General features: G+C 41.3%; 4 protein-coding genes across 5 annotated transcripts; 3 read left to right on the top strand and 1 right to left on the bottom strand.

Annotated features, from left to right (window-relative positions):
* Positions 1-6,415: 6,415 nt before the first annotated feature.
* LOC140268829 (protein shisa-like-2A) lies at positions 6,416-8,783 on the top strand. Its single transcript, XM_072363817.1, has 3 exons — positions 6,416-6,616; positions 7,256-7,392; positions 8,050-8,783. The coding sequence occupies exons 1-3, from the start codon at positions 6,435-6,437 to the stop codon at positions 8,232-8,234; spliced, it is 504 nt and encodes a 167-aa protein (XP_072219918.1). The 5' UTR covers positions 6,416-6,434; the 3' UTR covers positions 8,235-8,783.
* Positions 8,784-16,795: 8,012 nt separating this feature from the next.
* Positions 16,796-18,077, top strand: LOC140269067 (leucine-rich repeat-containing protein 19-like). Its single transcript, XM_072364092.1, has 3 exons — positions 16,796-16,834; positions 17,367-17,541; positions 17,677-18,077. Exons 1-3 carry the CDS (start codon positions 16,796-16,798, stop codon positions 18,048-18,050), a joined length of 588 nt encoding a protein of 195 aa, XP_072220193.1. The 3' UTR covers positions 18,051-18,077.
* A 906-nt stretch (positions 18,078-18,983) lies between these two features.
* tmem125b (transmembrane protein 125b) lies at positions 18,984-20,393 on the bottom strand. Its single transcript, XM_072364074.1, has one exon. It carries the CDS (start codon positions 19,926-19,928, stop codon positions 19,224-19,226), a length of 705 nt encoding a protein of 234 aa, XP_072220175.1. The 5' UTR covers positions 19,929-20,393; the 3' UTR covers positions 18,984-19,223.
* A 9,715-nt stretch (positions 20,394-30,108) lies between these two features.
* On the top strand, positions 30,109-111,487 carry LOC140269265 (low-density lipoprotein receptor-related protein 8-like). Of its 2 annotated transcripts, none has more exons than XM_072364295.1 (18): positions 30,109-30,285; positions 30,932-31,048; positions 59,291-59,413; positions 73,501-73,629; positions 83,645-84,034; positions 86,808-86,930; positions 87,205-87,327; positions 91,085-91,204; positions 91,730-91,855; positions 95,565-95,736; positions 96,706-96,933; positions 99,948-100,066; positions 100,460-100,599; positions 105,232-105,373; positions 105,843-105,995; positions 106,636-106,917; positions 107,674-107,742; positions 109,395-111,487. In XM_072364295.1, the coding sequence occupies exons 1-18, from the start codon at positions 30,219-30,221 to the stop codon at positions 109,715-109,717; spliced, it is 2,946 nt and encodes a 981-aa protein (XP_072220396.1). In that variant the 5' UTR covers positions 30,109-30,218; the 3' UTR covers positions 109,718-111,487. The 2 variants fall into 2 exon arrangements, with proteins under 2 accessions (XP_072220396.1, XP_072220395.1); XM_072364294.1 differs by having other exon boundaries at positions 109,377-111,487.
* Positions 111,488-112,397: the final 910 nt, after the last annotated feature.

Genomic DNA, 112,397 nt, shown 5'->3' with positions numbered 1-112,397 from the left:
ACAGAGGAGGAGAGACAATGAGTAAAGACAGTCACAGGCACACACCAGGGAAGGGGGGGGGATTACAAAAGAAGATAGACATCTGGAGCAAGCAGCTCCTGACCGGGAATGGATGCTAGAAGCAGAAAGAGGACATAAAAAATATATTAAATTAAATCTCAATTCAAATGAATTTGTTGACAACATATGTCATCTAAAGGCACTTCAAAGATACAATCCAATTCAAGCCAATTAGAATCCAATTCATTGTTATCCAATCATAATCCATCCATCCATCAATCGGGTAGCGGGTGGGCTGGAGCCTATCCCAGCAGTCATCGGGCGAAAGGCGGGGTACACCCTGGACAGGTCGCCAGTCCATCACAGGGCCACACATAGAGACAAACAACCATGCACACTCACTCCTAAGGACAATTTAGAGTCACCAATCAACCTAACATGCATGTTTTTGGACAGTGGGAGGAAGCCGGAGAACCCAGAGAGAACCCACGCATACACGGGGAGAACATGCAACCTCCACACAGAAAGGCACCAGGCGGGGTCCAAACCTGGAACCCTCTTGCTGTGAGGCGACGGTGCTAACCACCACACCACAGATTTAACTACAGATTTAATTAAAATATATATTAAATTAAATCTCAATTCAAATGAATTTGATAACAACAATCTCAAGCACTTCAAAGATACAATCCAATTCAAGCCAATTAGAATTAAATTAATTGTTATCCAATCATAATCCAATCATATCCAATTCATTCAATTCCCAAATAGACCAATTCGTATATACAGATTTAATCTAAAAAAACTGTAGCCTAGCAAAGAAAACCCGGTCCTGAGCATGAATGAGGCGACAGTGGAAAGAAAAAACTCCCCTTTAACAGGAAGAACCAGATTCCGGAAGGGTGATCATCTGCCTCGACCAGCTGGGGTTTGAAAGGACAGAAAAGAGGGGACAACAAACACCATCACACCAGGCCAGAGATACCTATTGAGAAAGAGAAACACAAGTTAATGACAACAATAATGTTTTATGTACATCGAGAAAAAACAGAGAACAGACTGTGGAAATGTGTATCACGGGAGGGCCCCCAGAAATCTAGACCTATAGCAGCATAACTATGGGATGTTTAAGGGGCACCTAAACCATCCCTAACTATAACCTTTATCAAAAAGGAAAGTTTTAAGCCTAATCTTAAAAGTGGAAAGGGTGTCTGCTTCCCGGACATTTACTGGCAGCTGGTTCCACAAGAGAGGGGCCTGATAACTGGAGGCTCTGCCTCCCATTCTACTTTTAGAAACTCTGGGAACAACAAGTAAACCTGCAGTCTGAGAGCAAAGCCCTCTGTTGAAAAAATATCCAACAATGAGATATTTAAGATACAATGGAGCTTAGTCATTAAGAGCTTTATTAGTGAGAAGAATTCTAAATTATATTCTGAATTTAACAGGAAGCCAATAAAGAGAAGCTAAAACATCAGAAACATGATCTCCCCTGTTAGTTCTCCTCAGAACTCTGGCTGCAGCATAACATTACTTTGTTGGAATAACAAAGCAACAAATGCATGGATAAGTTTTTCTGCATCACTCTGAGACAGGATGTTCCTGATTTTGGGAATATTACGAAGGTGAAAGAAGGAAGTACTTCAAACCTGTTTTACATGTGCATCAAAGGATAAATTCTGGTCAAAAATAACTCCAAGGTTCCTCCCTGTTGTGCTCAAAGCGAAGGAAATGCCATCTGGAGTAACTATAGCAGGAGTTTCTCCCTGAAGCACTCAGATCCAAAGGAAACAACTTCAGGTTTGGAGCAAGTTTAGGAGCAGAAAGTTCTGACTCATCCAAATGGGATATAGATATGGGATATATCAAATATTTATTTGGTGTGTCTTGAGTATGATGCAGTGACATTGCAATGAAACAAACAACATTTATCCATATTTGATATTGATAAAAATTCTTGTTAGGCCATTAAGTCTAGAATGTATGCCCACAGTGCCTTCTGCTGCTTGTTATATGTTGCGTGTTATATGTTACCATCTACTGTTAGCGATATCTGATATAAATTGCACTTTATGTTCTAGTGTGTTGTAAGTCTCAATACAGTTATGTCTTAGTTGTATGTCAAATTTTAACTCGTGCACATTTGGAGTTAGATAAACGAAATTTCAGTCTGCTTGCAATGTACTGTTGTAAAGCTTGATTGACAATAAAGTTCGCTTTGACTTTGACTTAAGGCGCTGAAAAGCCATTGGGTTGTCAGTGGCTTCACAATCTTTCCTCTGTTTTCTTAAACCATTCACAGTTGGTGTGTTGAAGGTTTTCAAACTTCTGTTATTTTTCTAGAATAAAGATGTCATTATTTTTCTGGCATCACATAATTGTGAATGGAAATAAACATATATAGAGGTCTTTATGTTTCTCCTTGAGGTTTGAATCTAAACAAAGGAAACAAGCAGACTGATGCTTTTGTACAGAAAACCCTAAACAATGCACCCTTTTTTACTCTGAACACTTGTGATTTGCAGCTATTTCTTTCAGGTTGTATTCAGACAGTTTTCTCTTAAATTCAGGCTGCTATCCACTGACATGATTTTTTTTCACATGATTCTGTGAACAGAAGCAGAGAAATGGGGGGGCACGACGACATGATAAGTGGAGGGGAGTGAGTGCTGTAATCAGAGACTTAGACATGCTCATGAATGAACCAGTAAGAAATGACGGTTGGACTTAAACTGTCCATATGTGATGAATGCATTTCTGTTTTGTTTACAAGTTCGTGGTGATGTTAGTGTGAGTGATTGTCATGGACAAGTAGATATGGGTTCTAACTACTACATTGCTCCACAATCCCTCTGCTACGGTCAAATAATCCCCTTTCTTTTGCCAATTTTTCCCTGTTTCAGGATTGGTCTGGCAGGGATAATCTGGGATTAATGTGAGATGGGTTGCTCCTCACTCGAGGAAGACATGTAAGACATCTGCAGGTCCTCTGCTGTCAGCCTAAACATATTCCATTATATATCATTTCAGGAATATATTTAACAGAGCCAGTGGCTTTATGTGAAGAACGGTCAAATAAGAGCAAGAATTATTATGGCCACTGCATTAGAGCGAATGACAGGCAGGATCCCTATCGTTTTCCTAATTCTTGATCCTCTCCCCTGCTGCCACAGTCTCTCTGCCACAGATAATTCCGGCATTATTAATCACGTGTGTATGTGTGACGGTGACAACGTAGTCACTTGATGGAAGCGGTGGTGGAAATGTCACTGAGAAATTGCATTAGAGGGAAAAGAAAGAAGGGAATGATAGAAACACTATCACTCCCACAAGAAACACTTCTATAGAATGCTGCACCTGTGTAAAAACTGTCATTGTTGACCACGGGGGGCTTGGGTTTTGATTTTGCTTTGACTGGAACAAATCACACAAAAAGGAATGAGCAGCCCTTTTCTGTGTATTTTAGTTAAAGTAGGGCAAATCAGCTCTGACTTCAATATTTTTCTTCATTTTCAAAAAGGTCAGGTTTTCAAGTACACTTAATATACTTCATATGCTATTCTTGGTCTAATAAAATATTAGACTAAGTGTGACTGAAATTTCCAAAAATGTTAGGATGCTGTGTGCAATGACATAGATGTTCTTATTTTCATTCTGGGAAAAAAGCTGGAAAATGGATGGATGTAACTCTGTCGTCAGGAAGGAACGGACAGCTCATTGTGTATGAAATAAGACTGAACAAATCACATAATGATTCTCAACATGTGCTTCATACAGTATATTCTGTTTGTTCTGTGCCATTATTTTGCATCAATAACAGTGATTTGTGTAACCTGGTCTGTAATACACTCACTCCTATTTAAGTTGAATTTCTGATGTTTTCGTTTCAAATACACAGTGTTCTTCCGGGATATATAACATTATCAGTTCCATTATTTTGAGTGAATTCTGTTTCAACAGAAATATGAAAAGAGACTGCAATTGAAAGATATCTCTTGATCAAGACTGTGTGTGGTGTTCTTTAAAAACTGTGCTTTAAATGAGACTGTACATGAATGTTTTAATCTGCAAGGGCAAATTGTTATGTATAAAAACAGAATGTAATGATTGACAAGTCTCATACAATGTTCAAGTGTAATAAACAATTACAATTGAACATAGAAAACACATCAGATGAAAGTGAGACAATGTACCATTTCATGAATAGGATCAGCTTATCTTAAATCTTATGGCAGCAACACATCTTAAAAACAATCAAACTTGATTGTGTCATGCATACCAGTGTGCAGCATTTCCACTTCTGTATTCTGTAAATGTCAGGGAACAATTGCTATACCTTTGAGAGAAGAATGCTGTTCTATTCTTGTCCAATATAATATTCTGGCTGCTCAATTGTCCTGGGTCTCCTCAGTTACATGGAACCACAAAGTGCTTAGCACGCAGATATGAATTGTCATGGTGATATGATAAATTATGAGTAAGCAGTGGCTCTGTAAATTCTGTCACAGTATTATGCTATATTTACTCTGCTGTCCAATGTTAGACAAATCACAAGTACTCACACTATAACTCTTTCCGTTACTTTAAAATCTAATTCTGAATAAAATTATGAGGAACATTCATGTAAAATTTACCATAGTGTGAATGACCAAAAGACTGACAAATCCATAAAAGTCGCTCATGTTATCTCATTTGTCAAAAGGGCTTAGGCAGTTGAGTTAATTTGCTATAAACTGTTGTATAGGAAATCTTTTCTGCAGCTTTCCAAAAAGTCCCTTTAGATGTACTTTATCAGTGAAACCCAGCTAATGCAACTAAAAGTGAGATAGGCTTCATAAATGGGATTTCATACACTCAACTCTGCAGTTGATTCACATAGCAGCAGTTCTTTTACTGGTAGGTAAAATGGTAAAATGAATGGCGCTTGAAACAAAATGTTTTTATGATGGTCAAGTGAAAATGGGTTTATCTCAGTCTGTATATAGCCATTTAGGAAAAAAACTAAACATCTTAACTTTTAAGGAACAGTTTTGGCCAAGCCACTATATTCTTGTGACTGCAGACTAGAAAGGTTAGTATATATATTTGATTTTGGAGTTAACTTTCCCTTAGAATGAACAAATGAAAACAGCAATAAAAACATACTTGTGGGATTTAATCTAGGAGACAGAGCCACCTCTGTGGTAGTTAGCACTAATGCATCAAAGCAACAAGATTTCCAGTTCCCAGGATAAAGCACGTATGGGAATGGAATGAATCTGGGAGACATGCCAACAGATGCTTCTGATGTGCCAATGCAAAGATGAACTTACAGTTTACAGTTCGGACGAAAAAAATGACCAAAGTGCAGATTTTTTTAAACTGATTAGTCCAGCATTATCAAAGGGTTTAATTAACCAATAATTAGCTAAATCAGCATGTAATGGAGTTTGTTTCTGCTCAGTGATGTCTCCAGATTCTGAATCTTTTGATGATATTGTAGCTGATGAAATATGTAAAGTCCCCTCAATCTTATGTTGTAAAAAAGTATTCTGAAATTGTTCAAAAATTTGTAGGTGGAGTTTTTTTTTTTTTTTTTTCAGATTTCTGAACCTTATCTTTACTTTTGACAGACTCTGCCTCTCTAAGGTGCTCTTTTCACACCCAGTCATGCTACCGACCAGTTGACAATTATTCTGATTAGTTGCAACATGTTCCTCCCGCTGTTTCTTATAAATAGAAACTTGTCTTTTCAAGCCTTTTCTTGCCCCCATCCCAACTTTTTTTAGACCCGTTTCTGCTATCAAATACAAGACAAGCTAATATTTCCCCTGAAATAGTTAAACACGTCTCATTTGAATGAAATATCGGTCTATGAGATTTGCTAATCATTGCATTCCGTTTTGATTTGCATTTAAATACCTACAAACTTGTCAGGAACGGGGAGTTGAGTGTTGCGTTGAACTGTGACATCAGGAGAAATGCACTTTTAATCCGTGTTTAATGCAGCTTTGTAAGGTGCACGTTGTATAGTATTTTCTATCAGTATTCAGACATCTCAGGAGTTCACCGGGCAGCTGCTTGTGCTCGGGGGTCAGTGCTTATGTATCCAATAACAATTTGAAGAGGTCATTGGAGCAGTTCCCAGTAACGGTTCGAACCTTAATTACCAACACTTAATCCTGTGCAGTCAAGTTTAAGGTAATTTACTTCTCTCTCTCTCTCTGAGTGTGTCTGTTTGAGAGAGAAAGAGAGAGAGAGAAACAGAGAGAAGGGGCTGCAATTTTCTTCAGCTTCAAAGTTGCGTGTTCATTCAACGGGAGTCGCTCAGCTGATGAAGAATCACACTTCTCCACTTGCCCACCGTGCTAAGGTTCCACCCTCACAATCCCCCTCTTCGCTCTATTCGCTCATCAGAAGTGCTTTATCTTTCTTTCTTTTTTTCCTGCTGCAACATGAGCGCTGAGTGCAGCAGCTACCACAACACCGACGGTGTCTATGTCCAGGGTTTCTCCTGCCCCAAACCGGGAAACGCTGCTTTTGCGGTCTACTGTTGTGGATTTAATGATATGAAATATTGCTGTGATGATCCCAGCAGTTTTTTTCCCTATGAGTACGGATACATGTGGTGGCTGAGGTAAGTGTTCTCTGTCTTATTCGACATAGCTTTCAAAGATTTGCAAGGCTAAGCTGCGCAATGCATGCTTACTTTATCAGCTGATTAAGTTGATGAAATAAGGCTGTCTTAAAAAAAATGTTCCCACCACTTTTTTTAATGGTATAAACTGATTTGTGAGGCAGCCAGAGGGCCAAAGAGCTTGATAATGGCAAATAATCTTTCTTCTTAATTAGCCATCTCCTTATTCATGAAAGTCTGATGAGAGAGAGAAACCATTGTTTTTCATGCTCCTTCAGTTTGATGGTTTTGAGCAGTTTCCCTCCCTTTTTTTCTATAAGGAAAGAAAATATCCAACAGTTGCTAATTAAAGCAGAATTTAAAAAAAAAAAAAAAGAAAGAAATTGTCATTGTGTAAGTTACCCAGTAAGCTGGTTTTCAAGGTGATGTTCATTAGTTCTTCTTTTATCTTACAAGTAAGTATGTTAGTTTTAACTGAAGGTGTAGGCTATGGAATCTTAGCCTACGGTGCATCATGAAATGCTGTTTTCTCACTGAGTTTCATGCAATGCCTCACCTCACCCTCCCTAACCACAGATACATGTTTCCAAATTGAAAAACCTCTCTCCTCTCCTTTTCTCTCATTTCCTCTCCTGTCAGTGTTGGTGCTCTGGTAGGTTTGTCTATTGCGGCAGTCGTCCTTCTTGCCTTTCTCATTACGGTTTGTGTCCTCTGCTACCTTTTCATCGTCACCAAACCCAGTCGTCTTGACAATGGCCTACCCCTCCGAGCACCAGGTCAGGATGTGTGCATGCTATGTAGGGCTCCTTTTCAGTAGCCTACACAACAGATACTTTTCACTGAGTGCTCCTTTCTGAAAGCATTAGATTATGAGCAGTCTGAGCGTTTTCTAGAAATGAAACATTTTCCTCTGTGTGTGTTACTGTGCATTTTCCAAAAACATGTTGAAGTAGAGACTACACTGCATTGTAGTCACAACCGCTAAGTGAGTTTCCTCACCGCATCCATCATGGAAAATATTATCTTTATGAACTAGATACTGATTACTTGTTTGGAGAGCTTCAAATATGAAAATGTATGTGTGTGAGCAAAGCAAAAAGTGGAAAGGTAATGTATTGTACACTAGTCAACCATAACATACAGACCCTACCTAGGTACTCATGTTGCCCTGATCAGTAAGAACACAGACAAAGAACATCTGAGAGTGTCCTGGAGTGTCTGGTTGGTCTCTATTCAAGAAAAGAACCCACTAAGATGGAAAATCTATCATAGACTCACAAGGGGAGGTGAAATTGCGTCTTATGAAAATAAAATTCAAAGCCACAGCTGCACACATTTTGCAGTTTGAGACTTTCAGGAAGTGCACTTAATGTAAGTAATTTAAGTTTTTTTTGGAGCTCCACATCTTCCACAACTGTCTGTGTGCTTTTCAGCAGGAGATTCCAGTGAGGGACCAAGTCATATGACAGTGAGCAGTGCCTCCGGTCTGCAGGGATTCAGGAAACACTTAATGAGCAGGAAAGTGGACTCGGATAACGAGTCGTCAGATCCCGAGCGCCTTTTCCAGAGGTGTTTCACAGCTACAGTTACAGGTGTGAAAGTTGAAAGTCCCTCGTAGACCACTGAGAAACTTCTTGCTAAAAGAAGAAGACCAGCAGCCCACAGATTGAGATAAGAGGCAAATTTGAAAGCAACTAGGGTTTCCAGTGGGAGGAGACATGATGTGCTGTACAGTGAAGTGATGGTGATGGAGGGCGTTGTCTACAATGTAAATGCAGTGACGAGTGAAAAAAAAAATTCTCTACTTCTCATGGCTCGTCATGAGTGGAAGTGAACAATCCATCTTCTTGGAATCAAATACATTCTTTGTCATTAGCAAGAGCTGAGCCATTAAAGCATATGCCATGGCCGGACAAGTATCTCAGCCCTGTTTATGTTCTGAATGCACACTATTACATATGTGCACATAAGGATGATCCTGAAGATGTGAAAGAAAAGAAGGCTAGTTACACCAAAACAACTAAAGAGTCTGTGCAGTAAGTGCTTGAAATCAAATTGGACCCTCAAGGTTTGAGCTTTTGATTTGAATCTTATCTCAGGGACTCAACGATGGGGCTTTCCCAACAAACATAAAAAAGTTGTTTGTTCAGATGCCTAAAATTATGTTAATGTTTACATATGCCTGACAAACATCCTCATGTAAATGTCCTAATAATGAATGGGGGCTGAATGGGATTGTCAGACATTTCCAACTCAAGCATTTTTTTCTCCCACAAACAGTCAACAATGGTTTCTATTATTCATTATGACGTTGTTTTTCACCCAACTTAACCAATTGTGTAACTCCTTTTTAGCATGTTTATTAACATTAATGAAATTGGTGTGATGCTAAGGGGCTGTGACAGAATATACTCCGGTCACGAGGTTAGGATGTTGCCAGTCAGCTGATCGTGTGGAGAATGAGCAAATGACTGTGAAACACGAATACAACCGACAAGAACAGCCTCAGAGCTCTGGCTGAGTCAACACCATGCTTCAAGGGATTTTGTCACTGAAAGTAAATACATCTCTGAGCAGAAGTTAGCCGCACATATAGAGAAACACTACAACGACACTACTACAACACCAACCACCAAGGTGCTGTGGTGGCAGATCCAGTACATGCAAGTGCACAGATCTGGTGAATCTTTTCTTCTTTTGTAATGTTCTTTGCTGTATTTCACCACCTTTAGCTGCATGTACCATGAGAGAAATTGAATTGTGGTTCTTTTTCAGGCAATATGTTGGCATGGATTCTCAGTCATCCAGTTCATGGTAATCCTAAAAGCTTGAATAAATGGAACTGGACTTCTCTGATCTTGAAGACATTTAACCTCTCATTCTAAAGACTTTTTCAGTTTCTAAACTAGATGATGGGGGTATCAGCTTATGAGCTTTGTCTCTCCTCCCAAGGCAGTTTCACAACCATCCACACCTTGGATCCTGTGACCAAAACTTTCTATTTTAGACAGGTGGACAATCTGTAGGCGAGAATGACACAAACATTGACACATGTGACTGTAATGACCCGCCAAGTGTGAACGACCCCTCTCTGCTTTTAAGATTATACTCCCCACCATCTAGTTTAGAACTAGAGTAACCTTTCGGATGAGAAGTGAAGTACAGTTCCCCTTATTCAAGCTCTTAAGATTCTTTTTCAGCGTATTATTGACTGTAGGATTTTGGGCCTGTGAAAAGCCTTTAAACTCACACAAACTCCACTCTTTAGAATTAAATAGATGAGTTGTATTAAGAAACATATTTTAAACATGACATGGTAGTCTCTATGTGTGCTTGTTCCTTTGAAATCCCAATCAATGTTTAGGTGCTTTCAAATGAAATGTTGTGGGTTTTTTTGTCAACTTTGTCAAACAAATATATTGTCTTGTTGTGGGATGTTAAATGTTAACATGATAACAGATGTAGTGAGACATCAAGCATCAATGTCATCATGTAAGGAGACATCGGGCATTAGCTGAACCACATATTGACATGCAATGAGACATTGATTTCGGCACCATCACATGAGCTGGGAACCTGTAGGGAAGCGAATAAGGCAAAAAGCAGTCACTGTACATTTTCTGAGCATTCATTTTGAGACTGCAATGTCTTGCGACTGTAATGAGGTCAGTTTGAAATACTCACTGACAAGTCTGCAGAAGCTTGTTCAAGGAGAAGCATTATAGCAGGATAACAAGCCAAAGTACACCACCAAAGTCTTTGCCTCTGGGGTAACTTTAACGCAAATGTTGAGGAAAATAGTCTAACAATCAAAGAAAACTGAAGAAAATGTTTTTGGAGTGCGTCAGAACACTGATATTCTCAACAGTGAGAAGGATTGACTCCGTCTACAGTTGTAGAAAGGTGAAGACGTTGTGAATAATTACACATTTAAGTGATACTGTACAGGAGTGTAGTCACCCGTGTTATGTACTGTAAAATGATAAAAAAAGTAAAAGGTGTCCTGCTTAAAATTACACTGCATAGTAAATAGCTCCGCTATGACTCAGCTAATGTTGAAAAAGAATGGACTGAAACTTTTCACGTGGGCATAACGCTGACTTAACATGGCCTTAACATTTCCAAATTAGAGAAAGATGTCATATTTTGAAAACAAAATTGGCCAGTTTTCTAAGTTTGTTGGAAATTTTGAATACCTATCAATATAAAAGAAGATAACTTTTGAACAAATAAACATTTCATTTGTAGCTTCTAGGCAGAAAGCTCCTGTTGTACTTGTGTTTATCACTTTATTATGATTTGGAGAATGTATGCTCTGCTATATCTGGCCATGGTTTGCATTTCAAAGAGTGAAACAGGAACCAGAGAGAAATGAAAATTTCTTTTCATCTCATGTCCATGTATGCGTGATGACAGTGTTTTTTAAATGCATTCCATGAATATATGCAGTGATTTATTCACAGAATTCTCGAAAAAGTGTCAATGAAATCTGAACCAAAATCTGGCTCTTTTGCACTGAGAGATCAAACCCCGTCGAAGATGTCATGTTGTGAAAAAATCATTAGGCGAGCTCCAACTAAACATCATTTTCATTGAAAGAGATTTTTGATCCACTTTCCTACTAATCATTTTGTAAGTTTAACATGGAGACGTGTAATTCAATTAACTTCACTGTGTTTGTAATAAACACATTCATTTGAGCAACTCTGATGAAGAAGCTTTTTTTTAAGGCTCTCTCTCTATGCTCCAAGCTGCTTTGAGAAAAAAAAAAGATTAGATAGATCCATTAGACTTAAAGTTCGACTGCTCATATTTGTTACCTGCTTTTAGGATCTTATTTTCTCTTCAGTGTCCTGGAAAGTAAGCAGGAGCATTTATGAAAAAATCTGATTGAGTCAGAAGTGTAATTCTGGAAGGGGCTTCAACAGGCTCACTTATAGAACCGTTGTTAGCATCCCCCTGATTAGCACTACTCACCGTTGTGTTCATCCCCCTGAATAGCACTACTCACTTGTATTAAAAAGCAGTTTTGATCTTTCTTTTTTCAGGGAACAGATAAAAATCAATGCACATGTTGGCAGAGTTTATAATGAATGCTAACACAATTTAAGAAGCTAATAAAAAATCAAAGGTTTTGCTTCCTTCTGAGTGAAAGGAAAGCCAAGAGAGATCAAGGACCAATTATCAATATCATCAATATGGCAAAACTGAAAAACAAAGCTATTGTAAATGATTGTTCTGGTGTTCACCAGTTGGTCCTAGAGGTTTGCTTTACCATGTGTAGAGGCAACAATTTGGTCTATTGTTTCAAGAATTTTAGTTTCTTTCTTCACAGTCCTTTAAGTAAAATTATATACAGTCATTGTTTGTTTGGTTTAGATTTTATGCTAGAAAATGTATAATGTAACACTGTATTTCAGATAAAGCATGGCCATCGTTTTTAGTGTTTTGGTATTATGGGATTGTCTGATTCGATTTGTTGTATCCGTTAATTTTTGCTGAATCCTTCCCAGCTTTATCAAAAGATGTGACTAAGGGTGGAAACAGCCCTGAAGCAGGGCTCGAAGTTGGGGGCAAAGTGCGTCTTTGTAACAAATTTAAGTGACTGTCTGCATGCTCTGCTTCTATATGTCTTAATTGATGTGATCAACCTGTATATACCACAGTTCCCTTTGTGTCTCATTATTTTGGTTCGCTTACAAACATGTTGCCAATTTTCTATTTATGCAATTTTTTCTGTAAAATAAATAACACAATCAAATTTGTTTGTTTTTGTGTGTGTAAAATGTGAATATATATATATATATATGTATACATATATGTATAGGATCTTGCAATTAATAAAAAAAAATCAGAATCAGCTTCAAACAGTCCCTGCACTGAAAGTGGAAAGTGTTGGTGGGAGCTGATTAAAAAGAAAAAAAAAACATCCACCATCTGAGATGAAAGGACTTCACACTTAAAGCTGATGTGAGCAGAGAAACCAGTGCTAATTTAATAGATTACAGTTTGCTTTGAGTTTGTCACTTTGAAGTCGCTGTTTCTTCCACTGCAAATGTCTTCTTAATCTTTGTGGCTGGTTGAAAGATCTAGTTCATGAATTGTCACATTTTCGAAAAAGCCATACATAGAATAGAATAGAATAGAATAGAAAATACTTTATTCATCCCCATGGGGGAAATTCAAATTGTCATATAGCTCAATTAAAATATTTAAAATGATTGTATGTTAGAACAGAAATAATAATAGTAATAATAATAATAATGAATACATTTGAGAAGAACATGTCAGCAGTCACTGTTAAAAAGCCTTATGGCTGTGGGGACAAAGGACCTCCTGAACCTCTCAATCCTACAGTGCAGTGATATGAGCCTCTCACTGCAGCTGCCCCTCTGTCCTGCCAGGATGCTGTGGAGAGGATGTTTATTGTTCATCATCACAGAATATAATTTCCACCTCATCTGCTGTCAAGTTTCCTGCATATCAGAGAACTGGCTATTTTCACCAGTTTGTCCAGGTGCCTACAGTTTTGTCTGTAGTGCCACTCCTCCAGCAGACTGTATAGAACAGTGCACTCTCAATGACAGTGGGATAAAACATGCACATTATGTCACCGCAGACATTGAAGAACCTGAGCCATCTCAGGAAGAAGAGATGGCTCTGTCCCTTCCTGTACAGTGTATCTATGTTGGCAGACCAGTCCAGTTTATTGTCCAGTACCACCCCCAGGTATTTGTAGGTCTGCACAGTCTCCATCTCCTCTTCGTCTGGCTGGTGTTTTAGATCTCCTGAAATCCACCAACAGCTCTTTGGTCTTGGTGTTCAGGAGAAGACAGTTCTTTTTGGTCCAATCAGTCTTCCACACCTATGTTTATCTGTTAGGCAATTTGAAGGGGGTCAAGATCCTCAGCACCTGAAGTGTCATGCGACGGACAAGGAGCTGTTAAAGGTCTTCATTATGTGAGATGTCAAAGCCACCGGTCTGAAGTCATTCAGCTCCTCCAGTCTCCCTAATTCTTCCACAGCACCCGGGACTTTTTCCATCTGAAGGCTGATATTGAAGAGCCTCTGAAGAGGGACTGCTAGCTGTCCTGCACAGTCATTCAGAAGCCTTGGACACACTCCTTTTCACTCCCACCTCCTCTGTAGTTATAGACAGGGGGAGCTGCTGTGGTTGTAGCGGAGGGATGGCAGCAGAAGTGATGGTGGTGTCAGTCACAGAGAAGGGGGTGCAGCTGGGCAGAGGAGGCCTGGCGATGGGAGCAGCGGCAGAGGTGGTGGTGCAGCTGGGCAGAGGAGGCCAGACAGTGGGAGCAGCTGCAGAGGAGGCCAAACGGTGGAAACTGCTGCAGATGTGGAGGTACTGCTGGTCCAAGGTGGTCTGGTGATGGGAACTACTGCAGAGGTGGAGGTACAGCTGGGCAGAGGAGGAGGAGCCTAACGATGGGAGCCGCCTCAGAGATTAGATATATTAGATACAGATTACCAAACATGGCAATTATGGTAACAAAAGTTAAAGCTGGTATTTTTTGATTCACTTTTTTCTTTTTGAGTCTTTACTGCTCAGAGCTCCATTTCCCTCCTCCAAGCATTCCTTACCAACCCTGGTGACACATAGCATGCAGTGTTCTGACTGGTAACGGTAAGTGTACTGCATGGGTCAAGTAGCAGAATTCATTAAATTTTTCAAGCCTTGCTGGAGATAAGTAATTTATGTACAGTTGTAATTCATCAAGTCAAGCTAACCTAAAGCAATTCTCTTTTCAGCTTGCACCCTCCTCAGCCCAGCTGCTGTTAGATTTGACAGTTAAGTAAGCTTGATTTGTCGTGTCTTAGGAAATAGATGGCTCCCCACTACCACTGTCACACCAGTCCTGACAGCCGTCACTGGGCAAGAGGCGAGGTACAACCTGGATAAATCGACAGTCCATCACAAAAAAACAGAATTCATAAACCAACATTTAATTCACAACAGAATATCGGAAATGTCAAATTTTGAAAATGAGACATTTTACTACTTCATGAAAAATTATTAACAAATTTTCCTCTATTATGAAGTCATGCTGTTTTAACAGATGCAGTGTGTGGTTTAGCATTGTCTTGCTGACATATACAATACCTTCCCTGAAAAAGATGTCATCTGGATTGGAGCATGCGTTACTCTAAAACCTTTTTTATACCTTTGAGCATTGATGGTGCCTTTCCAGATGTACAGTTCCATAGGCACAAATGCATCCCTATACCATCAGAGATGTAGGCTTGTGCTGATACCAAATAAGATGGTCCCTTTCCTGTTTTACTTCAGAAGATGCGGTGTCCATTATTTCCAATATAAATTGCAAACTTTTGAATTGTCTGACCACTGAACAGCTTTCCAATTTGTCAGTCCATTTTAAAGAAGCTTTGGTCCAGAGAAGACAGCAGTGACACACATTGCCAATTGTAACTGATTCCCTCCTTCCATCCCCTCAGAGGATGCAGATTCAAAAGGGCTGTAGTTACATACTGTATGTGCGATGTGATTACACTGCCTCTGTCTGGCCTGAGAGCAGAAATGCAACAACTGAGAAAGTTCATCAGCTCATTTGCAGCATCTTCTTCTTGTCCACAAGTTCTTATTTACTTCCCCTCATAACTGATTTTTACACAGTAGATTTATCTCAGATTTATAATGAAAATTGTGGTTTTCACCCCTGCCTGAAAAGGTGAGTTACAAAGGACTTACAGAGGCAAGACAAATGGTAAACCCAATCAAGTTACTCATTAACATCACTTCGTCTGAGGGACATTGTGCAGGAAAGTTGGCTGTATCCCATGTCTTGCAACCTTTGCCCAGCAAGTGTATTTATTATTTCAAAAGGAAGAGAAGACAAGGACAAAAACATAGGTCAGGACTTGGAGACACCTTCATTGTCAGCCTGTCCTATTCTGATCAGGTAAGCCTTTCTTTCGGATTTTTCACCATTTGTGAAAGTTGACCTCTTGTTCTTCATGTAATTTCTCTGGTAATGTTCAGTGTGTTTGCTGTATGAATGATATTCTTTCACTGGTGAATTAAAGCTGTGTGTGCTGAGCTGCATCACTTCCAAAAGAGTAATGAAGAAAAAAAAAACTATCAAATGTATCTTTTTGAGTAAATGTGAATGTATAATATGTGTGTTTAAAGTCTGTTTGAAGTTAATTAGTAAGCAGTTTAGGACTACAATCATGAATGTTGCTCAAGACTTAGTAGGCCAACTCCCAAATGTCATGTGATGGTGAACGTGACAGAAAGGACTTTAATGGTTATCATATTTGTTGGTAATGTCTCCTCCTCTGTGCCACACATTTTGTCTCGCTGAAGCCTCCTGTTCGCTCTCTGATCACACGTTATTCAGATGTTACTTTCCTCAACATTCATTAACCGGGTAGCGAAAGCCGATGGAACTTTATGGTATTTATTTTTCTGTAATGCTGTAAAATCTCCCAAATAAGGGATTTTGCAATTCTAACTGAAAGTGGTTGGAGTCCAAATCAGTTTGGATTATTGCCTGAGATGACAAAATCTTCCCCAATTGTTGGAATTAGACTGAATTTTATGATTGTAGTGATCTGCCTTTTGGATGTAATTTTGGAGCCTTGTTTAATTTCTTTGGTATGTTAAAGAGTTTTTGGGACACGTCATTGGTAGTGGACCAGAGATCATTAAGAGTTTTATCCGGTACCACTAGACACTCTCCTGAGTAAGGCCCTACCAAGGCTGACATGAATATTTCTATTAAAACATTTGATAACCAAGACAACCAAAATGTGTTAAACAGGATAAACAGAAGGTGCCAAAAGAAACTGGAAAAGACAACTAATACAAAGAGAACTTTCTCCAAATTTAATAATAGGTTTAAATTTTTTTTCCATGAAACCAGGTGTCATATTTTAGTTCACAAAGAGGACTTAAATGCAAACGTACACACACACACACACACACACACACTCAGAAAGCAGGTGAGTAATGAAGCAAAAATTAGCTTTATATACTACATAAAAAAATAGAAAGACAGGAGAAAAAAACTAACCAAACTGACAAACAAAAAAAGATGCAGCTGCAAAACTTCCCACAGGACTCAGGGAGCTGAACAGACTCCAGTAAAGTCCAGTCGACCAAAGGAGGTTTAAATAGAGATCGGCTACTCAGATTAGTGGATGCAAGCGTTCTTGACTCGGAAACTTGGAGCACTCAAGGTGAGTGTGGCAGGTTTGAGACGAAAGGGAAAGTAACTTAGGACCTCTGGTGGGTGGGAAAGATAGATGCAAGTAAAACCCGAAATGAACAAATAGCTAAGTCTAGAAGCAAAGTCTAATACCAAATACTGTGACATGGGCTTAATCAGCATACATGTCATCCTCTCTGTGCTATATGTGTATCACCTCAGCAGTGCAATAAACAATAGGTCATTATTCTTTTAAACTTTGGCCTAAAACAACCCCATCAGGTTGTAAAAAAATGCAGTAGTTTTAGTTAGCTCCTCTTTTATTTCCTTATCTCCAAATGCAATGTACTACACAGGTCTTGTAAAACTGCCTTCTTGTATCTAGGTGAAGCTTTGTTTCGTTCAAATCAAGTCACCTTTAAGGTATATTCCAATTATGTTCTTTTTAATTCTAATTTCTGTCTTTATGGTTCCCTAACAGTTGCTTGCTTAATTACGTACTTTTAATGATACTCAATAAACGCAATTTTTTTATGATGTTATTTCTGTTGGTTTTTCCTCAGTACAGAGAAATGGCTCGGTGGAGTGGCATCTTTGTGGCAATTATTTTCTGCAAGGTTTTTATCAGAAATGCTCAATCTGCCACTGTATTTGATGCTGTTGAACTTAAAGGCCCTGAGAGACATCTTCTGATGGAGTTAGAAGAACAGTCCAGCACTAACAGTACTGTCACTCAAAGTAAGTAGCAAAAGGAACACTTGTTGGGTACTTTATCAGCTCCTTTCTGTTTGCAGCCAGATGTGTTTCAGGAACTAAGTATAATGGCTTTCATTATAATTAGATGCAATAATTTTTTTTCCTGCTGTTTGTCAGAACCACCCAACTCACTGCAGTGGTCCTATCTGGCAGCAATACTGGGCACAGTCCTGAGCCTCACACTCTTCATCGTGATGGCCATCAAGTTTCGCCTCTTCCATCGCTTTCTGGCCAGCTACAGACACTCACTGCTCCAAGAGGCTGATGGGATCAGTCAGTATGGTCAAGAGGAGTTTTCATTTCCTAATGTGTCTGGTCAGACAGGAATGGTGTCAAGAACTCAGAGGGGGCTGGGTGACGACGACGATGGTTTCATTGAGGATAACTACATCCAGACCAGTGAGAAAGAGAGGGCAGAGAGAGAAAGCAGGGAAGAGGAGGGGGAGGATGTAGAGGACAGCGATGATGATCTTCAGTTCACCATAGCGTGATTATATAAAAAGAGATTTCATCAAAAACTGCTTCTTTTACACTTAGATTAAAAAAAAAAACTCATGCAAATCTCTATATGGTAGAGGACCCCACACATAAAGAGTAAGCTTTAAGTGAAGCTTTAAGTGAGATTTAAAAAGAATATTTGAAATTGTCCTCCTTCTAATGATTTATTTTGCAACCCAGAATATTTCATTTTTGACCCTATAGAGGGGTCCTAATACCTAGCTTGGATATAGCTAAAGGTTTATGGTAAAGAACTGGACATCCCAGAGCTGCTTTAAACGTTATACACAGATTTTTTGAGTACAATAGAATTTATCTGCAGATGCAGGAAAAAAAAACAAATACGTTTTAGCCTTTATTGAGCAATGTTTTTGACTGAACTGTCATTTTTTGGGCAAATGGCCAACATGACTATTCACCAGGTTTTATATTTTTGATGCAAAGTTGATGAACTTGCAGATGTTGCATTTTCTTATATTTACCTTAACCTATAATTCTTCCTGTAAAAGAAAAAACAGATCCTATATTGCTGTGTTAAAATTTGAAATATTCCATTTGAAGATGAAATATACTATATTTCCTCAGAAAGTGATAAATGGTGTTTATATTGATGTGGAGGAAAACACAAAAGTGAGAATATTTCATTGCACCTGCTAATCACATGAGCACAACATTCACATTCAAGTTGCCTGGTTGGTTGATTACATTTTGACTGTGAATGAAGAACAAAGAGAGGAAACCCCATCATCTTTGTTATAGTCTGTTTAGTTTGAAAATCTATTTTCTGTCTTCATGAATAAATTCACTCATTGTAAAAACATTGCCAGCTTTTATTTTGCATCAATAGCGCGACACTCACAAAACACTCACAACCCTGCGTTGTATTGTCGTCACACTTGCTCAGACTTTATTTACAACCATAACTACCCACATGTATTATTAAGATGTCTATTCAGAAAGTCAAAAAATGGTTAAAAATGTGGAAAACTGACATGTGGAGCCACTGTAACAAGAAGGCTGGATAGAAGGCTGTGGTCTTCAATGAGATTCTGACTCTCTTCTTTTTTTTATTTTTTTACTTTGTTATCTTCCAGTGCAAATCAACTTGACTTATTTAATTCAATCTTCCCTCTTTCATTTCCAAGGAATCATGCCATTTAGTCCATTCAGATCAGACTAGTCCTGCTAGTAGACGTCTCTCTTCTGGCCTGACTCATCTGTCCACCTGAGACATTGAACATTCTGACAGCTCGACTCCCCAGGAACCTCTCTCTGTTCAGTCTCATCCTTCTCCTCCTCCTCTGCTCCCTTCTTTTCTGGAGGTGCACCAACACACTGTAGCCTACTACAGCTAGAGCCATGCCTGCCCCGGCAGCCATAAGCACAATACCTGACACCAGCATTTCTCTTCTGTCATGACCCTGGCTGCCGATTGTGGCCAGACAGAGTAGTACCGTCCCACACAGCGTCACTGCCAGTCCAACAGCTAAAATCAGTGCGGGGTCAGCCCTCCCACCACTCTTTAGCTGGTCAATCCGGCGTCGGCTGCTTACGCAGTTCATGTCCTGGATGGCAGAGCTGAGGAGCTGCTTGAGCAGAACAGCAAGGGCCAAGAGGCAGAGGGTGGTGCCCACCCCAAGACGCCATTCCCCGGACAGGCTGGTGGTAGTGGAGAGGAGGCCCACGCCTCCAAGGCCCAACCCCATTATAAGAGCAACTGAGGCACAGTAGCAAAATAAGGAGTGCCGTGGCTCTCTGAACCACCATAGCTCTACTTGATCTTCCAGGACACGTCGTTGTGAAAGTGTAGGGTCCAGATAGAAGCTTGGAGTCTGACGCATCGGGTAATAGAAGGTCTGCATCTCAGACATGGCAGCTCTCCACTGTCCACAGTCAGATCAAAACCAGGATGGTATCTTAAATATGCAGAACTTTGCTTGACGTTTGACACTTGACACTATAACAAGATTAAGAATTTTCTGTGCACCACAATTATACTGTTGAAAAGTACTTCATCTCAATTTACTTACATAGTCCCACAATAAGTAATTTATGTTTCTGTTCAGCCCGTTGCATCTCATCTGGTAACTTTGGTCAAAGTCATTAATTCAGTCGATTGGAGGATGTCCATCTTAAACACAAATAATCCAGGTTGAAGGTAGAACTTCCAGTGGTTAAGCATCCTTGCATGTTTCATTCGCTGCAGCTGGTTTAGGGAAAGAAATGTAGACAACAGAACTATCCTGATTCAAACTGGAGGCAGAAAATCAGCGAGGACTCAGCAGTGCAGAGTCAGAATCTCCCTCAGTGTAACACTCCAAAGTGGTGGAGATGTCATGGTGACGTTTACGAAGCCCCAGCATGTGTGTTTTCACAGAGCCTTCATCACCACAGTGACTGTACTGCTGTCACAGATCGATAATCTGTGACCTCTTTACGTTCTCTATCCCAGTGCCAGGCAGAACAGACACCCGTCCTCTCCACCCATCACACAGCAACTCCATCTTGTCTAGTTAACTGGGAAAAAGACGGGTCACATTACTAGTGTTGGATCATGACTTGGACAAAGATTAGCGGCATTGTTCACCATGCCCCAAGACAGAGAATGGGGTTGAACGATGAACACAATGACTGCGCTGCAGAGAGCAGGCGGTGGTATGTGGGAGCTGTTGGGGGGGGTTACATGGGTGCTGTGGAAGACTGAGTGATGTCAGTATGTACTGATAATGGTGTCCCTGTGATCCCAAGGATAGCGTCATCCACTTTCTGAGCAGGCCTCGTAGATTTGCAACAGTGACTGCTGTATCTCCTCTCTAAGGCTGTCTTCCAGTAACACCGCCTAACTAAGCCCAAGACAAACCTTCAGGCTCTTCTTTACCCAACTTTCATGTGATGTGTCTAAATGGAAGAGTTATATCAAGGTGTAAATAAAATCTCAAATTTTTGCTTGAATAAACGTGTAGCCTACTTTCAGTGTACTTTCATTTGTTCCTCACAAAAGTCTAATTCTAACTGACAAGCCAGCACACCTTTTAGGCTTTTGTTTTGTAAACACTTGAGATTTTATCATGGTGTAATGTAACAGGTGCAACAAATATTATGAAAGTCTGCATTCGGTCTAGTTTATTTCACTTTGCTCTGATGTATACCATCCATCCATTTTCTATACCCACTTTATCCAACTTGTGGTTGTGGGGCGACTGGAGCCTATCCCAGCAGTCATTGGGAAAGAGGCAGGATAAACCCTGGACAGGTCGACAGTCCATCACAGGGCCACACACAGACAAACAACCATCCATGCACACACTAACTCCTAGGGAAAATTTAGAGTCACCATTTGCCTAACATGCATGTTTTTGGGCAGTGGGAGGAAGTGCCCGGAGAGAATGCACGCATACATGGGGAGAACATGCAAACTCCACAGAGAAAGGCCAGAGCTGGGATTCAAACCTGGAATCCTTCTGCAGTGAGGAGATGGAGCTAACCACCACACCACCATGCAGTCTGGTGTGTGCACCCACATCGTCATTACTCAAGGGACAAGGAAAGAAGAAGTGGAAAGAAGAGGAAACAGAACAAAAATAGAAACAAAAACCAGACAACCAGCTGCTACACCTGTAAAAAACAAAACAGACAACAATCCATGGCCTCTGAGGCACCAGCAGCCCCCACAGAGCACAGAACCCAGGAAGCCCACCGCAGGGACAACCACGCATCCACCCAGAAGACTGCAGAGGAAGCCCCCCGACAGAGCCCCCATAAGCATAGGGCAGAGGCCCTCCGGGAGCCAGGGGCAACAGCCCACCGACCCCGCCAGGCCCCAGCCGCCCAGACATGGGCCGTGCACTGGACCCGGGCCCCAGGAGCCCGAGCGCCCCCAAACCCCCCGGCAGAGGCCCCACCCAATACCCAGGAGGGCCAAGCGCCCCAGACAGCCACACAGTGGGTCAGCGCCTGCCCCAGCGCCCCTGGCCAAGTGCCCTGGGAGTCAAGACGTGCCCACAGGTGGGTGAAGTCGCGAGAAGCGGGGAGAGGCAACGCCGCCCCCCCATCGGGAGAAGCACAGGCAGGCCAGGCGACAGCAAGTCCCAGATCCAGGCCCAATCATTACCACACACACTTTCACGTCCCATACATCCACACGTCCTCCCTCCCTCGACTCCGCCGGGGTGTAGCGCAGCGGGCACACCAGGGGGCCAGCAGCCCCCCAGCCACCACAGACCCCAAACCAGCAGAACAATTAATTAATCCTCCTGGCCCCTCCCGCCCTGAGCAGCAACCAGGAAGCAGGGGTGTGGAAAGAAGACCCCTCCCCTCACCCTTCTGGCTCTTCAATATTTTCTAATAGTGAGCGATTAAAATTGAGGGGCAGCCAAACCTGTAGAACTGAGAGCGCGGCCCTCTGGGCAGCCTACATACCCAAAGAGCCCCGCCCACCAGATGCCACTCAGTGTAACCACCCCTCAAGACCTAATGTGTGTGTGTGAGTGTGTTTGATAAGTAGTGATGTCTAAGGTGTAATTAAAACAGGGGCGGTGAACTGCAGAGTGCAACCAAAGGGGACCACCTACGTGGCCCCATCCACTACACCCCACAGAACACACACGCCCCCAAAACCCTTCACGTGTGAGTGTGTGCTGTGTACAGGAGCCAGAAGGGAGAGGGGTATGGGGATATACACCGGGGGAGCTACTCTCCCCCGGAGAGGGCAGCCAGGGACTGGCTGCAATAGGCATCCCCGCTACCTGGGACCCAACACAGGGCAGGAGGGCCTGATGTCCACCAGGCTCGGGGCCTGCAGCGACCATATTCCGGGAGCTACTGTACCCCCAGAAGGTACCAACCCCACCCCACCCCACCCCACCCCGGAGGACCTCTACAAAAGCCCGGGCCTGAGACCCACCATCACCCAGGCCCCCCCAGGCCCCCCCCAACAGGGGAAAAGCCACACAGCCCCCCCAGCACACACCCAACCGCCCAGAGCGACAGGACAGCAACCCACCACCACCACTATGTAATAAAACTAATCAGAGGGGACCAGAGAGAATGAAATTCAGCCAATTGATGTTTTGAGGAGGCAGACATTGTTTCCATGCTAATATAATCTAAAAGAAAATTTCCAAACTGGTTAATACACAGATTGTTCTTCGCTTTGAAGTTCATGAGAATAGTTTTCTTTGCGATACATAACACTGTGAGAACCATGTGTGCTGAGTTCATTTCCATGTTGATGTTGTCTAAGTCACCCAGTAGGCACAGTGTGGGGCATGCAGGGATGCTACACTTTAGCCATGTTGATAGGTCCTCACAGACTTCAAGCCAGAACTTCTGGACAGGCGCACAAAACCACAAAGCATGTGCACAATCATCAGGTGTGTTATCTGTGCAATGTGAGCGGATGTTTGAGTGTGTTAGACCCATCCTGAACATCCTTTGTCCTGTATAGTGTGTTCTATGAAGGATTTTGTATTGTATGAGCTGTAAATTAGGATTTCGAGTCATTACTCTTAATCCTAGGACACCTGTGCTTTTTTTCTTGGACTGAGAGTGTACACTGTCAGCATTGAGAGAAATCAAGTCTCACATTAACAGCTAACTTGGCTCACAGACAAAACTGTGAAAAAAAAAACTGGGAAAAAGCCACATCATAATTGTGTCATTTTAATATGAAATCATTTCATTTAAATTGAGTCTTTGAAATGACAGCAAATATAGAATAGAAACAGACAGGTAGACACACAAATCTGCAAGAAAATGTAATAGCCTAATCTTACACCCTTGGGGACATAGTTTACAATAGTGACTAAAATGAGTATTGAATATAGAGTAAAATATCTGATTACCAAAGAGATGATCAGTGTTTGCAGTAAATCTATACTGTGATTCATCCAAAAGCTGGCTAATTGTACTGTGCAATCGTTCAAATAAAGCCATAAGGCAGGACGATTGATTCACAGTAATTACTTTTGTTGTAGATACACCATTGACTCTGTTGGAAGGTGCCACCACCAGGATCTTTGGTCTTGTTGTCACTATGTTAACAAATTAAGTGTATTTTTGCTCCACTGAAACACTGCGAAACTTAGCAAAACTAAATGAATCCAGCAATCAAATAAAGCATGACAGATTGCTGGCTAGTTGGCATCTTTCTCCTTTTCTACTGGATGTGAGAGGATTGCCTCTCACTTTTGTGTGCTGTTCTGAGACTGAGACCAGAATGTAACAGGCTCAGAAATAAGAAAAAGGATTTAAAAATCTGATGGATAAATGCAAAATCAGATCAATCAAAATCCCAACCCAGTATGATATGTAAGTCAACAATTTATTGAAAGATCCTTTTCTTTTTTCTTTTCTTGTCACAGTAAGAAATGCACAGGAAACATATGCTGTCACTCGATTCCCTATAGAGTCCCAGAAAACAATGACACTGAGTCAGCAAGTGGAACAGCAGGACTTTTTCTTAGTGGAATGCAGCCATTGTTAATACACCTGTACATACCCTGCTAATGCAGGTGTAAATGTCTGCTGTGAAAGAGGTTCATAAATCTATGATTCGGATGTAATCATTTTTTGTAAATTGACTTTGAACAGTTTATACTCAACCCTCCCTGAGGGTAACCTGTATTTACTGACAGTAAAGCTAAAATTATTTTATAAAGCATAATTTCAAAGCTAAATCATAAAACTAACTACACTGTATTAATTGCAAATCTACAAGAAAAAAGCCTTTTGCAATGTAATGTTATGCATCCAGAGGAGAACACAGAGATTGTAATCATTGAGATATTATAAATGTCATAGAATATTCAGTTTCTGTTCTTGATAGTTTCATAAATACTCTTTGTAGACAAGAATGAAGCAGCAGGGGGCAGCAGTCTCTAGGTTTGGACATCAGTCTGCAGGATCACCACACCACAGCGTTCCTCGACAGTGACCCATGAGGGCGACTGCCCTGCGTGTTTGAAATGTTTTCCTGCTTCAACACTCCTGTCTCAGATTGATGGCTCAATACTTGAGTTTTTTGCTATCTAACCTGGATGCTGGGGGACCTCTTTACTTTTTTCTTTGTTTTTCTTTGCATTTATCATACATCTTCCTGACACTGTGGAAATGATAACAACAAACTGAAAGACTTAATCATTACTTAATAGATCACTGTACAACACTCACTGTTTCTGGTTGAAGAAGACCAGGAGTGTGAGACAGTGACCACTGCCGGCATCCATTATTGTTATGCATTTCGTGTCCAAGCTGCAGCATCTTGTTCATATCTATCACTGCAGCCGCTGAGAGATGATAAACTAACTTCACAATTGTTAATTAAGTTGGTTAAATAAAACCAGCTTATTAAAGGTGGGGGAAATGAGCAAATGTGACTCTCACTGGAAGCCATCAGTGGATACTGTAACTCAGCCACGATACGTGCCAGCTTCTGCAGCTAAATGAGCGTGGAGAACTGCTAAACTTATATGCTTGCTCAGCAAATGTTCACCAAAGGTTAATTAAATAAAAAAAGTTGCCCATCACACTATTTTCCGAGAAGCTGTTCACATGAGGAACTGCAGATCTCTTTATGCTAGGTGAGGATGATGAATGTGACTGCTGAATCCATAATGTTTTCGATGGTGTCGCATATCATCCCAGCTGGCTGCAGTGATGAATAAAACAAACCTGTTGCCAGTTTACCAATGGCAGGTAGCAACCTTGGTGAACATAGACAAATCTTTGTCATTTAGATCTTTTTAGACTCTATTTAAAGTTGATCAAATGATCTACCATGAAACAGAGATGATACAAATTACAAGTGCAATAATAAAAAGATGGCAAGTGAAAGCATTTTGATGTGTTGATGAAATTTTGTACAGACATCCATGGTTTTCCCTGACATATCATCTACTGCCTCCAGCAGGGTGAAGGAATTAGTTGAGCTGCTAGATTTTCCTTTTATGACACCAGCAGGATGACTTTTTAACTTCAACCTGCAGCTTAATATCTAACTGTAAAAGAGATTCCAAAAAAATAAAGCTGACAAAGCTGAAGAGCCATTACAGATATGTGGGATCTTTGGGACCCCTGGCAGCACAGCATAAAGACATCTGTGTGTCACTCACTGGTTCTGGAACATGTCTGAACAGTGTCAGAAGCACAGATCATCACTGGATCAACAATCGTTCAAATGTTTCCTGCAAATGATCCTGAAACACTGAGACCTTCTGGACTAAAGTGAAATGGAAAACTGTCATGTGATCACATGACATATGACATACCAATATTTTGAATCAACTTTGGAAATAATTCTAATTCACCTGTTCTGTTATCTCATTAGATAATTTTAGTGTTTAAGTATGTTTACGTGTGTATTTCTATGTATAAACTGATACATTTACTGTATATATGCTTGTATGTGCATACTTATAAAGTTATTTGGCTATCACTGCTACACTGCCATTTTCATTTAATTTGCCTCTGTGAAGCACTTTGGAGCTCAGTTTGATAGATCCTATATAAATAAGATAGAATATCCAACAAGCACAGTGGTGTTAGGGTGCATTGGTGCACATTGCAGGGGTAACCTGCACTTTTGTAAAGACACGATTAATACTGAATGATATATAGAGGTTTTGGAGCAAAATATGCTGCTTTCCAGAAAACATCATTTTTTTAAAATAAGATTTTTTAATACGTTTTTTACATACATGTAAATAAAAATATAAAAAATAAAGACTCTTGGTCTTTATATAACATACAGATCTGCTCTTTACTTAGTTTCTGAATGTCTTCGGTGGGTCAACATGTTCAGTCAAAGAACACCCCCCTCCTCAGATTTGAACAAATCTGCTCCATATTATTTTCACATTCATGTTGATTGACAAGCTCTCACACCCATTTTCATCCAGATGCACCCTACCTCCTGCCTAATCCTCAGTGTGCTAAAAGGATTTTCATTTAGTCATGACTCACTCCTCACAGCAAATTGACTGTAAAGTCAGTTTAGTCTGTGTTGCCTCTGATGGCTGAGAATCAGATTAGCAAATAAAATAATGGTGGGATGCATGCACTACATCAATATTCATTTCTTTAACTTTTGCTTGATCGAGGCATATCGAGGAAAAAAAAAGATACCGTATATTGTGTTACCTACTGTGTCGCAGTATGCGAGCAGTTCCTTTGAGCCTAATACTTATGTTACAGTTAGAGCCTGTTTCTGGTGTGAGAGTAAAAGAATCTAAACTAAAAACTAAGTTTTGATTCTCAGTTGATGTGCCCAACTCAGTATTGAGCTGTACCATGAGGTGGCATTTTTCATAGAGCACTATTCGTGTTTGGATTCTGAATGTTTTGGCTGATATTTCAAAAATAATAATTTTTCTGTTCATTCTTCTCCTGTTGCCTCAGTCTGGCTTGGCCATTGCAACCATGACAACAGGTGCTAACTACCACAACAGAATGCTTTAAATCCCTTCATTAAGTGTGAATTAAATTACTTGTGCAAATATCTGAGTGTCTACCACAGTGTATTTACGACATGCTGAGGATAGGAGGGATTAAGTTATCCTTCAGTTTGTCATCATTTTAAATGATAATGCTGTCAGCTATGGCTGTGGCCTAGATTTGAGATATGGTCTTGCCCTAAAAGAGAGCCACTGGATGTTGTAAATACAACTGATGCACTTTTATCTGAAGACAAACGTTATCCTGTTGTGTTCTGTGAGAGTAATGAAGCTACAGTTTGGTTCATGAAAAAGGTACATGGGGCATTTTCTGTTGCTGCTGCCTTTTTAGAAACTGTGGAGCCAACAATTCACCTTAACATTTGTGTAATTTGCATATAGATGAGACTCACATCACATTACTGCTTGGGGGGAGTGTTAATAATGGGGTTGTTGAACAGGATATGGTACCATACAAGAGCTGCTGATAGATTACCAAACAAGTAAGACTGAGTTTGGCAGTTTCTGCCAAATCCAGTCGCTCTTCATCTTTCTCTTCTCTCTGCTTTCTGTCAACTTCTTGTGTTTCTTTCTATTGTTTCTATGTGAAAATTTTTTAAAATTTGTTACATGTGTGAAAGCAGGACTACATCCAGAGTAAAGTGTTGGTTTACACGGCGCTGGATTTATAAATCGCTCATCAAACTGTCCCAGACCGTATCCACAAAAACACCACAGGGATACAAAATTGCTTGACCTCCTGATTTGCTTCTGTCTGCTCCTGCTGGTCCCCCATCACTTTACCGCCACTACCTGTCTGTCGCGCTCGAAAATTGATTTCTCTGACTCACTGGATGTAACATGATCTTGCAGGGTACTCTCAATCTCTTCCATATAACTCACTCCCTCAGAACTCCTTCATTAACATCAGTTGAGTCTTCAAACAAACAAGCAAAACTATTATAAATAAAATCATGAGTGAGTCTCACTACACAGCGCGGACAGAAACTCACAGGCTAACATCTCAACATCTGGGCTTCAGAGATGCTGCTTTGCATGAGCTTGCTCAGGATTATGCCACTGCAGTCCCTCCTCCTTTACTACACCTTTCCCAGGGCAGTCAGAGGAGAAAATTGATTCAATTTATTTGTTTCCCTTAGTTGTGTGCATCCTTGACGTTTCCTCTTAAGCTTGGATTCAGGGTCTTATTTCAGGCATTACTTGGGCTTTTGGAAAGTTCAATCATTATCCAAGCACCTGTAAACCATTTTCCCACTGGTATGGTTACACATCAAATGTATTAAAAAAGAACAATGTTCTCACAGAAAAGAGCTCATTAGAAAAGAAGATAATAAAAAATATGTCCAGAGCTACTGCAGCAGGCTACCACTCAGATTGTCTCCTCTCTTGAAATCTTGTCATTTTGTGTGTACAATTGCGTGTAAAGCATGCCTCAGAATTTCATTTTCATTTTCCTGCATATACTAGATGACTTTGTACAATTCTTACCCCATAACCTTCTCCATAATAACCCATATGGTCTTCCTAGTCACGGCTGCTCCGTTTTCTTCCTTTTTCTTATTTTTTTACTCTACTCAGAAGCACAGGCATCATTAAAGCCCACAGTGCTAGTGTTCTCATCATAGTTCACCATTGTATTTTTTTTCAAATACTTGAAAGAAGAAAATAAAGAAAGAGGGGCAGTGAGGAGAGAAGAGAGGAGATAGTTTGAAAAGATAGACTGCTGCATCTGTGGAGAGAAAGGACAGCACATCGCCAGGAGCACATGCAGAAACGTAAATGCAGTGAAACACACAACAAACAAACAGCAACAACATCACCAGCAGCAAGTATGTGAGAAGGAAAGTCACTGTATAATTAGTCACAAAGTCACATTGTAACAGTGGAGTGAGCATGTAAGTGAATGAATGCTTGTGCACGTGTGTGTGTCAATTATATGCTAAATGTTTGATATGAAATATGTATAGTAATGGGGGAAGGGGGCCGCAACCACACTCCGCTCTAACCAATTAGAATTAAGGTAAAGTTCCAATATCACATGTTAGATTTCTATAATTTAACTCTGAGTAAACAAAGTATTATGTATTTTAGTATTTTCTTCATGGTCAACTTGAAATAACACAGGAAAATTTGGCAATTGTTTTTCTCTTTTGGCTCCCCATACAGTTGTTGTATGATGTAACACCACTGTCATAAAAACAACATATCATTTCTTGTCCCTTACCCGGTCACAAAAACGTCATCAAAATCACACACAAATGTGAAACAACCGCAAAGGAAAACGGTGTGTGTGTGGCTGGAAACCAAAGTCCTGAACTACTGCGTCTCAACCCCCGAGCGACCCAGGGCAGCTTCAGGTCCAGGAACGGGTTTACAAGAAGGTACTTCAAAGCAAGTCAAGAGCACACAGCTCAGGTTTATGTAGTGCTGCTTTAGGTTGAGTTAGTTTTATTTATGTAGATAATGTAGATGTTCTATTCTATTCTATTCTATTCTATTCTATTCTATTCTATTCTATTCTATTCTATTCTATTCTAATCTAATCTATTCCCGCCCCCACGCCGTCGTCACGCTCAGTGCAGCCAGTGAGGCGGACGAAGGGGGTGTTCCACGGCGGAGAGTCGCTCAGCGGCGTTGCATAGCCACAACAAGAGCGGCTTTTGGGCTTTGTTTTGTGGATGTGAATGAGCTCCATCACCTCCTCTGGAAATGTGGACGGATATAAGGACATTGGTACTTTTTCATTTGTTCGTCCTCAGGCTTCCTTTTTTGGAAGGTCAGTAGTGTGTGCTTTTTGTCCCATATATGTGTTTTTTCCCCTGCGTGCGGGACGTTAATTAAATAACATAAACGGCGGTGTTTAATGAGGGGGTGATTGGAGGCGCTCGCGGTACTCGGGGTATAGAAAGGGCGCGCGTGCATTTCATAGCTAGAGGGAAAAAGACAAAAATAGGCTACTTTCCCCCTCTATTGATTCGCACTGATAAGGTTTATTAGATTATGAGTATGTTAGTGTTTTTTAGTGCTTCGCTGTGGCTTCAGGGTGCGTAAAGCCCCCCTTGTCCGTCATGTGTTTCCCGCTGAGCATCACAGCCCACTGCATCAGAGGTAGTAGCCTCTCTGTAGTAGCCCAGACTGACTGAACCTTCGTCTACACGTTCTGAGGACCTGTCTGAGGCGGGGGCCTCCTCTGATGCAGTTTCCCTACAACTATTACATATCCCGACAAAGCAAGTCTGCAACAGAGAAAACAGACGCCTCCGCCGCCTCAACCAATTGACCCAAATGAATGCTGCATACCAATGAGGCATTCACTTGCAAATGACATTTGAAGTCCATGCGGTTACTACTCTCCTATATAGGTTTGTTGCTCATCCATCTGGACTCAGATATCCCCTGTTGTTTTTTCCCTTTTCTTGCAGCAACCGATGAGTGCGAGGATGGACAGTTTCAGTGCAACAACAAAAGGTGTATACCGACCATCTGGAGGTGCGACGACGACGACGACTGCTCCGACAACAGTGATGAGGAGAACTGTCGTAAGTGTTAAATAGGAGGTGATCTGAGGACTGATGGAACATGGGAAATGTGGGAAGTGACCGGTGACAGTTCAAGTGTTACACGTCACATAATAACATGTAAAAGCAAACAGGACAGTGAAAAGAAATCGGATAAGAACACTTTAATTCCCTCATCTCTGCCATGACAGTGCTACCAACCCAATTGCAATTCACTCTGCTGTAAGTTACGATAAATTGTGCTGTAATGTACTATTTACTGAAACATAAAAGCACTACGGCTTATTGTTTTCCAGGAAATATATATTCTGACCCAAGAAAATTGCTCCAAAAGCTAAGCTACTTATTAGATTACAACCCCGGCCAAAAATATTGAATCACCCCTCTTGGAGGATGCACATCTGCCTGTTTTACTGTTTATTTATTTGTTTCTAAAAGACAAATTAAGGACAAAACTATTAAATTTAATAGCTGTATGCTGCAAAAAGAAGAAAAGAGGAAACAATTTCCGGACTCATAAAACCAAAGAGCTCACAGTTATTACTTTTGGCTTTTTTGACAGCATGAATTCTTCGAGGACTTCTCTAATGAAAAACAACATTCTTCACCAGTCAGATTCCAACTTTCTTGTGAATCAATTCATCAGATCAGCTTTGCAGGATGGAGCCTCGTCATTAACCACGTTTTAAAATTCCCACCTTAAGTTTTAAGTCTTTGCTAAGTGTCTCCTGATGTGAGTGTGGACGCTCTTTGCTCTGGTGTGAGATGCATTACCATCCCGATAAATACCTCACTTATCACCGGGCCTTCTTTTGATTGATGGAATTAGAGAAGTACCCAAAACTGAAGGTTCACTTGTGCATTTACTGAAGATATATATATATATATATATATATATATATATATATATATATATATATAAATCCCATTTCCTGCAGACACTTTCATTGACTCCTGTTCCTGTTTTGTTTTTCATTTCTTTTCTATTTTCAGACATTTTGCTTTGACTTCTCTCTCCTCTAATGCTTTGAAGACCTGCGTGTTTGTCTTTTACAACTTTCCCATTTCGTTTGTACTTGCTCCAAATTTCGGACACAGTTGGCTGGAAGCAACCAACATCTTTTGTAAGACTCTGAGTTGAAGGATCTTCTTGAAGAATCCTTACCAAAGTTTCCACTGACAGCTCTCTTGTTGGCCGTGTTTTCTGCTATTCAGCCAGATGAATCGGCTCCTTAAGCTCTGCCAGCACTCTCTGTTAACTGCAGACCCATATGTGTACTTATACTTCACGTATCTTCTACAAAATAAAACAGCTGCATGAACATCCTTCAAGAATGGTGGTCATATGGTTTGTCAGGGGTTGTAGATTGTTATCATTAATCTCATCTGCAGATCATGGTCCCATACTGAATTAATCAGAGCCAGACTCTCTGCTCAGGATGGAAATGTGTATTAACACCTCTTTATGTTAATGAGTTGTAATATCTGGTTGTTAACGGAAAATTCTTTTAGATTCTCAAAATGTTTTTGGAGGGGCATCAAAGCTAACAGAATTTACAGAGAAGCATGCTTTTCGTAAGGATGTGTGTGTGTGTGTGTGTGTGTGTGTGAGTGTTTGCCTCGGGCCCAGAGTGTGTGCAGGTCATTTCATCCTTTCTGAAAAAAGCTCAACAAGCGCGCTTTCCTAGAATGAGGGCTGATAGAGTGGAACCACTTTCCAATCATCTTCAAACAAGAAGCTGCCCAGGTGGAGGACCGATAGCTTGGTTCATCTGTCCGGTGCACAGAGCTCTGACATGTATCATGCTGTTTTGTGTGGAAATAACAGAATTACAGCTCCCTTTTTTTTTTTTTTTTTGACTGTGAGCCAGTGGCCTATATTTTGAAAGAACGCCTGCGCTGAAACCAGTGAAGTTGTGCCAAAGCTCTGCATGTTTGCTGCGCTGCTACGTTCTTTTGTGTCTGGGTTAATTGTGGCTTGGGAGGAATTTTTGCACCCCCCACGCAAGTGTACTACGGTCTCTATTTCTCCTTCTACCTGTCTGTCTTTCTTGGTTCCTCTCTTCCATAAACTCCCACACACTCGCGCACACAGAGCAGTGGTACTGTATAGACTCGCATCATAGCTCTATGGGCGTCTGAAGGTGTTGCTGTAGACCGGCAGGACGTGTCCTCGGGCATTTACATGAAAGCAGGTCATTTGGAGCATCTCTGCTCCCAAAACATTCATATGTCACTGCTTCTCATGCAAAAACATATCCACAAACCCCTCTGTTTAGAGAAAAACATTACGCTGTCAGGCTGTATCTGCTCTATGTTTCCTTCATGAATCAAGAGGACACTTGTTAGTGAGGTTTTATTACCCCCTGCGTGTTTTCCATCTGGCAGAGCCTCTGACATATTTAGAGTTTGAGTGAAAACACTCCCCGTGAAAACCTTTTAAGCTGAAACAAGTCAACCCACCGTCTGTTGATCATGACAGTCGAGCTTTATACGCCATTCTGTTCCAGACCGGCCTTCACACTGTGTCCATTTCCTCTGCTTGTGTGGGCTGCTGTATCTGCGTGGGCAGGCAGATGCAGAGGTTGGTTTGTCTGAGACAAATCTTCTTCTGAATCGTGTCCTTGCAGTGTAGCACTAACAGGGTGAGGACATGAGTTGTTGAACGTTTACAGTTGCATCCTAGTTTCTGTCTTGCCAGTAAAGTCACTCCCATGTGTTGCTTCATAAGCCTGTTTTCTGTTGCTGCACCTGAGAACACTAAAACACAGAAGACAATCGATGTTTTGCAGCATAGGGTTATCTTGTTCAACTGATGCTGCACAGAGTCTGGCTGGTTTGAGCTGAGCTGTTGCTTGTGTCGGGCTGCTTGTGTTCACAGTATATTATTTTACTGCAAAGTGAAATATGCTGACATGAAGAAACCTCTGCCGCAGCTTTTTATTGTTCATGCCAGTGTCATGGGGCTGCACGGTGGTGTGGTGGTTAGCACCATCACCTCACAGCAAGAGGTGTTCGATCCCTGCCTGGTGCCTTTCTGTGTGGAGTTTGCATGTTCTCCCCGTGGATGCGTGGGTTTTCTCCGGGTACTCCGGCTTCCTCCCACCATCCAAAAACATGCATGTCAGGTTAATTGGTGACTCCAAATTGTCCGTAGCGTGTGAGCGTGCATGGTCGTTTGTCTCTATGTGGCCCTGTGATGGACTGGCGACCTGTCCAGGGTGTACCCTGCCTGTCGCCCGATGACTGCTGGGATAGGCTCCAGCCCACCCGCTACCCTACCCTACCTTAACGGACTGTCGGTATAGAAAATGGATGGATGCCAGTGTCACCTCATTTCTGGTTGAACCTAACGGAACATGTGTAATAGCTCTACTATTTCCCACTTCAGTATCATGCCCTCAATGCACTGCAATTCTTCTCGATTCTCCACCCCATTTCATTGACCGCACCCACTCTTGTAGTACCATACTGCGCTCCCATCTCTCCATCCCCCATCATCCAAACTGTATTCTCCACTGACCTGTCATGTTCTGCATGCACCCACACATCAATACTGCAATCAATAACTGCACTCGTAAGAATGCCTAGACTCAAGCATGGGTGCCATTAATGATAGAATGATGCACACTTACATATAGGCAAGTCATTCAACCATTTTTAAGAAATTTAAACCACATAACATACAATAGATGTTGGAGTCATGTGAAAAAGAAAGTAAACCCCGTTTTGAGTTGTAAGGTCTTACAAAAACTAAGCCAAAATGCAGAAGCAGTGCATGGAAAACATATGTCCGCCATCACGGCTTCCATAGGAATTACAGAGGGGAAGTAGCAGCCAGGTGCTGCAGATCAAATGCATTTGATTAGGTGATTATCATCAAGTGTGAGCACCTCTATAAAAGCAAAGGTTTTGTGAGTTTTGTGAGTTTTTTGTGAGTTTGCAGGCCTGAAGCATTCAGGTGTGTGTTAACAGAATGCCAAGGAGGAAAGACATCAGCAGTGACTGTTCCCAGACTGTTGCTGCTCATCAATCTGGGAAGGGTTATAAGGCCATTTCCACACTATTTGGAATCCATCATTCTACAGAGAGAGAAAGATTATTCGCAAGTGGAAAACATTCAAGACAATCTTTCCAGGAGTGGACGTCCCAGCAAGTTCACCCCAAGGTCAGAGCAGTGCAATGATCAGTGAAAGCGTAAAAAGAATCAAGGTGTTGCAGAGACCCAGTCGGTTAAGTCCAGACCTTAACTGAAGTGCTGTGGCGGGACATTAAGAGAGCTTTGCATGAACAAATGCTCACTAACCTCAATGAACTGAAGCAGCGTTGGAAAGAAGAGTGGACCAAAAATCCTCCGCAATGATGTGAATGACTGATAATGGCATACAAAAAATGATGCTGCCAAAGATGGTTTTACAAGCAGCCAAATCGTAGGGTGTTAGGTTTCACGCACTGCTCTTGCATTTTGGCTCAGTTTTTATTTCAGTAAATAATGACATCTTGTAATATGTCCTTTACTGTATTTCATCAGCTTGTATTTACGTCATTATAACCTGTTAATACCAGGTGAGTTTCGTTTGTCAACTCTTGACATGTAAAACCTGTAAAAAGGTAAAAAGGGTGTACTTTCTTTTACACATGACTGTGTTTTGTCTTCTGATTGCTTAACTTTTCTGGTGATGAGATGCAAAGCCGCCCTGCCTCTCTCCTCCTCTGAAGTTGACACCTAGGAAGGCAACAAAAGAATTCTGGCTTGAATTCTCAGTCAGATTTGTGCCAAAGACGTTTAATCCTCATCCTGATTACAGAAGCATATCACCCACTTTCCATCTATCCGTCCAACCTTCAAAGTCCAGAATGTCCGCTTGACTTTTTTCCTCATCTTTGGATGTGATAATGATCTGTTTCATCTGCATTCATGAATTTAACATTCATACCTTCAGGGAGGCATTTCACATCGTCACGCTGAGCTCAAAGTCGTCTTTTGTTGTCCTCTGGGATGCAGAGTCAGCAGCAAAGTGTGGGCCTTCTTTTTCTGTTTCTGTTGCTTCTTCTTTCTCCCATTTATTTCCTTTTGCCTAATAAGTTCTACGAATAGTTCACTGTGGTGCTCACTTTTGAAACGGCTGGCACTCTTCCACATTTCCTGTCATCCTGTTCATCCTCCTCTGCAGTGTTGTTGAAGCCAAAAGTCTCAGACACACTAAAGCCTTTGAGATACGATGTATCCTTGAGCCCTTTATTAGTGCTAATTTAATGGTTTGTTCAATAGTCTGTGAACCTTAGATGCTGTAAAGCTTGTATCTAACGCATTGATATTATGTTTATTATTTTCTTTGAATTATTCTTATAGATTTGCCAGTTTTGTGTATATTTTGATAAAGTAATGCCCAGTGATTTATACATGAGGATCAGCCATCCTCCTGCTGAGGTCAGGTTGTAGTAACAGGAAAGCAAAGCCACCATAAATGGTGCTCTGCTGTGTGAGATGGATGCTCAGGGATGAGGAAGAGCTGTGTTGTGGTTCTGGTTTATCAGACTTAGAAAAACACCCTGGTTTGTTTTATCCCACAGGGTCTGTGGTCTTTCTTGACTGTGTGGTTTAAAGGCTTCTGTCTGACAGCAGAGATGATGTTTTCAGGCTTGCCGATGATCTGGAACCACAAAGATATTGAGATGAAAATGTGAGTGAAGGTGAATTGACAGAAAGCGGTGGGGGAAATCATTTGGACCTGTGGGGGGGTTGTTTGTGCTCCTATCTAACTGTTAACTCTGCACAGCGTGGAGAGGATTACCGCTTTATCTCCCCACACAATGAGACGCGTTCTCTATGGCGTTAGTTTGTTTTCTGTTGACTTACTTCCACTTTGTGCTTTAATGAATGTGATGCAGATCTTTGATGAGGCAGCATTTTTATGGTGAACAATGATGGATACTAAAACTAAAACAACTGGCTTCATTTCCATTGTTTACACTTTTTTGTCATTTACATGAGAAACTTCCCTGTTTACATAAAAAACTTGAACCAGTTTGTGCAAAAACTGTTTGCCGTCTAAAGTGTTCAGTAACATAAAGCACTTGGGAGGCCCTTTTAGATTTAGTTTTGATTTTGGACGTTAGGTGATGAGAATCCACTTTGAATCAACAGCACTGATTCCCACTGGATGTTTCCTTATGATTGTTTGTTACTTGAGTGTTTGTCTGGGTTCTTGAGTCATTTAGGTCTGGACTCATGAATCCAGATGTGAGGATGCCAAATGACACCTGTTAAAAGTAATGTAGAATTATAGGACTTACATTTACAAAGTGCGCCCTCAGAGATGAAACATTTTTCTACAGAATAATTCAGTTAACTTCGGATAACAAAAACAAAACAGGGTATTGCACATATATTTGCTACTTCGCAGCACAAGAGAAAAGGCCTTCGACTTGATTCTTTACTTTGATATATAAGTGGCAGATCTCTACAGCTCTAATGAATGTGTCTCTTTACCAAAGTCTCCTGAACCACGCTGTGAGATCACAAAGATCTGCAAATGCGCAGGCGTGCACATCAGATGACATTTTGTTGAAATAAACCAGATTTAAATGGTACCGTTGGGACTTCGACTGGTTTATGGCGCTTCTTTTCTCCCCCCCCCATTCTAATTACATCTTTGATGCCGACATTAGAATCTGATTCGTATTAATTCATCTTAAGCACTGTGTAGAAATGGATAAATGAATGAAACCCTGCTCCTTGGTTAAAGTTTGGACAAAGTAGGTCTGTTGTGCATGTGCACATGCTTCTCATGTGTGTGTTAATGTGTGACCGTGTTTATTTGCTGGACAAACTGCTCTCTGTGAGTATATGTCCATTAAGGAGTCTGCAGCTCCAATTGAGCTATTATCTCAGATTAGTGTGTGTGGTAACACAAAGTTACAGAGAGAGTGAGGGGGATTAATGTTGGGGGTGTGGGGGGGTAAAATGCATCACTCAGCCGATTGCCCACATCTGCCATGAATTCATCCTCCACTGCAATTGATGCTTTAGTGCTCAACACTTAAAAGAAAAAATGTTTGCATGTCAACCGATTTAAAAAGCAGATAATTCTCCAAGGACATACTCGGCAGTGCCTGATGAAAAATACTGTTAGAGTTCAGCTGAGCAGTTGCAATACTGCTGAGGTGCTAAAAGAAAAGCAAGCGCTGCTGTCTGCTGCACTGATGTATTCATTGTTTTGTTTTTTGCTCAGAATAATCTTTTATGGTGTTTTAAACTTGCTATGAAGTCCTGTCTTCAGAGAAGGTATTGTTTTCCTTATAGGTTCCTCATGAGTGGTTTTGATTGTCAAATGTATTTTTAACAGCACCACTTTGTTCCTAAAGTGGTTTATAAAGTGTCAAGTGGGGGTGACAGAACGTAGGATGCAGAGGAAGGACCGTGTGTGTGCGTCATCTGCTGAAGTGTCCTCTGTTCTGTAATGAGTTGAGACCTGCTTTGACGGAGCACCATTCAGTGTAGGTGAAAATCTTACAGAGGCTGTATCAGGGACGCGATAATTGATAAGACTCGAGCAGGTTGTTTGAGACGAACTGTCTCCTCTGTGAACCCAGGACTTTGGGCCACAGGCAACCGCACAGACAGTCCCTTTCACCCCCCCCGCGCCACTAAAAATATTGAAATAAACAAACAGAAACAGAGCCACAAGAGGGGATGTTAGCACTCATTACAAGAACTGCAGCCCTTCACAAATATGGAGTAGTTTTGGAGAAAAATGCCACTTTATATGCCCCAACAGTCAAGCCTGGCAATCTTTGCTGACATCTCTGGGGATGTCGATCGTGTGGGGCAGTGAGTGTCACGTTATTTGGATTTATTTGTTTGTGGATGAGTGCACATACTTATCACAGAGCTACAAAGGACTTTATTCCTCTCTCAAGTCAAGCTAGACTAAGAGAGAGCGTCAGCAGCACGTACGTTAGTGAACTGGAAGGATGAGCAATTGGCTGTGACCAAAGACCTCAGTGTCTTATATTTTTGTTGATGAGTCAGTGTGGGCTGATGCATTATTAGTTCCACCTCTGCTCACAGTGGCATCATTTACCTCCTGTTTGCCAGCTACAGAGTGACTCACAACATTGCCACCATCGCATTGTTGAATCTTTGCTGCCACCGCCTTCGGATCATCCACCTTCAGTGCCTCGCAATGCAGTTTTTTTTTCTTTAAAAGTCTCACAACAAGCAGTTTCCTAGAGTTGAGCAGGGCATTACAAGCATATGTGGTGCATTCAAATCCCGTTCACTTCATTGTCACGGAGATGTGGATGAGTTGGAATGATCAGTGAGGAATAAGGTGATTTAGACAACTGCAAAGCTGCTTAAAGGAGAGTGAAGAAAAGACCCAAATGAGGGGACCTAAATGCAGCTACTGTGAGATGTTAAGCATTTCTATTCAACATTCAACATTCTTCTTTGTGAGTCGAACAAACTGAGGCAAAACTAAATGTACTGAAAAGTTTGTCACACATAAATAAAACCGATTGATGAAGTGGAGTAACGCTGACATTTTTTATTTAATTTTAGAATTTAATCTTAAACAACTTACAGGTGACATGTACACTAGGATGTGTAGAGTTGAGAAGCCGGGCATCGAACCACTGAACTATCAGTTTATGGACAGTGGCTCAATGTTAGTCACAGCCTCTTTTTTCTATCCACTCAAGGAACAATTTGTGAGTCTTTTCTCATAAAATTCAAAAGCCAAACCTGAGTTAAATGGAGATTTAATGGGGTCAAACATGGCATTACCTGAACAATGAGAAGAAATCAGAATGAACTACAATAGTCAGCAGTAAAGCTTTACATGAGGAGGCTTGAGAACATTACAGGAGCTATGACATGAGTTCCTTGTAATTAATACGACTGTTTTTACGCGGGCTAATCAAAATGTCTAGACTACAGACTCCTGATGTGTCACCGTCTGCTCTGTGCAGCGCCGCACAAAGAAAAATGGGACGTTCTTTTGATTGCTGGAATGTAATAAAACCGACTCTGACACATTTGAGTTTATTCAGAGCACAATGCTTTTCTGCAGAGCAGGTTTCTTCAGTCCTCTGCTGTCCCTTTTTACATCAGTGTTTTATTTCTTCAGGAAGATGCTTTCACTCATGTGAAATTGAAATTAGGCGACTTTTAACCATCGTTTTCATGCTTAATCGGCTTAAACATCCACATATGTAGCTCTTGATAGATTTCTGCAGCCACTTGAAGAAAAAAGCTGAGCAGAAATGGTCTGAGCAATGATTTGATGCTTTTGTGGCGTTTGTCCTGACACTGTGATGACACAAGTTCCACTTGAGTGGAAGTTTTCTCGGAAGTGGTGTGGAATAAAAGCGGTAGAGAAGCGTTAGCTGGTTTGTCTGAGTTGTTTCTGTTCTTCATGTGCTTGGGGGAGGTGTGGTGTGATCAAAGCTTTGAAGCTCAGCTCTGCCTGGAGATAGATGGATGTAAATGCGTAGTTATTGGCTTCTCGCACATGCAGGGATAGAGAAATGCAAACAGGCTGCACACTGAAAACACAGCAAAGTGTGGCCTGTTTTATCGGTTTGTGTGTATTTGTTATGGGTTAGAAAATGATGTAATCTCTTTGGACACGGATCACCAGAGAAACTGGAACAAGAAGGATGATGAGAAGATGAAGGATGGGGCGTAGAGGTCAGCCAACGTTTAGGATTAGGTAAGAGGTGTGGGCAGGGATTAAGAGTCCTGCAGAGTCACTGATTTTAGAGCGTTAGTGCGGTGATGCAGATGAGGCTTCTCTGCTGTGATAACTGCAGATGAAGGTCTTATTCTAGAATATTAAACTAGAACAAATGGCATCTAATTTAGTTTGAATGAAGACAATGAGAGCATCTTTACCGAAGATCCAACTCACTCCAGAATATCTGCTCGCTCCATCAGAACGGCTAAGAACACCTGGTATCTGTCCTGCTCTAATGCTGTTTGAAACAATTGTTCGGCGTTAATCTATTGATCAAACTGTGGCTAACAAGTACAGTTTTTGTTAAGCATTAAAGCAACAAAAGAAGGAAAAACAAAAAAAGTTCCACACGTATTTTGTTGTGCCATCATTTTTATAATTTCATGCAATGTCACAACGTTCATTTCCATCCAGAGTTGCAGTTCTTCTCACTGAGATCTTGTACTGATGATAAGAGAATCAGGCCTCCTGTGGAAACTCATGCTCCAATAAGCACCGCTTCATGATTTGAGTCCAATGAATCCTGCCATTGTCATCCTGAAATATTCACGTGTCATAAGGGAATAAAGAATCTATGGCTGGAAAAACCCAGCCGACCTCCTTTTATTGGGCATATACCTCTGCTGTACCAAAACCTGACCAACTTAAGCAACCCCAGATCATAACACCATCACATTTTGAGCCCCTAAACATTCACAATGATTTGCATGATCAATTTCAATCAGAATCAGTATATTCATGTAGCACCGGTTCAAAACCAAAGTCTGCTCAGGGCGCATCATTGCGTTCTGATTCACTACAGTTGTATTGTAATGAGATATAATGCAGATTCACTGAAAGTTGCCAAGCTATATCTGACCCACCCCACTTAAACTGGGGTGATAACCTTATAAATGAGCCCCCTCCCATGATTATAATACTCGGGATTCCACCGTTATTTAGATTCATCCTTCAAATACTGAGATAGGGAAATTTTGAAAAAAACGTATATGAAATATATCTTTACCTTTTACTGTGTTTAATCCTCACAGCAGACTTTTCCAGACAATATATTACCACGGCCTACTTTAAATCTCGACACCACATATATTACTTCAGAGTAGAAATAGTAAGTAAAAACATGGCCCAGATAAAGCTTGTATTAAATTGCCTCATGCTACACGAGGGTGTTGTTCCATCTTAAAGCTGCAGTTTATTTCAGCCTAAATGGGAAGAAGACCCAACATAATCTCAACATTATTGTGCAAACTTGCATTTGTTTTATGCTAAATGCTCGTAAGAATAAAAAAAAGAAGGTTTTTGAGAGGTGAAGGCTAACTAATACAAGTGCAAGTGCAGGCATTTTGTATTAACTGTTTTTCAGAATAACTTATAACTCCATTTAGGTTGTGCTTGATTAGTTAACCCAGTGCTGCATGAATACAGTTTTATGTTGTTAAAACATTTTAATCCTAGGAAATATACTGCTGCTGCAATATATATATATTTTTAGCCAATTAAACCCTAAGTAACATTATATGAAAAGCCCTAATGAATCACATCACTTCCCTCCTATTAGTTTAAATGAGGCCAACCAAAGTGCTGCATCTCTGAGGTGCAGTGAATGTACCAAGCTTTTAACGGCGCCATCGGAGCTTTACTTGCATTAAACGAACTAGTTTAGAATGTAGCTGCCGAGTTGATGTAGGAGATACAGATGTGTGGTCTGTGTCTAGAAAGCTGGATCATTCATCTGTATGTGTGTATGAATTATTTGTGTCCCGACCACACACACACCCTCCTGTTTCACAGAGCTTTCAGACTAATCCAATTATTTTGATATATACATCCACATTTGATATAAGTGAATTTGAAGCACAGCACAGCACAGGGCCTAGCCTGTATAGAATTAGCCCTCTGCTGTTTTGCTAACATTCATCAGCTCTGGTGGTGAGAGGGAAGCATTTAGTCACAGTTTGTGGAATCTGCTTCTGTTAGTGGGTGGCTGCTGGGTTCTGGGATTAAACGGTAGGCATTCAGTGGGACTTCAAAATATCAGCCCCTCACTTGAAGTCATCAGAAGCTTTCTTTCACTTCATGCTCTGTGGCCGAGTGACTCTGGTATGCTGTTTGCATGTGAGAAAAGGGAAACAAAGGGAAGCAGAGGGGCTAATCACACATGTGCAGGCGTAAGAGAATGTGTGTGTTATGTTTGCATGTGACTGTCGGGTGCTGTTCAAACAGCAGCTGGGACTCTAATGTGACTGCGTCTTAATTACGCTCTCTTACTACTAGGAGCAGATTTTCTAGAACAAGAAATTTGACCTCGGGCAGTATTACAGTTATGTTAATTTTCGTCTGCAGTGGGAAATGTACAATCGGCTCTCAGTACCTTGTCACAGCAGTTGGAGTGCTTCAGTCCTCAGGCCAGTGAGAGGCTTTGGTATGCAGTGGGCTTTGTGTTTCCTGTTCATGGAATCAGGTCTTTGCAGGCAGAAGAAGGGGAAATGGTAAAGATGTAGCTCACTCTCCGCTCAGGATAAAAGGCTAATCTCCTACTTCACATTAACAGTCCTTCGATAAGCAGACATAATAATCCAATGTGGCGTGTTTCCACATGCAGGAGTGGCTGCGCTCTGGACTCTCTGGCGTGACTGAAAGCAGCGCGCACATTTGAACAATTCCTCTCAAATCCATAACTCCTGAAAGCTCAAGATGCATAATTGAAGGCTTCTCAAAAGTAATGAGAGCAGACATCAATCATTTTGAAACTCAGTCCTAGTAAAATAACCCAAATCTTAATCCCAGAGAGCACTTTGACAAACGCGGGAGAAGAAAGACGAAAGCTGAAGAAGTAGAGTTGAATGAATCCTGGGGCCTGTTCCCAACATATATCTTTAGGTGATCTGGTTTAACTAACCACAACATTAGAGATCTCACTCCAACATCGCTATGTGTCAGTTTAATAAGCCAACCCAGGTTGTCCAACTCTGGGTATGTGCACGATCATGTCAATGGGGTGCAGATGGCATCAGATGAGCAATCAGTTGTTTTTCTAACAAACTGAAAAACTGCTGGAACCAAAACAGGAAGGTAATATGACATTTTTATTTACTGTGTGCTCTAAAATTATATGTGATAAAAGACTTTAATTGCCTGGTGACTTTAATTAGCACAGTTCTGAGGGATTTTATTTATTTTATTTTATGGTTGATGTGGATATGAACATGAGAGTAAAGACATCTTTTGATGCAGTTTGATACGCTGCACATTGATGTTAGGAGAAAAAGGAAAGTAAATGATTGATAATTCAAAAAGGATTAATAAAATGATGCTGGTTACAAATCTTCAAGTCAACAACAATTAGTTTTAGTCATCAGCTTCTGTTTTAGGCTAAGTGTTCTCTTTATTTGACAGAATATCAGAATGTCACTACTTCCATGCAACACATTGAAATGTGTCCAGAACTTCTTGAGCTGAACCTCCCTGATGTGAGCACCAGAACAATCTATCTGTTAATTTCCCATTTGCAAGAAGCACGATGATGTGCAGCTGGTGAAGCATTGAATGGATGTACACCTTTTCATCAGTCTGTAAGTGAGGTGGTGCTCATGTTTTTTAGCCATGCGAGCAGCGTTGGTTGTTCAGCTGGCCCATCCTTTGGTTCTCTGAAGTATCTTTTTGGTGGAAGAACCCAATGTCTTTTTACAAGTAATGTACAGATTGCTGTGCATCAAAGCACCACCGTACCAAACTACAGCCTCGCACAACTGCTAACGTGGCCTCATCACTAACATCTTTCTCGGTGTGGTGGAGCGTTTTACTGTGGCTTTCTTTCTGGATTGAATCAGTTGGGTCTTAATGGGGATTGAAGGTATCTGGTCCGGGAGTCGTAATTACTTCTGACAGATTTCTAATGATTGTTAAGAGGAGTGTCTCCTGTGTTTCAGCCATATTGAAACACAGAGAAGATTGCTTAAGTGAAGGAGGGGAATTGCTTTGGGATTCTCTTAATTTTTCCATTCATCTGATTGCTCATCTCATCTCTGACTCATAATCTTCCCACGTTCCTGTAAAGGAAGGTTAAACCGTTTATATCCATAAATGTGTGTTCACATTGGAAATGAGTGCTAGGACATAGCAGCACATCTGGTGCATTTGTTAGAGTTGCACACGTGGATGGGAAGAGGACAGGCTCCAGTGTGTGGAAAGCAAAAGGGTTTTAATCTGTAAACACAGACACATTTTAGCATCCTCGCTCTCGATGCCACCGCTGGTCCTTCACTAATTAATCCAGCATAAATCACTTTTACAGATATGGGTGAGTAACTGAAAATTCTCCTCTGTATCACATCACTGTTCACAGTAGCTGGCATTTTCTCTGTGTTGTACACAAAACACGTTTTACAAGAAAAACGAAGAAGATTAACTGCATCCAGCTATAATAAAACTGTGTAACTGCACAGGTTCAAGCTTAAATCATAGAACAAAATACAGGCATTAGTTTACAGGTGCGCTCTTACTATTTAAACACTTTAGTCAGTCTTTACAGTGAAACATCCCACACAACACACCACGCACACTTCTCCCTCACCTCCGGTTACAGACGAGCTGGTTTTATCCTCGCAGACATCGCGGTAAGTATTTTCCCCAGTAGGTACATCTGCTGACTGTAAACATGCATTCCACACACACACATTCACTTCACCTTCTACATGCCCCGTATCTCAGCTCTAATCCCGTTAAACACAGACACATTGTGCCACATTGGGTCTAACGTTTCCAAATTGGCTGTACTTATGTGCCACTTTGCGTTTTTTCAGCATTAATTATTGAGCATCTTGAAGGCATCTCACGTAAGATTCCCTTTGTAACTTCAAAACTAAAGGTATGAATTTACTGTAAATACTTTGTTCTCATAGAGGGCAGTTTTAAGCTCTGCTTTAGAGAATGCGATTCTGTCTCTTTTCTTTGCAGAGATCTTTGAATATAAGCTTCTAGATAGCTTGCTGCCCTGTTGGTTAAGAGCAAAAGAGTGAGCTTTTGTTCAATTGTTGCAGGCTTGAGGTGGTGTGAATGTGAAGCGAATAATTGGAGTGGAATGTTGTGAGTGTACAGTCAAATCCTCCATTTTTCATGATTAAATGTTTAAAAACAGTGAGTAGAAATGATGTCTACGGGGAAGCGGTTTGGTTATGATGTGATGAGCCTCGGCTCTTAATAATTTACAGCAAACAGAGCTGAAAGGTTGCATCCTCTGCAGGATGTGGAAGCTCCGTTCACCAGGATCTTTGTTTAAACTCTGGACTGCAGACTGTGTTGTTTCAGGCTGTGATGGAAGTAACTGTTGGTTTGCAGTTACTTTCACTGAAGCGTGCAGCAGAGGGTCTGCAGGGAAAAGAAGTGGTGGTGGTGTCAGCTGTTCAGCTGAGGGAGCCGTCCTCAAACTGTTTCATTTCATTTAATTGTACAGACCAGGGAGACTGTATCACCAAAAACTATGGAGCAGGTTACAGACTGAACCAACCAGCTTGCTTTCATTCATCATGACGGAACCTTATTAGGAAGGTTTGAAGGACGTTTCTTTGACAGAGTGAATTTTTCTCAATATTTGCTTAAATAATTCCTTTGAATAGCTTTTACAATGGCATGGCATTTGTGCGTGTTTCACAGTACCTCTGCCCATCTGCTGTAAGAGGCAAGGCCACAGCAGATTCAGCTGGAACCAAACCTCTGTTTGTATGTTCAGTGGAAAAGGTGCAACCTTTTTACCTTCCACTTTATTCTGACAGCCATGTATTTTTATTGTTTCTCATTCAAGTGTTCTTCTTCTGCACCAATGACTCAACCAAAAGAAGTTCACATCCTTCAAAGTTTTTGAGTTTTTCAGCAACAGTGATCTTTTTGGACATTTACTAATCATCCAGCCTAGTATCCAGCCTAAATCACGTAAAACATTTGTCCAAAAAGCAGTAGTGTCACAGTCCATGGAAGTAAATTGTGAGACTGTGTCTGGCCTTAGGCTGCTGGTTCCTGTTGCGCAGTATTCATGACATGATATGACAGGAATCGGTTGCATTAATCGAACACTGTAACACGCAGACTTTTCTAACTGTATAAACATGTATTTTGCAACATGTAGACCTAACCATATGAATTAATTCTACTTCTAACTGCCTTCAGTGCTTTACCCAAACCATTAGCAGAGGTTGGAAAACAAAGGAAATGGGAGTGGGAGGGAAGTAATGACTCCAGCTGAAAGAACACATCTCAAAGCAAAGGAACCACTCTTTTACAAAGAGCTTTAGATTAGCCCCTTTTTGCAATCCCCTTCAACCTCCTTATCACCATTTCTGGTCAAATAATCACTAGCAACACATTCAAAGTGGGTGTATTCGCTGAGGAACACATGGAGACGTAGAACATTAATGTGCTCAACAAGTAATGAAAACGTAGTCGCTGCAATTTCTGAGCCTTTGTGAGTCAATGACATCCAGTTTAAATGAAAAAGCCTTACTTCGTCTACTGTGGCGTACAAAAATAGCACAGCAAATGAACACAAATCTGCGTGCTCACTTTGTTTTGTGAGAAGCATACTGACGCTGCTGGGGTTTACATCCTGGTGAATGAGCTGTCTATTGTTTAAAGGCAGGTATGATGATCAGCCGAAACATCAGTACAACCTATCTAATAATATTCAGAGTATAGACGGAGAAGATCTCTGGATGCCTCCAGCAGATCCTTTAGGATCCTGTTGGGTGGCGTCTCTGAGGAATTTGCGTAGGGGTGGCTGGTCAGAAAAAATGTGTAGTTAGGTGTTTAAGTATGGAGTAACATCCACACTTTATCTGCCAATCGGTAACTTTTTCAGCTTTTTTGGCACCAACTGTTTACTGGTGTTTTCCAAGCCCTTGTTGCTTAATATATGCAGTAGCAGTCAATAGTTGGGACACACCTACTCATTCAAAATGAATGGGAAGGTGTCATCAAGCCTTTAACTGGTGCTGTTGGTAACCACGCAGTTTAACTGAAACTATCTATAAACACATCAGCTGTAGGATTAAAGTGAATTATTATCATCATAATTAAATGCAGTGTCCTGCTGGGTAACCTTGGATCGCAGGGTTCATGTGGCTCTTACTTTGACACGTCCAATCCTCCTGAACACTGATGCAGACTAAACACATCCCCGTGGCAACGGCACTACCTGACAGCAGCAGCCTCACTCTCACAAACCAGAAGTTAGAGGTAGAGGATTGGCAGATTGATCTCAAGCTGAAGGCGAACAAACCACATCTTGGATACTTGTTCTCACAAATCTGCAGGATTCACATAGGTCACATTTTCTGGTAAATCAGGAATTCCAGATTAATTTGGGGGAAAAAAAATTCCCATTCACATATATTATAACAAAAGGCCCATCCATCTGTCAAGTGGGATTAGTTTTATTTTGATGCTGCCTGTTTTTCTGCTCTTTTCTGATGAAAGAGGGATTTAGGGCTGTATTGACTCTAAATGCTGAAGTGCAAACAATATGGCCCTCACTATGGATTTAGAAACAGCAATAAGAGCTGCCTAAGCCTAGTCTGCCTCTGCCCACCTTGATTAGTTTTTTTTTCTCCTAAATAGCTTGATCCCACTTAATTTTTTTTATAAAAAGCTCTCTCATTACTCGGCTGTTCATCACAGCAGTGTATGTTTTTGAAGGCCCAACAGTTTATGCAGGAAAATCACTGACATGTTGCTCAAGTTCACACAGGACATGTGAGTAATTTGTACAGCATTAAGCCTTTTTCCGGTTTATGTGCAACAAATCAAATCTGACTCATGAAACTAGGCAGTCCATCTAAAGCATACCACTGCCTTTCCAACCCAAAGATCTGCTGCAGACAGGTGCTTTTTACTCCCTCCTTCGCAGTCTCCTCCTCAGAGGTTCCCACCGCCTGTTTCTGGTGACGTTTTCCATCTTTCACCAACATATCTGCTGCGCTGTTTTGACAGTCCTGGGCTTTGGTTGTTCTCCTCGCTGAATCATTAGCTCACTGCTGGAATTCATCCAGAGTGCAGAGCCAGTCGAACTGTGCAACCATTTGTAAAACTATTGTTTTGACTCCATAATGGGATGCAAAATTCTTGGCTGTATCTACGGTTAAACCTTCCAGTAGAAGTGGCAATTACATACTGTGTGACATTACAGCCTTTCTGCATCACTGATGCGTAGATAGAAATGACATATTTAAGCTTTAAAGGAGGCACAGTACATACTGAAAGAGGCAGTCTGAGTCTGCTTCATCTGTCTGTTCCCTCTACTGTTAAATTCAGATCATATACATTCAGAAATGTGCTATAATTATGCCATATGCCCTGTTTCTGGACCTTACATTTGATATCTGATCCATTGATGGGGAGTACATTTTTACAAAGCCAGATATCACAATACCAAGCTATCAGTTTAATGAACATCATATGATATGTCTTTGTGCTAGCTTTAAAGTACAAAATGATATTAAGGCTGCTATTGTGGGATTACACTCAACTGAGTGTTGTCGGCTAATGAGGGTCAGTTAATTATTCAACTGCACTCCTACTGAACAGCCTGTCATGAGTCACAGGGTCCTACAATGTGTCCAGCACTTTTCTACATCACCACCACCGAGTCATAGAGCTCCACAAGGTTTGATTGCATCTTTTCTCTTGTGCTGGTCACATCTGTTCCATTCTCATGTATCTGTTATGATTAAGATAGCTCCAAAGTAGGGACCTCGAAAGTATGGTGTCGAAAAAAAGCGCTTCTTGTCTGATTCTACTTGTCTAGATTTTACCAGCAGTCTTTTTTCATGTCACACATGAACAAACTTGATTTTAAATCTGAGTAATGCAAAAACTAATTTAATTATTTTTAAAATTTTTTTTATGAGTCCAGCACATTCCAGAAAAATGTCGTCAACTACCAGACGCGAATCATTAAAACAATCGTCAGGCAGATAAAATCTATTTTCAGAATAATGTGACATGATGACACCAGACTTGACATGAAAAACCAGCACGATGTGTGACCACCTGCCAGGCATCACATTGCTTGGTTGGCATTAGGGCTCTTGAGCATACCCTGAAGACAACTTCCAACTGTTAGGCAGGATGTAGAATCTACACCTGCTCAGGAGGACATACACTGAATTGCCAAAAGTATTCGCTGATCTGCCTTTACTTGCATATGAACTGAAGTGACATTCCATTCTTAATCCATAGGGTTTAACATGATGTCGGCCCACCCTTTACAGCTATAACAGCTTCAACTCTTCTGGGCAAGACACAAGGTCCACAAGGTTTAGGAGTGTTTATGGGAATTTTTCACCATTCTTCCAGAAGCACATTTGTGAGGTCAGACACTGATGGATGAGAAGGCCTGGCTCGCAGTCTCTGCTCTAATTCATCCTAAAGGTGTTCTATCAGGTTGAGATCAGGACTCTGTGCAGATCAGTCAAGTTCTTCCACACCAAACTCGCTCATCCATGTCTTTATGGACCTTGCTTTGTGCAGTGGTGCTCAGTCATGCTGGAACAGGAAGGGGCCATCCTCAAACTGTTTCCACAAAGTTGGGAGCATGAAATTGTCCAAAATCTCTTGGTATCCGGAAGCATTCAGAGTTCCTCTCACTGGAACTAAGGGGCCAAGCCCAGCTCCTGAAAACAACCCCACACCATAATCCCCTCTCCACCAAACTTTATACTTGGCATGATGCAGTCAGACAAGTACTGTTCCCCTGGCAACCGCCAAACCCAGACTCCCCCATCATGTTGCCAGATGGAGAACCGTGATTCATCATTCCAGAGAAGGCGTCTCCACTGCTCTAGAGTCCACTGGCAGCGTGCTTTAAACACACGCTTTGCATTGCACTTGGTGATGTATGGCTTGGATGCAGCTGCTCGGCCATAGAAACCCATTCCATCAAGCTCTCTATGCACTGTTGTTGAGCTAATCTGAAGGCAACATGAAGGTTGGAGGTCTGCAGCGATTGACTCTGCAGAAAGATGGTGACCTCAGTGCACTATGCCCCTCAGCATCTGCTGACCCCGCTCTGTCATTTTATGTGGCCGACCACTTCATGGCTGAGTTGCTGTAGTTCCCAATTGCTTCCACTTTGTTATTGTGCCAGCTCAAATGAACTGCACTCACAGTTTGTTTTTGCTTCGGTGTGAAATTGTATACCCTCACTGCTGATGTGAAATATTTTGGTCACTTTACAGTTACTGGTTAATTGGTGCTACTTGCATTCTCATGGCAGGCATGTTCCAATGCAATACAACCAATGTCTTCACTGATGTGTGCACGCCAGCTGCAAAGGCAAAGTTAGTGCAGCTGTGAAAGCGCATCAGTTAATCAATCCACCGAGCAGAAATCAGATTATCTGAGCCAGTTTGTAGTACATCTGCGGTACCCAGTTTCAACTTTACAAAACAAATCCATTTTTCTAAGTTCAGCTAATTCTGGCATCAAGGGAAGATGTATTTCTGTGATGAATGCAGTCGGCTAACTTGTTGTCAGATACCCAAATACAAAGTATGGTTGGCCAGTTTGAGGCCAGTGTGTTGTAGAAGGCCTATTTATCACATGACAGTGTTGGGGGACCTTAAATACTAACTCCACAGTGTCATGGAGCCCTAATTTCAGACCAGCCTTCAAAATCCGGAACAGAAAATCAATGAAAAGCTCTGAACAGTCTAACTCCACAATTCAGTGTGACATGGTTGTCATTCTTTGGACATGTTTTTAACCCCTTAAAGGGCACTCACAGGCTCCATTTTAATGCGGGCGCAAATCAAATATGGTAACTTGCACTATCGAGGCAACTCTGAATTTGCTTGACCTTAAATATAGTATATATCATACTTGATTGAGTAACTGCAGATGTAGCACATGTGGCGTGACTGAGGGCCATAAATAGTGATGATTCCTGCCTGTCTCAGAAACAATCCAACAAGCCTTCAGCCAAGCTGAACCTGAAATGTCCTCAATATAAATGACTCCAGGGCTTCCTTAAAGAGGCATAGGAGCTTTTTTGGCTGAGGCAGCCTAAACTCTTTCTGAAGTTGTTTGTGCCAGTGTGACCTGACAGGGAGGGACAAATAATGCCTTTTAGGAGGCTGAGGCCTATAATTAGCCCAGTACGTGTCTTTGAGCAGTGCACAAGGTCAGAGCAGTGAATGGTGAGCAGTGAACGGACACCAAGAAGCCTCCTTTAGCCCTGACATCCCATATGCTGGTCTGATCACAGGCATTGTAATGTCAGTGATTATGTTGTGTAATTCATCCTGTTAAAAAAAAGACATGGACTTCTTTTGTCTTTGATTTTCAACCTCCACGTTTTTGTCTCCTCTATGTTAATAGATTTTATGATTATGCAAATAAATAATGAAGAGTAAATAGGAGAGCAGATCTTCCTGCCTATCAAACTGACGTAGTGCTGCTGTTATTTATATGGCTTTAAATCGCACATTTCACTGGCTTTGACTGATAAGTCAAAAACAACCAAAAAAATAAATGGACAGGGTCTAAAATAGCTAAATGAGCTCAAGTTTACAGCCCAAACATGCTGCTCAAGGAAAGTTTAGCAATGTGCTGTTAAACTTGGATTTTCTCAGTTTGTCTAAAAAGCAAAATGTGCAGCAGTAGAGAGAGCAAAGGACATTTAATCTGTGTGGTTTTGGATCAATACTTGATCCTCCAGTGCTGAGTCTTGGCTCTTAGTGTGATTGCGGTTTTCTGTAGCTCAATGTTGACCACACAGACCTGACTGACAGGAGGCTATAGTGACTTCCTACTGACTCCCTTCCGATGGACAGATCAAACCAGATAAAGAAACCAACAGGACATTAGTCACTCTGATTGTAATTCAGCTGGATGGAGTTTTAGGATATACAATAACTTGAAAAACACGACTAAAAACAGAGCAGACTTTCTTCTTTTCTTTCCTAATTGAATCATATATTACTTGAAAAACTAATTTTTAGAACTGCTTGTCCCAGGTTTTGTCAGTGCCATGCAGCATTTTCCATGCAGCCGTGTTATATCATTAATTTTCAAAGATATATTCATTTGCATGCTAGTTTAAGTGAACATGATACATAATGTTTCCTGCGTCGACTACGCAACCCTACTTCACTCTGAGCTAATGAGGCCATTTGTCTTCTTATGCCCAGGAGAAAGTGCTTATCGCTGCATTACCTATAGGCTTCTCATGGCCACCAAAATGAAGCAGCTGTCATTAATCTCAAAGATAAATTAATGACTGAAAACATTTGTTGACTTTCCACTAATGGCTTTGGTGTCATCTAAAATGAATTAAATAAGTTTAGATTACAACTACAACCCCAAATTCACGCTAGTGTAATGCGTGCATAACATCAAAGTGCAAAGATTTGAAATATTTCATTCCCAATATAGCATAGAACAACGTATCAAATGAAACATTTTCTGACTAAATGTTACCTCCCCTTGAATGTAATGGCAGCAACACATTAAAAAAAAAAAGGCTTGTCATTAAGTGGAAACACGTCACACAAAGAGCACCGTAAAGAGGCAGAGTCTCTTAGAAAAAGAGATGGACAGAGCTTCAACAATATGTAAAAAACTGTATCTTGCAAATTCATCCATCCATCCATCATCTGCCGCTTATCCGGGGGTCGGGTCGCGGGGGCAGCCGCTTGAGCAGAGAAACTCAGACGTCCCTGTCCCCGGCCACATCCTCCAGCTCTTCCGGGGGGACCCCGAGGCGTTCCCAGGCCAGCCGAGAGACATAGTCTTGCAAATTGTGGAGCAATTTTTGAATAATGGTTCCCATTGCAAAAGTGGGAAGATTTTGAATATTCCATCACCAGCAGAATATAAAATCAGAGAGATTCATAGATGCAGAGACGTGCGCAGGGGACGCAGTCAAACATGAATATTAGATGCCTGTGATCTTTTGGACCTCTGGCTGCACTGCATCAAAAACAAAATTCTGTCATGGAAATCACAACATGGGCTCCGGAAATCATTGTCTGTGAACACAGTCCACAGTGCTTTCCACAAATGAAGGTTAAAGCTCTATCATGAAAAGAAGAAGCCATATTTGAGCATGATCAAACACAGGCGCTGTTATCTATGCTGTTAGCCACAAAGCTCATTTGAAATGGACTGAGACAAAGTGGGAAACTGTTGCTTCCTACTCATCCATCATGATTAAAATGAACTAAGATGGCAAATTGAAATGGCAAATATGGCAAAACTGTGGCTTTGATTATATTTGTAAGTTGTTGATGAGTGATTAACTGCATTTTTTAAATTTGTTCGCAGTTGTGACCTTCAAGGATAATGAAAACAAAATAAGGTGTCAAATGATTTTTGAGCTGCATTCCATCTCACAACAATGCTCGCATTTGTCTGTGATAAATACCTCCTGCGTGCAGATGTTTAGTTCAGCTTGAGTCAACATGACAGACATAGTTTGTTAACGAGCCGTTTAAAAGAAATAAAGCTCTAAACTTATGAAAACTTCCACCTGTGGTCCCCAGATTGCGGAGTAGCTGCTTCCCAACGTAATGTCCTGTTAATGTGACAGCTGACCAACAGCTGTTTTCCCACCACCTCCTCCTTGTTGGTGCTTAAAAGTCAGACTATGTCCTATTTAGAGCAAATAAAATCTAATGTTAAATGTTTCATTCAAACAGACCAATAAATGAATGTTGCTTTGAAAGTCAGTTGTTAAATATGATGACCATAATACAATTTAATCACCATTATGATTACTTTAGGAGGCTTAATTCAAGTTTAAATAATGATGGAGATTATGATTATTATTTGTTAGTAAATTCAATGCATTCAGCTAAACAAAAATTAATAGTTAGATTGAGCAACTTATCAAAAAAGTAAATACATTAAATAATCTATAGAAAGATCATTTTTAGCTGAAGCCTCATTTCTCAACCCACTTGCACGTTTTTTACAATCCAAAGTAGTAAAATCTACTACTGTAAAGCCACATGTAGCGCTTCTATAGTACCCCCCCCCCCCCCTTCCTGCTCAGAGCAAACACACCAGATCAGTAAGCAGTCACACTAAAAATGCTTGCTGCTGCCCTCAATGAGGTTGAACAACTTTTAAACTACTTTTCAGAACTTTTCAGCACCTTTTACAAAAAAAATGAAGAACCCAGCAAACCTCAGCTTTAATCATTTTATGTAAGACTATCTGTCCCTTCCAAATATGACTGGCTGCGACTCAACAATGACTGAAAATATTAATAGCAACGAGTACGTTGTCAGATACAACTCTGCCTGCACCCCCGCTTCCCCAAGTGTAATCTAATTCTATGGGAAACTCTGCCCTGGCTGTATCTGTCGCACACGTAAGGTCGGCTGCTGCTCTCCAACACGCCAACACTCGCGTGTGTTCATGGTCATGAGCAGACGGAGTGTTTGTTGGGTTATACTGTTTCCAACCTGTTCACAACCAATTCACAGGTTCTGCACCCACATCTGTGCTGTTCAGTGAGGGTCCACTGCGTCGCTCAGCAGCAGACCCAAAGTGTGTAACTGTGCAGACTGAGCACTCTGACCATTTTTGGGTCTGGATCAATCTGCATTCCAGGAAAAAAACACACACACCATTCTTAGTTAAATTCACTGTTTTAGACATACCTTCATTATCCACTGTGAGAAATATTCACTTTTAAAGTAACTACAAATGTCTAAAGATTTGTTAGAAAGTTACATATTTTCCTTTGAAATGTGCTGAAGAGTTGCGATATAAAACAGTTTTTCGTCAGTGCTTTGCTTTAGTAAATGAAGCTAATTACTTTCCACTTCCATTGGTAGCTGATGCTGATGGGAATGTTCTTATGTTTGTGTCACGGGGGTGAAGGAGGGGGGTGATCGTCCCCTTGGAATCATCCGCGACCACCTACTAACCACCCCTCTCCACCCGATTGTGGTTCTTTCTTGTGACTACGAGTGTGAGCGGTACTGACGAGCCACAGCTTAGATGCACAATCGAAAACTACATTTATTAAAAACAACAATGTCCACGCCAGCCAATCCTGGCTCCTGGTTGGTCGGCTCCGCTGGTCCCCGGTGCTCCTCAGTGGTCCCAGCTACGGACGTGGACCTAAAAAACAAAGAACATGGGCGGCAGACAACTATGCGGACAGGAGGGTCACTCGCTCTCTCTAGAGTGGGCCTGACCCTACAGCTAGCAGTGCATTGTACATCAGGGACTCACAGCTTTCGGCCAGCCCACGAGTCCCTCCTGCTGCCGCCACCGCTGCTGCCGCCGCCTCTCGCTTGTCCACGTCCGCGCCGACCAACCGCTCCGGTCGTCTCTCCTGCCTCCCTTGTCCTGGCTACTTGGCCTCCTTAAAACAATCTAGGCGCCAGTCCCAGCACCCGATTGGCTGGCGCCACAGTCAGCCACAGGTGGATCCACTTACTTGTTAACAAAACAATACATGCAAGAACGCAAATCATAATCAACACAATTGCAACAAAAACACAAAATATAATTAAACATGCAACTTAAACATAACCAAAACATAACAAGTAAGTGGATCACACTCCTGACATTTGCAGGTAAGAGTTGTGGAGTGACTGTTTCTGGTTCCAGAGGGTAAAATTACAGAGATGATTCTAGAAAATGTTTTATGTAAGGTGCAGAAAACACCTCATCTGACCCACCAAGCTTGTCATTGTCATCTCTTAAATCAGCCAGCTATCTTGGCTGAAAGTATAGAATAATGGTCAGAAGCTCCTCAAGGCAGATTTAAGTTTTTACACTGTGACAGCTCATCGGCGTGAGCATCCACATAGCTAATGTTCATACAAATCCACAAAGCACAGCGTCAATCTCATGCAACAGCAAACCTGTACTGTATACGTCAGACTTGCACACGTTTATGAGCGGTGTTTAAGAACGATGAAAAGAAGTAGAAGCAAAGAAATGTTGACGACATCGGATCCTGGAGGTGAAGGCTCCAGGTGGGCTTGCCAGAGCGAGCAGCTCCTTCTCATTATCCCTCCTCCAGAAGACATAACACGGGTGGGTGAACTCCTGTACACAGCCCTAATTCTGTCTGAGGCACATCCCATTTGTAATGCTCATGATCAGTGACTTGCACAACATGGAGCTGCTGCTGCTGCTTTTGATTCTTTTCAAACGTACAAAAGTTGCGTCTCTGCATAAAGACCTACCATTCATATTTGAACAGGAAGGTGTGTGTGTGTGTGTGAGGAGTTTACATGTGCTCAGTGCTGGGTTCATCTACTGCACGGTGGTATTGCCTGTTTTTATTCACTATCACACGTTCCATTTAGTTTAAAGCATCTTGACTGTGTGTGTAACTCTCCATCGTTACCACTGTTTCACCCTCCCTTCACTTCCTTACTCTCTGCCTAAAGGATGGCTTTCTTCAGACTCTCTTGTCACTTTCCTCTTCATCCCACCCTTGAACTCCCCTCCCTGAACATTTTAGAAATTTCTCCTAATTAAAGCCGAACATCATTCCAAGCAGATGGCAGGAGTTGGCCTGGGTAATAATTGCCAAGCGAACCATGGCCCCTGCAGACCTTGACTGAAATGAGCGGAAAGCTCAGCTGGATTGGCTGAGGAGCTCACTTTCTCAGAGACACATTGCACGATGAGGGCACGTTTGACCCGCAGGGGCTGCATAACGGATCAGCGTGAGGTTTTTAAAGACTTTGTCATGCGCTCAAGTAAATTCTTAAGCACAGTCTGAGCCGGTGTGCCACGGTACTTTGCAGGTTCTGAATTCTGCCCTCATCCCTTGTGTTGTTCATCTCCTGGGAGTCAGATTAATTAACACTATATTAATACTCGTGCACGGATTTGGATATTTGAGAATGAAGGGTTTGTTTTGGAAGTTAAGATGTTTAACTTGGTCCTGAAAATGAATTTCAGTGTGCTTGATCCTCTTGAACGATTTGAAGAGAAGATCTTATGAGCTGAATAATTCAGTGGCACTAGGTGTGCCTTTAAAACTTTTCTTGTACCCCTGGGTCTCTCTATATTTCTCTTTTTCTTTATGCCAAAGCTATGGAAGTGATGACTAAATTTTAGCAGGTGCACATGTATATTTTTTATATAATAATTTTCTTTTTTTTAAATAAAACAGGCACAGTACTTTTCATGGAGGAGTGGGCTAAAAGGATGTCTGTTTTCACCTTTAAATAAGGTGTAGGGAGGTGGATGACCCACAAGGCCGCATTCTTAAAGAGAAATGCTCGGCTAGTAAAGGTGTATTCATATAAAGTCAGACTATAACTTAATTCATAACTTTTTTTCCATATTGGTGATGAACCAGGAGCTATGTTCCTCTGATCTATGGGGGGGTGAAAATTGGGACTATTCTAACCATACGAGGACCTTTCCGAACTTGAATACCGTAAAAACTAAACTTAAGAGAATAGTTTCAGAAGTATGAGCACAGCTTTTTTTCTCTCCTTACAGCCCTTTAACAAGGCTTAAGCTCCCTGCTCATCTCTTAATGCTATATCAAGATTGGGGCCAAAGTGGTGTAACAACACCAGATAGGTCTGCTGAGGACTTGTTGTCAGTGATTTATTAGACTGTACTCCAGGTCCTGCTGGAGCAACGGGCGAAGGAAATTGATTAGCTCTGACCTCTGGCCGCTTCTGACTCTCTGGCAGAGCTGGCGGCCTTAGTGCTGCAGGCAGAGTGTTTGTTCTGTATATCTGTGGAGTTCACGTTTTATTAGGCTTTAAACAGAAAGTTGGTGAGAATTACAGTAATGATCTATTGGTTTTTGGTGATAGTTAGGGTTAGTTAGTTAGATAGTTCCTGTGAATAGTCTATCCATCAATATGTTTTCAACTCCTCAGTCAATCATTGTGTATATTTTGCTCAATCACCTGGACATAGATTTTCATCTGCAAATACTGTCCATGTGCTATAAAAACAACCTGTACATAGACCACACTATTTATGCTGCATGCACTCACTGCTTATGGCACTTCTGGTTAGATGCTAAGCTGCATTTTGTTGCTCTGTACATGTGCAATGACAATAAAAGTGAATCTAATCTAAACAGACCTATTTCCTCACATGATTTGGATTTCCAGGTCTTGTCTGCTATGTTTATCAGCTGTGACCAGTTTGGAGCGTTCTGCAGTAAACGGGTTTGGAAAGAAAACGCTTTTACCTCCATGATAGGGTGGAGTTGAGCGATTGACATTCATGTCATCTCTGGAAGACCTGAAGGAGGAGACTGACTCTTATGGCCAGATAGATTAATAGATGTACAAAAATAGGAGAAGTGAAGATAATTAGTGAATGGTGAAGTGTGAGAACACTGCAGAGGGCTGCACAGGAATAATGTGAAGAATGATGAAAATGATCTCCTTTGATGAGAGCGGTGATTGCTGGCAGTCTGTTGAAGTGGTCGTTTTCCGACAGAGAAGCGCTGCTGCAGATTTTTTTCTTTACAGTGTTATTAACTGTTATAAATGTCTGTGCTTGTGTCTCTGAACAGCCAGGAAAACATGCGCCCCTGCAGAGTTTGCCTGTCTGAATGGACAGTGTGTCCCGGGGCGCTGGCGATGTGACGGGGAACCAGAGTGTCCGGATGGCTCTGATGAAGCAGAGGAGACCTGCAGTAAGTAACTCATTCAGCTGGTCACATCTGATAAGGGGGCTTGAAGTGTTCAGGTTCAGTGGCTGAGGTCGGTTTATGAACTTATTACTCACCAAATTGTGTTACAAAGTAGAGGTCAGCCAATTCAGCAGTTTGGCCAATTACTCTACATTTGTCAGGGAGCTTGAGATCTGATCTTAAGTATCGGACCGATGCCACAATCAAGGTGTTTTTTAACTGATCCATTTTGGATTACCCTCCGTTACTTGCATTCGGCTGTAATTATGTCTGGAACTTTACAACAACTTGTCTGCTATGTGGAAATATTTTAAAGTGGAAAACTTTAAACTTTAAAGTGGAAAAAAAGTTAAAAAAGTCAAACTGTCCACATTTTGAGCATTTCATCAGGTCGGAGTGACGGCTTCATTTAGTATTCAGTCACTTTGATCAGACAAGTTACTCAGCTAGCTCAGACTCAAAGTCTCCTTTTAAAGCAGCACACACTGGAGGAAACTTCAGGGATAAAAGCTACGTTTCTGAGGGACAGCAGAAGGCAAAAAGGATTAGAGACGGGTTGAATGAAGTCATTGCTTCAGACGACCAGCGTGTCATTTTTAAACTTTTTTTCTTCCACGGTAAGCTGTACCCTCGCGATTCTACATATCCGACACAGTTTCTCAGAGCTGTATGAAAACGTCTGAGGGGACTACTGCTGGTTCTGTTCTGTTCTTCACTTTGGATTGATTCCTTATTTGATTAAAAGCATTCGGTGCTGCGTGCCGAGCAGGTTCATGGAGCTCATGCAACGGAGCACAGAGAGCAGGCAGTTGAGACGCCAAATGTAATTAAAATACACGAGCAACGTGTCCATGTCACAATAATGTAGAATTTATGAGAAAAGCGATGGATGATTCGGGGGTTCTGAGCTTGGGCTGCATCATGCTCACACATCGACTGGCTGGGCACGAGGCACTACTCCCACAGACACACCGTCTGTCATTAAGATGGTGGGTCATTTCAAGCATTCCCAACAGGCCTGTGCACATCTGGAAGATATCCAGAATGATATGATCATATCTGTGAAAGTCAGTTGCTCTGCACGGCAGAGATTTGAATAACTTTAATGCGTATCAGATTGAGAACGACTCGGATCGGCATTGAGAACAAAAACAAATCTTGATAGAAACATTCATAGTTCACTTTTCAATTTAAACTAAAACTAATTTGTGTAATTTGCTTCTTCCATCTCTACCATTCACTCATGGATACATCTTACAGGGGAGTTTTTGTCATGGCAACCCTAATTGGCTGTGTTTACACGTGCTTATCCCACCAACACAGGTCATCAATAAACCCGCTGAGCTCATTTTTATTGATGAAAAACGGATATGAAAGTAAAGAAGAGAGGAGCAGGCGGTGTGAAATTTAAATTGTTCTTTAAGGGTGTCTGACTTGTTTTCTCTTTGATCCCAGCAGCGGTGTCTGAGAGGCATCTATTGCTCTTAAATGTGTTGCACGTGGAGAAGAAAAAGCTGCATGCAGCCTTCTGAATATGTTGGCATCTCTTAGTAGCATCTGGATTCACTGTCATGCCTACGTCTCGATCGATGTAGACAAGATTTAATTTAGCTCCCCATGAACCTGATTTTCAGGTTGCTAATTTCCCTTGTTATCTCTGCTCTGGTGGCAGTTGGGCTGTCTTGCCTGCTTCCACTCGCCCACGCGCTTCAATGCACCATGCTGTCTGATGGCGAGGACTCCATTATATTTGCCAAACTCTTAGAAACGAGCATTGGAGGCTGGCTCGGTTTAAGTGTCAGTCTCACACTCCCACACACAGGTCGTGACGGAGCTTCAACTAGTTGACTTGAAAATCAAGCGGTGCCTCAAGTGTGCGACGTTTTTAATCAGTTAGTAATTTTCTTTTCTTTAATGCTCATTTTCTTTTTCTCCCCTGGCTGCTCGACACTCTCTTGGGGTTACCGCCATCACACAGAGCTGAAAGCATTGCACTGATAAATAACATTGTCATAAGGAAACCACACACTCCAATGTAGGTCAGTATTCCACAATGTGGATATCATGCACCATATAGTAGAATCCAGTGGTTTCCAACAAATACATGTTCAAGAATAAATAGACAAATAGTGAAGAAAAAAAACATCTGTACAGAGGATTGCTGTGTTAAACACTTCGTGCATGAAGTTTCTGAAGTGCACTATGGATATGTGGTGTGTGTCTTTGACACATAACATCAACATCAGTCTCATATTCTGTATATTTTACAGATGTCGAGAAACCTTTGCTGTTCATTTTGTTAGATATTAATTTAGTTATTTTTCCCTTGTGTATGTCTTCATAGAGTCACAGTTTTCTTACAGCAGCGTGTCTTAAACACATGTTAGCTGCCAAGCAGCTGTTGTGTGACTGAGAGCAGCTGAAGGTATGACTTTTGTACATGTTGAACAGTCAGTGTTTAATTTTGAGGGTTTAACTGCCCCACGCTGACAGCATAGATGTTGTCAACTGGAGGAGATTTTCATGTTTGCGTGAAACTGTTAATGCGAGTTCCAGTTTATTTTCTAACATGTTGTCATAGTGGATGGGAGCAGTTAGAAATATTGATGATCGTCAGAGAGCCGAAGCCTCAACTTCAGATCGAACAGTATTCTCTTCTAAATCTGGCTGGGATGCTGTGAAATAACAACTTAGTTCTGCAGCTAATTATAATAGTTACAACCATACTGGAGGAAAGCTTCTACCAGGCAGAAATCTAACCAACAAACAATGCATTGTGATCGCTTCTGCACAGACCTGGCTCAACCTACGTTAACGCACCAATCACAGATCAGCAACATGTAACCCATTATTTGACTGTAAGAATGTAAGAAAATGCAATGTTTAGTCTGTATGAACCAAATCTGAATGAGAAACTGTACCCACGCTGACCTGATGAGGCAGAACACCCCGGCTTCTGACTTTTGACATATAAAAATGGAATTTGTGCTGCATTCATATTTTTCTATTCTCTTTTTGACCGCTCAGAGCACTTTAGGTAGTGATGATGTTGTTACATGTGAGTGTATTACTCTGTTTCTAACCTCTATTGTAACACTTTAAAGTCCTCCTTTAAGTTGTTGTGGGAGGGCATTAAATGCATCTAACTGAGTGGGAAATGAATTGGTGAAATAAATACATCCGTTCAAGTTTTGATACATTTTGTTGGCTGTGGATGTGTGGGTCGGTTCAGTGAATAAAACACCTGCTGAGCAAAGCTCCTAATGTTACTTGCAGAATGCAAGGAGGAAGACATAAAGGGACCTTGGGAGGATAACACTTTTATATTGGAAATCCAATTAAAGATAAATGAAAGAGGGATTTATCTCTTGGCTGCAGAGTAGAGAGATAGAGATCCTGGTTGAGGAAAAAGCCATTTATATGGAAATTCTTCATGTATTTACATGATGTTATAGAGTAAAAAAATTCTTCACATTTTATTACTTTGGAATTAACGTTTTTGTTTTTTTTTGGAAAGAGAATTGGTTCAATTTTAACAGTTCGTTGGAAATATGGTGGCTTTGCTTTTGGGGTGTCGATAGACACTTGAGTTGCTGTTCAGTAAGACCTAAGTCCTAACTCTGCTGCCCATTGCAGTTGTGATTATATTTTCTAAGGGGGTCAGATTATGACTGCATCCTGAACAGAGGAATTGCTAATGAGATCCTCTTCATCTCAGCTGTCTTTCTGTTTGAGTGAATCCAGCTGTGCAGAGCAGTAAAGAGAGTCTCAGGGATGGACATTACATGAATTTGTGCAGCATCTTATACAGCATCCAGCCTGCTCTCAGGTGGCTTTCAGTTATAATGAAGTCGTGGCATCTGTCAGAAAAAAAACGAGGCTGTGCTCTCAAAAATCTTAGACTTTAAAGTTCAGCGGATACACTCTGCAATGCTACCAACCATAAGCACTGTGCTTATTACCCAAATTCAGCGCAATCAAAAGCTAACGGGCTTCCCATTGATCTGACTGATTAGGATTGATCAAAGTGTGGCTTGTTTTCTTGTCCTAACGGTGAACAGAAAATCTGAAACGAAATCTGGGAGCAAATAAGTTATCTTCAGATGTCCTGCTCAGAAGCACATTTCCTCTTTGCTCGAGCAAAAAGAAACGCCTGTTTTAATGAAATCTGTGTAAAGCTGGACAGAACAGACGAGCAACTTGTTACACGTGGGAACGACAGAGAATCGACACAACACACTGGCCCTAATGTCAAGTCTCATCCAGATATTAATATAAAAAGCTTGATACGAAACTATAAAGACTGACTGCAGTGCCGTTCAAACAGAAACTTGAAGCACTTAAACATTTAAACTGATCTGTGACCTTGATATGCTCCATTCCAGGCATATTCCACCCAAAAACAAAGGCTTGACATCAATGAACATTGATATAAGAGGTCCTCCAATGCATTAAAGAACAGCCCACAGCTATTACACAGTACAGTAAAAAACCCAGGTAACTTTTGATGTCTCCTTGAATCGCCCAGGAAAAATATGCCCGTACACGTTACTTATGAGTAACAGGTTTTTATTTATTCATTCGCTGATTTATTTTAGCTCACTTAGCCTTTGATGTTTGGTTCTCCAATCCTCATGTCTGACATGTCAGTAAAACGCAGACTGCAAAAATCCCCTTCATAGCATCCTGAGCATACTTTCACTTACAGCTCTGCTCTCTCTACCTGCAAATGACCAAAGCAACACAAACAGGATTGGCTGATCCTACCAAAGTGCTCAGATTGTGCACATGTGTATATATCCATTTTTAAATATTATCTTCAACATATTCTGAACTTTGATGTAAATATGCATGAGAGCTTCATCATTTTTCAAGGACTGATGAAACGCAGCACAGCATCCAGCAGCGTGTTGTAGTCAATCTCGAGCATGACAAGACAGGATGCAACTCTGATGCAGAAAACCTTCATCTTGTTCCCCTCCCCAAGTCGGCGGGACTCTCTGGCTTTCTCAGACTCACATATACTCAAACATGCTCTACACACTCTCAGGTTTGCACACACACTGCTAAGACATTTTGGACTTGGCGCAGCAGACATCTGTTCCACATTCACTCTGCCTCACTGAGTGCATCTCCGATTACACGCTGGAGTAGAATTAAACGGCGGAGTTGAGAATTCAAATGCAGCCCACACAGAGAGAGCTGAAAAATGAATGATTCTTTGGAGAAACATGAAGTACCACAGCTTATAGTTTTGGATTAGATTAAAGTGCAGTCAAGGAGGAAGTGGACCCTGCAGCCAGGTGTGCAGCAGTGTCTCTGCTTCCTCACCACTGCATTGACACTTCTCTGCACTCCAAGTGATGAGTTTTGAAAAAGTTGCTGAGTTGTGTGTCAGTCTCTCCGCTCTGCGTTTTAATTTCTCTCCGGGAGTTGACAGGCTTGAGGGAACTTCATAGTGTTCCTCTTTCTTAAGGAGTCTTTCATAAATCAAGGACATAATCCTGAAGTATTATCCATTTTAGAAACGGGAGGTTTCTTTTTAAACCAGTGTTCTGCCTTTAATTTAGCCTTTTAGATATTATTGATTGTAGTTTATTGTAAACCATTTCTCTTCTCTGAAGGAAAGTTTGATGCATCCTTAAATAAACTTGCATATAAAAAAACTCAGATAATTAGGCTTCACACCCTGCTGGGATTTTTCTCTGTGAGTGAACAACGAAGCTTTGATTTCATCTTTAAGACTTTGTAACTGGGACGTTTTTTTTTTTCTCCTGGAAAGATGTCTGTGTTGCACACACAGGATGCAACACTTCACTGCTCTGTGTGTATTCAACTCTTTGGAATTCTCTTCTTTTTAGGAACCATAGATTCAAATAGAAGATATCCGCACCTCTAAAGTATTTCATGGGCTGCTGGCCATGTTAAAACAGTGTGTAAAACAGCGTTGTTCAAGCTGAAAGACAAAAGAACTTCACCTCAAGTCTAGTTTTCTCAGATTTGGTAACGCCTCGTTGACATTCTCGAAGAGCTCTATGAGAGTTTAAGGGTTAGACTGCCTTTTTGTGCATTTATTTTATTCGTAGCGTTTTTCTTGGCTTTTTCCCATGTTGCTTGGTTAAGGTCTGCCTGAAGCTCTCTTATGTTTTTTTTTTTTACACAGTCTGCACCCTTCACTTGAATTTGCTGAAACAAGGGAGATTTATTGTGACCTTTAGAAATCTTGTTTTTCTATCAAAGAATTTCTGATGTTGTCAGACTGCTCTTTTGTGGTCACTATTGTTAAAAAAAAAAGCTTTATTGAGGTTGATGTTTGGGTTGACTCAAAACCAGGCAGGACTGATCAAAGTTTCTGCAACTGCAGAGCCTGGCAGTGTCGGAGGTTTAGGCCTATTTGATTTTTCATATTGTGGAAATAATGGATCTAAAAAGAGGAAACAAGGTTTTAGTGCTTCTGTTGGTTTTCACAAAGCAAATTCAGTAATGCTGACATGTTTCTGTGTTCAACTTTGGCTGTATGTCAGCAGTTTTAAGTCAGTTCGATTCAGTTTTATTTATATAGCGCCAAATTACAACAAATGTCATCTCAAGGCACTTAAATGATATAGTCCAATTCAAACCAATTAGATTTCAAATGGCTTCAATATTTCCGTTTTCAAAAATTTTTTTTATGTCAAATGTAGTTCCAGATGAGATAAATGGTCCACACTTATACATTGCTTTTTTAACTCTACAGAGCACTTAACAATGTGATTTGTCACCCATTAATACACACATACAAGCCGATCACTTGGCTTGTCATACCATTGATATGCTGATGATACCCGGCTCTATCTGTCTTTCCCACCTGACGACCACACACGAATCTCACTGTCTCTAACTTAACCTCTCTAAAACTGAACTGCTTGTCTTCCCAGCCAAACCAACCATACACCACAGCATCTGCATCCAAACTGAATCCCTATCTCTTGCTCCGTCAAAGGATGATTGATGACCAACTGACCTTTAAAGATCATGTTGCAATCGTCGCCTGATACTGCCGCTTTGCATTGTTAAACATAAGAAATATCAGGCCGTACCTAACCCAACACGCCACCCAGCTCCTGGTGCAGTCTATGGTCATTCCCTGCCTTAACTTCTGCAAGGCTCTCCTAACTGGTCTCCCAGCCTGTGCTGTGAAACCTCTGCAGATGGTCCAGAATGCTGCGGCGTGTCTGGTCTTCGATTAAGAGCACGCGTCACCCCTCTGTTCGTTGAACTCCACTGGCTACCCTTAGCCGCCCGCATCAAATTTAAGTCACTGATGTTAGCCTACAAAGTGCTTAATGGAACAGCTCCCATCTACTTGAATGCTCTCGCAAAGGCTTATGTCACAACTCGGTCCCACCGGTCATCAAAGGATTGTCATCTGGCAGTGCCTACACCAAGGCTCAAGACAATTCAGACTCTTTTCATGTGTTGTTCCACGATGGTGGAATGACCTACCTACAAGAACAGGGGCGTCCCTGTCCATCTTCAAGAAACTCTTGAAGACGGAGCTCTTCAGAGAGCATCTCCTATCCTAGCACTGACCCTGTACCTCCCTCTATGCCTGCACTCTATTTCTACATGCGCACCTCTGACAGAGCCCGACTAGTGTTGTCTCCTTCATTTGGCTTATTGTTAGCTTTGACGTTAGATGCAATGTTATATCTTCATTTGTAAGTCGATGTAGTTTTTTGTTTTTTTTTCAGGGGCAATATGGGTTTTAGTGTCTTACCCAAGAACATTTTGACAAAGTATGGAGGAGCTGGGGATTGAACCACCTATTGTTCACTGCTTCATGTGGCTCAGTGAGTGGAACAGATGAGAGTAAAGCTTGCTGAAACATTGTGAAAAAAAAATGGTAGCTAATAGAAGTGAATTATGAAGATGGGTAGGTGGATGACTCAGTGCTCAGTTCTGTCTACTAACAATAAGAAAGTCCTGAATTTAGATCCATTTAGTTATTCCACTCAAACAGTACACTGTTATATGTACGTTAGCTGTGCGAGGGACTGTAAACCTGTCCAAACCTTCCCTCCAAGTGATGCTGCTACAATTTCCTAACAAATGGATAAAAAATTAAACATTCAGTGTATGAGTGTGTTTTATTTAGCTGATGTAATAACTCTCAGGGAGCTTAGATACAATGCTCAATTATCTGTGCTGTGGTGCAGTCCTTGCTAATGCACTTTCCCCATCTTGTTGTCTGTAAGCAGCAACTGTGTTCTGTTCTGTAGATGATATATAATTCAAAGAGGAAGACATGGCCACGCTAGCCTGGTTCAATGTAGCAGTAAATGTGAGAATGACTAATGATACTAGAGCACTTTGTGCCTTTTTCTTTTGTATTTTTCTTCTTTTTTTAATCTCTGAGAGTGGATTAATTTTATCTCTAACTATGAGACCCTAAGCTTTGACATTTACAGGTGCACATTTACAGGAGAACTCACTCAAATAAACATTTTTCTGAAATGCAGCAACAAGTTGATTTCTGTAATTTGTTCATTCAGTTGAACCATTGTTTAAAAGTGTCTCCAATGACCAACATTAAATTTAAAAAAAAGAAATAAAAGAACAAAACAAAGACTGAAAGCTTACAAAATGCACAAGTAACATCGTTCTGTAAGATTCTACACTCAGCTTGTTGCTAGGGGACAGATGCGGGTGTCAGGATTGGGTATAAAAGGAGGATCCACTACAGCATTTGTTTCGTCAAGCAACAATGGGTTGTGGTTCACCCCTTTGTGCCACACTCTGTTAGAGAATCAGCATGGGTTCAGGAGTACTGCTACAAACCCTCATATCAATCCAGCTCCTGCTTCCTTCTCAGCACTGGGATTACATATCTGCAATCACATGGGTAGACAGAGAAGCCAAACCAGGAGCTGGAGAAGAATCTTCCATGGTTGGTGTCCCAGACTCTTGAATATGCACACAGTTTGGTTTGTTGCCTTTTCAGTGTGTTTGTCTGCGAGTTCTTCTGCGACTTTCATCACAGTGGAATCACCTGACTGATCAGCACAGATCCGAGACACCATGGTATCAGCTAGGACAGAGGGTTTGGTTGTTAGAGGTATGAGTTCAATAAGCTGGCACCTCATTTCATTGGATCATTCCTTATGTCTTAGCTTGAATTATTCAGTGGCTGTGAGACTGAAGCTCAAAGTGTCGGAGGATTCATCCCACCTTCCATGCCAGGTGCACTCCTCTCTGGTGCACTTTGTTTCTGTTACTTCCCTCTCTCTCCTGTAATTATCTCCCTCTCCTGTGTGTAAATGTTTTGTTTACTTCCTTTTCCTTGTGCCAGTTCATCTTTGTTTTCTGTAACAAGTGTTCCAGCATTCTCCCTCTGTAAGCTTTCCAGCGTTTGTGATTCCCTTCATGTTTCTTGAAGTCTGCTCTTCCTGTGTACCAGCCTGGCCTGATTAAATCACAGACGTTTGAGCCTTGTGTTTTTGAGTGAGAATGTCTCCAAAACTGAATATTTAGAGTACCGTATTTTTCGGGCTATAAAGCGCACCGGGTTATAAGGCGCATTAAATGAAACAAAACTCAGACAAGTCAAACTTTATTCAACTCACTTCTTGTACTGCGTGACTGATAGCGTTGAGTTTGAAATCCGCTTCGTAAAGCATGTAGAAAATGATTGAATGAATGCACACACCTTAGTGTTGAAGCACAGATCGTATTACTCCGCGAGGCTCGTGACTACGGTGGCCGTAATGTAGAGCCCTGTGCGGGACTGTTTTCTTCATCCCGCTCCTGCTGAATTTCTGACCATTACCGCCTGCACCTGCAGCATGTGTATGTCCACTCCCACCCGCAAAACTTTGAGAATTTATGCCTGCACAATAATAGAAATGCATCCCACAGGAGAAAACACGTCATTTTATAGGCTATTAATAAAGAGATTCATGGACAATTGAGAAACTTCTTCAAATGTCATACTTGCCTTTGTGCTGTAAAGACCTTCTTTGAGCTGTCATTTATTGACATCCTGTCGCTAGGCTTCGTCCCGATCCTGCAGTGTTGTTTTTTTATCTTTTTGGGTTTTTTTTAGCCGCCCGCTCCCACGAAATTTGAGTTTGGTCCCTCCCAATCCCAATCCCAATGTAGCCCTCTACCGTAATGCTCAATCCATCAAGTGGTGCAGCTTCGTAGCTTACCAAGACCGTCCTAAAACATTTTGACAGATTTTTGAGCGCCGTGTACCACATAGAATCAGTTCTAGGTCAGAAAGCACAACCAGAATTAATTAATACATTAGGCGCACCGCATTTTAAGGCGCACTGTTGGAAATTAAAGTGTGCCTTATGGTCCGAAAAATACGGTGTGTGAATATATAATAACGACTGTAGCAAAAGCAGAAAAGAATATTGTACACACTATTAAATGACAGCACTAAAGATAAGTTAATACGTGTGCTAAGAAGTCATTTAAAGATCTTTAAATGACATTTCTTGGAAGGATATCTTGAAAAATGCAAGAAAGCTAATTTGTGGCTTAAAAAAGAAACTCAGACAAATTAAGATGTTAAACAGATTGCATTATACTCCAACATAACTGTATAAAATAGGTATGGGTTCAAAAGCAACTCCAGTCACTGCTTTATGCCACAGGACAGAGGAAGATATTTCTGTGATGATCACTGTGGCTGCATTTTCAGCTGTACATTTCAGTGGGGTTCAGGACAGGACTTATGTATTACAGTCATGAGGATAGCAGCTGAAAGTACTTAATATTAACTGTATGTTTTGTTGTGTGGGTGAATCACCACTGCACCGTGTCTGTTATCGCCTACAAGAAGCAGAATATTCATTCATTTAGACAATTAGGCTGAAAAACAATACACCCATGACGTGCTTTAGGGTAGAGTTCCATCTACAGTATGAGGCCCATCATACTGAATTATTTGAACTTATTTTAGGTTTCATAGTGCATATTAATCACAGCGCTTGCCCAGTGACAAGTGGAAGATTTTCTGCACTTCTTCATTTAAAGCCAAGTAAGGTAAAAGGGTGTTAACGGTGTCAAGGTCAGCTGTGGGGATGGAATGAAAAATATGGCTTTCACGTCATCGTACCGTTGTGAAGGAGAGAGTCTGGTGTCGTGTAATCATTTTAAACGGATCCGGTAAAAGCTCACAGTTCAGATGAATCCTCACATTTCAGTGTAATGATAAATAACAGCCTGGCAGTCAGTTTGTTGAGTATTTGTCTTTCAGTAAGTTGCCTTCTTCACGAGTCCCCAACCCATTATGTTTTTATGAGATATGAGCTTCCACTTATCAGTTGCTGCCATGAGAAGCAGTGAGGTAACACTACTTTGGTGTGTGTGTGTGTTTTGTTTGGATCCTAGAGGAGCAGAACTCGTGCTTCATTAAGGAAGCATCATTAAAAGAACAGGACAGCCCGACCTCTACTCGGTGGATTCAGATTCTGCTCGAGTCTGTGGTCTGCCTGCCTTTCCACCTGCTTCTCTTTCTACTTTGTATGGATGACTTTGATTTAGCTTTAGGATAAACATCTTAGCAGTAATGCAGGAGTTCCTCTTCATTCCTTCCCCCTTCAAACAGTTTGTCTCTGGCCTCTTATGGACTTCCCTTTGCTTGATCGCCCTGTCTTATATTTCTCCTTCATTTTCTGTCAGGTTTTGCAATACGTGGACTGAAAATTCATCCAGACAGAACTTGATTTCCTTCTCCAAAGATTCCGCTTCCCCTTGTCTTTCATCATCTTATGCTTTCTGCGTTTCTTCTCCACTGTCTTTGGTGCTCAGACATCACTCAGCTGTAATCATTCATTTTACTCTGTCATTTACATCCTCTAATTGTTTGCGCTCGACAGTTGTGTCTGGAAAGAAATATATTTAGTTTGACTGGAATAGACGTAACGTATTTAAAATGCGATGCATGCCTGTCGCTTGCAAATGTAGAACAGATGCAGACATCAAACTGCCAAACATCTTGACTCAATAGCTTTTACCCTGGGAATCCAAACTTCCAAACGTCTTATCTCTTTCCGCAGTGTAACAGGAGGACATTGAACATAACATTTAATTTGATACACATGTGAAGAATGTACTTTACAGTCCACTCTTGTTCTCGCTCCTCGATCTGTTCATAACTGCCGTTGTACGTTTGACATTTACCTGCAGCAGTTTTTCTGTCCACGGTACACGTGTAAGAGAAATGTCACTACTCAGCTTGCAGAAAACTTTGGGACGAGATATTCTGAGTCTGAGGTGTTTGTTCATGCAGAAACAGCCTCTGTGCGCCGCAGTGGCCACTACTTTCCTTTGTTTCAGAGGGGTCACGGCCCCGCTGCATCAGCCGTCCTCACCGCTTGCTCCCCAGGCAGCAGCTGCCTCCCTGATTTCCTCTCTCTGCCTGTCTCTTTTCACCCTCTCTACATTCAAGGACATAAAAACACAGCCAGGCAGCGATGACTGATGGGCTAAAATTACTCCTGACTTGTGGGCGTGGTTGCAGTACTTTACATTTGAGCAAGGCTGTTTTTTTTTTGGTGTGCGTTATTTCATTGGTGAAGGCGGTTTCTGTGTGGGAGGGGATGGTGGGGGAGGTAATATTTGCTTTCCAGGAGCATCTGCTATTCTTCTAATTATTGTGTTTTTACTATTACTCTTGTCTGTGCTCTGTTAGCCAGCAAGTGTTAGTACTGCCAGTGTTGGCTGCTGTTCCACAGCAGAGAAGACACCAAAGTGACTTATATAAGCTGCTGAGTCCTTTTTTTTTTCTTCCTACAAAAGGCACCTTTACCAGCCAAGATTAGATTTTTTTTTTCCCCAAATGAAATTATGCAGTGATGCAGGAAATTATACTATTGTTGCAGTTTAAAAAAATCAAAGATTTATATTAGCAGCAAAAAGCTGATATTAGTGAGGATATAATATTAGTCTTGTGTAATGCAAACTGAGTATTATTCTGACTTTGAAGAACGGGTTCTTCATGCAAACATTTTCAAAGCAGTTGCAATGCACCTTAAGCACATTTTATAGATTATATACCCACTGATGCCACAGAACATTACTTTGTCCTGCTAAAGCTCAAACTAATTCTGTCATTAAACTCGTGAATGCCATGGAAGATATATCTCATTTAATAATTCAAATCTTCTGTATATTGGATTCTCACTAAAGAAAAAAAAATGGATGTCAGCTTCAACCTAAACGCAGCGTTCTGAGCTGTATGCCTGGATGTACTTTGTGTGAAAACGTGCCCCTGAGACTTTCACTCTGTCTGGTCTAATTACCCACAGTGCAATTTACGCCCAACATTGCTTGTGACAGCATCAGAGATTCGATTATAGGTCATAAGTGGTATTCATTATAGAGCTCATTCTCACTCTTCACTCTCCAAATGATCTTGTTACCTTATTGTTTGCAACTGTGCTGTCTCAGTGAGAGTGTAGAAGTGATAACAAGGAGGGGGAAAGATTGGCGTGATGACAGAAAAAATACAAGAGTTTAGTGGAAAAAGTATATCAAAGAGAGTCATATGTAGCAGTCCACGTTTATTATAACTATATTCAATTAAATATAAAAATCAGTTTAAAGTGACTGGAATTTTACAGAAAGACATTTATCTTCTGTGAAGGGTTCACAAGGCTGTGAGACAAAAAGGTTGCGAACATTCAATTATTGTGAAATAATGACAAAGCTTTGTGTTGTTGATGCTTTGATATTATTCTGGAAGGCTTGAGGCTGAACTGTAAGCAAATATTTCTAATTAACAACATGCGATACATTAAACGCACTGTAATCAGGATCAAACTGATTCTGTGCCAGCTAGAACAGATTGGCAAGAAAAATGGTGGGGGGGGTGTTCCTCTGCTTTTCAGCCAAATGGGCACCCTTCTGCATATCTCTCTCCTGTGTAGGCAGCCCAGACGGTAAAATCAATTGGCCAAAGTGGCGTGGTTTTGGATGTTATAACTGCATCACATGAAATGAAGTCCAGCCATGTCTTGTTGTTGGCTTTCTTGTTGTCTTTATGGGACTATAAAACACTGCAGTAACCTCCCTTCCTTTCTGATCTCTGTCCACAGGCAAACAGACGTGCCCTCCAGAGAAATTTGACTGCGGGGGATCCACCAACAAGTGCGTCTCGTTGTCATGGAGATGTGATGGGGAGAAAGACTGTGAGAATGGGGCAGACGAGGAGGACTGTGTCTCTGGTGAGTGTTTTAAAGTCGGCTGTCAATTCTCTTATCGCAATGAAATGAAAAACATGATTTGGGCACATTAAATTCCATTTTTCTCAGCTGATTGCATTTCAGGAGGGCTTTTGAATACAAACTGTGGCTGTGAAAAGATGTGCGGGAGTCACTGACTTTATGAAGAACAGTTTCAGGAGAATAAGATGAACTCAGATCCCACGTTTTGTATTTTGAAAGGTTTTATCCTTTGATCTCATTTATTATCCAGAGGCTTCAGACATTAAAGCACAGAAGGGAACCTGCTGTACAATAAGACAGATTTGAGGCAAACTTTGTTTTGAACCGCATTCACTTGACAGCAAAGTCCCCTTTGATGTAAAGTGATTTCAGGTGCAAAACATCCAATATTTGGAGCTTTCTGCTGGTGTTGTGATATTTCTGCCATTACGTTTTGTAGCTTTAGTCGTCCTACCGCAGGGCCTTCAGAACCATCAAAAATGATGCCACCTCACATGCAGCCAATCGCACAACTACTCCGTGTGGTAGCCCCCTCCCCCACGCCCCTGCAGGGACTATCCTTGCCCTACTTCCGAGGAGCCGTGAAGAATCGGCTTCTCCGTCTTTTTCTCTCCCTTGCCTCTTCACGTCACGGAAAGGTGATTGAGGCAACTGAGCTGTAGGTGTTAAGACTTTGAAGAATGTGCAAAATGGTGCATGTCAGTAAATGCATGAAGACAGAAAAAAAAAGCCAGCTCCTTATCTTGTATTCATGGTGTTGTTGCTTGCCAGCACCTGCTGCTCCACAGTTTTATGTGGGTGTTGAGATTGTGTCTGGTGGGCTTTTTTAAGGCATTCATGTTCATATTAAGAAAACAGCAACCAATTGTGAGTTTTTATTAAGAGAGGAAGCCAGATCTATTTGATTGTAAGTATCTTCTGAATGACTCAAAGACCTCAAAATGGCCCCCACACACTCGCGCCAGAGCAAGCGGCAGTGAGTCTATTGACATTCGAACTAATACCTTCTTAGCTTAGATGGCTTTTCGCTGTGCTGTTCATTGAGACTCAGTCTAGCCTAGACTAATCCTTCTTTCATTCTAATGTCTGTATTGATGCAGCAGTCTTTAAGCCTCTCAGTGGTGACATGAAGGCAGGCAGCAGGCTGTCGCCCACTCAGGCAAAGGCCAACATCCCTGCAGGGGTAAAAGGTGCTTAGCACGGCCACTTGAGAGAGACTTACTCCCAATTCCAGCAGAGAACAGTGCTTGATGGTAGCACAAGTTAGGCCTACTGTGTGCTGCTCAGGCCAAGACTGATTGGGCCCAGTGCCAGCATGAAAGATTATGTTTAAACCAAGGACAGGATGCTTTTAATTGTTGCCTCACTGCAGATCAGATCTAAAAGCAAAGCTAAGAAGCATTTATTTTTCACTGTTACTGCATATGAGCTCCAAATCGGTGCTCTAAAGAATAAAGAGGATGTGGTTCAAATTGTGGCGTAGATTTTTTAGACAAAGGAGTTCAAAAAAGGTCAACTTTATTCATGAAATAAGTGTATGATCTTTTGACTCTATTCTTGCATTGGTAAGTTTAAAAAAACTTTTTCCCCGTGACCCCATTCCTCCTTTGCACTAAAATAATTACAATATTTTTCTGATTGTAGTAAATACTATTTATCCTTTGCTAAAAGTCTTGTTTTCATCAGCATCATTGCGCCCTGTTTACATAAATTATCTACAAACCACAAGCTACTCAACGCATTGCTTATGGACTTAAGACACAATCTCAATCTTCATTCTGCAGCTACCCTGCATCGGCCGCTATAAATAGGAGACAAACTTCTTAACTATGCGATGGCATTTTAAGCTTTGCAGTGAAAATAAATAGCTAAGAGCCCTTTGAGTCTAAAACTATTATTACATGATGACATTTTAATTGAAACATTTATCAGCCTTGTGTTGTAGTTTGCTAGCTTGAACCTCAGCCTACAAGCTGCTTTCCATAATGTTGACTTTTTTCAATCTACCAACAAATTGCTGTAAAACTAAATGTCAAACCTCTGATTTTCAAAGAATAAATTTAAAGATTTGATTATTGTCAAACTGTTTTTCTTTTTTCAAGCTCAAACTAATTTCTACGTTTTTTAAGAGACTGATGGGTCTGTCTTTTTCCTCGTCGTGCCTCTGAGGTAAGTTCACCCTTCATGTTGTCACTGCAGCCCTGATTTGTTCATACAGTTACAGCATACTAAAAGCTCCAGTTCCTTAAGATGAAGAGAAGTTAGGGAGGAGAAATGGAAATTACCGTTTGGTCTGAGTGTGTCTGGTGCGTTGCGGGTATGCAGAGTTCACTCTGCTTTGAAGTGAATCCTCCATCTGCTTCCATGCCAAGTCTACATGTAAAGGTAGACGATGAATAAAGAAGTATGAAAAGATGTTGCAGCACCATCGAGAATAAAACCTACTTAAAGACATGTTTTCAGCTGCATTTTGTTCGTGCCAGAAAAAGGCTTTTTTTTTGTTCCCTTTTGCCATCGTATGCAGCATGGCAGAAACATACGCAAATATATGTGGAGAACATTTGGAATTACTTCACAGAACAAAGCGATAAGACAGAAGAACAAAAAACAATATGTTCCGAAACATGTCCATACGTTCAAACCACCATGCAGGAAGCTGCCTGCATCAGCCGTGTCTGTGTGTGTGTGTGTGTGTGTGTGTGTGTGTGTGATGGTGAATTGAACTGATAGCTGATGGCTGGTGTTGGCAGATAACTGGCCTGATTAACCAGCCTAATAATTAATCTGCAAATCCTTTCCAGTGTTTCAAACATGCTCACATTGCAGGGTTTTTCAGGTTTTAACAGCTGCAGAATTGCCCACCAAGTAATTTATTCACAATTCCGTTTCCTCCGATGTTGTGTTGAACCACATAACTACACCTCATGATTTATGTCCTTTCACCCATCGTCAGCTTGGTTTTGTGAGTTGCCAGTGTGAGGAATAGTTTAAACTGAAGCTCAAGGCTATTTTTCCTCCTGAAAACCTCCACCTGAAAAATTTCCTCTCATTCAGTCAGAGGCAGATCCACAATTGTGAGGCCAAAATGAACAACCTTGATTATGATGAGACATACCCGGGAAAATTCTGAAATACAGTAAACATCATTATCCTAATGACCAGGCCAGAGTGGGGTTTGACCGACTGTTGTTATTGAACATGTTTATAGAAATTTCAATCTGCAGGTCGACCAAATGTGTACCAACACACACAAATAAGCTCACAAATAAGTACCTCTGATTTAGTCGGAGTGCTGTGGTACATGGCGCCATGGCTAAAGATCCAAAGGAAAAAAAAGGTGTTGATTGTTTTATATTTTGATAAGAAATGCAGCCTTGCCAAGTACATTGATTGGCCTCTATGGTAGAAGATGCTAAGGATCCTCTCTCAGTATTCAGTATGAGAGGAGTGCTGTGTTTAAATATTTCTCAAGTTTGACGATCTGACATTCACACTCACTTAATGCTGTGATGGGCCCGTAGCGTGAAGGTTAGAAAGGAGGAAGAAGTCCAAGAAAACGACAGATATAGCCACATAGATTGGCCGGCTGGCTGGCGTTTGAGAGGGAGAAGCAATTCCAAGGGGCTACATCTGTGCCTCTGAGTTTTTGACACTTTTTATGTGAGCAACAGAGGTATGAAGCCCTCAATGTCTTTTAGATGCGACTGTGTTAAAAGCCGTCTCCCACACATTCTTCTCAGTAATGGCACCCCTGTCACCCCCACTTTTCAGTGAGGCCTGCTCCAGTAGCTATAAGCACATTTGGCTTCCTGTAATCAGACAATGCATATAACCTGAGCCTTAATTTCTTTTTTATACTACCACATGCAGTCATTTTGGCTCCTAGCTCCTCCTCCTTAGATTATAAACATGAATTCATAGAATAACATGACCTGCAGCATCAACTTCTGTTCAAGTAATACAGTAAATGAGTTATGTGCAGTATTGATTCGAATGACTTGCACTTACTGGTGTTTAGAACAGCATTTTTATTTGATTTTAAGATATAAGCCAATTTATACCTTCAGCAGTGCTATTCCTTGCTATTGGCAATCTGTTGCAAGTCCAGTTTATCTTGGCAGGTGTTCAAAATGAAGAGATTAATGTTGTTAGGTGCCCTGGATCAAAAATTAGCAACAAAGGGAGAGGTGCAGTAAAGACGAATGTAATCCTGTTCATCTGTTGTCAGTGGAAGCACATATCAGCTAATAAGCTTTTAAAGTATCGTGTTGGCTTACTTTTCGATCTCAGTGTGATGTAATCAGTGTGTATAAAGTTTGTGTTGTTGTCCTACACTAGATATTTGATGGTCTAAAGGAAATGAGTAAAACTTTTTTTAAAGATCTGTTTAACAAGTTTTCTCAGCAATGAGCGTCATTAATTCAGTTAATGATTTTCCACTGCCGTATAAAATAGGCGTTGACATGAAAACTGATTTTCTGTCTCTGCATTTCGCAGTTCTTCAGTTTATCATTTTGGATGCGTTTTTAAAACACAATTGTTTATTCCCAAAAACTGATGAAGATGCATGCGAACTAGTCTTTAATTAGAGCTTGACTGTACATGATTTAATGTCAATTAAGATTATGCATGAAATCAAATATGTCTTTATCTTACCTCTCTTTTTCTTTTGCACCTGCTTTTTTATGCTTTTGGGAGTTTCCTCCTTATAGTTTCAAGCAAATTGGCTTGAACCCACAGTTTGTTTCAGCCAATAGTAGAAATTTGCCTCACCCCTTGCTAATTGTAAAAGGAGATTTTGCAGACGTATCTACTAATTGAGTCGTCCACATGTTGAATTATGTATTAAGTTGAATTTTGCCCTCACCAGAAAAGGCTCTCCCTGATCAACATTACTTTAAGCAGCAGCTTCAGAGACGCTCCAGAAGGAAGTTGAACTGTATCCTCAACTCTTAGTGATGTAGAGATTAATGTGCACTTGTCCCTTCTGGCATTTCGCTGGAGCATGTCTGTCTACTGGGATCTACTGGAACAAGTCAGGATTATTGTGTTTTCATTTGTGTGTTGACAGTTGCACTTAATGTCAGAATTACTTTACTGCCTGGTGTGTGTGCATGACATCTCTTTAAGGTGGTACTTTTGCCTGCTCTCCATATTCATGTTTGGTGCTGCTTGCATACTGCGAGGCAAACGGTTACAGCCTGTCTTCCTCACACCTGCCCCCCTGTCCCTGTAGTGAAACTGATCTCCTAAATACAGTGCATCTCCAGTAATGAAGCTTACTGATTTCATTTCACTAACTGAAATCTGTCTGATTCTGTCTCTCTTTTGTCTTCACCTATTTGCCTTCACTTAGCATACCCTTTCAGGCAGTAATGATGTCAGTGAGACTTTTGACTCCCATCTTGTCCTCTATTATCTTGTCCCAGTTGTGACTGTAGAGGAGAGAGTTATCGTTTCTGTGTTTCTGTGTCTGCTCTTTAACTGTGCATGGCAGCACAGGAAAGGGCAGGCACTCGGCTACTTCCCCGGTGAGGAACTATGACCTGAGTGAATGTATGTGTGTGTGTGTGTGTGTGTTATCACTGCAGTATTGTCTTTTAATGGACGTTGTTTGTATTTGTGTCGATGACCTTTTCACAGAGGCTGTGACTCTAATTGACCTCAGTTCTCTGACATAAAGTCCCCTAAAAGCTGAGAAGACGTTAGGCTGCCGAGAACTAATAATGTGTGTGCTCATAGAAAAAATAAATAGCTGTTTTTACATGCCAACCTCCAACTTGGATGCACTTCTTGTTTCCTTTTTTCCTTCCTGTCGTCCTCTGACACTAAATATATTTCTTTACCTTTCACGGTGGATTCTTTCTTTCTTCTTGCATCCAGCTTCACACACACACACACACACACACACGCGTGCACACAAATAGTCCACATTCATCAGCTGTAATGCTAATGCGAGCAGAACAGGCAGCCATCTCTTTCCTCTACAACCGAGCCACTGGTTGCCGCTGGCAACAATCTCCCATCATCAAAGCTGCCAGAGAAAGTAAAGTGCTTTGCTGTCAGCTTTGGACTTTTACAGCAGCAGTCTCAGGAAAGGTAAAAAAGAAAAGTACAACCTGTGATTCTGTTCCAACACTTGAAGCCTTTAATGACTTAAGAACGTTAATGGAGTTTTTAATTTGTCCACATTATTGAGTACTTTAATGGTGTTATGCAAATTCTGTTTTCTGCTAAGAAAAATGTTGCGGTAGTTGACAATTGAAAATTAAAAACTGAATAAAGGACCGTTGGCCATATTTTTAGGTATTTTAAGAGCCCCTATGAGCTCCATTCACAGTTTATAGTTTTATGTTGCAGATCTACTGGAAAACGTTTTTCACACTGTACCTTCACTTCTGACATTCAGTCTATCCTTGGCAGACTTTATGCAAACGAGTTACATGTTGCTGTAATTAGCGCTTGTCACACCGTCTGTTCAAGGTGGGGCATTTCTTGCCTCTTGCTTTCTACCTGTTTGTTAGCTACAGAAAGTGAGATCAAATCAAATCTACCTGTCTCTATGCAGAGGTACACACAGAGCTGTAAGAAACAAATATTCACTAACTAGAAACAAAAACAGCAAAACCGGTCGCCTTGGCCATATATAAGAAATAAACAGGCAGAATTTCAGTCAACCTTTTCTAAAACAGCTTCAAAGAAGGAAAAAGAAACACTGGTGGAAATCACTCTTTGTTTATTTCTACATTTTTTTAAGTAAGTGAGGAACAGAACGTAATGGAGGTGTAGAAATTAGCTTTTTCTTTGCTGAATCTTCATCTGAAAAGGACTGTTAGGTCAATTCAATACAATTCAGTTCAGTAACTTGAATAACAATGACATATAACAATCAACAACTTTATTTATCTCTGAAGGGAGATTACATCAAAGCTGTGTAGGCAGTGTTGTATTTTCAGAGCAGTTGTTTGTTTTACTGGTATCCAGTAAAGAGACGGGAGTGGTTTGTTCACACCATCTCCCGTTAGTTAAAACTCTGGCCTCAGCGTTCTGAATAAGCTTTATTATTTGCTTTGCTAGTCAAGCTAAAATTGTATGAAATGAAACCATGAACATTCTCATAAGACTGACCCAAGAACGTCCTAATCTGAGCTCTGATAGCCTTAGGATCTACCACAGAGCCATTTTTGGGCATCCATTATTTGACATTGGTAATGCGTTTGTGAGATTATTCATAGGTGTGTTGTCAGCAGAGGAGTGATAAGATATGTTGTATGATAACCCTTATGATGGACCCCAGTGGGAGTATATCCAGTTAAACACTCGAGGACTTGCCACTTGAGGGACTCCACATGTAAAGCCAAAGGATTTGGGGCGTCTGAATGTTATTGTCCTTATATTTTCTAAATCATTTTTATTATTTTTTTTGCATGGCTGCTCATTCTAAGATAGCACCATTTACAGTTATGGCACAGTGCAGAAAAAAGCTTTCTTTTTGTACAAGCAGTGGTACCAAACTCTCTAAACAGACGGATAATAAAGATGAAACAACCCTCTTGGCAAAATGCTGGGTTCTTCTGTTTATTTATCACTTAAAACCCGCTGACTTGTACAACAACATCAACACATGGTCTGTTATCTAAGTGTTGATCAAAAGTCCTAAAATACATTTACACTTGCCCCCACCAGAGAAGTAAGTCTCTCCAGCGTAACCCGGCTACTCATGTACATTGCTAATGGTCTGCCCCTCGTGTAATAATGCTCATGCTTATTGAATCTCCTTAATTATTTAGTGCCAAATTAGGATGGAGTGTGGGTTGAGGTAAAACCAGGGCAGTAGTTATAAAACAGCAGAACCAGCAGCAGCTTGTTTAATATTAATGAGTAAAAAGCCTTTCACTGAACTGTAGCCACAACACTTGTCTTCATTTCAGTGGCTTTGCCCAAGCTTTATTGGCCATCATGTTGCACTGATATGAATTTAACACTGATGTTTGCAACGAAAAAAATAGATAACGATTCTAACATATGGCATAATTACATAGGATAGTAAGTAGGACACCACATTGCAGCCAGTGTTGTAAATAGCATAATACGTTCACCCAGTTTAATCTGAAACATGATGCTCATGATGCTGCTGCTTTTCCTTGCCACTGTTATGTTTGATTTCTGTTGTTTTTAGCTTTATATTTTCCCACGAACTGAATTTGTATTTTATTTTTTTACTATATTTATAGGACACAAATGGCAGACTCGAAGAGAGCTCAGCTAGCTCTAACTGGCTTGAGTCACTATATAAAAACTGATCCTCTGTTCTGATTAATAGTAGTTAAAAATGGTGTGTAAAGTCGACACCTTGGAGATGGTGTTGAAGACAATATGCAGCTGCATTACAGTTTGCTAATTCTGTGTAAGATGTGACAACAGCAATACGTTCCTGTAAACAGCCAAAAGCAGTGGTGTGAAAGCTGGAATCCCCTTGGGTTTGTGTAAATATCAAATTCTTCTCTTCCCACAGTTGACCTCTGTGCAGCTGTGAGCTCACAGTAGGAACCCTCACTATCCTTCAAACCTGAATACTTTTAGCGCAACATGACTAAATACAGAAAAAGCTGGAAAAGGTAATGGGAGTATTTAGAGTAGCATATATTCTTTCTTTGTAGAGAGGAGCAGAGTGGCACCTACATCAGAAAATGTTGCCACATAAATGTGTAGTTTTAATTTGCAGCAGAAAGACGTCCCTTTCACTCATTTAGTTAGTTGACGAGATAGCTAAAATAAGCCTTTGCTAAAACTTGTATTTTCCCAATATTTGTACGTGTTTCTGTCACCTGAACACTCATTTGTGACGGTGCAACATATTTGTCATTTTCCTACATAACATACATAAGGATGTTGCTTATTTTTTAGCTGCACCGGATAAACTAGCTCAGCTAATAGCTAACTAGCCTAATTTAGCTAACTGGCAAAATTGCATGCAACAGTTTATGGTTAATGAAATTACAGTTGTATTAATTATATTAATTTATTTACTGTAATTTTAAGAACTTTCATACTTTAAAAATCAAATCATGATTTCAAGGGTCTTTTTTTTTTAAATCAGCTTAAAAATGTAAAACTTTGAAATACACTTCTAGATGCCACCATTTTGCTCGAGGACTTACTGCCACCAACCTTTTTCAGCAATTTGTTGTGCTGCCTTGTTTTTTTTTTGTTTTTTTTAATGTTTAAAATGTTTCTAATAAGACATCCAATATAAACTATCTGAATAAGGGCTCTCAAAAGTATGTACTAATTTGTTATTTCTTTATCCACAGTTTTTAGTAGAATATCTAAATGACAATTTGAAAGATACTACTTCTTGAAAACATAGTGAAAAATGTTAATGATTTAATTATTTCCATCATACCGGTGAGTTATTTCTCATAGACAGCAGAAAGTGGAGCCACAGTGAAGACAAAAAAAGCAGACATAACTGACATAGGCAACGCAATTGAGAATGATATTCTGAGAGAGGTGTCATGACAGAGATTCATCACAAAGAGGAGACGAGTTGGCTGGTGGCAATGAGAGCTCTATTATTTTTTGCTCCACAGGAGAGGAGGCCTCTCACTATCTTCTTGTGATGACTACTGTCATCCCCTCCAGCTTTATTTTAGCTCTTTGTTATGCTGCCTCTCTTTTGCTAGCAGCCTAAAGGAGAAAGTCTGTTTTTGTCTTAGTGCCTATCGAAGCCAATAAGACCCTGATTTTATTATTCTCTAATGTACCCACAGCTATAGCCCTGAAACTTTGAACTTGTTTGCTGTGTGAAAAAACTAAATTAACGATGTGCTTTCTGAATTGTCTGTTCTAAAGTTGTTACAATTCAGTGTAAATTGTATTAGTGGTAGTCTGTAAACTTCCTGTAAATAACAGATATAGTGAAGCTGCATAAAGACGTTTGTATACAGTAAATGCAACACATTCTTGCTTCAGTGGACATGTCCCTTTGCTCTTTGTTCTACTGCTCCTTCAGATGCCAAGGCCTGCCCAACCGGAGAGTTCATGTGCGCCAACCGTAAATGCTTGGCCACCGTCTACGTGTGCGATGGTGATGATGACTGTGGAGACGGCAGCGATGAGCTCAAATGTACCTCCCCTCTGACCTGCGGGCCGAACCATCTCCGCTGTAACACCTCTGAGTGTGTACCGCTCATGTGGAGCTGTGACGGAGACCCTGACTGCTCCGACAGTTCGGATGAAGGGCCAGAGCGCTGCGGCGGTGACGGGGTCCCGTACCTGCCTAACCGCAGAGCCAACTGCACTGCAGGCGAATTTCGCTGTGCCAATGGGGAATGTATTCGGCTGACCTGGAAGTGTGACGGAGATCCGGACTGCAAGGACAAATCTGATGAGTCAGACTGCCGTGAGTTCTCCTTCTCTTTCTGTTCATTGCATCTCCTTGCCTGTCTCTTTTCTATTCTCAAAGAGCCCACTACATGTTCTCTGTTATTCAAAACTTCCCTTTCTGCTTACATTTATGCAAGAAAATGCTGTGCTTCCTGAAAGGCTCTCTGTACACTTGAGAGCTTGAGCTGAATGTGTCCACGTGATAGGGACGTCTGAATAGGTGATCTCAGTTCTCAAAATGAAAATGTTGAAGCTATTTCACACTTGGTGTTAAGCGTTAGAAGGTCAAGGTGTGTACACACACAGTTTTCATTTCAACTGTTCTCCACAGGAAATGCTTAGAAGAAGGGTGTAAATGATAAAGTTATTAGAAATGTTCCGAACAGTGATTTTAGTGTTCTTTCTTTGAGAAGTTTAACCCATCATGGACTTCCACAGTTACAGCTTTACTGATTTCTTTTTTTGTGTGTGTGTTGACAAAGTAAAGTTGACATTACTTCTAGCTTTGTTAGACACCATATTGTATCCCCACCCTGAAAGTAGTTTTAAATTCTTGCCGGTACTATTACACTAAATCAAAGGCACCGATCCCCATAGCAACCGCTGTGTTTCGGACGTAGACGCGCGCTCACGTACTGCTGAGTGGAATCTCCGGTCGTTAGCTCATAAGCAGTTCCTTTCCGAGCTGTTGTATATCATTAAAATTGAACAAATAACACGACACACAACTGCTTACTCTCCTACTGATTTTAATTGGGACATTTTGCAACCAACGTAAAGCGACTTAAACGTGGTACACGTTTCAAAGGCCAGGAGCAGCAGAGGAGACCGAGGGGAGGGGGAGAGAAGCAGGGCAAGAGCACGGACAGTTCAGAAACAATTCGGACTGAGGTAAAAGGAAAAGTAGTTTTCAGGACTGCATATTGCTAGCGTGACTGGTTCTGAATGAGGGCTTTATAGCAGGCAGCCGCTCTCTCCCATCTTCCTGGTACTGCGTACTGCCACTGAATCTTTAGTGGTATGCAGTACCGGACCGTACCGGCTTACTTTCACCCCTGAGTATAGCACATACAGTGAATTCTAACATCAGGACACAGTGTGTGCATGAAGGTCATCACTTTCAGCTTCTGTGGATAGTTTTATTGGTCTGCCACTTGGCAGCTTCCTGAAAACTCACTGGACACGCCCACCAAAATGTAATTTTATGTCTGTCAAACTGTGTTTTTTTATTTTATTGTAGATAATCTACAAAAATTCAAATACAGTATGTATCTTTGCAACAAGCTGCCAGTAACAAAGTGCTGAAAGATGATGTTTGCTGCTAAGTTGTCTACAATGTGTGGGCACAGCAGGTGGTTTGACATCATGTTTGAATGAGTCATAGATAGGTTTCAGGTTGTGTTGCAAACAAAAAACACAATATTAAAATGTTCAGGTGCCAGGACTGGAGGAAAATGGGTGACAAAGCAGCCAATATTAGCCACTATTGCTGAAGACCATTTAAAAAGATTATAAGAAAGTCTGGCTGCTTGGAAGCAAACTTAATAGAAATTAGGGGTGACTCAGGACTTTTACTCAATGCTGTAGATTTATTGAATAGCAGGTAGTGCACACAATACTAGTCAAGCCTGCAGAAATGGTATATTTCTGTTTGGGAGTAAAACAGGATGTCTTAAAGTTTAGAATAAACCTTCCTCCTCTGAGGTGTTGCTTTAATTCATTTAACGTGTTTGCACTAAGCAGGATTTAGATTTTTTTGCTAAATTTGTCAGATAACAAATATGTTTCTGTTGATAAACAGCGAGTGAAGATGGGTTTTGTGGTAAAGCAGATTATCTTATTAGCTGGTCATAGATGGGAGAGCCCTGAAGCTGATGTGTCACTAAGCCCAGACGCTCCCCCTATTCATTATGAAAATGTGCAGAGCACACATCAAACACACCTGTCATGGTGTGAGAGGATGTAGAAGCAGCATTAAAAAGGCCGATGCTTTGTTAGCCACCATACTTGTTAAGAAACAACCAGTTTATGTTCTACCATCACTGTTTTTGGTATGTTCACACACTTTTACGCCTGTATCAGGAATGCCTTACATTGATGAAACGAATGGGATAGATCCCCATGTTGCCCACATTGTTCCATGTTTGTTCTCATGAATATGTAACATGTATCTGTCTGCAGCACCAGATATTGACAGATGTCTACACTGATCTGTAAGATACACAGAAACACTGTGCAGAGAGGACTGTACTGCTATAAGCTTCCGTTTATACGTTGGTGTCCAGTAGCCCGGTCTCTGTTCTGTTGCCTCTGTTCTGTTCATCTTGTGATAACACCAAATCCCATCCCCTCAGTCATATATATTGCTTTTTAGGGGGGTTAGAAGGAAGTTATATGAGCAGAGTGGGTGCTGCTGATGACAAGATTGTCTGTGCTTGGGATATTAATGAAATTTGGTGTGGCTTCATGCAGCTTCCCTCTTTTGGTTACTGTATTATAAAAAAATCATTCATTGCACACCCTCAGGCTGAGGGTAGCACCCAACTCAGACTGTGAACTAATACAGTTGAAGGAAATTATACAATTGCTCAGTGATTATGTATGAAATGACAGTCACTGCTTCTCCAAAGTAGTTTCTTTGTAATTTCTGCTTTTTATGCGGGAAGCAAGAAGTGTGGTGAAAAACCGATGGGTGAAAATGCTGCACCGTTTGGATTTCATTATCCTTTTGTAGTGATGAAAGGGAACTCAAAAGCCTGATTTCTCTTGTGTTTGTGCGTGTCTGACAGCTCTGCTGACGTGTCGTCCGGATGAGTTCCAGTGTGGTGATGGTTCGTGTATCCACGGCACCAAGCAGTGTAACAAAGTCCACGACTGTCCTGACCACAGCGACGAGTCCGGCTGTGTCAACGGTGAGTTCCACTTTCTGCACGTCTCTCTGTCGGAATTAGCAAACGATTATTTAGGCAGTCCACTACTGCATTGATTATTCTATTGATTAATAATAGTAATCAGATAAGAAATACTTACATCGATAAAACAGACTTATCAAACAATGAATGAAATAGATATTTGCTATTAGGATAATGTTAATAGTACTGTAGAATGCCAGGTATTTGCTTTGTACTGAATGTGAACCTGTGTCGGCAGTTCTCTGTCATTATCTCTGGTTCATTTATTTTACAGCCACCAAATGTGAAGGACCCCTGAAGTTTCAGTGTAAGAATGGAGAGTGCATTGACAGCTCCAAGGTGTGCGACTCTGTCAAGGACTGCAAGGACCGATCAGATGAGCCCAAAAAAGAGTGCGGTAAGATGGCCTTTAATGCACTCTGCAGTTAGAATAATCTGTTTAACCCCGAAAAATGTTAAGTGCAACAAACTGGTATGATACTGGTATTCATTTCTTTCTGTAGAATGAAATGAAGGAAAGTTGATCTGTGAAATAACAGAATCAACTGTTAATATTTAAATCAATGGAACTTGGGCCTCAAACTGTCCAACAAAAGAGCTTTTGCATATTTATCATGTTTGGATTTAAGTGATAACCTCTTTCTTATTATGGGAAATATGGAGGCTCGTTTAAGTTAGCCGTAGCTTCCATTATTCAGAACAGGAGCCTGCATGTACGAATGACCCCCCCACAGAAGGAAAGTCTTCTGCTATGGTAAACGCAGGAGATATTTAACATTACTGGCTTTTTCATTCTGTTGTAGACTTGGTCATTGAGACTTTGGTCACAACTTAACTGAAACACCTTCCACAGCAATGGAGAGAACCTTGCTTGCATTATCAGACACTATATCAAATGAGGTGCAACAAAAGTTGTCACAGATACAAGTTGTGTCTCAGCCACATGTCCGTTTTGCCATATTGATACATTTTAACATGTAGAATGTGCTGTTGTGTTTTTAACTACACAGCAGCTAAAAATATCTCTTCTCTCCCTGTGATTGGGTTCTTACCTGTGAGGCATAAGTGTTACGATTTACTTCACCCAGGGATTCTGTCCTAGGCTGCAACACGACCCCACAGACCTTAGCAGAGATTTAGCTGACGTGTTTTTGAAAAAGCTTTAACCAAATATTTGCAAGGAGAGTTACAGAGTAGGAAAATCTTGTCAGGTATTTTATTCATTATTTGCTGAGCCAATCTATGAGACTCCTTGTTCCAAGTTAGTAAGAACATTGCAAATTGTCAAAGAAAAACAATTAAAGTGCTCATTAAGCCATGAAGACGCGTTCAGTTGCATTCATATTAATTGAAAGTCGTGCACCCCCATGTCGTCATCTATTTAGATCATTAGCAGTGAAATGCCTTTGAGCTGAGAAAAAAGAGCCTGTTTGTAACAGATATTACTGAGAGAGAAAGCCAGAAACAGACATACTGTCTCATGAAATGTCCTTTCCTCAGAAGAACTTGAAGTTGAATGAGAGAAGTGACAGCTGGCAGAGAAGACTGACCTCTGCCAGGGACGAAAATGACACAGGTGTTCCTTCCCTCGCTTCGTTTCGTCTCTTCCTCCCTCTTCCTCCCTCTCTCCTTCAACTCATAACTCTTTCTCAGTTCATTTAAAGCGTGTCCACACACACCTCCCTCATCCCTGCTCACTCAGCCAGTAACTTGCAAGTTGTTTCTGAACCAAAACACACAGAGAAAACACACAGAGACAGTCACACACCCGCTGCACTGAAACACGCTTAATCGTCGATGCTCAGAGTGATTGCGTTGGCAGCATCGGCTTTTATCAGAGAAAATAAAGGCAGTGCATTATCTGTGCACTCAGGTAAACGTTTTCCTGTCTCATTAGCAGTAATGACATTTTACAACAACGCTGACCCATTACTCTGCACACCATTCAGTTATTAATGTTGCACCATCACTTTCAGTGAGAGGAACGGCTGTAAACGTGTTGTCCATGGTGAGATACTATAGTGACAGAAGCACTAGACAGATTTAGGTGGCATACACAAGAAGAGACATGGTGTTTCCTCACCCATGGGAAAAGAGAAGTAGCCTCTAAATCAGGTCTGTCCTTGGAAGCAGTCTGAAAAAAACAACAACTCTCCAGTTTTTCCCACAGGGTCTCTCCTGGGACTCCTTTCATTCCCACCCCGTCTCTTTCTTGTTTCTCAAAGAGACAGGATAAGTGAGATCTCAAATAAAGCTAGATCTTGGTCTTTTCCGCTGCCTGCAGTTCATTTCCAATGAATGGAAAGAGAATAGCGGGTGCCCCTGTGAGTGGCAGATTGAGACTTACAATGCAGCCATGAGAATCATGTGACAATAACATCTCATTTGTTGGTCACGTAGATAAACTGCTCACAGGTGTCAATAGCTGTTTTCACACATGCACTGAAGTGGTGAAATGTTCTAAAGATGTTCCGGGGCGGCGGCACGGGTAAATGCAAATATCGGCCGTATTTTCTCCAGACGTATGAACATAGCAGATTTTCCAGAGGATTTACAGCCTGTGTGCAAGCGAATGCTGGTGAGAGCTCCTATATGCTGCCTTCCAGTTGTTTCTCACTACTGTGGATACATTCAGATACATTCAGATACATTCAGATACATTCAGATACATTCAGATACATTCAGATACATTCAGATACATTCAGATACATTCAGATACATTCAGATACATGCATTACTGAAATCAACATAACAAGGAGCCTCATCCACTATTTTCAGTGCGTTGTAAATAAAGATGGGATTTCCACAGCTTAACTTCTGCATCATGTCCAGTCTCCTGCACATTTTAAACAGAAACTCAGACATATTCCCCCCAGAGTTCACAGCTAACTGATGAACAAATGTGAAGCATTTATCCTCTACAAAGAGTTGAGTTTATACCAAAAGCAGACAGGAAAAGATTGAATGTTGCACTTAAAATGATCAGGTGGCCAGAAACACAAACTCAAAAAATCCACATGCACCAAATACTTCCATAGGCAGCAGTCGGCTGATAGGTTAGCTGTACTGTATTAACCTCTATGGTGAATATGGATCAGTGTAGAGTTTACAGCTTCTCATAATATAACACCAGAGGTTCCAGCATCTGCATGGGATTTTCCATAAAGGTTATGTTTATACTGTAATTATGGAGCTTTATAAAACTATAAAGGTTTCAAATCATCATGAAAACTTACAACCAGGTCTGTAAATGATTTGAAGCTGGATGTGTTTTATGTCTATAAACCATATTGATCCTGTATAATGTTTTATATAAGAAGCTTTCATTGAAAGAGTTTTTTTTACAGAAATGGAAACTTCCTTAACCACAATAACATACTCCGAAGCAGTCTGAGTCACACTTATATGCACAAAGGGAGAGCCCTACAGAGGTGTACTTTTTTCTGTCTGCTGTTGAGCTATTCAACCAATGCAGCTTCATCTTGACACCGGTGACTGTTCAGCTGACGCAGCGCTTTACTTTTGGCGAGTGGCGAGCTCAGCTTCCTGTGGCTGATGATATAAAGCTCACTGGTTATTGACAAATGTGTAACGCGAGATTGGGTCGCATACTGTTGAGAATTAAGCCCTCTGTTGTTTAGAAGCATGGATTCTCTTTCAGGTGAATCCATTTGTCTTTATCAACACTTTGCAGCTGTCTGCCAGTCACTGTGCAGCTTTGCTTCAGGTGTGTTAAAAGCAAAGCCTGCAAACTACTGATGACACGCTGGAATTATTGTCATTTCTTTGGTTTGTCGATGGGTTTACTTTCAGTTATTGATTCCTAAAACATTCCATTAATTTAAGAAGATAAATTGTATAGAACTGCTAATGTATGTGCGAGGCTGCTTCTCTACTTTCACTTTACTGAAAAAAAAAAAAGAAAATGGGGGAAAAACCTGAGTCCGACGCCTGAGATAAAGTGATGATGATTTCTACCACCAGTGTGAAAATAACACGAACCATTACAGTAGAGAGCAAGAGCAGAGCTGAAAGAAGTCCTTGCTGAATCTATTTTTAGGTTCAGTTGACCACAGTGTCCCAGCCTCCTCCATTGTTGCCTGCATTTGACCACCATCTTCTTGTGTGTGTGTGTGTGTGTGTGTGTGTCGCAGGGTTGAACGAGTGTATGATCAATAACGGCGGCTGCTCCCATGTCTGCATGGACCGGCCGATTGGCTTCGAGTGCCAGTGCCCCGCCGGCTACCAGCTGCTAGACAAGAAGACTTGTGGAGGTGAATAAACATACGATTCAGATAAATAAATGTATGGAGTGGCAGGTCGGCTGCTGACCGTGCTACGATAAATTTGTGTGTGTCGGCTGTGGTTGCTGTTTCGCTTTGGGCAGCTCTCTCGCTGTCCGTCTCTCTGCACCTCTGCTTGCTCCCACAGGGAAATGAATGCAGTCACACCGCTCTCACGTGCATGCAGCATGTCCTTCACACCCTTTCCCATCATTTTAACACTAACACTTCCACATCACAGCCAGCTGAAAGGAGGGAGGTCAGGAGAAGTTGACGGGGACACACCCTGACTCCCTATCGACTCCTCGAGCGTGTGCTTCTCCACCACCAACACGCATAAAACAGCATTCATGTTCACCTATTATTGGAGTCTTATTAAGGAAAAGCATTGGTTTATTTAGATATAAGGAATTTTCATTTTCCCATCCTACCCATCATAAGGGTGAATTTGTCACTTTCTGTCTCATCTTCCCTTTCCAGCTCACTGATTACCTCTCTTCTCTTTCCTCCCTGCAGACATCGATGAGTGTGAGAACCCAGATGCATGCAGTCAGATCTGCATCAACTACAAGGGGGATTTTAAGTGTGAATGCTATGAAGGATACGAAATGGACCCTGTCTCTAAGACTTGCAAGGCAGAAGGTGAGCTACGAAGGCGAGGCACCTGAGAACAGTAGCCTGGAAACTAGAAATAGTTTGTAAAATAACGGGCTGGATGCATAAAGCTGTGTGTTGGTCCATTACACGATACACACGACAAACCCACAATTACTGTAAATATCAGTATGTTCTGGAGATCGCTGATGTGATAACAGATTAGTACCATACTGAGGAAGCTCCGTGGAACTGTTAGTTTTGTTTTATGATAGACTATGTGGGCTCTCTCTACATCTCCATCTTATATCAGTGATAATTTGTTGAAATCTGTCCCTTTGTTGTTGTTTTTTTTTTTTAAATTATCATCATACATCTGCTGAAACAGCTGGGCAGAAGGAGACAAAGCTGTGATGTGTGAGTGTGCAGCGCATGACACACACACAGGGAGGTGCCACCTGCCACTTGTGTCAGGTCCTCCTGTTACTGTCGCTTATCCCTTCGAACTATTGCCACATATGATGTCACATATATCAAGCGCCGCTCTTTGTGGCTCAACATTTGCAGGTAATTTAGTTTGCTGACTCAGCCACAGACACTAAACAAGAGTAAAGTGTCCAGGGACAGATGCTGTGAGCTGCAGCGCACCTGCCAGCAGCATTTTCAGGATTAAGGGATGTCCTAATCGATCTGCAAAAGACACTGAAATGACAACACGAGTCAAAATATCCTACCTGCCACTGACTGGCTTCAGGGCTCGCACTGAGGACAGGCTGTTCACAGGAGCAGTTTAATGGAATCAGGCTAATAGCATGTGGGCACTTTTTATTCTTAATCTTAGCACATTATTTTTGCAATGAACGGACATTTTGAATAAATACTAAACTGCAGTTTTATGTTAAAGGGAGTTTTTTTTGTTGGCTTGTGTGTTTTCTCCTCTGAGATTTCACTTCGCTTTATGAGGTTTCTCATTTGAATGAAAAGGTCATTTTGGTATTTCCTTAAACTGTCTATTTCTTACCAAGGCATCTTTAGAAAGGCATTGGTGTGCTGAAGTCAATTTAAGTGATGTTCTTAAATCTTGTGCTGGTGATTCTAAAATATTCCATTATGAATGCTGGTAATCTGCTGGAAAAGTTAGTCTGGAGCCCTGCAGAGATTCTGTTTAATAAAATTGGGCAAATTAAATATTTAGTAAATTTTATATTAATGCAGGCAGTATAAAATCTGTAATCCATCTATAACTAGACATTCTTTCTCTGCCTTATTAGTGGAACACATAACTCTCTACTTTTGTGCAAAAGTTGTCAAACCCTCCTTTTCGCATGATCCCAAACATCTTTCTTCACTTAGGGTCTTATCATCGTTTTGCAGCTGTTTGTGCACCTGGCAGAAACGCTGAGGTAAACATCACCAACTCTGTTTCTTAACAGCCAAATCTGTCCTGTGGCTCTCATCGCTTTACACAGTTTCATGAGTGACAGACCGATGTGTTCAGCCATGCTGAACACTTATAATTAGGTAGAGCAACGCTTCACGGGTACCTGGCTGAGTCACGAAGGAGGCTGATTAGTTCAATTTGATCCAACTTTATGTTCGGCCTGTTGTTAAAAGTTGCCTGACAAGTGGAAAGCAAAGTTGGCTGCTAAGAAGCATCTTGATTTTCTTTGACTTACAACTATGTCCAAAAGCTAGTATCAAGATGATTATACACAGTTTTTATAAGTTTACCCTTTATTTCCCTCTAAATTTGAATAATGTATTCGTCAGGAAAAAGCGCTTTAAATTAATCGTGTTAATTTGCACCTCGTGGCTGTCGAATGCTGCAACTTAATTTCCCCCAATTAAACTGAGCTAATATCAAAGCTCAGCCTTTGCATTTGTGTGTGTATTATGTCTGCTCCCAAGCCTCTGTGTACACTTGTGTATTTCTCCATGCATGAAAGCCCAGAGTGTTTGCTATCGGTTAATCTTGGCCAGGAAAGAATCGTGTGTCTGGCTATGTGTCAAAAGCAGAATGGCAGTGAATGCAGCAATTCAGTCACTTTGTTTTGAGGCAGTGAAAACCGCCTCTGCCGCGACAGCCCATAACGGCAGCAGGAGGGCAATTTCCCCTTTCGAGAGTTTTAAGATTTTTGTCATTTTAATGACAGATTTTGAGAAGACTTGGTCTCAAACAACTCTTTCATTGTTCAATCTTTGGGCTGGAAGAGGAAGGAAAGGACAGAAAGAGAGAGAGCACGATGCTCCAGTGAGGTAACGACACAAACCGTCGAAAGGGAAACCGAGGAAAGTGAGCCATTAATGAGAGTATTTTCATATCTGCGTCTGTAGAAACCCGAATGCAGCTGCCATCATCTTACCATTCTGCATCAGAGGGACACAGGCTCAAACAAATGTGGGCTGGAGTTGCTAGCATACACATACATTCACACACTGCTACTGTCTGTTCCCCAGTCAATTTTTCCTGGGTAGAATTATGAGGAAAGATGCAAAGACTTGATAATATATTTGCATCTAAGGCCCCTTTTTAGAAGTGATTCTCATTAGAATGCATCCTGGTTAACCTTGTCAAAATCAGACGACTCCAAAAATAGGCGTGAGTGTACCCAAAAGGAAACAAGGACACAGTGGGGTGTAGGAACTCTGCACCAGTAGCTGTGTGTAAAACTACCGGTCTGTACGGAACCTGTTTACCATTTCATGGTGTTTACAGCGCCACCACCAAGTTAACATTAATCTTTCATTTGTTCCACAAAACCATAAAAGGGGCAGCCATCAAATCCCATTTTTTCATCCTCTCATTTTTGATCTATGATTTGATTTGGAGTAAAACCCCAGCTTTACCTGCCGTTTGGTGCTAAAATTAGCACGTTAGCTTGCAGAAATGCTCACATTAGTGTCTAGCTTGAAGCACAGCCTCAGAGCCGCCTGCGTGGCTGTCGTGTTGCAACCAGTAGCGGTCACGCTTTCTCTGCTCACAAAATCAAGTGGGAGAGGGGAATGGAAAACCTAATCAGTTGCATTTGAGACCTATTCTGACAGATTAGGTCTGTAATTCTCAGCTAAACTTTGTGGCAGTTACAGAGGGACTCAGAAACTGACATTTATTGTTCTATATCAGACGAGGCAAAAAAATTGTATTAAGATTTTTTATGTGTCTCTTAATGGAAATTACTTGTCTCTTAGTGTTTGCTCATTCATACCTTGTAGTTCTATTGCCTGTGTGTGTAAAATTTGACAGCTTACTGTTTAAAGAGGTGCAGCCAGCTGTATAGATCCCTCTGATCTAAGATAACAAGGAGCACAACTTAATGATGCCTACAGACACACGAATGAATACTCCAACAACGCAGCCATTTAAATGATTAAAGGTTTTCTTGTCCATGTATTGTTCAGGGAGCAGTATGCAAGCCTTGTTGTGTTATATTTCCCTGTGTAAAAGCTGATATTTAGCGTATCAGCGAGTGTATCCTGTGATTTTGACACTGTGAGGAAGCATCATTGTTTTTCCTGGAGAGGAATGTCTACCTCCTCCTGTGACTTGAAACATCAGGGTTAACAATTAGTTAAGGTTAGTTATTGAGACATTAAACCAAACCTTGTATTTCAACGCTGATTGAACTATTCATTAGTGGAGCACTCTAACTAACAGGTTGTTCATGATGCCCTTTTTACAGAAAAAATGGATTTCCACTCTGACCTTGTGCCTGCGTCATCTGTTTCAGATTTAACTCGATGCTTTCTGTGCGTGCAGGCAAAAGCCCTTATTTATTGTTCACTAACCGACATGAGATCCGCCGCATTGACCTGGTGAAGAGGGACTACAGCCAGGTGGTGTCTACGCAGAAGAACGCTGTGGCTCTTGACTTGGATGTGGCCAACAACCGAGTTTTCTGGTGTGATCGATTTCACAGGAAAATCTACAGGTAAACTACAAACAGAAGTTTAGGGTCGATTACCCAGCTGCCAGTGCTGCCACTTTATAAAGTCCAAAACCTCTCAGTTGGTGGAATGAAGAGAAACCAACAGCATGAATGGTACATGTGCATCCTTGTGTGCAGTAGGTACAAACAAACAGACCCTAACTCTTTAAAACATTACCATGAAGTGGGAGCATTAAACTTTCATTTGAATCCCAACTCTGACATGAGATCTGTACAGAAATGGAATAAACATTGAAGTTGAGCAAAACTTTGGTATATGAATCAGAGCTCAACAATATGTTTTGTGCCCTCACATAACATTGCAGTGCCTATTGATCTATTGCTCTTTCAGTCTCAGGGATTTTTCAACAAATATGTCTCTGAGATGCAGATCAGCACAGAAGAACCGTTTACAGGATACTTTTTGCTCTCTGATGTGATGTCCTTGCGTTTGATTGTGCTGACAATCTGCCCGTTTATCCTTTTCAGGGTAACTTTTGGATTAATTCCACCCTTCCCTTTGTTATCCCAACCAGAGTTTCTCCCCAGAGTGCATTCTAACTGGAGCGCCGTGTTCTCTATATAAAATGGATGTTAAGAGAAAAAAATTCTCTGGGGGAACCGAAATTGAAATTGGTGTTAGAGAGCACTGCTGCCTTGCCCTTGCCTCTCACTTCTGCTGGGGCCAAATTATTAGCGAGTGTGGCAGCCCCTGAGTGAGGCCTTGTCTATTCTGATAAGTGATCCACCCAAGAAGGACACTAACCCCTGAATGAACCTGCACAGTGCACAGCCCAAGGCTATAACTCTGCTGTTCGGTGACTTTACGGCACAGCAACAAATGGAGGTTTACATTTTCTGCTCCAACTTCAGACAACAATCCACTCACATCAACTCAACATACTCCCCCATTGTCCTCCATTCTGACCCGTATCTCCCCTCCCCCATCACTATCCCCTTTGTCCTCCGCAGTGCTTTCATCCACGAGGCCAGCGACCCCTCCCAGCAGGTGCCACTGGTGGATTCATCCCTGCAGACCCCTGTAGGCTTAGCGCTGGACTGGCTCCAACACAACCTGTACTGGGCCGACTCCGGAGACAAATCCATCTCCGTGGCCTCGGTGGACGGCACCAAGAGGCGCGTCCTCGTCAACACTGACCTGAGTGAACCCCGTGCCATAGCACTGGATCCCCATCATGGGTAAGAAGACAGAGATGGGCGTAGTTGTATTTCCAATTTTCACAAACTCACAAAACCAAAATGCCACTCAAACCACACATGGAAATCAAGCACTTACTGTGACGTGTAATACCAGCGTTAAAGATTTTTATATCATGATTACAACGTATAATTGATCATGATTTATCTGTTTTGATCTGTTTAATGCCAGAAATTACTGACTTGCACATCTAATTTTAAAAGGTATGCTAATTATTAAGCAGCATGCCCGAATTTACATAAATTATTTTATATCAGCATTAAATGGTGTTAAAGTTAGGTTATATGCAATATCCATCAGCATTATCACATGCTTTTTTCCCCTTCACTGAAACATTAAAGATGATGCCGATGATGACCTCAGATATAGATTCAGTGATTGATTTTATTCTTGGAAAATAAATAAGCATAATCCTCTTTGGGGGCCACGTCTAATCCTGATCACACCACAGAGAACTTTTGTTGTTGTACATGAGAATTCAAAGTGAAAAGCTTGTGACCCATTTAGCATCGTGACTCGGTTTTTTTAGACATTCTGTGCTAGATGATCGCTCCTAATCTGAAGCTCTGAATTTGTTCCAGCTTGTGCTTCGGCGGCTTTTCATGTTCTGTTGATCCGAACCCAAATCGCCTCAAAAATAGAGTTAATTGAACTGATGGGAAGCCTAAAATGAGGCGCACACACGCACAAACACAGTCCCAATCAGAACCGCACCACAGGAAACCAGCACATGCAGACTGCTGAGAAGCAGTTGTGTCTTTGCAGGAAAGATTCTCTTGATGTCAGTAATGAATATAGAAATTTGCGTCAAAATGGCTGAGTTATTGCACATTTTACTGCTTTGATTGCTGAGAACAAAAGAATAATTTATTAATTCTTATAATTTGTTATAGTTGTTGCTGCAGAATCCGGTCATCCTTAAAAATACAGCATTTTTTACAGTTCATGTGATGGAAATAAGTTTGAAATACAGAAGTCTGTGGTTCTGTATCTGCTTCAATACACGGAATCTGAATAACTTTATCAATCCCTGCAGGGCAATTGTTCCATAACAGGGGTTCAACATTGTGGAAGTTGTAACATTAGATAAAGAAATTATAGTTTAACTTTTAGGGGGGGGGGGATCAGCAGAGGGTGAGAAGATGATTTAACTATATAGCCCTAAGAAGTAGGGGTTTCCTGTCACCTCAGTGGGGCATTCAGTCTCTTTCTCTTTGGCTGAATGTGCTTCTCTGGTTAGGGATGAGAGACGTTCGTGATGGAGAAGATTTCATTACTGCATGCAGTGGCCTCAGAACCGAGCCAGCCTGCTGCTTCAGGTTTTTGGAATTGTTTGGTGTCTTAGTTTGTCCCAGCACACACACACACACGCAGAATAGAAAATGACCCCGGCATTGCAGATGGCAGCATGGTGCTAAGGGCTTTGGGAGACTGGAAACATTAAAAACAAGCGATGATATCTTTTACTTAGGCTGTTAAATCATGGGGAAAACATCATGTTAATGAAGAGAAGAGCAGGAGATATAATTGAGGTTGTATTAGATGTGAGGCATGCTATCATAGCTGCCTCTTGGTCACTTTACTCCAGTTGCAGTGATTTTTGTGGTGCTGAAAGGACAGCTGGCATTTGACAAAAATCTTTTCCAACAATTCCCTACGGTATTCGGGGTTTCAGAAACCTCTCATTCTCTGTGCTTTCAAAAGAGGAGCCCTGCAGGCGATATCTTCTGGTGTCAAACTGGAGAAGGTATTAACCGTGCTACCGTTTTTATTCTGCTCCTGATTCCAGAACTGAGAGCACCAAATAAAAGCAGATTTTCTTCTCTCTTCCATGGATGTTTCAGTTTAACATAGAGAAAAACGTCTTTTCTTCATGAATTCAATTCACTTCAGTTTATTTATATACCACCAAATCACAACAAATGTCATCTCAAGGCATTTCAATGATACTGTCCAATTCAAACCATTTAGTCCAATTCATTGGAATCATGATAGTAATTATAATTATTCATGATTAATGTTACTTTGATTATCATTTTCTATTTAGTTTTTGTGCCAGCAGTGTTTTTACATGCAAACTATCGTCTAGGGGACCATTTGCTCACATTCATGTCTAAAAATGGGAGCTGAAACCAGGCTCGTGCGATCTGCTTATCCAAGGTCGGGTTGCAGAGGCAACATGTCAGGGAGGGAAACCCAGTTATCCCTCTCTGCAGTGACACACTTCAGCTACTCCTTGGTGATCCTGAGGTATTCCCAGACAAGAAGGGATAAAGTATCCCTGCAGTGAGTTTAGGGTCTCCCCCGGGGCGTCCTCCCAGCTGGATGTGCCCAAAAAAACCTCCAGGAAGGCATGAAGGAAGCCTCCTAAACAATGTCTGAAACACGTCAGCTGACTCTTTTCCATGCGGAGGAGCAGTAGCCAGACGCCAACCCCCCCCCGCATGTACAAGCTCTTAAACTTATGTCTAAGGCTGAGCCACTTCAGACTCATTTCAGCTGCTTGTTTTCACAGTTTCATTGTTTCCGTCACTACCTGTATATCATGACCATAGCTGAGGGTTGGAGCATAATTGGACCAGTGAGTCAAAGCTGTGCCTTTCTGCTCAGCTACTTTTTCACCACAACGGACTGAAGCAACACCATCATTACTGCTGATGAAGCCCATCTGTCCATCTTTCACTCCATCCTACGATCACTCATGAACAAAATCCCGAGATCGTCATGATGATTAAGACTTATAAAAGAGAACCAAAGCTTTACAAATTTGCCAAAAAGAATGCCTATGCATATCTGTGTCTTTGTGCGTTCACACAGTTGTAGTCATGACACTGCACATAGAACCAATGGGAACAGCAGAGTGCAAGACTGAGCTGTAGACACTATTTATAGGAATTTTAAAAAAATATGCACACTGCAACATCTGTATGCCAAAAGATTACCTCTGCAATAGTAATTCTATAATAACTCAGTGACTTTGTTGTCCCTGTTTCAGCTTTATGTACTGGTCCGACTGGGGCACGCGAGCCAAGATAGAGAAGGCCGGAATGAATGGAGTGGACCGACAGGTGCTGGTGGCTGATAATATTGAATGGCCCAATGGCATCACTCTTGGTGAGAGGGGAATACCTGGGGTTTGGTTATTCTTTAATTAATGTTTTTACACACTGTTACATTGTGCTATACTTGGCAGCTGTGTACAAATATGCAATCCTGAGAAGGTGCAACTGCACTTTATTAGCACATCGTAAGGAAAGGTCGGCAGTAATTGAAATATTCTGGGCAATGTTTAAAAGTAATGGCCAAAAACAGATTACCAACATAATAACACCTCTATGGAATGACATTTGAAGTATTTCAGTGTTCACACACTTGTGGCAGAGTAAAGGTGGAAACCTGACATTTTAAAAAGTAATCAATATCACTTCAAGAGTTTTGTGCTTATCACAAAAACAGTCATTTCACGTTCAGCTTGTCTTCATGTGTTCATGTTGGTGCGCTCCTCAGATGTAGCCAACAGGCGTCTGTACTGGGTGGATTCCAAACTACACCTCGTAGCCAGCGTGGACCTGAACGGAGCTCACCGCAGAACGCACATGTCGTCAGCAGAGAGACTGGGACACCCCTATGCTCTGGCTGTTTTTGAGGTTTGTGTACGACTTCACGGATTCCTCCCCGTCACTCATGCTGTAACACTGACAGCAGCAATAGATTTGAAAGATTTTGGGCAGTTGTCCACGATATCATCCAGCCTCCGACCTGCCATCATATCTACATCTACCTACACTGGAGCCTACTGATCAGATGGGAATCTGATTAAAATCATATTGTAGAAGCTCAGTTGGTAGGTTTGTTTTCCCTTGTGGGATTCACTGACTGAGCATACTAAACAAATATAGCTATAAGTAGGAGAGCTTTCTGAAGCCGCACGCACATTTATATTTTCGGTCACCAGCCAGCTTCCCTGCATGTGTTATATCCAGGTTTTTGGAAAGCTTGAATCAAATATATTTATACCTTAGTGTAAACATACTTTTGCTGATGGTAGTTGCAATATCCCAGCTGCTGCCACTGCAGCAAAGTCCTAGTCAGTTTAAAATCACCAGAGGCCTTTTCCTCAGTGGGGCTCACCAGTCTCACTAGAATAGAAGATTTTGTTCATTAGCAGACTGAGACGGTCCTCCTACAACACCACTGTGATTTGGGTGTTCAAGCAGGTATTAAGACCCATATTACCGTGTGAAAAATATGCGTCTTCTAGTGGCTGTGTGAAATTTTCTCTTGACACAATACCCAGGCCACCACCAATATGGTCTGTCATGACATTAGCGATGTGTTTCAACCCAAACCATCTTTTTAAACCTGAGCGTGGAATTTGGATTCCTAAACCTAAGCAGTTTTACCATGATAATAAAGAAAACGTGATTCAAATGAATGGGTCAGGTCTTTAAGCGCTGCAGAAGGCTGAGGGCGACCTGACCCATTCATTTGAATCAGGTGTGCTGGAGCAGGGAAACATGGAAAACATGCAGGCCGGGGTGCCTTGAGAACCAGGACTGAGAAACACTTAGTGGGTTTACATGATGAGATTAACTGGATTATAGCTATAGTTGGGTTATGCTCCTTATCTGAGCAAAGGTAATTATCCTTGGCTATATGGCAGCGAATGAATCAAATCACTGGCACCAAGCGTGTCATACCCCAGTACGATAGGTGGCGCTGTACCCATTTCAACTATCGCTAATAGAGCGATACTTCCGGTTCACGTCTTCACCACCAACAACAACAACAAAACAGGCATTCGAGAAAGATGCTGAACGAAGTTTAGTTTGTGATGAGCTGGTTATGGCTCAAACACGATGCACAACGGTGCATTCTCCATCACGTTGTTTATTTCTTTCTGACGGCAGCGACAACAACAGTAATATTGTCTCCTTCGACTTCCAGGTGACGATCGCGGGAAAAAAATTTTGAGCATGCGCAGAACGCTCGATCCGATCCACTGTCATCTACACATTCAGTTGCCATTTGGATCGAGTTATCTCGGGGTCTTAATTCGATCGCAGGTAACCCGATCCGATTTGATTTCTCGTCAGATTAAGGTGTCTACATGGGCTGAATCATATTGTAATTTAGCCATTAATCCGATCCGATGGCACGCATGTAACCGCACTGACTGTGTTAGGGCACTAATGCTCCTACAGGATGTGTCGTATTTAATAGTGTGGCTTATGAGATTGTTTGGGTTGGAGGACTTGTTGGCATTTGCAAGAATGGATTTATGGGGAAAATGACCAGTAAAGGTCAAATGATATTTGCCAGTTTAGCGAGACACAAAACATTTTCATGTCTGAACTTCTCAGCCAGAACAGCAACAGTAGAGTCAAACAAATCTAATCATGCCGTCTGTATAACTAATAGATGAACAAAATACTTTTAAAATCCTCTACCCAAGTAAAAGTAGCAAAAATACTGATCATAATTAGTTACACAGTAAAGATATTATTATATACAGTAAAGTAAAGATATTATTTGTAGAATACACTTAAATGAGTTATTATGCTGAATGAGTGTCAAGTATAAAGTACAATAAGATGAAAACACAGAAGTAAACAACAGGTGCCTAAGAATGCAGATTGTATGTAAATTTCTGCATCATTACTTCCACATGATATGAAAAAAAGATATTTTGATAACATTTTGAATTTCACAAATCCCTCTTTATATTCCATTAGCTGAGTACAGTATATCCGAGCCAATTTTCTGCTGTCCTCACTGATTCAGCACTGTAGTATGTCTCAGTGAAATTGGGATAAATTCCTTGCGGTGCAGTACATAATTGATCCAGGGGTTCTTTTCTCTCTGCCCTGTTGTGACTACAAGGTGACCCTCGTGTTCAGCATGCTGGACGTACACCGGCTCAGTGTTATTGAGTGGGGCCCGGAGTGTCCATCACATTACCGTCCATCTGATTCTGTGTCTGACTCAACAAAAAAACAAAAAAAACACACAAATACACACCTGTGCGCCGAGGCCTGTTGTTGTGCGGATTAGCCTGAAGCTTCTAAGGCAACGGAAAAAAGTGTCATTTCCTGTCATTATTGTTGAGGGAATAAACTAAGGAGACAAAGCAAAACAAAAGTCAGTTAGTAAATGACAAGTGCAGTTTAAATTAGCCCCTGAGCGTATGTATTTTGATCTAAATGGGATGGATATGAATCATTTAATGCTTAATGTTGACACGAAACACAAATATGCCAGACACTTCAAAACTTCCATTCATCTTCTTGACTCCTTCCTCACTTCATTGTTTTTGCATTAAAATGCAAATTAGCATCTTTTCACTTCTGCAAAAGATAAAAAGTTGCACTCTCTGTGTCAACAGATATTTCTAAGTGGATCTTTCTCATGGCCCAGTTTCCCTTTTATTTATTTTCTTCCTGTAAAATAGACGTATGTTTACCGTGAGCCAAGTACCATCAATTACTATCTTGTAGCTTGCATTTTCTTTCTCTACTCTCTCTTAATACTCTTACTACTACTCTTAATCTACTCTTAATTTTACTGCTTTATCTTGTCTCAGTTGTCTGCAATCATGTACTTTTTCTGTTGTTCATCTGTTTCACTTCATTTCAATTACCGTAGTTTGCTTTGTTTTTTTCACACTTAGTAGAATTGGTAGTAGAATGCTAACATTAATTACATTAGTCGGCTATGCTGCTGTGACTGGCTTTTGGACAAAGGTGACGCTCTGGGCACCATAAAAATTTCATGTGCTAGCTTAATGGGTGATTTGTACACTTGTAAAAGTTGCTTTTTTGAGGCATTTTCAAACTGCTGATCAGCTGACAAGTAACATAGATCCCTTTCAAAAACATTTAAACTGGCTTTTGATCACCTGATTGAAGGCACATATGGCTTCACCAGCTCTCTTTACTCGCCAAAAGACCCATTCAAGGTAGCATGCAAGCCCTGCATCTGCGCTTCACACTACTCTGCAAACACTTCTCTACTTGTAAAGTGTTTTGCTGCCACTTTGTGGTAGTTTAAAAAATAAATGGAAGTGGATGATGTGTAGGCTGTTCTTGACTGTCTTGGAGCCGTTGTTGGTCCTTTAGCTTCCCATCCACAAAAAAGATAAGCTTTTCATGCACATTCCTTAATTATTCCTTTTTTTCTTTTGTTTTTGTCTCTTTCCCCTCTTTGTATTGAAATATGTTGTGATCGCCCCCTTCTGGTTCAAGATTACTTACCTACCAACATTTGCTTGTGCTTACATAATCTACGAGGTCTTTTTTTAGTTTTTAGGACTGCACACAAGTCTGCATTGGTTAAATACCCAAAATCTACCACTCTCTGTTGAAAAGAACACGATTTGTAACATGAACATGAAAAAATTTAGAAGATTTTGTGTCGAAGGCCTAAAGTGTCTTGATGATGATGCTGGCTTTTTCCTAGCAAAAGCAGAAACCCTCAATTATTGAATAGAAAAGCAGAAAACATAAAGCAAAGCTATTTTTATTTAATTTGTAGCTCATTCTTCTACATGCAGTTTCATCTGTGACAAAGCATCATGTTATATTAGACTCCTGTTTTGTTTGTTGTGTTTTGCTGAAATGTGGTGGGATAGTATGACGAATCAGAAAGACTCAAGTAAAGCAGAAGTACCATAGTTTGGGCAACCAACCAATCAGAGCACAGTATCCTTGTTTAATCAAGAACAGACCATCATCAAAGTCACCTGGGAACCATTCATGTCAGTGTATAAAAGCCTCTTTCTAGTGTCTATAGAGATATGTCTCTGGATAAATGAAAACCTGCTGCACGAAGGGATGAAGATCAAGGGATCACCCTGATATATGTGATGTGACCTCTATGGAGCACAATATCCGTATCAAATTTATTGCAAAGATTTTCCAACCTAATGGCGGTTGGATCGACCGTCAGTCCACTGCTGTTTCATATAGAATCCATAGACTGTATACATTTTAAATTTGTGATTGCAACAATGTCTCAAACATCACACTAACCATGTAATCATCACTGAAACTACTCCAGTCAAGATTTCAAAAAGATACCTTCGTATTTTATTTTAATGCGTAGGTTTTGCTGAAGATTTCACAAAAATCACGAGGTGTCCGTGACCTTGAAATCTTGGATTGTTGAGATTTGTCCTGTTATGTTGAAGTCCAAATCAACCCAGATAAGTCTATACAGCACGTCCCGTATGTATTCCTACAGCATGCGCCATGTTGTGATGTTTTTCCCCGTTGTCTCAGGATCGGATCTACTGGACAGACAGAGACAAGGCGGCAGTCTTCATGGCCAACAGGCTGACGGGGGAAGATGTCCACGCTCTGGCCGAAAACCTCAACGACCCCCATGACATTGTGGTTTTCCACCAGCTCCGACAGCCACAAGGTGTGTGTGCAGTAGGTGTGAGGAAATCTGCATGCATATCTGCATTAACCTGTTGTCAGCCGAGTTTCCTCCCCCCGCTGTGACTGAGCAGCAGAGATGGGCTGCAGACCTCTGTGACCAAATTTCTTCAACCCAGGCAGCGACTGGGTGACTTGTGACTGCAGAAGTAGTGCGAGTAGTGCGCTCAGACGTCTTTTAGAATCTTACCTCCAAACTCTTTCCCTCAAACTGGACAATCCACATTTACAATGAACTGAACTGACAGCTCAAACTCCCTGTACACAGTTCTTGCCCATTTATGATTTTTTTCACCATACTTTACCACTGATTTCCAGTTTAATCATCATAAATTCTTAATTCTCAGGCTTTGTTTGGAAACAAGACTTTGATATGAACACAGTGAAGTACAGTGAAGTACGAGGACTATGTCTCTCTGACTCTGTGCTTCTGTGTATGATTCTGTTTTCAGGCCCTGACAGCTGTAATCTGGGGAATATAGCCAATGGAGGTTGTGAGTACTTGTGTCTTAAGGCACCACAGATCACTGAGCACTCGCCCAAATACACTTGCGCCTGCCCAGACGGACAGGACCTGGGGCCTGATATGAGAGGCTGTGTGCCAGGTGAGTGGGTTTGTCACGATTTGTAGAGATGGTGAACCCAAACAGAGAAAGTCTCAGGAATCAGGCTGATGCAAAGCAAATGTACTTACAAATAAACTAACTGATGGGGGATCAAACTGAAAACAAACAGAACAAACAGAAAACATGTATAAATCCAGAAGATATGACAATTTAATGCTGGACAAAACAGGTGAAAGGCTGCAAACAAAGACTGAACATCCACAGGAACAGAAGAGCAGAAATATAGCTATGAACAAAGGGAAACAAGGCAGGAGTGTGGCAGCCAGTTAACTTAAAACCAGGTGAGCAACAAGGTTTAAAAAGAAAAAAACAGAATGCACAAAAGAAGCAAGCTCTTCAAAATAAAACCAACTGACTATAAAACAGTACATTATGTACAACCCTTATATCCAGAAAGGTGAGGACACGGTGTAAATAAAAACAGAATGCAGTGACTTCCAAGTCTCATAAGTCGATATTTTATTCACGATACAACATATTAAACGTATTACATGTTGAAAGTGAGATACTTTACTAAAATATAATAAAATATTAGCTCATCCTCAATTTGATGGCAGCAGCACATCTCAAAAAGTTGGAATGTGGCCATGTTCAGCTGTGTGTGTTTGGGTCCTTTTAGCAGCACCAAGAGACGACATGACAGCACCATCCTCACCCCCCACTGCGTTAACATCCGGAGCAACTGTCGAGGTCTTCTCTCATTCCTCAGAGGGAGCATCACAGGCCGATGCCATCCCCCACTTGACCACAGCTCCCTCTGCGTCCCCCGAGTCTCTCACGCTGATCAGCACCATCAGGCCTCTGTCATCACAGGAGTCTAAGGCGCTGGGCTCCCACTCCACAGCCATAGCTATGGTGATCTCCACCACACCTGCCGGGGACAGCAGTGTCTCCCAACACTGTAAGTGGGATTTGTACCAAAAATAGTCTAAATCGATTATATCTGTATGCCAAAAATACTACAGGTCTTTGACAGGATAGCTTAAACATGTGTTCAGAAGAGAAATGTAAGGCCACAGTGTTCATTCACTCCACAGTCACCATCCCTAAATGCCATTTCTCATATGACCTTTACCAAGTCTTTCAGTGTGACCTCTGATAAAGTGCCACTTTCACCCGAGACGTCTCACCTTCTGCAAAGAGTGGATCCGCTCCCGCTCATAATGCAGCTGAAAAATCTCCCCCTCACTGTAATGAGGACATTAATGTGAGATATCTGCAAGCCCCAGCAACCATAGTCAGCTGATCTTTGAAATGACGTGGATCCGCTCGTAAATTGTGCTTTGTGCGGACAGTCGTGGGTGTCATGTGTGTGCGGCTGCATTCGTGTTGGTCCTGTGTGCGAATATGCAAATGAGCTGCAACGTGACATCGGAGACTAATGGAGCCAGGATATATGGTCAGGGCATTGTCAAAGTCACACTCAGGCCGAGCAACACTTTCTACTCCCTCCCTCGTTTATTACTATTATTTTTCCATCTTCACTCTTATCTCTCTTATTTGCTAAAACCCGCGCCCGTGCACACAGGGTCAAAGCTCTTCCACCATGTCACTCTTTGTCACTGCTCTGCTCTGTCTCTCACAAATTTGCCACCCTGCATGGCTGTTCGTCCTCTCACTCCAACACCAGATTTTCTAATTTCATCTCTCTCCGCAGCTGGAAGCGAAAATTTCCTCCTTGGCGAGAATCTGACAGTGGCTGTTCTGGGAGTGGTCATCCCCATTGGTAAGCCACCCGCAGCTTTGTTCGTCCACGATAAAAGCCAGTAGGACAATGTAAAGCTGCTGTCTACCTGCTGTCTGTTGTCCATTCACACCTACACCGCTGTGGCAGCATGACAGAGGCCCGGTCCTCAGGTCTTCCTCGCTGAGTCCTCTCAGGAGTCATTCTCCGTGCATCTGACATTCCTGCCATGCTGCATTATTCACTTTACACTGTGATGTTGTGTTGGGTTATGCTAAGACAAGCACTACTTGTCAGCAGGCCTTTTGTCAGAAGTTAGCATATTGTAAAGGATAAGATTAGTTGGTTAAATTAAACATAAAAATTGGTAAATAATCAGCATATTAAAGTGCTTCTGATCTTCAAAAGAAATTGTCCAAAATTTCTAATACAGATCAAGTCTAAATTAACTTTTGATATCAAGCAACTTGGTTTTAGCCGGCTTACATCTGGCTAAATTGTCTGTAGCTACATGCCTGTAGCTAATTCAGTGAGACTGATTAGTAAGTTTGGCTGAAACTTGACAGTCCAGCATGTTGAACACAGTGTCGTTCAAACAGACTGTGATCAGCCTTGAATACCTCAGGAAAAACATTTATGAGGACAAAGAACACCACATTTATTCTTTTACCACAGCGTTCAGACCCCTGTTTGCTTTGTTTCTGTCCACTTTAATGTCATTTTTAAATATTCGGGTGACAGGGCTGTTAGGATGAAGTCTAATGTGTTGAGCATATGTAATTGTGTCCCATTTGCTCAGTTGCCTGAGTGTACAGCAAATCCATGAAAAGTGGCCCAGCTGTATACCTCCCATAGCTTCACTGCTGATTGCACTGGGAAATTCTACAGACTGCATATAAAAGATGGATGTAGCCACCAGGGAGCCAAGGGGGAAGTGTCTTAAAGCAAGATACCAATCAAGTATATCTAATCCAGTAAATATTTCCCACAAGTTCCTACTTTTCTAGTTTTGGAAAGGCTAGAAATGGATAAATAAGTAAAGGAACCAAGGGCATATTTTCCTTTAAGTAAAGCAGCTGCAGTCCTGCTTCAGTGCCTGTTGTTATAGATGATAGATGCTGGGCTTTGTATGATGTAAAGTATTATTGTTGTCTTGAAATACGTCCATAAAACACATATTGTTGAAGTAAACGATCCTGAACAAAACAATTTCAGACAGACTGTTCTCATTGCATACATGCATCATAAGGTAAGGAAACCAAACAGGTGAAGCACAAAAGGTGCAAATACAGGATGGAACCTTTAACCATGTTTACTGGTGTGATACGATGGAGGAATTTAAAATGACTAAATCAATTTAAGGACTGATTAGCTTAGATGAGTCGCCATAACACTGCGTGAAAATATGATCCCAACAGATGCTTCAAAACTAATTTACTTCAGACCTAATGATGCTTTGCATGTTAAGAATCTGTTGGTTGCCGTATGAGCCAGTTTTGAGCCAATGTTAAGCCAGGCCACCCACACACAACCTCTGTACCGCTGCCCCTGCCCCTCTGTGCCCCGCATGCCTGTTCTGCTCCTCTCTGTGCCTGTCATTTCATGCCATGGACTCGTTCTGCCTTGTTAACGCTCCCCTTCCCATGTCCCTGCCGCTGTGTGTTAAACGCATGCAGTTCCTATCGTTGCCACAGTGCTGTTCGGCCTGGTCTGCGCCGGAGTCTACCTGGTGTGGCGGAACTGGCGGCACAACTCCACCAAGAGTATGAACTTCGACAACCCCGTCTACCGCAAAACCACCGGCGAGGGCGAGGAGGACGAGATCCACATCGGACGGACTGACGGCGTGGGGCACCACGTGCACCACCACCCGTACCCTCAGGGAGTGAGCATGGGAGTGGTGGGAGCGGGAGGCGGCACCTGCCCGCAGTTCATTGCCCTGCCTCTCGGGGGCAGCATGCCAGATCCAGGGACTCACTGGTACACGGAGCAGCCCATGCTCTCCTCCGCAAAGTGACCCACAGGGCCGACTTCTGGAGAAGGTGGCCGCTCAGGCACACGCGCACAGCGAGGTCAGAGGTGACTTGGACTGAGTTTGCTGGAGGGACAAACAAACATATCATGCAGCCATTCACAGCCATGTCCGATGCCAACTTTCATTTGAAAACCACCAGTGTTGATTAAGTAAGACGAAAGAAATGCATTCCTTCTCTGTGCTGGAAATGTTTTTCTACAGTGAATTGATAGCAGAATTATTAATGTGTGCTGCTGTGCTCACAGACTTTGACATAGGCTGGAAGATAGACTTAGAGTGGTCCAGCTTTTGACTTTTGCTTGAAAATCGAGTGAGACGTGTGCTGTGTGTCTTACACTTCTGTGATGAGGCTGTTTCGTCCTTGATGTTTTTAATTTGGACTTTGAGTTATTCCTAGTTGGGTGTAGAGCTTTGGGACAAGCTGCTAAGGAAGCAAGGGCTCTGAAACTGGGACAGCTCTCTCATTCGTGGGACAATCTGTACAGATTGGTGTTGGAATTAAGTTGTCTTGTGTAGCAAATATTTTTTTCCCTTTTTCTCCTTTTATAAGAATCTCTGGTTCAGAGGCAAGTCTTTCAGGGTGTTGTCTGACATTTCATGTCGTAGTTGAACATAGTTGGTCTGACAGGTTGTTTATTTGCCCTTTAACACCCCAGACTTTTCAAATTCAGACATCCTGTATTTGGATTGTCTTCTTCTAAGTGAATTTTACACAGAAGCTTTCTAGTTTTAGATATTGAATTGTTTGAGAAAAGCAATAGGCTGCAGCTGTCAGCCAGCTGTGGCGTGATGCGGATGATACAAATCATAGAGTGTCAATGATTTCATTTGATGACCTGCTTTTGACTGTGACATATGCACACATAAGTGCACACGGGGCGCAGTGATCGTAAACTGGCGCTGCTCTCTGTGCTGAGACAATGTGCTTCTCCCCCCCCCCCCTCCGAAAACACAAACAGCATGCATAACTGCTCCCCAACTGACAATGCAGCCATTCATTGTTCCATGCAAGATACACACACACAGACACTGTACATCTGCATCAGTGGCCTGCTCTCCTCCTCCTGAGATGGCTGTTATATGAGCAGACAGTTTCAGATAGTGCCATGCAGGAGGGCCCAGCTGGTGCGAGTCATGTGATGCAACCACGGAACACAAAAGTCAGGCTCTGATGTAATGAGGCTGAGACCAACAAGTCCTGCTGGTGACCGTGTTTCACGCTGGTTTAACCCCATCATTGACACTGTCGCGCCAGTCCTTTAACCTTAAAATTCTAGGTGTGTGTGTGTGTTCGTTAATATGCATGTGTGCCAATGCTCATCCCACAGCTATATTTGAACTCCTCTGTATGCTCTTTGTTGCACAACCCTCTGAGAATGCCTTCTGTATTGTGTTTTGCATGGAAGGGAGATGGTGTATGATCGTGTGTGGAAATGCAGGTATGCGTGTGTGTGTGTGTTGAACATGTGCCGGAGTGTGTGAAAAGCTTTGAGGATGATTTTTGATTCATTGGTTTGTACATATGTTTTCATAACGTTTTTGATAATGTATTGTATAATGATGTAAAAGAACAGCTGTATATAAGATTTTAGATAAAGTGTTGACAGTTCTATTAATTTATTTGTACAAAGAAAAGCTTCGTTTTATCCACCAAAGTGGTTTGTTGTTTCTTGCTGTGCATCATTCATGTCCTTCTTTGTGTGCAACCCTTCTTTCTTTGTTAACCCACATAAAACACGGAGATCTATGCCCCTCCAAAAAAAAAAGCTTACATCTTCGCATCGGTTTCAACAAGAAGAACTCTTTTTATTTTTTTCTCTTTGTGCCTTTTTGTTGACTTTTTCATATTTTTGTAGTGTTTTTCATGAAAAGAACAGCGATCAGCCAACTACTGTACATGCAATGATGAACTGGATTAAGACCAAACTGGTTCCACTTTTTGATTTTCTGTAATGGGTTACTTTAGAATATCTCTATATATTGTTATATAAAAAATTACCCCCCCAAAAAACAAAAAAACTCTTAAGTCTGTGTCTTTTTGATTTTATTCCACATATTATTATGAGTTTGTCCGAATGTTAGAAGGCTTTTGTGTCATTAAAGACTTTTGAAACACAGTAAAACACAAGTTCAGCTTTCCATCGATACATTTGCTACAAAGCTGAACCTTTTAAAAAGGCCCACGACCTATCGGCAATCTTTTAGGGCTTAAGTCGTACAGAAATATGAGCTAGTTTTCTACAAAAGTGTTGTAGACTCAACTCTCCATCTCTGGGATTCAAACATTTGGCTGAATTTCTCCAATATTAAAAGTGCTAAACGTAGCATGTTTAGTGCAAACGCAGCCAGAGAAAACAGGGCAGGTGGTATCATATTCATAGATCTGTTTTCCCTGAATGAAGCAAAACTTATCAAGTCAGACCCCAAGCCAAAGCAAAAGCTTTAAGATATACAATGTTGAGTGGGTTTGGTAACAGCTGTAATAGGACGTTTGTCCTATATTGTGCTAAATGATCACATATAATGTTAAAGGCGTTGTTTACCATAAGCATCTTAGAGGATTTCTCCCACACACTGCAGCTCTCCTCAACTCAGAGGAACCTTAAACCCTTTTTTAGCTCTTTTTTTTAATGTTCTTTTAGTTCATGATTAGTTGTCATAA

The sequence above is a fragment of the Leuresthes tenuis genome, unplaced genomic scaffold, assembly GCF_036924035.1.
Source record: "Leuresthes tenuis unplaced genomic scaffold, fLeuTen1.0.hap1 SCAF_14, whole genome shotgun sequence".
Classification (NCBI taxonomy): domain Eukaryota; kingdom Metazoa; phylum Chordata; class Actinopteri; order Atheriniformes; family Atherinopsidae; genus Leuresthes; species Leuresthes tenuis.
Note: the sequence above shows the minus strand (reverse complement) of the source record. Positions and strands in the feature narration are given on the sequence as shown.

What these genes read in the sequence shown, in the direction of transcription:
- LOC140269067 (XM_072364092.1), top strand. Translation starts at nt 16,796, where the DNA reads ATGCAAGCGTTCTTGACTCGGAAACTTGGAGCACTCAAG. An exon ending in GGAAACTTGGAGCACTCAAG is followed by an intron (nt 16,835 to 17,366) that starts GTGAGTGTGGCA and finishes GTTTTTCCTCAG; the next exon opens with TACAGAGAAATGGCTCGGTG. An exon ending in TAACAGTACTGTCACTCAAA is followed by an intron (nt 17,542 to 17,676) that starts GTAAGTAGCAAA and finishes GCTGTTTGTCAG; the next exon opens with AACCACCCAACTCACTGCAG.
- tmem125b (XM_072364074.1), bottom strand. Translation starts at nt 19,928, where the DNA reads ATGTCTGAGATGCAGACCTTCTATTACCCGATGCGTCAGACTCCAAGC.
- LOC140268829 (XM_072363817.1), top strand. Translation starts at nt 6,435, where the DNA reads ATGAGCGCTGAGTGCAGCAGCTACCACAACACCGACGGTGTCTATGTC. An exon ending in GGATACATGTGGTGGCTGAG is followed by an intron (nt 6,617 to 7,255) that starts GTAAGTGTTCTC and finishes CTCTCCTGTCAG; the next exon opens with TGTTGGTGCTCTGGTAGGTT. An exon ending in CCTACCCCTCCGAGCACCAG is followed by an intron (nt 7,393 to 8,049) that starts GTCAGGATGTGT and finishes TGTGCTTTTCAG; the next exon opens with CAGGAGATTCCAGTGAGGGA.
- LOC140269265 (XM_072364294.1), top strand. Translation starts at nt 30,219, where the DNA reads ATGTGGACGGATATAAGGACATTGGTACTTTTTCATTTGTTCGTCCTC. An exon ending in ATCTGATGAGTCAGACTGCC is followed by an intron (nt 84,035 to 86,807) that starts GTGAGTTCTCCT and finishes CGTGTCTGACAG; the next exon opens with CTCTGCTGACGTGTCGTCCG. An exon ending in GGGAGTGGTCATCCCCATTG is followed by an intron (nt 107,743 to 109,376) that starts GTAAGCCACCCG and finishes AAACGCATGCAG; the next exon opens with TTCCTATCGTTGCCACAGTG.